The sequence below is a fragment of the Antechinus flavipes genome, chromosome 2, assembly GCF_016432865.1.
Source record: "Antechinus flavipes isolate AdamAnt ecotype Samford, QLD, Australia chromosome 2, AdamAnt_v2, whole genome shotgun sequence".
Classification (NCBI taxonomy): domain Eukaryota; kingdom Metazoa; phylum Chordata; class Mammalia; order Dasyuromorphia; family Dasyuridae; genus Antechinus; species Antechinus flavipes.
Genome location: NC_067399.1, coordinates 546,938,756 through 547,082,934, shown reverse-complemented (window position 1 = coordinate 547,082,934; position 144,179 = coordinate 546,938,756). Strand labels below are relative to the sequence as shown.

At 34.1% G+C, this 144,179-nt stretch overlaps 3 protein-coding genes across 3 annotated transcripts in view; all 3 read right to left on the bottom strand.

Moving 5' to 3' along the window:
- Positions 1-48,404, bottom strand: part of ANXA2 (annexin A2) — a 56,777-nt gene extending 8,373 nt beyond the window's left edge. The window contains exons 1-6 of the mRNA XM_051980936.1: positions 48,312-48,404; positions 34,500-34,558; positions 26,646-26,745; positions 8,564-8,658; positions 4,999-5,112; positions 948-1,038 (exon numbers count right to left, since the gene is read on the bottom strand). Coding sequence (XP_051836896.1) covers positions 948-1,038; positions 4,999-5,112; positions 8,564-8,658; positions 26,646-26,745; positions 34,500-34,547 — 448 coding nt within the window. The 5' untranslated portion in view covers positions 34,548-34,558; positions 48,312-48,404. The remainder of the gene's footprint in view (positions 1-947; positions 1,039-4,998; positions 5,113-8,563; positions 8,659-26,645; positions 26,746-34,499; positions 34,559-48,311) is intronic.
- Positions 48,405-74,916: 26,512 nt separating this feature from the next.
- LOC127551303 (little elongation complex subunit 2-like) lies at positions 74,917-123,416 on the bottom strand. Its single transcript, XM_051980935.1, has 12 exons — positions 123,297-123,416; positions 116,564-116,701; positions 112,077-112,199; positions 111,698-111,857; positions 109,095-109,276; positions 107,839-108,820; positions 106,567-106,745; positions 101,763-101,892; positions 96,309-96,393; positions 94,579-94,629; positions 90,342-90,600; positions 74,917-76,403 (listed from the first exon to the last, which is right to left on the bottom strand). The coding sequence occupies exons 1-12, from the start codon at positions 123,411-123,413 to the stop codon at positions 76,257-76,259; spliced, it is 2,553 nt and encodes an 850-aa protein (XP_051836895.1). The 5' UTR covers positions 123,414-123,416; the 3' UTR covers positions 74,917-76,256.
- Positions 123,417-123,503: 87 nt separating this feature from the next.
- On the bottom strand, positions 123,504-132,367 carry LOC127546890 (little elongation complex subunit 2-like). The gene is made up of 4 exons (XM_051973797.1): positions 132,216-132,367; positions 130,486-130,590; positions 125,821-126,082; positions 123,504-123,554 (listed from the first exon to the last, which is right to left on the bottom strand). The coding sequence occupies exons 1-4, from the start codon at positions 132,269-132,271 to the stop codon at positions 123,504-123,506; spliced, it is 474 nt and encodes a 157-aa protein (XP_051829757.1). The 5' UTR covers positions 132,272-132,367.
- Between the last annotated feature and the right edge of the window lie 11,812 nt (positions 132,368-144,179).

Genomic DNA, 144,179 nt, shown 5'->3' with positions numbered 1-144,179 from the left:
AGTCAGAACTGGTTTGTCACTTTTAGTAATAAAGGACTGAAAGGGTTGGATCAAATCTGAAATCAACAGCAAATAGAAGTTCCATATACCACAAAAACATTATTTCATTCAAATTAAAAGTTCCTCCCCATCAAATTATTTTGGGGGGGACAATCAGAGTTAAGTGACTTGTCCAGGGTCAAACAGTGGTGTCTGAGGCCAGATTTGAACTCAGGTCCTCTTACTTCAGGGCCAGTGTCATCCAGTTGACCCCACCAAATCTTTAATACTAACAGGGAAAGGGATAGGAACTATGATTTTTTCAGTATTGTGAACTCTTAGATGAGAGTTCTCTCTACCCACACAGGCTGGCCCTTTCTCCAAAACTTTTGTTGTTATTGTTGTTCAGTCATTTCAGCTATGTCCAATTCTCCATGACACTGATGTTGTTTGAGGGCAAATTTTAACTCAGATCCTCCTGACTGCAGATTCAGCATGTTATCCTCTGGACCACCTTGATGACTCACATAACTTAGAATTTTGCTCAGAGCACTGCTGAAAAGTTCAGTAACTTGTTCATGGAACCAATGCATGTCAAAGGCAGATCTTGAATCCAGATCTTCCTAGTTGTGAAGCTAATATCCATTATGCCCTGCTGGCTCTGATACAGCTACTAATAAGAATGTAAAATTGATTAATTTTTGCTTTATCTAATTTCCCTTCTGCCTACCCTTTGGATATGCAGAGAAAAGTCCAAAAGTCAGGAAGTGAGGAAGAAGCAAAGTGCTTAGATAATTTTAAAAACAAAATTAATATATTTTGAAAAAATTCTCCCTGGCATAATCAAAGGCACAGGCCATTCAGCAAGAGTTTATTCTGGCCATCTCACTGTCCCACTTTTCCATTATATATTCAGGAAGATTGAGCTGAAGGGGCTTAACTTAATTACAGAAAAAGAGCTCACTTACTTTCTCTGTAGACTTTGTTAATTTCATAGAGTTCCTGGTTTGTTCGTGAACAGATGATCTCAATGAGGGAATCTTCATCAGTACCCAAGCCCTATAATGGCAAGATCAGAATTAGGTATTGGGAAACCATCAAGATCTAAGCATTAAGAGTCAGGCAGTTACTTCTATCTCCTTTGGCGGACATACTTGTGAATCACATGGCTATAGTAAAAGACACCTGCATAGACTCCAGTATCTCACCTCCCCAATATTTTTTTCTGTCTTTCTGAGAGAGAATCTGGACAGTTTTCTTCAGATAGTCATGTTTATCCCCCATCTCTTAAAAAATATTTTTCAGGCATTTTATGCAAAAGAAACATAGGTGATGTTATGATATCAACCTCTTAGATTCAAATAAACTTTTATACCAGAAAAAGGGGTATAATAAAACAAGCTTTAAATGAAAAATTGGATTAATGTTAAAAATGTTATACTTGCATTGCCTCTTCCCCTTAATTATTATGCACTCTTCAGGCACTTTAGAGGAGCAAAAGGAAATAATGAAGTGTCAAATAAAGCCAGACACCAACATTTTATTAAGGAGTAAGAATTGGAAAGATGATGTATTCAAATTTAATACATACACTTTTGATTTAGCCAGACTGGTTGAAAGGACATGATGAAACATGTATTTCAAAGCCTGCTTTGTGATCAAAGTCAAGATTTAATAATCAGGTCCTTGAATACTTGCCATTCTATGAAGCTAAAGTAAAACTGAATATAGAAATATTGCTTTGAACTACACAGAATGAATACTGTTGAAAATGTAAATCAATTATAAGGTGTTAATACAATAAGAAAATTACTTATCCACATGAAAAGAGTGTCAGCTATTAATTAAACTCTATTAGAGTTCAGCTGCCCCCCAGATATGCTCAAGTACCATATGCTAAGCCTTGGGCAACTGGTCAATGGCTAATTTTAAATTTTGAACTTATCCCGTTTCACCAGCTAACACCTCTACCTTCAGGATTTCAAGACATCTTATTAAGACTGTGACATCTGATAAAGCAAAAACTTCCTCCCTAAAATTCTATGGCAACTGCAAGAGTAATATGTAAACAACCATTTATCTTTCACAAAACATCCCTATCTCTACACAAATGAGTGATGAAAAATGAGGATCAAGTAACTCAGGACACACAATCGGATAGCATCTTTTCATTTTCAAGGTTGACAGAAATGTGGACTGAAACAATGAAGCCCTTTACCATTGTAAATATGCTCTGTCTTAAGGTTGAGAAAAAAGCAAGGACCTTAGAAGGTACTCGTTTGTCTCTATTATTTGGACTTAATCTGTGCAGTCTCTGAACTCTCTAGGTTGAAATGTTTCTGGAACATCAACAGAGTTTATGTGTCTTGGGTTAACTTGGAATACTTCAAAAATTAAATAACAGCTTGGCTTTTTCATAAGGCTGCCCACGATTCCTACTGTGGGGGCAATGTTGATAGTGACACACTAGGGATATTGTTACTTCAAGAAGGCAAAGTAGACTGTCCTCAAAGGTGATACAGCCAACACTGTCATTTCAAATTTCATACTTTTCAATGTAGGGCTCAGCCACAATCACCAAAGAAAGAACTGGAAAAGGGTCAAAGATTTTCACCCAGTGTTACTTTTCATTAGCCTTTAATTTTTGAGAAATTACAAAAATGGTAGTGTCTAGTTTCCAACACAACAAAGTATAAGTATCAGCAAATGAATTCATGATGAAAAGATTTAGTATAAACCAGCCAAATGTGCTGATGGTAAGAAAAACCCTCCATATGGCTGGCTACATCTTCCGTTCCTCTGTGTTTTTCCTGGCTCAAATTTCAGATATGATATTTATCAAGAAGAATCAATTAAATCTTGTTGAAATTTCATTCCTTTAAGACATTCTGATGGATTGTAGACTAATTAGAAAATGTAGATGATATTAGAGAGAAGAAGGGAAAGGAGAATGAGAAGAGGAAGGAAATGAGTGAAAGATAAAGGTAAAAAGAGAGAAACAGACGAGAGAGAAAGCAAAAGGAGAGAAAATGAGAGGAGGGAAGGGAAGGGAAAGAATGAAAGGGAGAAAAATAGGAAAAGATGGAGGGAAAGCAAGAGGGAGATGCCTGAGATGAGTTTCAACATTGTAAGGAAAGATGAATTTAACAATCAGATATTTATAATAGAACTGATTTTTTTTTTTAGGCTCTAGTTCTCAAGAAATACATCTTCACTAGGCAGGCTAACTCATATTCCAGTTTACTCTCTTGAGAAAAGAACTGAACTATGACACTGGTCACTGCTCTGGTGACAGGCCTGCAGATTGTCCTCTTGGCAATTCAGGAATATTAAAAGCCCACAAAAGCAGTAAAGCACAGAATAAAATGAGAAATAGATTTTTTCTTGAATTGTACAAGTTATATCTACTTATAGCAGCAGAGGGCAGCATTTGATTACCCAACTACCTTGTGGTTGGCCAGACTATATGTCATATACCCACTAAATACACACACAACACACACACACACACACACACTATCTATCTATCTATCTATCTATATATATATATATGTATATGTATATAATATACATATAGTAATCATAATATTTTTATTAAGTAAGCTATAATGACTTTTGGTAAAATTCCTGGTCAAGCTTCTTATAATTATTTACTAATAGACAACAGAAAGTAGTTGGCTATGAATTACACCCAACTGGAGGAGAGGAAGTGAATGATAATGATAATCATAACAACAATATAATAAACAAGTAACATTTATATAGTGCTACCTATGTTCCAGGCAACTTAGAATTTTATAATTATTATCTCATTTGATAGGATACATATAATAAATTTAATTTGAAAATTATGCTAGAAATTTACAAAGATTTTCTTTGCTCAAGAAAAAATAAAAATAAAAAGATAATTCAAGCCATTGTGCATCCATGACCTGAAAACTCCATCCACAGAAGTACCAGTGGCTCCCTACAGCCCCTATTTTAAAGTAAAAACTCTTCTTTGGCATTTAGAACTCTTCTCCTCCAGCCTTACTGTATGTTTGCACATACTCCAAGTTTAAGCCAAACTGGCCTATTTTCTTCATACAGAATATTTCATGTCCAGTCTCCATGACTTTCCAGGCTGTTTCCCATGCCTTGTTTTACTCCTTCCTGACCTTTATTTCTTAGAAACCATAATTTTCTTCAAAATTCTGTTCAAGTGTCACCACTTACATGCAATGCTTCCTGAATCTCATCATGTCATGCCCTCTCCCCAGTAAATATTCTATGCTTATTCTGCTTTCATTTGTATTTTGTTATCTATGCTGTTTCCCCCTAGCAGAATATAATATGAATATAATAGAATATAAATTTCTCCTGCTTGCCACTTTAAAAAATTTCACAGAATGAACAAATAAATGAAGGAATGAACAAATTTAGGAGAATCCTTATTCCCATTCTATTCCTAACTTCTTCTGTTAAATAAAATATAATCCAGCTCAAGTTATTTGTCCTCACTAAGGTCTCAGTTTGAAAATGAGGGATTCCATATAGACTAACTCTAAAATACCTTCTAATTTTAAAATTCTCCATTTTTATTTTTTTTTTCACTAGCAGGGAAGTAGATATAGTGAATCTATGAAATAGTAAGGCAGAATTTTTTTTTAGCCTCAGTGAGGACCTCCTATGTGTTTAACTTTTACTTTAAAAGCACAAAACATTTCTTAAAGGAGGAAGTGTAATCAAGGAAGTAGTTTTCCAAATGGTACAGCAATTGCCCAGGTGCCAAGCAGTAGCAGCTGGTAACTGACTTCTCAGCATCATGAAATTTCTTTAGAGTTTAAAAAAAGGAATTGAAATATTTTTGGTACAAATCCCAGGCCCTATATCTTCAGTTCATTCAAGAAAAAAAGGTTCCAAATGGGAGAATTCAACAAAACTGAAAAATCACCTAATTATACTAAGGAAGGGGGAGAAAAAAAAGCAATTCCCAATATTAATGGTAGACTTTGATTTAGATTAAATCTGCTTGTTTACCTTCATGGAAGCTTTCAGCTCCGAAGCATCATATTGAGCAGGTGTCTTCAAAAGGCCCAAAATCACTGTTTCCAGGTGGCCAGATAAGGCAGATTTCAGTGCTGATGCAAGTTCCTTTTTTGGGTAGAAAAGGGGAGGAAATCATGGTGAACTTCAAGTTAACAGCAAGCATTGCTTTTCAAACATATGATTAAAAGAATGGTAAGATAAATCCATTTTAAGGCAGTTTATACCTCTAGATGAAACACACAAACATATTTTATAATATCACGACTATTCTGAGGGGTCATAGCTGAGAATATTTATTTTCCACTTCTTTCGTTTTCCCTTCAAGATAGGTAGATGCTAGAAATCCAAAGACCAGCAGACTGTTCTTCTGCAAAAGTTCCTCAAAATCCAATGGGAAAAGTGTAAAGAGAATTAGGGTAGATAATGCATTGTTTTCCTTCTTGTCAGTAAAGGGATGAGAAAATTGTATTTCATTCCTGAAAGCTATAAAGACATCACTATATTCTCACGTTTCCTAAGATTCAAGCATCTTTGCTAAGCAGGAGGCTACTTAGATTAGAAAGTCCCTACATAATATAGGTTCTACTCCAGGTCTATGGTCCTATGATACTTTTTTGACCAGGAGACCATAAAAATTTGTCAATGGATCTTTTCTCTGAGACCTGTTCATCCTAAAGACAAAAGGAGATAGAGTGAAGTCCATTTCACATTCTTTTACGCCTTACGTGGGGTGTCTTAGCTGTACCTACAAAGAGATGCCAGGTACCTAACACCCACCACTCATTCACTTGAAGCAGCCCAGAACCACAGCTATGCTAGAGAGCATCAGATGTTACGCTTGGCTCTTTGCTCCCTATGCCCCAAAGTCAGCAAAAGCAGTTTTTCCTTGAAACCATGTTAGATGGTAGGTGCCCACTGAAACAACTGCCTAATAAAAAAAGAATCAAAATCAAGAAGGCTCTTGCTTCTGAATGAACTGGAGAGTTACAAAGCAGAGTTCTCGGCAATGAAGAGCAATCCCTCTGCTCTTCTATAAGGATGCAAAGGCTATGGCTAAAAGATGTCCCTTTATTTTAGACTGGGTCTCATGGAGGAGCTTAATTGCAGAGGAAAGCTATTTCTGGTATATAGCTTAGATCAATAAAGGAAGACAAAGATATTGGCACTATCTGACTAAAAACTTCAAAGAAGTGAGCTTCTTTCAATGAGTCTCTCCCTTCCTCTTCCTTCCTTTCTTCTCTCCTACCTATGCCTTAGTCCTATCAACAGCATTCAACAGAATGCTTAGAAATTACTTTGTCCCACTTCTGGCCAAAGCCTTTCATTTTACAGAGGCTTGTGGGAGTGTGGAAATGTGTATAAAGAGAACTCCAGGGCCAGATTTCCAATCAGATAATTTGAAAAATTCAGAGAAAAGCTTTCCTGAGATATCTGATCAACCTCTCACCAATAGTAAGAAATAGAAACTAGGATTTCAACCTAGGTTCTCTGACTCCGAATTGAGTGTTCTTTCAAATGTACTATATGCAAATCAGTGCATAAGAAGCAAATTATGACTATTTGAAAGATTATTGTTTGCTTTCTAACACCAAAGTCTTTTCATTGGGATGGTCTCCTCTGGGGAATGATAAAACTGAGATTTAGACAATATTTTCTCTCTATTCTCTTCCCATACTATCCTCCCTTATTTTTGTCTGCTTCTGGTACTATATTTCTGGTATTAGAGATATATTTATTAATTCTGTCACCTTTACAAGAAAAGGACAGAGACGCATTCTCACAGAATTCTCTCCACATTGTAGGAGCCTTTGTTTTTTTCTCTTGATTTGATACCAATTTGATACAGTATAGTTTTGTTCCCAGTACCTACTCCCTCCAGAAATTGTTTCAAAGTGTTTGTTATCCTTTTCATCAGAGATGAAAAGTTTCCTCAGCAAAGAGAAAGAGATTTGGGAGGGGGAAGGAGACAGACAAAGCTATCTTTGTAGAGGAAGCAAATACAACTCACAGGTCTCTAAAAGCCTGGTAAATAATCCTACCATGATTAAGTAGGTCTGCCAAGCCTAGTACTAAGAGAAACTAAGAATCAATGTAACTGTGTGTGTTGCTATTAGTAAGCTCTCCCTATACATAGTGACATCTCTGAGGTCAATGAGCATATTCAATTATCTACAACGGTAAGGAGATTCCTTTTGAGGGTCTCGCAGCTGTAAATTTTTGGCCTCATGACACTTTCCTCCAAGCTAAGTTAAAGCTGCTCCCCATTCAGCAGCTGAGTAATTGGAAATTTGGACCTACAGTTGACATGTATGCACCCCAAGAAAGGGACACAATAAGATGGCATGTTTCAGAGAGCATGACAAGGACGTTTTCTGAAGAGAGAGATTCTCTCTGCTCACAGATTCCTTCAGGGAACAAGAGAAAGAAAACATGCACCTAGACTCTACCAAGACAGATTAATAAAAGCTTAGCTCCAGAGGAATTGTAATGCATAGAAGACAAAGGAAGCCAGTTCCCCTGTTTATGCTACTTTCAACTACTCCAGAAAGAGGGAATGTTATCAAGAGTTGGCTACTTCCCAAAGATGTCTTATAGTCACATCAGTCCCACATCAGACCCTATGGAGTCCCAGACACTTTATTTCCCTTGCATCCAAGCAAAGGTTGCTTTGTTTCATTTAGACCACTGTTAGGAATGAAAACCTGCCTGGGAGAAGTCAAGGGTGAGCTGCAGGAAGCTGCATTTACTACCCTGCCCAAGAATAAATCAGGTTCTCTAAATAACAAGTTAAAAATAAAACATTAAAAATAAAAACTGCCAAACTACAACAAAGTAAAAGGTGAATAAGCACTTGGTTATTTCAAAACCACAGACAAAAATATACAAAACACCTTAACTAGAGGTTGTGTGTGTATGTCCTTGTGGATCTCTTTAAAAGCTCCCTGGGTGAGCTAATGGTTAGTTCTAGGTAGGTTAATGGAAAAAAAAGTAACCTAGTAGCTCTTTTGGGGGAACAAAAATGCCATTTTGAAGCTCAATAAGATGGCATGGTATGCTGGGAAGAACACTGCCTTTAGAATCTGAGGTGCTGGTTCAAATTTTAATTCCATCATTTATTACCCATGTGGTCCTTTAATATATCATTTAACTTCTTTTTATCTCAGTTTCCTCATTTGTAAAATGATTCTAAGGTCCCTTTCAGCTCTAAGAGCTACCATATAATTCTACTCAACAAAGAAATGCTAAATCCTAGTTCCCCAAGCAAAAATGTATAAATCCTTTCTCCCCAAGCATTAGAAATTCTGTTTTTCATTTAGGAGAGAAATAGAATTTCTACTAATGGATCCTAAAGTCCTTTAGGATTTGCTTAGAAGTTTCTAATAACATAAAAAAAGGAATAAAACATTGTCTCCAAGTTCTATTGCCTTGGACAAACTGTAATCCAACAACAATCTTATGTGATTGTTTGAAACTGAGGGAAATCCAAAATTATTCTCAAGAAAAGTAATCCCGTGTCATTCAAACTCCTACAATAAAGACACAAAATCTTTAATACCTTTTTGGTCCTTCTCTGATAAGCGAAGGCAATGTCCTGCCTCTGTTCATTGCTGCGATTTGTCAGAATGTTGACAATGGTAACTTCATCGACCCCTGTAGAAAAACACAAGTTGGTCAGCGCATTCTGTATCTATGTCTCATCTAGAGAATTTCAAATTGAACTTTTCTAATGAAAATGCCATTACTATTTGGTTGTCCAAGTTTTTTACCTTTCATCTATTTCCTTATCCAATCCATCTCCTTTACGGTCTCATCTTTTCTGATAGCCTCAAACTTCAGATCTAACGACACAGTTTAATTACTCATGGGGAGAAACATTTTACTCGTAAATTGCTTTCTGGAATCATCAGTAGGAGGTGTATTTGTGAGGCTCTAGCAATCAGACTGAACAAGAAAGATGCAATGGCATTTTAAATGAAGATCGCCAAATTACCACTTAACAGTGAGATTAATAGAATAGTAGCTGCAAGTTGTATTAATGGAGACAATTATTTATATTTATTACAGGTTTATAGCTATATAAGCAGCTAGGTATAATTTCTATAATTATAACAACTGTTATGACAAATGAGCCTTAGATTCGATATGGCAGTTGTATTTTAATAGCATAATTGATTATTAAAATCACACTTAGTAAAGACTAAATTGTTTTGTGAGAGAAATAAATGTTCTACTGCTTTTAATCTTCAATAGGCAATTTTAATAACCAATTTTATAACTTTATTAAAAAGAATAAGTGCTTTAATCTAAATTAAATCTAAATTGGGAGTTCTGAAGTGCTACCAAAATATTTTAGTACCTATTTTAATTGGAACATGTGTATTTACAAAGATAAGCAATGCCTCCTAGCATCTGAAAGCTTTCAATTTTATATAATGAGAAATGCCACCAAGATGCCATTAACTTTAAGAACACAGGAACTCAAGAATTCAAAAAGCAAAAGACCTTTCTTGACTAAATATGGACTTGCTTCATATAAAAAGGAAGGGACAGATGGGCAATCTTTGCCATGACTTGCCCTGTCTGCCATATAGTTGTGCAAACCACAGGTGAGTTGAAATGATGATGTCAAATGGAACATAATTACATACAACAAGATCTAACTCAAAACGGTTTTCTCTAAAGTAGGTAATACTTCAACAACAATACTAAATGATGATCAATTCTGATGGATCTGGCCATCTTCAGCAATGAGATGAATCAAATCAGTTCTAATGGAACAGTAATGAACTGAACCAGCTACGCCCAGCGAAAGAACTCTAGGAGATGACTAAGAACCATTACATCGAATTCCCAATCCCTATATTTTTGCCCGCCTACATTTTTTATTTCCTTCACAGGCTAATTGTACAATATTTCAGAGGCCAATTCATTTTCTACAGCAAAATAATGGTTTGGACATGTATATTTATTTTGTATTTAATTTATACTCTAATATATTTAACATGTACTGGTCATCCTGCCATCTAGGGGAGGGGGTTGGAGGAAGGGGGAAAAATTGGAACAAAAGGTTTGGCAATTGTCAATGCTATAAAATTACCCATGCATATAACTTGTAACTAAAAAGCTATTAAGATTTAAAAAAATAATAATAAAGTAGGTAATAAAACAAATCCATTGGTCAGAATTTTATTGGTTTTGGCCAAAGGCCATTTATTTCAAGAGTCACGGAGCAAAGAGAAGGTACAATGTGATCTTTAAAATAAATTATAAAGTTCAGAAAGAACAAAAATAGAATAAGCTAGGGAGTGTAAAAATGGCACAGTAACATTTCAGAGTAAGTTTCATAAAAAGATTCATCAGAACAATATATCACTATATTATTTTTATTGTAGTGTCTCAAATTAGCTCTTATTTTTCAAGTAGCCAGACTTTTAAAACTGCATCTCTATCACTTCTCTATTCTTGGAGGAGTAGGGGACTCTGGATAGGAAATGTGCTATGTATTGTTGCACACAGTCCCTGTGTTGATTTTGCTTAGCTCTTTTTGCTTTGGTCAAAGGTAGATTTCAAGAAGGAAGGCTGGGACTATAAAGTGAAATGCTTATGAGAGTAAAACCAAAAAACATTAATAAAAGTTATTGAAGATTTTTTAAAAATCCTATCATCTGCAAGGATGCTATTACAAACTACTTCCTGGTGAGTATAAATTTGACAATTAAGCGTACCTAAATTATTCAAGGAAAAAATTTCACTGGACTGAAAAATCCAGGCAGCAATCACAATTACTCATGTTTTTAAAAAAAAAGGGGGGGGGGGAGGGGAAGGGAAAGGTCACTGAACCCAATTGTTTCAGCCCAATCAGAGGATTCCATACATGTCACAAAAACATTCAGTTATAGAGACAGTTCCTCCCCATTCCCTTTACCCCCTTCCCAGAAATTAGGATCAGGTAGTTCATATACATGGTCACCCAGAGATAGGTAACTGAAAATTCTTTGGAAGTTGGAACATGAGAAAGTCACCAAGAGTTATTTACTCAAGGCTGTTTATGTAGACTGCACTTTCTACAGTAGTCTGTCAAGGGAAGAGGGGCAGCCTTTGCCTGAATCTCTCCAGCTGAGCAATGAGGCCTGAAAGGAAGGATTCACAGCTGAACTAATTCTCCCAATTGCAGTCCCTAGTAAGCAACCTGCACTTCCCATTTTCAGAAATGGGGACTGGTCCAGATCTTGTTTTTTCCTCATTAGCTTCTCATTATTGATCAATGGTCAGAATTCGATATCTCAGTGGGTCAACCTACTAAAATACCACCCAAGGTTCATCAGCAACAACTATAGTCTGAAACAATCTAAATACATTTCCCTTAAATTATTTACCAAGCAAAAGGCCTGCTGAGATGCAGCATCTGACACACTGGGACAGTTTACAAGGGAACAATATGATCCATTACCTAAATGCTAATGTCATTGACTACAAAGACAATTAAATAGATTCTATTTCTGCAAGTAGAAGCTCCCAGGGCACTTGGCCTTGCATCAGCTTTTTCTCAAGCATGTTCATTGTCTGCATGTTTTAAACTGAACTGGAATGGGGGATAAAATGGAGGTAGCAGACTGCTAAGTTTGATTCATTTAGAGTAGAGACTCATTCTTTCATAGAAGAGCCAAATATGCACATGGCTGCCTGTGCAACATAACCATCTTATCTTCAGTGACCTGCTGCTTCCTTTCCACTTGCCATACATAATTTGTGAGGCAGCTTATTCCTGTGGAAAATTATTTGGAACAGGTTGAAGTTGCAAGGGTCTTCTGATGGCTCATCATTTCAGCCCAGGATGTACGTGAAGAATGCAAGACAGAACATACTTTTTTTTTTTTTTTTTCCTGCAGATCATCATGTTCATTTTCAACAGTGCTAAGTGAGGGCCAAGTTAATGGCAGACACTGGGAAGAGCTTCTATCTTGATATGGTCTCCACCCATCTAATTCCAAATGTGCATGGAAAATGTGGGCATAGAATCACCAAACAGAATAAGGTTTTATAGAAGGATATAGGTTTAGAACTGTAAGAGAAAGGCCAACTGATCCAACACTCTCATTTTACAGTGGAGAATGTTAAGGTCCAAACAGAATAAGGGATATGACCAAGATCACATAAGTTATGTAGTACAATGGGAAAACAACAACAGAGGACCTAGATTTAAATCCTCCCCCTCCATTTCATCATCAACAAATGATCAGGATGGACTAGCTCAAATAAGATAATATTTGTAAAATAGTTAGCATAGCGCCTTGTACACAGAAGGCACTTAATAAATGCTCATTTTCTTCCTTCTCCCTCTTCCCTCTTTCCTTCTCTTACTTAATAGCCTTGGTATATAGATCTATATAACAGAGCTTAGATTTCAACTTAGGGTCTCTAACTTCAAACCTAGTCAGAGTTCTTTCTATTGTCATGTGCCAAATCTAGGGCAGGAATAGCTTGTCAGAGTGAACAAAGTGCTGGATTAGAGAGCATAAAGACCTAGGTTCAAGTCCAATCTCTGATACTTCTTAGCCTAGCTAGGCTAAGCTAGTGATCTAAACACTACATATCTCAAGCAATTACCTGGAACTTATATAACTAGGTCATGCATCTATCAGTGTTGGAGAATGTTACTACACTGACAAAATCATGAATTGATATGACACTTTAATTTTCCCAACAATTATGTAATGACAGGTAATGGATGTGTTACTGTCCCCATTTAAAAGGAAAGGAAACGAAACCAAGGCTCAGAAAAGAGAAGGGAGTTGACCTTATGAAATTTGGTTTTCGTTCCCTAATAATTCAACTTCCAAGGAAACCTCTTCAGTTCTCAATCAGATTTCAGAATAGTTTCCTGCTGTGTACCATGTGTCATGGCCATATCTGGAGCTTATTAGAATGGAGGGAAGAGAGAGTCTTGGAGGAAAGACCCCATGCTGAATTAATATACATCATTTGGAAATTCAGAGCAATGCTTTTTTTGTAGTAGCAAAGAACTGAAAACAAGGCTGATACAAGGAAATGGCTGAAAAAAAATTATAGTATATGATGAATGAAATAAAATTATTAAACAATAAGAAAAAATAAATTTGGAGAGCATAGAAAAACATATGAATTAATATACAGTGAATTAAACAGTAGCAAAAAACCAATATATACCATGATTACAATAATTTAAATGGAAAACAAGCTAGCAAATAAAAACCCCTGAATGTTTTATAACTGCAAAGATTGAGCTTATCCCTTTAGAAGAGATGAAAAACCAGGACTCTCCCTTATTCCTCCCTTCTTTGTAGAGGTAAGAAGTATAAGGTGCAGAACACTACATTTGCTGTCAGACTTCATTGAAATGTTGGGTTAGTTTTACCAAACTGTTTTGGGTTTGTTTGTTTTTTGCCTTTTTTTTTATTTATTAGAGCAAGGGATAATCACTTAGGAAGAGGGGGAGAAGAATATATTTGGAAATTAAGGTGATATAAAAACAAGAGATATTGATAAAATTAATTTAATACATATATACAAACATATATTCATTAACAATCCATTTTTCATTTGCTTCTCATGAACATAAATCCCTAGTACAGACAGATTTCAGACAAATGTTGAATTTTCTCATCTTCCTATAAAGAGACTTAATTAATAAAGGCACATTCAAAAACACATGGTGTTAAGATTGATGTAAATTTTTATAAGCCAATTTTTGAAATCTCTTTTTGCAAAGTTTGTATTCTTTTTGTTTTTAATTTGGTGTGTTTTGTTTTAGAATACTTAAAACGATAACAGGCCATCTTAAATCAGAATATGACATGGAGTTCCTAAAGTTTTTCTCTTTGAACTGAAATATTCATGTGCCAACCAAGACAAAATTTTTAACTCAACATTGTCTTTCAGGATTCCAAAAGCTAGGACCATATTCCCTTATTGCAAAGCTTCTTAAACTGTGGGTCATAAGACTATATGGGGTCATATAATTGAATGTAGAAGTCAGGAAATGATGATTTGTGATTAGTAAATTTTTGATTTGTATACCTACTTTACATATTTTATATTTACATATATGGGGTTGGACAAAAATGTCTTGGGTTAAAAGGGGTCATGAGTGGAAAAAGTTGAAGAAGCCCTGCCTTATACAATATTCTATCTCTCACTTTTGCCAAGCCTAAATGCTCCCCTTCACCTCCATCTTCCTTCAAGGCTCAGTTCAAGGATCACCTCCTATGTAAACCCTTGCTTTATCCTGTGAGCTGTTAAGGCTCTTCCCACCTACCCAATCACCCTAAAAAATTCCTTTGTGTTTACTTATCTGTGTATATTTTATTCTCACCTCCCTACCCCAACAGTATTTGGCTACCTTGGGAGAGGTTGGGGAGATCCTATTTCATATTTGTCTTTGTAGCTTCATTAGACGATATATTCTTTTTTTCTGGCCAGGAACTGAGACTGCATCATCATAGTAATTTCATCAGTCTACCATAGTAAGTGTTTAGCAAATGCTTGTTTGATTCAATTGAGCCAATACCAAGGCATCTGGTACATTCTGAGTTAAAAGCCCAAGCCAGGCCATAGGCTTTTCAACCCTGAAGATAAATGAGTCATCATGCTTCTCCAGCCCCACCCTACCCTTAACCAGCTTCAGAATTTTTCAACAGTAAAGGAGATCTTGAGCTTAGTTCCCCCCAAATCCCCACAACATATCAATCCCACAAAATTAGCCTGCTAAGTGTTTTCTGCTCAATTTTGTGGATGGAAATCCCAAACTAATTCCTAGTCTGGAATTTTATGGAAAATGTGTGTTTTTAGTGGCAAAGAACCAGCAGACTATACTGAACAGGATGCTGACTCACATCTCCTGGGAGATACTGATGATACAAAGAAAATGGATCTCATTTCTGTTCACTATAGAGTCCAGGAAACACTTGGGAGTTAGGGGAGCAGCACTTGCTGTGGGGCAAAGGCCTGGCCAATGTCCTGCATTTGGAATCTTTCCTTATCTAAATTATGAGACAATTATGGTTTCTGGTCAGATCTTATCAGGAATTTGGTAAATGTAATCTTTACTCCAAGATAAGTAAGGAGTGGTCAAAAAATACTTGGGAATGTATATGTATTTTTTTTTTTTTTTTGAGGGAATGGAAGATGTTCCCTGATTCTCTACCTGAACATCTTTTACAATTAAAAATGTGTTAGTTCAATAAGTGGGTAAACCAATTATCAATCAATCAGCAAGCATTTATTAAACATGCACTATGCACCAGGCATTAAGCTAAGATTTTGGCCTACAAAGAATATACTAAGGTAGCCCTTTCCCTCAAGGTGCTTATGTTCTAAAGGGAAAGACAACATATACAAAAAAATGGCATCTACGAGACACATAAGGCGTATATAGAAGGTAACTCTGGAAGGGAAGGTTTTAGGGGGATATTTAAATTAAGCCCCTGGGATTCAGAGGCCAAAATGATAATAGAGTTTCTAAATATAGAGAGAAACCAGTACAAAGCACTGTATGGGGAAATGAAGGTACATCTGAGGAATAGTAAATCATCATGTTTGAATTATGAAATAGAGTGATATGTAAATAGACTGAACAGAAAGGAGGGCCAGATTATATAGAGCTTTAACTGACCAGCAGAGGACTTTGTAGTTGATCTGTCCCTTAATGTTTGTGTTCTAAAGACTATAATCTTTCAAAATGGTACTGACCAACATTAGTAGAGGGAGTTTTTCTCATCCAAGAGTTTCCTATATCAGTTAAATCACAGATTTAGTTAAGGGTTAGGATTACCTATGCCTTGCAGTAATGGGGAGCATATTAAGTAGAGGAATGGGATAATCAGATTCTATACCTTAGAAAACTTTTTTGGCATCAGGGAAGGGATTTGAGGCAGTGAAGCCAATTATGCTTTCCCTCTTGGAAAACTATTGAAAGAATGTCTAATGGAAATGAAGCTACATAATGACAATCACCAAAGAATTCATAGGTCAGAGTTCAATGGCAGAGATGATAGTGATTCATAATTTTATTTATAACTTAGGGTGGGGTGAGAAAGATTTCTTCTTCCCCAAAGAATACTGCTATGACCAGGATAAGTTGTATTCATCTGAAAATTAGGCAGCTTCTTTATTATCTATGTCATGTGAATTTAGGGAGGTCCTCCCTCACCCTCAATATTGTCCTTATTAGTCTACTATGGCATCAACCTCTCAAGTCACGTGGCTTAAAATTCCCATTCAGAATTACTTCAGCAGTTTGGACAAAGGTAAGTGTCTCCTGCAGTCAACTGTTAAAACAGTGGACTGTTATCTGGTAGAGGAAGAAAAAAGGGATCTAGCCTTTTGCCAGAAGAATACACTATACTTATCAAATTAGTAAGACCAAAAAGACAATTTGGAAAATATACATCAAACAAGTAAGAAAACAGGGAAGTTCCCAAAGAGCAGGTCGAGAAGGCAAATTCTAGGAGGTGAGTAGAAGCCCTCAAGATGTGGTTTGGACTGAAAGGCTTCTGCTTTATCTGTGTTACCTAATTTGACTCCCTCTAGAGATAGGGGCTATAGATATCTTTATTTCTCTCTTGTAGATAAGGAAGCTAGGGCTGTATGACCTGCCCACCCATGATCCTGAAGCTTTGAAATGTCTTAGGCAAGATTTGACCAGTTTTTCCTGATATCGAAGGCTTTATCTAACAATGACATGCTACTTCTAAACATACTATTAAAACAGAGATCCTAGGAGATCATAAAGTACCAAATAAATAAAATAACAAAGATGTTATTGGCCAGAAATAAAGTGCATGCACCATGCAGAAATAAAGTAACCTGACAAATCTAAGACCCAAATTTAAGAGGAAATCAAAATTGTAAATGGTAAAAAGGGAATCAACATGCACCTTCCCAAATGAAATTTTTTTCTTAATTGGCAGTGGGAAGGCTGTTTCTTGTAATCCAATTAGAACAACAAATAATGGCCACCTTATCCGGGAAGTGTTACCACTGGAATTTCAGATGTGAAAAAAAAAGATAAAAGTTTACAAAGCAGTCTAGGAAGGAATGAGGAGGGAAAGAAGGATGTTAGAACTGAAATCTACAACTAAAAAAGCACTCTGAATTCCATTATCTATTCATGTTAGCATATTTGGCCCAGTGTTTTGGCATTCAAGATTGTCACACAGACAGCAAACACAATCATCCATGAAACTGGTACTCCTAGTGCAAAGGTGGCTATGATTCATGGCTCCTTTCTATTGCTCCTGGCATTGAAGTAAGATGAGAACTCTGAAGTACCATAATACAATGGGATATGTTCTTAGCAACTGGGCTCTGACCCACTCCTTTCTATTAGCAGTGTCATCTGAGAGGGCAACTATCCTTGCAAAGACTCTAGGCTTCAAGCCAACGGGCAGAAAGAGACTTTTCTTATCGACATTCTCACAAAAGCTTGGTTAGTTTTTTCAAAAAGATTGGTTCCTGATCTTCCCAGTGTATACCATTAATGAGAAATAATACTGCATTGAGTTATGCCTTTCTTCTGGCTTAATTATTATTATAATTATTCACTTTTTAAAAAAGGTATTCCATAGCAACAAGATTATGTGATGATCAATTTTGATGGACATAGCTCTTTTCAACAATGAGATGAGTCAATTCCAATAGGCTTGTGAAGGAAAGAGCCATCTGCATCTAGGAGGAAGACTAATGGGGACTGAATGTGGATCACAACTTAGTATTTTCATCTCTTTTGTTGTTTGCTTGCTTTTAGTTTTCTTTCTCCTTTTTCTTCTTTTTGATCTCATTGCAGCATGATAATTGTGGAAATATGTATACAAGAACTATACTTTTAACATATATTGAATTATTTGCTTCTAGGGAAGAAAGAGATAAAAATTTTGCAAGACAAAGTTTTGCAAGGATGAAATGGTGAAATATAATGATCAATTCTGATGGATGTGGCTTTCTTCAACAATGAGATGAACCATGTAAGTTCCAATTGTTCAGTAATGAAGAGAACCAGCTACACCCAGTGAAAGAACTCTAAGAAATGAGAGTGGACCACAATATAGCATTTCCACACCTTCTGTTATTGTCCTCTTAGATTTTTGTTTTTCTTCTTAGATTATTTTCACCTTATTTCTAAATCCAATTTTTCTTGTTCAGCAAGATAACTATGTGAATAGGCATACATATATTGTATTTAACATATACCTTAACATATTTAACATGTATTGGACTACCTGCCATCTAGGAGAGGGAGTGGAGGGGAAGGAGGGGAAAAGTTGCAACAAAAGGTTTTGCAAGGATCAATGCTGAAAAATTACTCATGAATATGTCTTGTAAATAAAAAGCTAAAATATAAATTAATTAAAAATAATAATTTTAAAAAGTAGTTAAATGTTGAAAACTATCTTTGTATATATTTTGAAATTTAAAAAAAAAGGTAGTCCAATGCTCATTGTGAAATACCCCCAGGTCCAGATACTATGCCAACAAAATCTATGATAACTTCCTTTAAGTTAAGATTGAGGTTTGGTTGTTTAGGGTATGCTTTGATTGGTTCCATTTTTAAAGTACTCACAAAAAGAAAAATTAAAAAAAAAACACAAGATAAGCACAGAAACTCACTGCAGTTATTCTATACTCATGCTCATAAAGAACATCGGCTGATTTTTGCATCCTTTCCGGAGAGCACAAATCCTGCTAAAATCAAAAGTGGCAATAATAGGACCACTCATTATCCTAGCATTCCAGAAAGAAACTAAAGCTGTACTCATTTATTGGCACTTAAAGTAACTCCGGGGTTGTGTTGCTGCTAATTACAATCTATTTTGTGTAGTCTAGATTCATCCTTTACTCATTTAGCTGACTTTCCTTTCTAGTTTTTTTCGACCCATATGGTAAACCATTCACAGCTGTGTTGTATCCTGCATAGTATATATTTAACCCTAGGCCAATTTAGACCGTGAAACTCCTACAGCTTTAAGCCTAAGGAGCCTCTTGTTAATTAGACAATAATAATACTTTTGCAAGGCTTTACTCTATTTCTAAGTAGATAAATTAAGGCTGGGAACAGTAGTTTATCTAAAGGAAAGAACATATGTGTTACTATCTAGCTTTTCCAATAAAGCTGTTTTAAGTACCATAAACATAAAAAAAAAGACAAGGTCCCCCAAATTGGAAACCAAATAGCAAAAATTAAAATCCTTTCTATAAAAAAAAGTTTCACGTCTCTAAGGAGGCCACTGAGATTAAGTTTTGCCTTAGATGGATGGATGCCCAACCAAACACCAAACAGGTACATTCACTTACCCAGTCTCACCAACAAGCTCCAAACCATTCATTGTCCAGGTTTGGTTTGCCTCTAGGCAATCCACAATTAAAGAGGTAAAAGGATCAACCACAATCATTTCCTAATTAACTGGCAATTATTAAAATCTCAAAATCTTCTACGGAGGTGAAAGAGTCCAGGATGAGTAGTATGCAAAAAGTAGGAGAAATAGGTAGCACAGTATTTTGTGGCTGCCCTTCAATTCAAAGTACAATTATCTGATATTGCAGCTTGCTTTCTGAGGATGAAGAAAAATCACCCAATCCTAGAATTTAGAATAGGAGCTTTTCATTTAAAAGGGAAAGGACATCCTCTAAGTTATTAAAGAATTCATAAGATACCAGTTGGGTCCCTAGTGTTCCTATGAGATAATTGGAAGTTCTCAACCTTGCATCCTTGAGGCCTAGAACATGCTCTTTATTCACTGGTCCCTCAAGAACTTTTATATTCCTTCAAGATTCAATTCCAGGACTGCCACTTTCATGAAGCCTTCCCTTATCCCCTCCCTATTCGTGTTTCTGTTTCTGTCTCTGCCTCTCTCTCTCTCTCTTTCTCTTTCTCATCTTGTATTTATCTTTGTACACACTGTATATATTTCTTCAGAAAAGGCTTTCTTCCTTCATTTCTTTATTCTACTGCTTAGTTTGATATAGTGCTGAGAACTTTGGCCTTAAACAAGACAGAAATGGGTTCAAATTCTGCCCCCACCACTAAAAGTGATTTTTAAGTAAATCAGTCTTTTGGTCCATAAAATGGAGAGGTCTGTAATACTACAGTGGCTCATTTTGAGGATCAAATAAAATAATGACTGAAAGGCACTTTGCTTGATTTAAATCACAATATAACCATCAATTATAATTACCAACTGGTCTATATTATGGGCTATTCTCTTGTTTATTCTTTAAACTACCATCTTCTCAGGGTCACAGACTAAGAACTGGAAGCATAGAGGCCATCTAACCCAACTGCCTCATTTTACAGATAAGGAACCTAATGGCCAGAGAAGATCAATGACAGAAGTACTCAGGGGTAGAACTGGGATCGCCTTTACCCCATTATACACCAGAGATGTAAAACCATAGGCATTCCAGTCTCCATCTGCAACATTCTCAAATGGGGCCTGAACCAAGTCAAAATATAACTGGGAAATATTTAATAAAATAAATAAAAATACAATAGAATGTAGGTAGTCAGTATCAGTTTAGTAAGTCAAAGTGGGCCCCACAGGGTTCCTTCCATACGGCTGTTTCTATTTGAGATTTACACCACTGCTGTACCCCACTCTTTTTGAATCCCTATTTGTCCATGCTGGCTACGTACCACCCCACACACATCCCAAATTTGGTTGGCTTACTTCATTCTTTCCTGGTTCTAAAAAACGAGGTTTTTTTTGGTTACAGTTCTGGAGGACCAGTCCCCAACAGCTGGATTTCTGTGATGACAGCTTAATGAGCACTAGCATTATAAAGCAGAGCAACAACCTCATCTTGAAGGAAATGATGTCAGGAAGGGATGAAATCCTATTTATCCTTCTTACGTCCTTTCTGCCTTATTAACATTTCTAAAGGTGACATGAGAGTCAAGAGTGCCTTCCTTTCAGATGAAGTCCTAACTTTGACAAACCATTACTAGCTATATGACCAGTCATGCATTTCCTTCTTATGACCATCCTTTCTCCCTCTTCTTCCAGAAATCATGAGGTGGCTAGGTGCACAGTGACCAGTTCTGGGTGTGGAATTAGGAAGACCTGAATTCAAATTCACCTCCACACACTAGCTGTGACACCTCGGGCAAGTTCACTTAATCTGACTAAACCTCAGTCTACTCATCTATACTATGGAAATAATAGGGGCATTTACCTGCATTGTTGTATAAATAAAATGAGATTATACTTTTAAATAACTTTGCAAACCCTATAATTATTATTGTAGTGAATGTCAGCTGAAGACTAAAGAGTAAGCCACATCCCCATGCTAAAGTAACTAGTTTTCTAGAATTTGAAGGAGGAAAGTGTTGGGGGGAACAAACAAGTAATGCTATGGAATCTGTTCCCAAATATATCTATAGGAAAAAGTTTCCTGGAGAAGGTGAGCTTTGGATCTAATCGTTTTTCAAGGGGGATATATACAAGTTAAAGGAATAGAGACACATGTTGGAAAGATAAACTAAAAAAGCTTTTTAATCAATGAGCTAATGACTTTAAAGAGAAAAAAGAAATCTTACAGTTAATACTTAGGACAACTGGGGTTTACATTTGGAAATATTACTTGACAAACATCACAAGACATTTATGGGTTGTTCAAGATCATATTGCATTGTGTGTTATGAGTTTGGGTCTTTACTTTCAAAAGTATGATTTCATCAATGTAGGGAAATTCCAGGGTACATAGGTCAGCAGCTGTTCTATTACTTATAGTCTTAAAGAATTTCTTGGGGCATTAAGAGGGCTAGTTCTTTACCAGTCATACTGCCAATATGTGTCAGAGGTAGGACTGGCCCCCATAGCCGCCTCTACTTAAACTGTTTTTACATATGATTGGGGAAAAGAAAAAATATTATTTTAAAAAAGTATTATGACTAATATGGAAATATTTTACATGATTGCACGTTACCTATTTTAAGAAGAGAGGAGAGGAAGAAGGGAGAAAAATTTCATAAAAATAAATGCTTAATGCTAATTATCTTTATATATAATTGAAAAATATTTAAAAGTAAAAATATGCAAATATATTTTTTTAAAAGTGGCTCTCTGGGAAAGATATAAGGGTAAAATGTAGGCAATGTAAAAGTAAAAATAAAAGATCAATTTAAAAAACTATTTTAAAAGAGTATTGCATAGAATTGCTAAATAAAATTTTCTATCATGCAAAATCTGAAATTTTGCAAAAAGTGTTTATTCTCGTTTTTGACTCTGGCTACATTTTCCATAGGGGGGAAAAAACTATATAAACAAGTTGTGAGACTACAAATAGGCTTCACTAACTTTATAAACATATTATACACTTAACAAAAGTCTCTTCCAGGCTTCCAGGTTTGTTTCTCTAGCACCTGTGACTTTCCATGAGGGAGTTTTCATAAGAGTGTTACTGACGTCATTTCAGGTTTCTGTATGAAGTAAAATCAAACAAGAAAGAAGTGTTCTGCTCCCTTTATGCTTTTCTTAGCCATTTAATCCATTTGATTTGAAGGGTGTTCTCTCTGTGCTTAGGCACTCTTCCCTCTACCAATTAAAAATATTCTTTAGGGCAGGTACTGTGTCTTATGTATCTTCCTCACTCTTGAACAATAGAGTAGTATATATTTTTTTTCTTTCTGGACCAGACTTGTGATTTCATCTATGTAGGGAGTGCCCACTTGGTAAGCATGTTATAATAGAGATTACTTTCATGTATAAATTGGGATAGATGGCCACCGAAGTCTCTTCTAATTCTCAAAGTTTTGATTCTGTGAACTCTCTCCATCAACGTCGATTAGCAAGTGCTCTGAAACTAACAGTTTTACAAGTTGCCTAGGACACAGAAACGATATGAGTCACTCACCCACAAGGGCCTCAGAGGCCAATTTTATCCACTATATCACCCTGTCTCTCAGACTGCCTAACGTGGATATTTGATATTCTTGAATGGACAGGACATTTTTTAGGAAAGTGCCGGCTAGAACCCTCTGAAAGCCCTGATGGCTGAATCTTCAAGAGAAGGCAGTGTCTGCAACTGAATTTGAGAATTTCAGCTGTCCATACAATCATCTCCGAAAGACTGCTTGGGCTTCTCATTGCTGAAAGTTCTTCCCAATTATAAAAAGCAGGTAGGAAATGGCAGCTGCTGTGGAATAAATCTGGACTTCTTAGTCCGGAGTCTGGCTAACCAGACTCTGGAGGAGGAAGAACCTTTGATTATTTCCTGTTAATACAGAGTGGGAAAGAAAAGGTGCCATGAGAATTTCTGTGCTGATGAGGGTGGTTTTATGGACCCTTCACATTTCAATGCACTGAAAGGTTTCTCATGCAGGGATAAAAGAGGGCTTTGTTCCAGGCTCACTGAAAGCTGTGTGTCTTTTGGATGAGTTAACTGTTAGACGCTGAGCGTGTTTCTGCAATGGCATGTTGGCAAACCACAGGGCTCCAGGCACACCCAGGGCCTACAGTGGGGTGGGGAGGGGGCTGGGTGTACGGTTTCAGGAAAGCAGGCCACACCCTTTCTTTGTTTCTCACAGAATGAGAACTAGCCGTTAGAGAGTGATGAGACAAGCCTTCTGGAATCCAGTTCAATTTCCTCATGGTGTCTAAGGGCACATGCCCTGCCCAAACTCACATGAGAATATTGGGAGAGGGGAGGGGAGGGGGCTTAAAGCACCAAAAATTAGAAGCTTAAATCACCATTAAATAACTTTTCACAGTTCATTCAGATGACTTAGGGAATGGAGTCAAAATCCTGCCTCAAAAACTTACTAAACAACTATGATCTTGAATAATTCACTTCCCCTCTTTCATTCTCAGGTTGTGAAATGTTTCCTCATCTATAACTTGATTTGTGACCCTACGCATTTATTATTTTTTAAGCAGACAGCCCCAACGCCCATCCCAAATCAGCAGAGTAACAGACCATCATTTTCAGGAGAGGGTCAGTACCTAGAGGGATAATACAAAGAGTAAGAGGTAGAAATCTCTTTAAGGCTTTCTCAGGAGCCACAGTACTCTCAAAGCTGGAAGAAGCGCCCCTGAAGGAGGGGGCAAGGCCAGACATCTCTTCATTTCTTACCACTAGAATTCTATGGATTTCTTATCCCCGCCTTGTTCTTTGGTTCCCAGCCTTCTCCCCCATTTTTTCAGCTTCTCTTTATGTGATGTTTTTCCCCATTTGACTAAATTTCTTGAGGGCAGTCCTGTCTTTCCTATTTGTATTTACAGTATTTGGCACAATGCCTAGAACAAAGGAGGTAATAAATGTTTATCAATTTTAGAGTAGGAGAGGGGGGTGACTTGCTAGAAGTTTAAGACTCCACTCAATTGAAGTTAAGAACATTTATGGTGACCATCATCACTCCTGCTAAACATTTTGAGAAGGAAAACCTTACCGTTTGTGAAGTTGGATAACTGTACTTTCTCATGATTCACAGGGCCTAACAGGAAGACATACTTCTTGATTAATGTATGTGTAAACTATAGCTCAAATAGGAAATGAAATCATCCTTGACTTTTCCATAAATGGGAAAATTGAGACTCCTGATCAAGTCAAAAAGAGAGCTTCCTCCCTTATGAATGTGTGCTCAGATGGGCACTGACCTAGGAAACCAATTATCAAAGTCTCTGAAACCAACTAAAAATGCCCTGAATTGGGAAGCTGCTAGGAAAGTTAGCAAGATTCTCTCCCTTTAGGATATAAGCTCCTTCAGGTTAGGATCTATTTCATTTTGGCCTTTATATCCCCAGTGGCCAGCCCAGAGCTTGGCCCATAGTACTGCTTAATATCACTTATGAACAGGGACTAGATATAAGGGACTCACTCCCAGATGATGCAAGCTGGAACCTTTTCTGCAAGTCTTAAAGGGTTGCCTAGCACTAAGAGATTACTTAAGTGACTTGCCCAGGGTCACATCCCCAGGATGTGTCAGAGATGGGCCTGGAACTAGCTCTTCCTGACTCCAGCTTTCTGAGCACCACAACAAGGAGGCTCTTCAACAAAGACTTATCGAATGGAAATGCATGGAAGGAGACGATGAAGCTTATGGTTATACAAAATCTTTGGAGGAATTTAAGCTTTGTGAAAATATAATACCTGGAGGTTTTGGCTCTTGATAATATCTATGTGAACTCTATAAGAACACATGCTATTCCTAAAATCCTAATTAGAAAATTAGAATTCTTCTCTATGCAATGGTCTTGAAGAATGACTACTTTCCTTGTCGTGGCGATGTCCAAAGAACATTGAAACCTCAAAAGGGGTAGTAGCAAGAAGAGTTATTAATAACAAATCATGTTTCACAACAGGGGGAAGATTTTTTAGGAATCAAAAACTTGGGGGAATGGCAAATATCCATCCTTCATTTTGTCACAAAAATTTCACATGCTGTTGAAATATCCCCTTTCCTATTACCAAATATTGTGGCAGGCACCAGTAGAAACACTTGTAAATCATGTGTTTTATTTCAAAAAGAAGGTTTACAGGCCTCATGATTTTTTATTAAAAATCCTGGAGTTCTAAGAAATCTCCTGACAGCTCTTCCTGGTTAAGGTCCAAAAGCAAATGAGTGACATTCCTGGTTTCTTTCATTCAAGTTTAAATCTGCCTGGATTTTTCCATCATTAAATCACCAAGAGCATACACAAAAGAAAAGATTTTCCATGCATTCCTTACTTAATTTTGATACAAATTTTTACATACAATCTTTTTTTTTTTTTTTTTTTACTAATTATAACTTTTTATTGATAGAATTCATGCCAGGGTAATTTTTTATAACATTATCCCTTGCATTCACTTCTGTTGCAATTTTTCCCCTCCCTCCCTCCACCCCTCTCCCCCAGATGGCAAGCAGTCTTATACATGTTAAATATTACATGCAATCTTAAATGGTTTATAAATCAAGAATTTAAAAATAAATGTTCATTCAAAAGAGATTTGTGATTTAGAGCCAGAAGAAACCTTAGAAATCATTGAATCCAATTCCTCCATAAAACTAAGGCACAGACTTAGTCACAAAACTAGCAAATGGGTCGAATCTGAACCAAGGTCCACCTGATTCAAGTGTTTCTTATCCATTATATTTTGATCCCTTTCCCAGAAATTAAAATAAATTCACAATTTCAAGGCTTTCATCCTTCCAGGATCTATGATTTTCTCTGTACAAATAATTTCTCCTCTGATGTAGATAACTCCTCCTCCTCTTCTCTTACCCTCCTTCAAATGTTTTTATACACTGCTGAACAAATTGATATGATTTTTTAAAAAATCCTCATTTATGTTATAGGCAAAGTTCTGGTGATAACTCTCTTCCAATTATCTTCACTGGTGTCCCAGTCCATAAGGAAGGAAGGAAGGAAGAAGGAAGGGAGGAATCAGAGAGGGAGGGAGGAAGAGAGAGAGGAAAGAAGAGAGGGAGGGAGAAGGAAGAAGGGAGGAAGAAGAGAGGAAAAGGGGAAGAAAAGAAGGGAGGAAGAAGGGAGGAAAGGAAATGATCTGTTTCTATTAAATGTAAACCCAATAAATAGCAAACCCAAAAGTCAGGAAGTGACTGAAATTCAAAAGCAGTTATGATTAAATACAGGATCTGACAAGGGAATGGAAATATATCTTACCTTTGGTCTTGATGGCTGCCTCAATGTTGATAGCATCCCTCTCAGCATCAAAGTTATTATAAGCCTTGACAGAGCCATATGCACTTGCAGGTGTGGAATGCTGGGATTTTGAAAAGTTAACAATTAGAAATCTGTCATCTTGAAGAATTAAAAAGTCTCTTAATCCAGACTTGTGATTTCAACCTAGGTGAAGAATTCCTGGAATGGAAATTTGCTCCCTTGAATAGATCAGATGTTCTTCTATAACTCAAAACCTGATAATGCCTGTAGCATGAAAGACTTTATATGACTTGTCCAAGATCACAAAGGCAGTATGTATCAGAGGTAGTCCTTGATCTTTGGTTCCCCTGATTCCCAGATTAATCCTCTAATATACCACACTCTTTCTCAAAATAGTCAAATATGTTAAAAGTTAACTGCCAAATAAAACAAAAATGATAATTAGGTTTTGCCTATTATTTAATAAAGCAACCCCAGAACTTTATTATTCAAAAGATTTATTACTCTACAGTATGAGATAAATATCTATGAAATTTCTTTTTTTTTTATTGTTCTAGGGAAACCATAAGTAGAACAGATAGAAATGAGGACCCAAACAACCTGTAAATATGTACACACTGTGAAAAATAGTAAAGGAAGATAATCTGAACTTCCCTGAACAGATCCAACAAATCTATGACAGGCACAGGGAATTGTAATGGGTCTATATCACTGAGATTACAATTGTAAAAAAAAATGCAACAATCCTAAATGATTTATTTCTGGTCATCTAGACTACTGTATAAGGGTATATTTCTTCAACAACCAAGACATTAGCTTGGGCTCACAATGTAGCACCAAGGAGTGTTGCAATATCATTCATATCTCCTTTATGCTTTACCACTGTCCTTGCCAAACTTTTTCTCCTCTTCCTTCTTACGCAAGATTCCTCTATACCTTCTCTGGACAGCAATCAGTTTTTTCTATTGCTTTTTTCTTTTATACTTTTCCTATCTCACTTTTTAAAAATGACTAATAGTCTTTTTTTTCCCCTGAAATGAATTCATATCCTCTTTCTCTATGAACCCCATCACCCACCCTAGTTTGAGATTGAAGGAAAAGGATGGGGGCCCACTCATTTGTACTTCTTTGAGAGCCTGCATTAATTTTTACCATCATCCTGTTTTTGGACAAATGAAAAACCATTCTTGTTTTCTTGACTCAGGACAAATCACTTAATCCTTGCCTTTGTATCCTCATCTGTAAAATGGGGATAATAAAGCACCTACCTCATAGAGCTGCTGTGAAGCTCAAGTAAGTTACCATCAGTAAAGCACTTTGCAAAACTTAAAGCACTATAAAAACATTTACTTATTATTGTTGTCCTTTAACTCTCCTCAGGATTTCTCCCATGTGACATCAAAGGCAGAAAGGGGGGGGAGACACAAGGGTAAAAAGACAGTGGAAATGCAGTTTATTTGGGGGAGATAGGGAAGGTCAATTCTTTTGTACTTTGAACTATCCCCACCCTTGGTTCCTCCACTGAGCAAATCCCACACTGCTTACTCAATAATGTGGTAATGTTGTCTTTGCTCAGTATGTGTATAAAATCAGGAGATCTGAGTGCTGTGACTTAACTCTCCATCTACATAGTTGATATTACCAACCCACTCACAGCATTAGGTTATCATCAGCGAATTATCCACATAGGATATTGAGATGACATTCCATTTTTCACGCCTACCAAAATGGACAGGGAGAATGACTAGGCTTAGGGCTTCATAGAAATAAAGAAACTCAGAAGAGGAACTTTCTCTACCATTCATCATCCTGGAGAATTGCCTGGAGCACTGAGAAGATAAGTGACTTATTCTGAGTCACACAGTCCTATGTGTCGGAAGCAGATCTCCTTGAAGTCAGAACTTCCTAGCTTCAAAGCCTTTATCTATCCCACTTGCTGCTTTTCAATGCCCAGAAAGAAAAGCATATTTTGATCTCATCAAGAAATTGAGTGCATCAAAAACAATATTAAAATTGTTTTACATGTAATGAGGAAAATAAAATATTAAATAAAGATTTTTTTAATGTAATAAAAATAAGGGTAGAAATTATTCACTATGTACTTTTGGCTTCTAAAATATATTTGAAGAAAAAAGAATATGTATAGCTATACATATGTACACACATATACACACAGATATACATATATATGTGTGTGTATGTGTATGTGTGTGTACATATGTACACACATATACACACAGATATACATATATATGTGTGTGTGTGTATATATATACACACACACACACACATACACACACATGTATGTATTATGTATTATAAGATTTGGGGCCAGATGATAATTATTAAGAAATAATTATAACTCTTGAAAATGAATTGTCATGGTACTAACCACTAGATCTTTACAGCTCTGACTTTCCAGTAAGGGCCATGTGATATATTCCTCATTTGGTAGAAACTAAAGAATTTATCCCACATTAAAGGCTAAGTGCTATTTTGAAGCCTGTATTTCCTTAGGACCTCTCTAAAATCCTACTACTATCCCTCATTATGGTGTAGATCTTGAAAGTAATGCCAGCTTAGTACAAGTTGTAGTGGGACCTACCAAACTGGAAAGCCTTTTTAAGCACAGACCTAGTGATACACTATGTCTGTTCATTTAGCTGGGTTAAGTTCAGAGAGACTTATTACTAGAATGGCAAATTTTTCAGCCTCATTAACTTGATAAAAATGCCTAGTAAGTCATGGAAGTGTTGTAATCCATGTCAGGGAAAGGAGTATTGACTCCCACAAAATCCTGGATCTCTGATATATTAAAGTCTTTCCTTAACTATCTTTGCTTCACAGAACAGGACAAGAATACTAATGGAAAATTTTCTTCCTCAGTGTTACCAAAACCATCATTTATTTCTATTTGGTTATATCTCACAGGGCTTATTTTTCCAGATTCTGCATGTTCCTTTCCAAAAATAACAGTTGGTGGAAAAGGTTTTCTCAACACTTAGTTACTATCCTCATACTCAAACAAAAGGAAAGAAAAGTGTCCATAAAACCTCAGAGGCAAGGGGAGGAAGAGACTTACATTTGCCTAAATTAGCTTTTTCAGGGTGGAAAAAAAAAGCATCTTTGTTTTTGCTTAAAGCATCCAATTAAACTGCTTGATTTTACATTTTGTCTGCCATATACAAGAGGTATATGCCTATCAGGAGGAAGCATGGGACAATAGTAAGTGTTCCACGTTTGGAGGTAAGGACTGAAAACTATATTCATATTTTTAACAATCCTGACACAAAAGAGTTCACATTTACTTAGCATTTTAAAATGTGCAAAGCAATTTCCTCATAACAACCTTAAGAGGTCAGAAGAATGCAAGTTTCATTCCTATTTTAAAGAAGAGAAAACTGAAACTTTAAAGATGAAATGACTTGGGTCACTTGACTACTGACTGCTTAGCAACAGGATTCAAACTGAGGTCTCCTAAATGCAAGTCCAGAGTTCTGTCACACACTATGTTGTAGTTACATCAATTCTCTATTAAACAGTTAGGCAGAAATGCACATTATTTAACATCTGCATACATATCTGGAGTTTATGGTTTGTGTTGTCAATAGGAAGAATGACTTCTTGTAAAATAGTCTGTGAGTGAAATAAGGAGACAAGATTCCTGTTCCTTAGATATTCCAAGTTGTATAGGGTAACTGTGGAGTGGAAGCAATACTGACTTTGGAGTCAGAGGACCTGAATTAAAATCTCTTCCATTTGCTTTCTTGTGTAACTTTAATCAAGCTGCCTAATATTTCCGGGCCTCAGTTGCTTCATCTGCAAAAAGGAGGGAACTAGATTAAATGACTTCTAACTAAGGTCTTTTCCATGTTTAAGTCTGTGATTCTAATTTGAGGGATGAATCCATAAATGGGAATGAGACATTTGGAGAAGGAATAAGGTATAAAATAAAAAGTGTATACTTTTATGTATACATGGGTAGGATATATATGTGTCTATATATACATACATGTATACAGATATATATAGAGACATAAGTTTGTGGGTATGAATTACTAGCTTTTGGAATTGGGACACCACAGGTGCCAATTCTTATCTAGTTGGGCAAGATAAGGGCCAAATGATTATATCAGTAAAAGAAGATTCATGTGGGTGGGATGAGCAGGGCAGGGTGAAACAGGTCCTTATAAATTACAAAAGAGAATGAGAAATGTTTCTTCAAAACAAAACAAATATCTAACTCCTCTGGGAAAAAAATTTGAAATCACACAAGAAAATGTGTTCAAGTATTTATGTTCTTTGACTCACAGATTTCCCTGTTAGGTTTGTATACCAAGAAGATTAATAATAATAAAAAAAAAAACACATACAAAAACATTCCTGAATGCATGATTTGTGACAGCAAACAGCTAAAAAGAAGTTACATAAGCAATGACTGGGGAATAGCTGAACAAACTGTGGCATATTAAAGCGACAGCGACAAATGGGAACAAGTTAGTAAAACCTAGCAAAGATTGTTTTCCTTTTCTTTTATCAGGAACCTAATCAACAGACTCAAACATTTTAATCTACAATATAAACAAGAGGCTTGCAGACATTATCATGAATATTGGTCATTTACAATTTTGCAGGTTTTGTGGTTTTTTTAAAGAAAAAAAATCTAATGTTAAATTTAGTAAGATAGTCACAAAACTGCTCCATTTTTCTACAGTCCCTTATAAAACCTGTTCATTTTCATCTGTACATTTTTTGTTAAAGTTTCATTGATGCTCTGTTTTCTTATACCATCCTATCCCAAGAAATATCCCATCCTTTTAATAGCCCATTCTTTAACAACCTTTAAACTTTTTTTCACTTAAATATAATCCAGAAAATCAAATCTGCACACTAACCACATCTGAAAATACATATATCATTCTGTATCCGGAGTCCATTACTTCAAAATCTGTTTTAAGTGATGGGAAGGAAGGAAGCAGAATCAAAAAAACAATATAAGAGCAGCAATGTAAATGAAGGCAAGCTAAAAGTCAGCATAGGAAAGGTCAAATGCAACACCTTCTACTACATGGTGGAAAACTGAGTAAAATAGAAAATGCATATTTAAAAAAAATATGGTTTTGCTTAACTGTTTTTTAGAAGATATGTGTTAGGGGAGGAAGTGTATCCACTTGGTCAAAACAAACAAATAAATAAAAGTCTGAATACACCAGACAATCTGTTACAAACATTAATCCTACTATGATAAATAACATTTTTAAAGTAACCGTAGAAAGTATAAAGTGCTCTGCCTGATTTTTAAAAAATATGCTTTATTTCTATTTGTCTTTATATCACAATCACATCTGGACTCCTCCTCACTGAAGGTTCTTACAATTAAAAATACAGTTAAGGAAAAACTTCAAAAAACAAGGACCAATTTCTTGTAATATTAGACAGTATGTCCAGTAGCTTTCCACTTCTCTACAATTAGAAAGAATTTTTCATTGTCTATCCTGATACCATAATTGGCTTTTCAATTACAAAGAATTCAGTATACTTTTAGAGGTCCTTTAATTAACAATGTTGTGGTCACTGTGTGTATAACTTAACTGCCTTTCTAACAATTATCAATTCATACAAATTTTTCCATAATCCTTTGAATTCTTTATTTATTATGCACAACAAAATTTTCTTCTATTCACAGATTCTGAGTTGTTCGGCCATTCCCCAATCAGTAGGCATTCATTTTGTTTCTAGTTCTTCACATTTACAAAAAAAAAAAAAAAAAAATTCAACTGACTATTTGATATGGGACTTTTTTGTTGGTTATCTCAATCTATGTAACTACTAGTAAGATTGCTGGATCAAAGGGTATAAACAGTTTAGTCCCTTTTCTGTTTCAGTTTTTGGTCATTTTTTCCATTCTTTTAATTTTCATTTATTATTAATGATTTGGAGTATATTTTCACATGTTAATTGATAGTACATAATTCTTCTTTTGAAAACTGTTTATTTACTATCATCCCTTATTTAAGAATAGCTCTGGTCATATATAGTGATATTGATCAGACTTTTATTAGCAATATTTGAGGCAAAAAACTTTTTTTGCCACTTAACATTTCTCTTCTTATCCTGTCTATATTGATTTTTGTTTGTGCAAAAGCTTTTTTAGTTTTTTGTTATTTTTAGTTACTTATGTTCACCTCTGTTATTTATGAGCACCTCTAGTTTTGTTAAAATTTCTCCTTCTAAGCATAGTTGTGAAATGTACCTACTTCTGCTCTCATTTTTTTATTCTGTAACTTTTAATATTCATTATGTATCCACTGACTGTGCAATATTTATCAAAATTACAGTCAACTGTATCTGTATGGGATTTTTTTGTCTATTATCATTTCAGTGAAAGTATATTTTTAAGTGCAATATAGGATGTGTTATAAATCACAGTACTATTAGTAGTACTGAATTGTTATCGAAGTTCTAGTTAAACAATCTGGGCACATCTTATTAGACCCTAATGTTCAGGTCCAATATGAACCTTCCTTTTAGAGCAAAGGCCAATATCTAGCTCTCTTTCTATACATGTGAATGAGAATCAGTACTATTTTTTAAAAAATATATCACTATTAAGGACAAATAGGTGACGCAAGTAGATAGTGAGCTGAACCTAGAGTCAGGAAGAGTCATCTTCCCGAGTTCAAATCCAACCCCACACACTTAGTAGCAGGGTGATCCTAAGCAAGACACTTTATGCTGTTTGCCTCACTTACATCACCCTCCACTATCTGTAAATTGAACTAGAAAAGGAAACAGCAAATTACTCAAATATTTTTGCAAAGAAAATCCTAAATGGGATCACAAAAAGTTGGACATGACTGAAATAACTCAAAAAAACAAAATCACATGATGATTGTGATTATACATATGTTACATAGTAAATTACTATAATAGTACTTGCTTTAAGGATATATTTTGAGAATCTGAAAATTTGTCAGAATGATCATTCCCTCCACTGATATATATTACAACTCCTCTATGACCTGACAGTTAGTCTTTTAAGAATCAGTACAGCTAGCAAATTCTTCATCCTGCAGTGATAGGCTACTTTGATCGTAATTAGATTGGTTCTTGGCCAAAAGACATACAGTTCTTTAAGAAGGGTCACAAGGGTGTCATTTGTTAGTCTTTCCAATTTTGACGCAAGGCCTGGAAAAAGTTCATTACTTAAATTGTCTTTGGCTTTGCACCACTGACAATGGTAAAAAATTAATGGTGGGAAAGGAAAGCCAAAGAATCTATCTGAATTTTAATACTTAATGTCCTCTAGAAAAGAAGTTTTTAATCTTTTTCATATTATGGACCTTTCAGACAGACCAATGATGCCTATGATCCCTTTTCAGAATAATGTGTTTAAATGCATAAAATACAATGCGTAGGCTTACAAAGGAAGATGAAGTTATCAAAATATTTTTAAGAAAACCAATTCACTCATCAAATTAAGAACATTTAATATAGAATCATGAAGTGGGGGAGGGAGGTTATAAAGCAAGGAAGGAAAAAAGCACTTATTAAGAGGGACTATACTAAGTCTTCTCCAAATATCACTGATTCACTCAACAAACCTATAAGGTAGCCAGTATTATTATCCTCAATTTTTACGTGAGGAATTAAGGTAAACAGAGATTAAGAGATTGGCTCAGGGTTCCACAATTACAAAATGTCTAAGACGACATTTTAACTCAAGTCTTCCTGACATTAATTCCAGCACTCTATCCACTGTACCATGTGGATGATTAAACTGAAAAAAAAATCAAAAAGTACAAGAATTCCAAAAAACCCTTTCAAAATACAAGACTGCAGTGAGATACTTACATCACCCTCCAAATTGAGCTTGCACAAAATTTCGTGAACTGTAGACATCTTGGAAGAAGCTGGGGGAACAAAAAAAAAAAGGACACAATGACTTTATGAAGATGCTCTTTTTAATGCACAAGTACATCAGGATATTTTTGCTTGAAGAAGTTGTCATTTTTGCAACTATGTATTTTCATTTTCAGCTGCCTTTGGTCTAAGAAGGCACCTAAGCTCACTCACTATCTCTTTTGCCCTTCTTCTCACTCAGTGCCCATCCCTCTCCTTGGCCAAAGTCCAACTCATTTATAAAAGTGCTTTAAGGGTTTACAAAGTGCTTTTGTATGCATTATCTCACTGAATCCTTTAGATACAAACCCCACCACATACCATTAGTGAACACAGAAGCAAAAAAAAAAATCTTCTAAATCTAATCTTAGCCCAATAAAATCAACCACAAGGCTGACAAGAATTATGAATCTTAAAAAAAAAAAAGCTTCAACATTCTTCATTTCAAAAATCCGAATTCCAACTTTTATTTTGAAGAAAGGACTAACCTATTGTCATTTGCCGTTTTTCCAATTTAGACAATGAGAATCAAATAATTATTTATTAGAAATTTAATTTTGAATTTCACTACTAAAAATATTATCATACCTGACATTTATAAAGACCTTCAAAATTACAAAATGCTTCACATACATATTCCACTTTAAAACTCACAATAACCCTGTGGGGTCATGTTCTATTATCCCTCTTACTTACAGGAAGAAATTGAGGCCCAGAAAGATTAAAACTCATAACTCATAGCAGTTCAGTGCCATTTGAATTTCTAGCTCCACATCATAAACTCTACTCATACTACTATATTACCCCCTCACTGATAAAGTTCTTTCTTTTTTAAAAAAGTTAGGATCTAAGAAGTCACTTACTTTTCTGCATTCATTATTTATTATAAGCATAGTTTTTTTTTTAAATGCAAACTTCAAAAATCCATCTGCAAGAAATCTGCAAATGTAAGCCAACGGTTATTTGCTAAAACTAAGAATCTGGTTCCTCATAAAAAGTAATGATGAAGTTTTCCAATAAATGATTTGTTCTATGCTTCCAAATGTAATAAACATGGATATGACTCCAAATCAAGAACACTTAACTCATAGTGATTTTCCTTCGAAACAATTACTGTCCTCAAAGAAGTGAACAAACTATTCATGAACACAATAGTCCATAGCTTTTCCTAGTATTTAAAAAATTCCTTTGTGGTTGCTAGAAATCCAAAACTCAATCAGCCCCCATGAAACACTGAAAGCTGGTGCCATTAATAACCAAATTCCTTATGTTGAGACATAAAATGGCTGGAATTCAAGCCAGCTGCTCATAATTAGTTAATGCTCTTACTTGGGCTGCATGCAACATTAAAGACTGAAGTTTGGCTAACCCAGTCTTATAATCATAGTGTTCTAGGGAACAACATATGCTACAAGCCCCTACCACTAAGGGACATACAATTAGCAGTAAATTTTATCTGATCCCTAGCAATAAGAGTTCATTCAGTCCATACTCCCAACAAAGGCCAAATGGAACAGAATCATGCTCTCTGATGGAGAGCTGAAATGTGGCATGGCATTTTTGTTGCTACAGAGCCCATCTGCAGTCCCACAGAGGCCTCCTTGGGTTCTCTAAACCCCCTTTGTTCAGCAAAATCCCGTCCCCACAAATGAAATACTCTGTTCTACTCAGTAGTGTGCTTTAGTCTACTAGTAAAATGGTGCCATGAATTACAAAATTGGAGGAGTATTTGGGAAAGTCACCCCTGTTATGTTCTAACAAAATACTGAGCAAATTCCAGGTACAATATAGGGAGGAGGGAGAGAGAAAGGGAGATAAGATAAAGGATGACTCATTTCTCACAAATAATGTTTCTCTGGAAAAGCTTAATCCTGGGCTTTTTTTTTCTGGCTTACATCTGTCATTCAACTAAAGCTCATGGAATTGTTGCAAACACAGATGAGTTTCAAAGAACCCAAAGCAATTCTCTCCCAAGCCTTTCAACTCTAGACCCAGTTTGAACCTTGAGTCAGTTCTATTGCACAGAAATCTGGGCTAAAGCTAAGATATAGAAAAGTGATGATATCAAACCATAAGTCTGGGAATCTAAATAAGATGTCAAAGGACTAGTCTAGAATATCTAAGAACAATGATATTATCCTACAACTGATTCAGTCTCTTCTGAAATTTTCAGAGTTAAGTATAACTAAGCTATTGGATGGATTTCCCAGGACATTTAGATCCTAAGAACTTCCCCATCTCTCTATGAGCCTGATCCATCTTTGCAAACAAATTTAGATTATTTTCCACAATTGGAGGATAACAATGGGACAAATCTACGCTCTTACTTTCCAGTCCATGATATACTTACAAAGGGAGAACAAGTACTAAGACGTAGAGAGCTAAACTGCAAGATGAGATCTCGCCTTACAAATATGTATGTATTGAGTGAAGTTTACTTGTTTGTGAAATCATATACTACAGAATCAATTCTGATGCATCTGATGTAACTGCTCAAAAGGAGAGTTTTTCTTTCAAGCTAAAAAAGGACAGATGGAGAGATTTTCAAGTCCTGACACAGGTATTGTAGACAAATGTCTCAACATGTAACACATTTTAATACCAAAGAAGTGATTAAATGCTTTGAGTGCACTCTCCCATAACATTTTTTCCCCTCCAAAGTTACATCTTATGAAAAGGGGGTAGACTACACAGAGAAGGAAAATTAAATTCTTTGGGCTTTTCTCAAGGAATCTAGAGTTAAATCAGACCTCAGAGTTCACCTTTATCCAAACCCCCATTTCACAGAAATGAAACAGATCTTCTCCAAAGTCACATGCAATTGGAACAAAGTCAAAATGTTCTTGGAATTCTGACCCTAAATTTAATATTTTTTTCACTACATCATATTGTTTTCTTGCATTCTGAGCCTTAATATAGGCTATTGTGCCTTCTTTCTTCTATTTATCCACTCTACCAACCTACACCAGATTAATCTTGCTAAAGCACTCCACTAAACTTTTCAATCCTCTATGCAAAATCACTTGACCAGTTCACCATTGTGTTTAAAAAAAAAAAAAAAAAAAACCACAAACTCTTTATCACCCTTGCCTTAAAACAAAAAGCAACCTCTTTTACTTTGCATTCAAACTCCCTACAAACTATCTCAAAATTATCTTTCCAGTCATATCTTCCATTATTTCCTTATGTTTCCATCAAGCTGGTCTACCAGCTACTCCTCAAGCACACCTTGAGCCACCACGCAGGACATTCCTGCTCCCAAGGACGCCCTTCTCGGCTCATCTCCCTCTCCTCCACACCTCAGCCCCCATCTGTCAGATTTTCATCTGCTTTCAAAGGTTCCCTGATATTACTATCTTCCAGAAAGACTTCTCTGGACACCCTGAGCTTCTGAATGATCTCTCAAACAACTTCTACAACACTTCATTCATACTATTCAAAGACAAATTAGCTTGTGATACCTTGGTCAGCAGTCATTCTTGTATGTGTCTTATCTCTCCTACTCAATTGCAAGTTCTTGAGAATAAGGAAAATTGTCTCATTGATTTTTGTATGTCCTGTAATTGGCTACTACATACAACACATTAGACACATTCATATTCCTGAATAAACTATTAATACATTTGTAATTTCATTAACAAATGCTTCTAAAGATTTAAAAAAAATTCTTGCCATTTAGTGAAGGAGTGGGGGGAGGGGATTAAAAAAAACTTTTTTTTAAATAAAGATTTAAAAAAACATGCTTCTCATCTTCACCTTGGTATGCTGACAGCACTACACTTTGAGTCAGACCTCACACCAAGTCTGGCTATTAATTAATACAATTAATACCTGTGTGATCCTGGGCAAGTCACTTAAACATTATCTGTCTTATATTTCTCATCTGTAAAATGGGGGCAGTTTTGGGCATATACTTCCCAGGGTTGTGATGATCATAAATTGATATAATATTTGTAAAGCATTTTGCAATTCTTATATAAATGTTTTGACCATGAAATATTAAATATTGATTGAATTATATGCAAAATAGTAAAAAAACACACACATTCTATGCCTATCAATGGGGGAACAGGTGAACAAATTGTGGTGTATTAATATAATGGAATATTATTGTATTATAAAAAATGATGAGCAGAATGATTTCAGAAAAACCTGGAAAGATTAAAATGAACTAATGCAGAGTGAAGTAAGCAGAACCAGGATACTGTACACAATAACAGCAATATTATATGATGAACAACTGTGAATAACTTAGCTATTCTCAGCAATACAATGATCTAAGACAATCCCAAAGGGCTCATGACAAAAAAAAAAAATGCTATCTGTTCCCAGAGAAAGAACACCTAACTACACACCAAAAGCATATTATTTTCCACTTTCTTTTTATGTTGCTGTTTTGAGTTCTGTTCCACAAAATGACTTATATAGAAATAGATTTTGCATGATTACACATGTATAACCTATATCAGATTGCTTGCCCTCTCAGGTAGAGGGAGAGGGAAAGGTATAGAATTTGGAATTCAAAACTTAAAAAGAAAAAAAAATGTTAAAATAGTTTTTACATGCAGGTTGAGGAAAATAAAAAGTTATTTTAAAAGAACACATATTGGAGATAGAGTAGGAGGACATTATTTCTATCACTCTGGAAGTCCGGGGAAGTCATTTCATTTCCCTGGGCCTCAGTTTCCTAATCTTATGTAAAAGAGAGGTTTGGTGTAGATAGTCCCTCAAGTCTCATTCAGATCTAAATATATGATCCTAGAAAACAAAAGACAGTCTTTAAGATGCTTAAAATTAGAGAAGAAATTCAGGGTGAATATCATATTTAAATGTGGGAAAGGGGGAAATCTCCAAAAATAGTGTTTTCTGTGCATACACATGACCCATTCAGAGTAAGGGTTAACTCATTTTCATCTTAGAAATAAAACAGGATCTTCCCCTCTGCATCCCATCAAATCTATTAGTGTTACAAAGCCATTGTATGTATGACTAATTAGTTGCCAGAGGAAAGAGTCAGCTTTCCTGCTTATGCTACTTGTAAAAACATTAGTTTAATGTTGTACATTTGATTGATGTGAATATGTCCATATGCCAGCATCCTTCCAACAAAAGAGAAAAACAAACTGAATCAGCCTGCAAGTAGAGAGAAAGTTAAGAACACAGTCTATCAACCAGTTAACAAGGATTAAATGAAACTTTCCTATGTGCTCATGACACTGTTAGGGTCTATGAAAAAGAGCAAGTCACTATATATATAAAAATATTTATAGCAGTTCTCTTATCTGGACAAAAAAATTGGAAAATGAAGAATGCCCGTCAATTGGAGAATAGCTGAATAAATTGTGGTATGTGATTATCATGGAAAATTATTGTTCCATGGGAAATGATGACCATCACACTCTGAGGGAAAAAACCTGGAAAGTCCTCTATGAACTCAAGCAAAGTGAAATGTTTTGTATACAAAATAATAGCCATGTTCTGGGATAACCAGCTGTAAATAACTTTGCTATTCTCAGCCGTACAATGATCCACTACTACTCTGAAGGAAATGTGATGAAAAATCTTATCTATAGCCACAGAAGAAACTGTGTCTGATTACAGAATGTAACATATTCATATTTTCTCTCTTTTTTTTTATTAGGGTGGGAGATATATGTTCTTTCGCAACATGATTTATGGAAATGTTTTACATAACTTCACATGTGGTTTCTTAATGGGGGCTGGGTATGGGGATAAGAATAAGAGGGAGAAATCTGGAACTCAAAAATTTTTTAAATATGTAAAAAAAAAAGTTTTAAATGTAACTGAGGAACATATTAAATAAATACATTTAAAGTGGAGAGGGAGGAAGAGCAGATCCCTCACATCAAGGTAACTGAACTCAATTTGATAGGCAAAACTAACACTCAAAACAATTTGAAAACAATTAAAGGCTAACTACAAATGAGAAACAGGACTAAGCTCAACCAGAATCCAGTAATTAGAGAAGGCTTCATGGAGGAAAGGAGAAATGGGTGGGAGAGAAGGCATAATCTTGAAGAATAAGTAGGACTGAAATTAATGAAAGGGAAGAAGATAATGAAGCGTGGAAAGGACTAAGTCTGTGGAATGAGAAGACTGAATATACAAGAGATAGGAAAGTTGAAGAGAAAAGCAGAGTGGGACCTAATTACTTTTTTATTTATTTTATTTTACAAATTTAATATGGAGGAAAGCAACAGAGTATAATAGAAGTGTGGATTTTGAGTCACAAGACTTGCATGTGGACCTCAGCCAAAATCACTTCAATCTGAGTCTCAGTTTCCTCGATCTATAAAATAGTGATAAAACTTGTACAATCCACTTTCTAAGTTTGTTATGAGGCCTAAATGAGATCATCCATGTTAAGTGGTTGGTAAATCGTAAAAGGTTATCTACATGCTATACTATTATTGCCTTGAGAAATGTAAACTAACTCAGAAGATTAGACAGGATGAATGAGTCTCCAGTATATATTACTCACATTCACAAAATTATACAACCATACCTCTAGGGCTAGAAGGGCCTTCTGGTCTACCTGCCTCATTTCACAGATAAGGAAATTTTCTTGCAGAAAGAATGAGTGACTTGCCCCCAGACCACAGTTATCATTAATTTTAAGAGCAGAAATGAACTTCCACCCTCCCTTCTAATATCTAAAAACTAATTGCCTAGAAACTGGAAAGAAACTTTTCTTTCAGTATTTCCAAAGCGTCAACCTCACCTAGATTCCTGACTTGCCCCAACTTGCTTAGAAAAGCCATTTCAGCAAATTCATCCTGCTGATAAGCACGCTAACACATTCCAAACTTTAATTCTCAGAAACAGGTTGGGTGGGTTGAGAGAACATAGATTTCACTGTCTAAAATAAAAAAAAAAAAAAAAAACTCACTTTGGTTTAGTATAGTCTCTAAGCAACCACACCTACTACAGAAATCAGGCTTTAACTAAATTCATCATTGAGGTAGGGAAATAGACTGGAGGCCAACATTAATGCAAGCAAAGTAACTGAAGAGTATTTTCTCTGAACTTCAGATATCACTAAGAAACTGTTGTATAGACTCCTAAAATGTAATCATTGAAGGAACCTCGCAGATCATCTAGTCATTTTTAATTCCCTCATACCTCATGCAGTACTACTTTATACAGAATGCATAGTAAAAGGTTTATCAAATTAAATCTAGTCCAATTTAAAGAGAAAACTGAAATTTAGAAATGTTTGGGGCCATGCTCAAAGTCACATCACTATTAAGTTGCAGAGATGCAGAGGTATACCAAGGGTGAGGTTACCAGAACTTTCTTATATGGTGCTAATATTTAACAGGCACAGATAACACATATATATTCAGCAAGTGGAAACAGCTTAGCTCCAAAATAATTAGAAAAATGGGAAACTGCGAGATGGTATACTTCTCCCCAATTCAAATTGGCTACTTCTAGATGGGATATTCCTGCTCCCTCTCCTAGCACTAATGTCTCCAACAAAATTTTGTACTGAGATTTAAGGTCATTCTCCCAATCTTGCCTTGCCCCTTCCAAATGAATTTCTCTTAAAAAGTAAAAAGTTGTTTTGAGGGTTATCTTTGTGCTACTTGACCAGGCAGAAAAATGGCTAGCTTCAGCTTAACCAGCTAAGACTTATATCCAGATCTTCTATAAAATAGAGGGTAGGAGAGCTTAAACTAAACTAAATAATCAGTGCTTTTTTCCACAGAGCTTCAGTTTTCTAGTAATGAATTAACAAGCATTTATTAAGCACTTCTTGTTTACATTATATGCTAGGGAAATGAAAATTAATCATTAAACTGTTCACAGAGTAAAGACTTCATGAATCTGTTTACTTTTTGTTTGTGTTTGTTTTTTGCTGAGTTACTTGGGGTTAAATGACTTGCCCAGAGTCACAAAGCCAGGAAGTGTTATATATCTGAGACCAAATTTGAACTCGGGTCCTCCTTACTTCAGGGCTGGTGCTCTATCCATTACCTAGCTTCCCCATCTGTTTTGTTCTTAGAGGAATTAAAACTATCTAAAGAGACTATAAACATTATCTCAAAGATAATTTAATGATTTTGAGGTTGCTGACTTTTTTCTGATGAGGAATTTGTTTTGTCCCACAATAAAAAGTAATAATAAACAAATCAAAAGTTTTCTGGAATGATAGTTATAACTGATTATTCAAGAAAGAAGAAAAGCCACTATAATAATCAGGTGGGCAAAAGTTGCTGTTTTGTTTTGTTTTAAACTCAAAGGTTAATATTCTGGGAAACAAAAAGCAACACCAGCAATCTATGGATAATGCTGTTTTAGTTAGACAGTCTTAGTAGGCACCAAGTACTAACAGAAAGGCTTATTTCTAGAGCAAATGAAAAACATATTGAAAGAGGCCAGTCCAAAGAACAAAACTTGGATTCCTGCCAGCAGTTTCACCCACACCCCCACATTGCACAGTTACACGTGGAATGTTGATGGGGTAACCACAAAACAACGCCATAGCAACCACCATGCCAATCAGCCAGAACAGGATGATGAATTCTATGAGTTTTAACCAATAAAGCTTGGGAGGGGGAAATTTCAGCCTTACTCAGAGCTTTTTGTAAAGTACAGCCTTTTCTACTTAGTTTTACAGTTTTTTGATTAAAGTCCAAGTTAAAGAACTCCAGATGATTCACCAGATGAATATCATATGCATGTATATGAATCTATGTGTACATCCTTCCCAGCCCTGATCACGTAGAACTAGGCAGACATTTAAAAATAAAATGTCTAATTAACTTGTTCTTTTAAAAGTATAGACAAGTTGGAGTCCTTCTTGTTCACTTTCTCAGCAGTTCTCCAGAAAATATGCTAGGTTAGAGAGGGCGTCCAGGAGAAACCCAACAGGAAAGATCTACTTCACTAATTTGGAGGAGTAACCAGCGTTTTCATTTCTGGAGAAATCATACTCACTCATGAAAGATACACAGAGAAACTAAATTTTATTAATTTATGGCCATTCACCATATTTTCATGATCATATCACATTTAAAGACTGCTCTACACTAAACTTTCTTTACATAACAATTTGCTGAATGCATTTCTCCAAAAACAGAGAATATAATGTATTTTCCTTATCAGTATAAACTAAGTTAAGAAGGTAGCATAATCTTTCAGATTAGGTAGCTTTTGTTGGTTGGCTTTGCTTATTGGTTTTTCTTTTGTTAAAAGTGAAAGTTTAATGTGAGGGAATATATCAGAAAATGACATTTTTTAATTAAGGAAAAATATTGATTCAAGAAACTAGCTAGAACAGCTAGTTGGTGTAGTGGATAGAGCACCAGCCCTGAAGTCAGGAGGACTCCATGGTAAAAACTCTAGACAGTTCTTCCCCCCCAAAACCTCAATAAACAGATCCTCTATGGAGAATTGGGGGGAAAGGGGGAGTTGTAGTTACAAATCCTACAAATTGAAAGCGCAAATGGGATTAAATACATACCTCTATACTGAACTATAGTTCAGTACCAACATAGGCTACCTTTTTCACCTCAAGCAAAAGTTTACAAAGACAAGATCTTCTGTATTCCCTGATACTAAGACTTCCCAAGACACTATTTGAATGGTTTCCAAGGTATTCACAAGGAAGCTTTGTCCTACATATTCTTTAATGACACCTTCTGCAGTAAATAATTGCCCTTATGTTACAAATATATTTTTCATCGGTAACAACAAACATATGTATGTTTGAAGCCTTTTATTTGTTATCTCTGAAAGGAATTTGAGGAATAAAAATGTTGGGAACTATTGCACCACTCCTTTGATCATATAGCCTCAAACATTGCAGAGATTCCATAGCAGTGGTCTAGCTGGTTCTTGAAACACTAGAGGCGATAACCTAACAGCAAATGATTTAAAGTGGCCTTGGGACTTCCTCTGATCAATGATGAAGAGAGTTCTGCTAGGGAGTGGCAAAGGAGGGGAAAAGGATTTGGATTCCAAGAGCCAAAGTACCAGCCACTCCCTTCTTAGCAGCAAAGCCAGGCCACAAATTAGCCAGTGTTAGTACTCTGAGTCAGAGCAGTCTTTTGGAGGCAAAGACTAGGGATTATATTTTTAAGGCTTCAAGGAACTTTAGAGACAATCGAGTCTAATTCTGTTAGTTTATGGATAGGGAAAAAGAGGCTCAAAGAGATTAAATTTGCCCAATTTGAGGGCAAGTGGTGGCCTAAAGTGCTCTCCAGAAGAGAACACAGCTCCCAAGTCCTACTACTATTCACTTCCTGATTTCTCAGCTGTCTCTCTCTGTCTCTATTTGTCTCTTCCCCTTTCCCCCCACAGGATGCAGGATTTCTACTTCAGAAAAAAAGAGATAAATTTCGTTGACAATAGGGCAATTTTTAGCGAGCTTGAGTCCTTCTGATGCAGCAGATCACTGGTACAGGGTGTGGCAGCATTCAAGTACCAGGAGAAATGGGGATTCTCATACTTAAAAAGGAGGAACCACAATTGAAGATTGAATAAATTCAAACAACTACATCTGAAGATAGGTCAAAGTTCTGATAACTTTAAAAACAAAAAAACAGGCTACCTGAGCTATTTATGTCAAGACTGACCAATTTAAAATGGAAAAACCGTAACCATCAGCTCCAACAGTTCAAGTATTGTTGTTTTAATGAGCCATTTATCCCATTTTTGATTGCCACATTAACTATAACAGTAATAGAAATTTAATTTACAGATATGTCAGAGCACTAGATGTGAGTCTGAAACCTTTTTAGATTCCATATGGAATAAGATGGCCTCCAGACTTCCTTCCCAGCACAAAAGCTATGATTCTTATTTCCAACAATCTTTGTAATCATCTAACGCAGGTCTTTAGGATTTATGAGGATTTGTGCTTGCTGAATGAAAACCTAGTACTCAATGGATTGGTGCCATTACATCCAGCAATGAAGGAAAATCACATAGCTCCTTGAATCAATAGCAATTAGGGAAGAAATGTCTCTTTCTCCTCAGACCTGTTTCCAAGGACTATTTAGTAAAAATATCAGTCAGGAAGCAGGGGTCATAACTACAGAAATAAAATCAATTGTGGCTCTAGTATCACAAAGACAGTGCATTAACTTTGCATTTCCAATCTATATTTATATTCCTGACCAGTGAGCAATTTTTATTGAGCCTTTATCACGGGTAGGTCTCTGAGGAGAAAGTGATGGATATTACATACAGGCGGGCCTAAGCTTGAAAGAACCTATACTGCCACACCCACTAGTGGAGTGGTAAGTGAGTCATCATGGTGCCTTGGAAAAACCGTTCATCCTGTAGCTGAAGGACTCCTGGTTTGAATTCTGGCTTTTCCAATGAACTTTCTAAGGCTCTTTCCAGTCTAACAATCCATGATTCCAATACTACCATGAGGAAGAAATGGCAAAGTGGAGTCAGTCTCAGAGCTCCTAAAGTCGTAAGTGGAGAAAAGAGCAAAAACTGTGAAAAGTAGGAATGTTCACTTAAAAAACAAACAAATAAAAAAAAAACAATTTTTAAGGGACTCACAGAATAGATCAGTCTTTGTGATAGTTCCCCATTAAAAAAAATATCACCCACACTGCCTAATATTTTTACTTCATTTTGTTAACAATGTCTGAAAGTCTACCACTTTTTATTAGGTAACTATCTGAGATAGTTAAAAGTTATCATTCACACTTTAGTGTGAATTTATACACACGGACCATTTTCTTGCTACTATTTCACTTATATAGCTACACAGATTTTTTAAAAAGAAATTTTTAAAAGGCAGGAAAAGGGGAAGAGAGAAAATTTGATATTTTTGAGCTCAGAGTACTTTGGAGTACAAACATAGTGGGGGAAGATAAAGAGAAAGGTACAGGGGTAAAGAGAAATGAGAATGGGTAGGATTCAAAGCTCCTTATGAGAGCAGGGACTACTAAATTTTTGTCTCTGAATACATAGACTTGTATGTACATGTGTATGTATATAAATTATATGTAATCAGCACCTAATATGTTGCAGATACTTAAATATTAGTTCAACTGAAATTAATTTCAAGAAGGTAAAGAGAAGATATCAGTTATAAATTTCACTTATTTCAAAATTAGGCTTAGGGCAAGGGAAACTGTTCCTTCTTTACTTCATTTGTTGCTGTTCTAAGCCATCAAGTCACACTAGAACTCTCAAAACTACATGTACTTTGGCACACTGTGACTTCAATGAGTTTTGGGGGACTAGCCTGGGAGCCAAACCACAATTCTTAACAATATATCTTACTATAAATTTATTCCTATTTCTAAGATAATTTACAAATAAACTTTTTGGCCCTAACCTGTATAAAAACTATGAACTTTTTTATAAATAGAAATTCCAGTTCTGGCCCTCTAAGATATCACAATTTATTAGAGAATAAATGAACACATCCCAGGATGCTCTTTCATAAAGAAAATGGGTAATTTATATGTTAAGGTCTCAGGATATAGGGATGAGGCCCCTTAGAAATGATCTAATACTACAGTCTCACAGATATGGTAACCAGAGGCCAGAAAGTGAAAAACTTGTTCTCTTATCCAAGTAAAAGTCTGAGATAGAATTTAACCTGAGGTTTTTCTGACTCCAAATGTAGCACTCATGCCATTGTACCATGCTGTTGCTGCAGAAAGGTAAGGAGAACAATTATCATCCCCATTTTACAGATGAGGAAACTAATGTTTTGAGGTTTTGTGGTTACTATTGGAATTTAAGTTTATTGCTCTTTCCATTCCATGCAGTCAGCACAGGTACGTTATAAATTCACTTGGGCCTAAATTACTTGGAAGGCCCTGTCTCTGTACGCTCTGAATTCATACACGCACTAAACTGTAGCTAAGAACACCTCCTACCCGCATTACCCCCATCTGAAACATCCTGTTAGGCCTCAGACAAAATTGGCCCGGGTCCACTGAAAAGTGGCCGCAGCCCTGCCTACTGCACCAAAGCTGGGGATGGAGGGGGAGCTCCCGGGGATACTGGGATCCATTGGTAAAAGGTGTTCCCGCCTCTCAGACACCGGCGGGGGAAAAAAGTGAGAAGAAAAAAAAAGAGTTAAAGGGAGTATAGGAAGAAAGAAGAAGAGAAAATATAGTTAAAGGACCACTCCCAAGAACAGAAGGCTTTAAACTACTATAGCAATCGATGCCAGCTGTTGGATTTCCCTCATTATGCAGCAATGCAACCAGACTGGCTCTCCCCTGTTACTTCCAGTCTTTTTTTTTTTTTTTTTTTAAAGAGGGTTGTACAAAGAGAGTTAATAGAACCCTTATTTCAAACCACTTACTTGACTTAGGAAACGTCTGGGCACTTTTTAAATCAATAAATTCGGAAAACCCCACTCGCTTAAACTTCTTGAGGCGGCTTTGGCCATCTCCCCCTGCCACGCCCTTACCTCCCCTGAATGATTCCTTCCCCCAGGAATGCAGGGACCCTTCCCTCCCTCCGTGCAGCAGCCTGAAGGTGGGGGTCCGGGACCCCCTCCCACGTGAGCTGCGCGCAGTTGAAGGGCTCAGATGGGGAGACAGCCCCACTCCTGTCCTCCCCAGAAACCCTGTGTCCCAGGAGTCGCTAGTGCAGGATCAGCCCCTCTTCTGTGGCTCTTTTTCCCTCGTCAGCCCCCTCCTCCCCAAAGCAACTCAGAGCCTCTTTGCATGGGCCTTTTTTTTCCTTTCAAGAACTTGTCCCTTCCCGCTATAGCGGAGGAACGGGAATAGCGGGAGGTGCCCTCCTTACCTGCGCCAAGCACTGAGAGAGCGGGAGCTAGTCGGGCTTCAGGCACAGCCGGGACCTCTTGGGTGGGGTTTTTATGCTCTGCCACATCCTCAGTAGGAGTAGAGTCCCGCCCCACCCTCCCCGCCCCGCCTCCTTTCCCCTCGCCTCTGCTCCCGCTCCCCAGGACCTCCCCTGATTCATAGTGACTCACACCCGCACACACACACCGTGGCAGGAAACATTGTGCAAAACTTAGCTGAAGGGCGGGGTTCCCCGGGGGTTCGCCGTCGCCCCGGCGTTAAAGTGGCGCTCCGACCCCTCCAGCAAATCCTTTCTAGCTATTATTAGACCTCTGGGCCAAACCGTCTTGCTCCTGCTTCTGCTTTTCGAAGATCCACCCTCTGGATTTCTCACCACCTATTGTTCTCTGCTTCTTTAGCTTCGCGTTCAACCTTACTTCAAGTTTAGGGACTTGAGAAAGGAGGCGGGGGGACTTGGGGGGCGGCGGGGCTGAAAGAATAAGGTGGGGGCTCGGGGCTCGGGGCTCGGACGGCGTGCTGCTCGTGATGAATTAGCTGTTCCCAGCTTGGTAAAATAGTTTCACGTTTGATGCTGTCGATGTTAAAAACAGAAAATGGGGTTGGTTGTTCCAGGAAACATAAATCCTAATTCCCCTGAGCTAAGGCTCCTGGCACCCTTCTTCTATTACTGTCTGCGAATCTATTAGCTTAACCTTAGACAAGGCAGTTCCCAGAAGAAAGCCACAATGCATTAGCAAAATGATCCCGAGAGCAGTACCTGGTCCTGGGCATATCTGCCAGCCCTTTAATATAAAGGAGTGCATGGAAAGGAGTCACTGCAGGCTTGGAGACGGCAGAATTTCACCTTTGGGCAAGCCCTGGCAATATATTGCTGAAGCTCTCAGTCACAGTTTGAATAGGGTGGGTAATAGAACTGTTCCTGGCTCATAGGCAATAGGAACCTCAAAGCCAAGTTTCCAAACTAGACGAAACTCCTTTGCTCCAGAGTCACAATTTCCACTTCTCCGTGAGTTTCTGAGCTCTGTACATGTGCAGTGGAATCTGCGAGCAGTTTTTATTCATATACATGTAATATATTCTGGAAGTTTACGGTGTCCGGAAGGATCTCTTGATTCTACAAAATTGTGCACAAATTTTGGCCGCTGGTTTAGTCCAGTCCCAATACTGGATTTCTTGTTTTAGCACAGTTTTTTATTTCCTGGTCATTAATCTCTACTCTCTTGACTTTGTCCCCATTTCCTTAATTTTCATCTCTCACCAATAGGACTTTGTTTGGACACTGTTCTTACTTGGCAACCAATGAGTAAACAACATTTCTGTTTGGTTTAGCAACCAGCCATTTTTTCAATTTATCTAAAAAGCTTCTGGTAAAATTATTAAAGGTCTTGCCACTATCTTCCCTATTTGAATGCTTCCCTTTTTCCTTCAGATTTTTCATATTCAAGTCATTCTTCCTTTTCTTCAAGGTGTAGTCTTATATTTTGCCTAGATCTATCCTTCCTTCTTTACATATGAGTTGGAAGCACATTTTAGAATCACAGAATGTCAGTTGAAAAAGACATTAAAGAAGATCTGATTCAAATCTCATTTTACAAATACAGACTTTAAGTAACCTGAATAGGCCAATGCAGCTAGTTAATATAAGATGGATTTAGAATTCAGCTCTCCCATCTCTTATCTTTATTTACCATTCTTACTTCTTAGGTCTCTTCCCACATGCCTTTTAATGCCTCAAATATTCTTCCCTACCCAGATTTCAAAGGTTCCCACTTCTTAAAAAATTTCATATCCTTCCAGAATAACCCATGAGGTTATTGTCTGTCAAAGACTTTAACAGAAAGATATATATATATATATATATATATATATATATATATATATATATATATATATATGAAAACATAAAGGTCACATCTCTGATACTTGAATAGCTTTAATATATATATATATATATATATATAATATATATATATATATATATATATATATGAAAACATAAAGGTCACATCTCTGATACTTGAATAGCTTTAATATAATTCCTGGACTATATTTTTTACTCTTAAATTTAGACTGAAAGGCCTTAGGACAGAATCTGTGTTTATGCACCTATTCAAAAAGTAGTGTTGAGATAAGGATTGTCAGTTCTCTGCCAGTGACACTTCCATAAAATAGCACACATGTGATGTTTAGTCTCCTTTCTCTGACACAAGGCTTTTTCTAGTCCCTTGGACTGGTAAAGAATTTTACTTCCAGTTGCTCTGGTGATAGGTATTATCAAGAAAGTATTTCATTCAAAAGACATAAGTATTGAAATTTCAAAGATTAAAACTTTGCTGTATCTTTTTTATTAAAGCTTTTTATTTTCAAAACATATGCATGGATAATTTTTACTATTAATCCTTGCAAAATTGTGTTCCAATTTCCCCTCCCTTTCTCTCACTCCCTCCCCTAGATGGCAAGTAATCCAATATATGTTAAACATGGTAAAAATGTATGTTAAATTCAATATATGCATACATAGTTATACAGTTATCTTGATGCACAAGAAAAATCAAATCAAAAAAGAAAAAAATGAGAAAGAAAATAAAAAGCAATCAAATAACAACAAAAAGAATGAAAATGCTATATTGTGATATATATTCATGGTTTCCACAGTCCTCTCTCTGGGTACAGATGGCTCTCTTCATCACAAGATCGTTGTAACTGGCCTGAATCATATCATTGTTGAAAAGAGCCAGTCCATCAGAATTGATCATCATATAACCTTGTTATTGCAGTATATAAGGATCCTCTGGTTCTGCTCACCTCACTCATCATCAGTTCATGTAAATCTCTCCAGGTCTCTCTGAAATCATCCTGCTGATCAAAACTCTGATGTATCAATAAGGATCCGAACAAGAAGGGATGGGATTATATGGCTTGGCTTTACTGATTGGGAAGTTCCTATTAATATAAGTTAATGCTTGAATTTTCTTTTAATATAGAATCATGGATTTTTGTAAAGGGAAGAGAACTTATCAGTCTTCTCATCTAGTGGTTACCATTTAGTGATTTATGATTATCCAAGGAATTCATGCTAAAAATTCTTTAATGGTGCCTTACCTTAAACAGTAGATTATTGCCGTTACGTCATCAAAAATATTTTTTCTCTGTGAAAATAAGAATATACATGTTTGAAGCATTATAGATTTATTTCAGCAGCTGTTTAAAACTGTCATGATCATGCATACATGATTTGGTGTTTATGCAGTGATTATATCAAATCTGGCCTGCTTCTAAGTGCTATGTGTTTTTGCAGTTTCTCAACCTGTCATCAAATTGTTTCCAAATCATTATATGGGTTCAACATTCAAACACAAACCAATTCCCAAAACATGATCAGACTTTGTGTATATATTCCCATGTGTCTTCTATATAATTCGCCAGAGTAACTCCCTTCTCTTTCCCCCTTGATACCCTATAATCATATGCTTTAAATGGTATCATCATGTGATCTAGTTATTATGAATGTTTGTGTTCTTACAACTAAATATCAAAATGTTTGAAAACCAAAGTGTGCACTAGGAATGCCCATTGCAGGTCATCTTAAGACCATCATGGCTATCACAAATGTTCTGTAGAAATAACTCCATATTGCCTCTCATTGGAGTATTAAGGCTATTTTCCAGTTTAAATTTATATTCCATTTATGTTACTATTCTTCTCTCTGGTGTATTTTCATATTATTTGGTTGGCAACATTAGTCAGTCATTCAGTAGAATTTTTAAAGGGATACAGCTGGCATGCCAGTAATAGAAGAGAACAAACTCATGTGTAAAGAGATTCTTTCCTTTCAAAGGTTAGCTTATGGTATTTATAATTAAATATGTTATTTATTTTATGAAAAAGTGAAGCAACATATACAATTGAATTTTAAGTACATTTATCATTTCATATATCACTTGCTATTAGCCAGTAGAAAAGTAAATATTTTATATCATAACTAGCCATTTGTTTTCATCATTTGGTTAGATGGCTAAAATTTTTAAAAATAATTTCCCATCTTTCAGCAAGAAAGCTTGTAAAATTCTCCTACAAATATCTAACATGTTTGCATGGTCAAGTATTTTTACTTTATTCTTGTTTTAAAAACAAAATACAAAAATAAACCATGTAGAACCAGATATGATTGTTTATCTGCTGTTGAGTCAAACATTGCAATTATTTCTTTAAGTAAAAAACTTCAGTTTTGAAATTAAATTGATTTTTATAAATACCTTTTGAATTCTTACTTCAGTAATAATGTAACTTATAGCCAACAAAATCTGTAAAATAAAGAAATTTAATATGAAGTCTTATTTTTATAGTAAATATATGAAGTTTTGCTATATTGCCTTTTTAAATTCTTACAGAATATATGCCACAGAAAATATTCATAATTTTTATAATTAATTTTGAAATTTTGTATCCAGTTTTTATAAAGGTAGAATGAAATTTCATATTTTATAATTAGATAGTATAAATTTTAATTTGGAGCTGTGAGGACAAAAGTTATCCTTGTTATTATAAGCACTCAAGAAATAAGTCTAAAATAATGGGAAATATATTAATTACCCTATGGGATCACAACACTTTTTTTTTGTTTTTGAAAGGAGTTCAAGAACTCCAACCTACCTACACCTTGTATTATATACCTAACAAGTGGTCATCCAGTCTCTACATGAAAACCTCTAAAGAGGAGGTCCTCACTGCGAAACAACCCGTTGTATTGTTAATTGTTAAATATAGCAAAGGGGAGGAAAGCTAGGTGGCACAGTAGATAGAGCCCCAGCCCTGAAGTCAGGAGGACCTGAGTTCAAATTTAGCCTCAGACACGGAACAACTTCCTAACTGTGTGACCCTGAACAAGTCACTTAATCCCAATTGCCTCAGCAAATAAATAAATAAAGTCCTGAGCAAATCACTTTACTTACTCTCAGTGTTCTACATAAGTAAGGCTTTAAATGGCATAAAAAGTAGCAACCTGTAAAGAGAGAGAGTTCAGATGAAATCATAGGTCTAAATCCCTAGCAAAAGATGGAAAAGAAGGATACTAGATATAGTGGTCCTATACCAATAGGACAGTACAACCCTGTAAGATAATATGATGATAATTATATTTGAGAAGCAACATGGGACAATGCCTTAGAATCAGGTGGGTTTAAATATCTTCTCAAGTGTTATGTGACTTCTTTATTGTGTTAATTGTACCTTGGTTTTCTCCCTTCCAGTCCTAACTCTATGATCCTTTCATCTCTACTATCTTCAATATCTCTACCTTCCTTGTTGTAGCTACCTACCTCCCCAAACACTGGATCCTTCTTATGTTATTTCAAACATATCCAGATCTCTCCTATATTTAAAAAAAATGCCATTGCTGGACTCTGTTGAGCACTTCAGTTATTGTCATGAGACATTCCTTTCTTTCACTGTGAATTATTTTATACAAGAGATCTATTTCAGCTGCCTCCATTTTATCACTCTTCAATCCCTCTTAAATACCATGAAACATGATCCCTTTCACAACCCACTCATTGAAGCTGCATTCCAATGGTTTCTGCTTTTTATTCTCCTTAACTTAACTGAAGCCTAAGTCCACTTCTTCCTTGAACATTTCTCTTCTCTTACTTTGTGAAATTATGTTCTTCTGGTTCATTATCTTTTATACTGTTTTTCTGTCTCTGCTACTGATTTTTCTTTCTCCTCTTTAATTTTAGTTCTCTCACAATATTCAGGCTCTAGTTTTCTGCTCTTCTCTCTATGTAATGTCTCCTCCAGGGAGTTTATCCTTTTTTGGTAGTTTTAACTAATACAGTAATTTGGCATAAACAATTTCTGAATATATCAACAGTATTAATCTCTTGTTGGAGCTTCATTCCTACATATTTAGCTGTCATCAGAACTAACCTACTTTGATTCTTACCATCAAAAATTCAAACTGGCCTTTTCTCTTCTCTATCAATCAAACAATAAGGCTTAATTATACACTATGTGTTATACATTGATTGGGCTAAGCTATTACATCAACTTATCTTTTCAATTTTTTCATGGCACCTCCATTCTTCCATTCATTCAGACTCAAAATCCAGAAGCCACTTTAAAGTTCATTCTTTCCTTTACCTTTTATATCTACCCAATCACCAAGTCTTGTTTATTCTACCTTTGTAATATCTCTGAATCTTTTGTTCATTCTCCAGTCTGTTATCTTTTAATGTCAACTTGAAATGTCCTGTTTTCCATTCTTCCCATTTCTCCCCACTGAATACATCCTGTAACATTGCTTTTTATTGTGTCTCTTAAAGATATAGCCTCTCTCTTTTACCTAGAAGCTCAAGACAAATTCTTCCATCTGGCATTTAATATCCTCCATGTTTTTGGCCCTAGTTTATCTATCTACTGTTAGCTCTTCTTACTTACTTACACTACAGTGTAGATGGCTCTACACTGGCATCTCAGTTTTCTTTCCTCATTTTCTCTTACACAGGCGAGGGTTATTATGCTATTTTTCCTTTTGCCCATGCTGCTTCCCTTAATCTAGGACCTGCTCCTTTTCCAAATCTAGGACCTGCTACATGGTATTGTTGTGTTTAATTTCTTTTTATTATTCAAAATTCAGGGCCATTCTAGGAATTTTGGTTAGTTATTAAAGTCTGTCTTCTATTAACTCTACCTGACCAAAACCTGGCTCATGAAATAATGTTAAAGGAATGTCAGCTTCTGTCCTAGTTAAGAACTTGTTGAACTGACTAAAACCTGTCTCATGGGGTGTGAAATTTCACTTAGAACCATAAACATTCCTTAAATAAGGCAGAGAAAAAAATTGCAGCTGTTCTTGACTCGTTGGCAACCTGTAAATCTTCCTTCTCAATTAAGCTATTTGTGAACCTTCTAAATATAGTTTAATCTGAATACTGACTTAGTTTCCCTAAAAAGTTTATTTGATAAGATTTGTTTCCTTAGGGAATGTATGAAATGATGACTTGTTTAAATAAATTTATTCAACTTTCATGCCACTGAAGAAAGCATGTTATTATGGATCTATCTTTTCTTTTAAGTTTTATAGCCCAAGAGGAAAGAATATACAAGGTTGCAATTTGTAAAAGAATTATTTCTCTGCCACTCTAATATAATATTGCCTATAAGAAGCCTAGTTAGAATCTTAATGGGGGTTCAGATTTTGTCCAAAGATTGAATCTATGTTTGAACATAATAAAACAGGTTTTTTCTTCATCAGTGTGTGTATTTGTTCCACTGATATAGTTGGAAATTCATTCATTCTTTCACATTCTATCTAACTTCTGTTAATGTTCTCTCATAAGACAATCGTTCATATACTAGATAATCATCCTGCGTATTTTGTGAAATTATGTGAGGACTGCTGGAGCATTTATTCATTTATATTTTAGATGGAACATTTTATGTTGATTATTTTTTTAAATTTTTGGTTAAACGTGCATTCATTTTTTACATATTTCCATATGTTATGTTGGGAGAGAAAAATCATAACAAAAGGGAAGACTATAAAAGAGGAGGACAAAAAGTTGAAAATAATATGTTTCAATCCACATTCAGTCTCCATAGTTCTCTCTCTGTATATGGATGGCAATTTCGATCCAAAGTTTATTGGAATTGCTTATGATCATTGATTTGCTGAAAAAAAGCTAACTATATCATAGTTGGTCATCATACAGTCTTGCTGTTTCTATATACAATATTTTCCTGGTTCTACTTGCTTCACTCAGCATCATTTCATGTAAGTCTTTCCAGGCTTTTCTTACAGAATAATAATATTTCATTATTTTCATATATCACATATGTTGATTTTTATTTACAATTTCTTGTTGGCAAAATGCTCTAAACTATTTATGCCCACCTTACACATCTACATTACCTACTGAATGTCCTATAATTATGGAGACCTGAAGGATTCCATGATTTCTGCCTTCACCAGAAGAATATTGATATTTAAAATATGGGCTTATCTATCAGGGAGAAAAATAATTGAAAGCATTGTACAATTTTCTAAAAGCAATCTAGCCTGCTTTCATTCTGTCATTCAATTCTGGGCCCCGCTTCCATCTCTGTCTAACGGTGAATCAACTCCATGAATTGTCCATCCAACTGCTTCTAAAAGAATTCTTTATATACTTGGTTTATCTTTGCAAATACATAGCCCAGGTTCTTTTGGATTGGACATAGAGTAACACTAAACATTCTATTAATTGAATTGCTTTAAATTTAGAATCAAACCTTTCTTAATATTCCAGAGGATCTATAGTGTGATCAGAGAAGACTACCATCTCAGCTAGGAGAGCCTGCTGATCCCTTTTCAGGGGTGTTCATCCATTTTGGGTATCTACCTGTCAGCCAACTCTCACCTGTGGCTCCAAGAAGCATGTGCAGTGGTCATACCCCAACAAAACTATCTCAGCAGATGGGTTAAACTAGACTGAGAATAGTCAATAGGTCTCAAACCCATGCGTAAAACAGAGAGATGTCTACTCCAAAATGAAGACATTCCCTTGTCTGGGTCAACTAGGTAGCGCAGTGGATAGAGTACCATCCCTTAAGTAAAGAGAACCTGAGTTCAAATCTGGTTTCACATACCTCAAACTTCCTGGCTGTGTGATCCTGGGCAAGTCACTTAACTCCAATTGCTTCAGCAAAGCAAAAAAAAAAAAAAAAAAGTTAGGCCCATCCTGTGGAATGAGAGGGTGAGAACATTTTTTTTCCAAGGGACATAAAGGCAGTTGAATCACACATTTAGGAGCATTTAGAGTTTGGACAGACAGTCCATCCTTGGCAATCAAAGATTGTCTTGATTTTTGTCTTGCCATTGGATTTGGAAGAATCTGGAACTAGGCTTGTTACTTTTTGCAATTCTGCCTCCCTTAAAACCACACTGAGCGGAGAGTTCAGACAGCGTTCTTTACTACAGTAGAGTCCAATGACTCTTTTCTGAGTTGTGACTAGCAATTTTGAATTTCAATTCAACAAAGAGTTATTAGGTAATACTAAATATAAGGTTGGACAAAGGTATCAGACTCTTGAGTAGTCTGGGGTATATTTAAATATGATTGATAAATGTTTTAACAAAATAAAAACACAATAAAAACCTGGATAATGTTAATTTATGATTTTCTAGTCAAAATGTAGGTCTGCAGGGATTCATTTTTAGTTAAGTTTGATACCAGTGGTATATATTCAGAGAAATCAGAGCACAGAGTTAGGAAAATCTGGGTTCGATTACCATCTTTGACAAATACTGGGTATATGATCCTGAATATAACTTTTACCCTAATAATTAACTTCTCAGAGTCTCAAGCAACTAGGACTAAACATAACAGAACAATACTGATCTGCTTGGTGAAGGACATTTCATTATGGGAATACTTCCATACTTAGGAAATCACAGGTATCAAAGGAATTATACCTACTTTAGGTAGTTCTAAATTTAAGGGAAATTAATTTCCCTTTAAGGAGTTGAGTGAATAGTTACAGGGATCATTAATGGTTTAACTTCCTTAATTTCTGAAGCATAAAAGGTCCAACCCATGAAGAACTGGTGTTAGAAGTTTAGGGGATTTCTACTACCTAGAAAAAAAAATGCCTTTCTGACCTAATATGTCAGAAAATTGAAGGATAGGAGCCATTGTATCTAAATATTCATTTTAGTTTTAAGAACTATATCTTTTTGTCATTTATTATCAGTAAAATTGCTTTTATAATATTTTAGGGTCAACTAGTATCTCACTGCATTTTAACCCCTAGCCTAGAATGACTGGTCCAGATTAGGGGGACAAAGAATAGATTTTATACTAAGTCCAGACAAAAATTAAATAGACCTTGTCCTGTAGGAGTTTACATTTAGATAAGGGTGTACAACAAGTGCATAGATAAATAGATGCAAAATCATTTAAAGTAGGAGAGTGTAATACTAATCAGGAAGGTTCAGGAAAGGCCAGTGATTTAAGGAAGCTCAGAGGTATAGATGAGGAAGGAGTACATTCTGGATACAGGAAAATATTTGTGTAAAGAACAAAGATGTTCGATTGAATATCATGTTTGGGAAATAGCCAGCAGTGGCATTTGGCAGGAACAGAGAGTACAGGAAGAGGAGTAATCTGAAATAAGACTAGAAAATAGGTGATAGCCATATTGTGGAAGATTTTAAAATGCACTTTTAAGAATTTTGGATTTTATCCTAGAGGCAATAGAGAATCAGTTAAGATTTTTGATTGGTAAGTAACATGATTAGATTTGTGCGTTGGCAATATCAAAGTGATAGCTCTATAGATACTGGATTAGAAAGGAAAATGTCTAGGAGACCAATTAGAGAGTATTGCAATTATTTAGGTAAAGAGTGGTAAAGAGACTGAATCAAGACAGAATTTCTAAAAGTGGAAAGAAAGGGAGGATGCAAGAGATATGCCCAGGTAAAATGGACAAGATAACAAAGGATTGGATATGGGAAGGGAGGAAGAGTCAAGGAATCTCTAAAATTGCAAACCCATTATAAGTATAAATTAGAATGTTTTTTCCCTTACAAATACAATATTTTACATTGTTCTTCCTGCAATTTAACATTATAGAGCTAAAATATGCAACAAATGAAAATAACAATTACTTCCCTATTTATCATTTGTTGTTTGTGAAAGTCTGCTCCTTGCCTGTAAAGATTTTGCGCTCAACTCAATGTACTCTCACAGGTCTTCAGACAAATGCAATAGCATGAGAGGAAGGAAATTCCTTTTTAAAATAGTGCCTACTTTGTGCCAGATGTTTTACAAATATAATCTCATTTGATCCTCATCTCCCTTCAAGGTATGTGCTATCATTATCCCCTTTTGTACAGGTGAGGAAACTGAGGCAAATAGGATCAAGTGACTCGTATAGGATCACACAATTTGTGTCTGAAACTGAATTTGAATTCAGTTCTTCCGACTCTAGATCCAGCCCTCTATTTAATGAGTCTCTGACCATAAGTTCTGGAGTTAAGGATAAAAGTCAGAAAAGAAGTACATTGGAGATAGGAAACTTTTTGAGAGCCTCTGTAGCAAAGTGGATACTCATTGGATTTGGAGTTAAAAGTCCCACTTGCTTTGTACCAAATGATTTCAGACACATCATTTGAACATTTTGGAGTCTGAGTCTCTTTAAATATAGAATGCAGATAATAATACTTGCACTATTATTTCACTGGGGTTTTGTGAGGAAGGAACTTTGTAAATTGCAAAGCTCTATAGAAATAGGCTCTAATAGTATATGAAAGTAATGGAATATTATTGTTCTATAAAAATGACGATCAGGCTGATTTTAGAAAGATTTACATGAACTGATCCTGAGTGAAACAAGCAGAACTAGGAAAATATCATGTACAGCAACAGCAAGATTGTGCAATGATCAACTATGATAGACTTGGTTCTTCTCAGCAGTTCAGTAATTCAAGGCAATTCCAATAAACTTTGGATGAAAATGCCATCTGCCTCTAGAGAGAGAACTACAGAAACTGAATGTAAATCAACACGTTATGTTCACTTTTTTGTTTTTTTTTTCCCCTTGTGCCTTTTTCCCTTTGTTCTGATTTTTCCTCTCCTAACATGATTCATATGGAAATATCTTAAAAATGAATGTATATGTATAACCAAAATATATTGTTTAACATATAGCTGGAAAAAATAAAAATAGAAAATAAAATAAATTTATAAAGAAGAAATAAAAAGAAAGCTAACAAAAACTTATTTACATTCTTTGCTTTTATACCACAGTCATATCCTGATATATTCTCCTTCTTTAAAGTTTATCTTATAACACAGAAAAAAAGTTAAGCTAAACCAATTTAATTACAGAGGTCATGTCTGCAAGCATGGCATATTCTGTACCTGTAGTCAATTTCCACCTCTCTTCTGAGAAGTGATCAGTATATTTTATCCTCCATTATCTGGTATTGAGATTGGTCACTACAAACAATGTTATTTTTGAATATTGTTTTCATTGACCATTGTAGTTATTGCTTACTTTTTTGTCCTAGTTCAGTTTATTTTACTCTATATCAGTTCTTACTAACAGTTACTATCATATTAAATTGTTAATCTCATTAAATTGAGATTCCTCTAACTGGAATAGTAACAGTTAAATCTAGCATTACTTCAACCTAGGTTTAATCAAAGCACATTTGTATGATCTATCAAGGAAAGAACAATATACAGCTAATTAATAATGTAAAGAAAATGCCCATTTCAACTCTGTGATCAATGATCTAAGATTTCATAGGACTTCTAGAAAAAGTAATGTAATAGAAAGAATATTATCTTAAAAGCCAGAAGAGACCTAGCTTTTCATTCTAATTCTGCCATGAAATAATTATGTATGGGAAATTTATTTAAGCTCTCTGATTTCCCTTCTCCCATCACAATGAAAAAACTGAACTAAATAATCTCTAAGGTCCCTCTAAGCACTAGCTTTCTAGGATTCTATGTTATGAGCTAAACATTTAAAATAATTAGTAGAAGATTCATATATCCAACATTGTTATTATATCAACAGAATTTCAGTTCAACTCCCTGACACCTAAACATCTGGATTTCCTAACCCAGTCTTAACATTCCAATACTTGATGTATTTTTAATTGGGTGGGTCTTGGGATTATGTTATAAGCAAAAGGCAAACCAGATGCTTATTACTCTAATCATCTCTGCCCAAATTTTTTCTCCCTTTACTTCTTTCTTTCTTTCTTTAGAAAATGAAGTTGGGACCAGATAATCTTCACTCAGTCCCCATGCTGCCCTCACTTCTTAATTTGGGGATGTACCAGATGATTTCATAGATCTTTTCCTTCTCCAGTTTCTATGAATCATCAACTGTAGCAACTAGGGTGGGGCAACAAACTTCTCCACTACAAATATATTGTAGCTCAAATGGAATGAAAATATATGGACTACTGAAATTGTAAGGCAACAGAAGAGACCCAAGAGTTCTTTGGGGAATCTTACAAATGCAGTTATTGTCTTAGAAATTTCTATTTCTCTACCCTGTAATTTCCCATATTGTTTAACCATTACATACGATTTTTCTGTTCATAAAGTGCTTTATAATCATTTTCTATGGGAGGGGTAAAAAGCTTATTCCAGTTACAGATGGAAATCTCTGTGGGCTCAGATCACCAATTTCCCTCCAAGAAATGTCAGCACCTATCAGTTCCTATAAATCAGGCAAAGCTCAAAACAAATACCTATGTACTCTCCGAGAAAGGCATTTAGACCTTCAATCTAGCTTGCCACTTTCATATTTATTTCATGTTAATGCTTAACCATGAGAAAGAAACTCTGTATATTATTGATCTGTACATACATAGGTATAATACTTTTTTTCTAAAAAAAAAAAACAAAAAAACTTCTTGATAATATGCTAATAAAAATAGAAAAAAGTAGTAATATTTTAAAAATAATTTATTATCAATTATTCTTGCTTTATTGTCTTGTGATTAAGGATAAATCATTCAATTTTTCTGGACCTTAGTGTTTAATCTATAAAATAAAGGGGGTCTTCTACAATCTTTTCTGGCTCTGAGTCTATAATCCTATGAATCTATGAGTGTAAAAGCTGAAGATGACAACAATGTCGTGTTTTACAGCTCATTGTGCCATATTGGCTAAAATATGAAAGTAAACTAAACTTTAAAGATATACATGTCACTTCACTCAATTTGAACTCTTTTTTAAAGCATGAACATTTATTTTTCCCCAGAGAAATTTATTTAAATTTTTTTAACATTTATATAGAGTTAAAATGTTTACAAAGTGCTTTATATATATTCTCTCATTTGATCTTTGCAACAGCCCAGTGAGGTAAGTGTTCTTATTTGTTTGTTTTTTTTAGTTTTCAACATTTACTTTTATGATTTTGATTTCCAGTGTTTTCCCCTCCCTCCTGTTTTCTCCTCCCCCTCCCCAAAACAACAAACAATATGATATAGTTTTATACATGTGTAATCATAGCATATATATTTCCACATTAGACACATACTCGATTTGAACTACTGAATGACATCTATCAAGTACTAAGAGGTATTACTTATGCAGAAGGCAAAACTAGGGGAGGAGAAAATGACAACTAGAGAAAAACATTCAGAAGAATCAATAAGGGGTATTTTTAAAGATTACTTTTTTATAAATGCACATACAACAGGACTTAAGCCTTTGTTCTCCAGCAAGGTTGTCTATAGCAGCCTCCAAGTCTTGCCTCTTCTCTAGATATCTTAAACCCATCATGCCCCAAAGTGAACTCATTATCTTTCCTCCTCTCTTCTTACATTTCCTATTACTGTCAAAGGCACCATCATCTTCCCAAAAAACCAAGCTTAAAACCAAGTTATTATCCCCGGACTCCTTACTCTCTTACCTGATAGTGTGTTGCCAACTACTGCTAATTCTACCTTCATATCTCTTTTATATATGTGTGTGTGTGTGTGTGTGTGTGTGTGTGTGTGTCCATGTCTGTCTGTCTGTCTCTGTCTCTCTGTCTCTCTCCATTTATATCTATCTCCTTCTTTCTTCTGACACAACTACCCTGGTATGGGCTCTCATTATTGTTCTCCCTGCTTTCCCATTTTGGCTTATCCTCCGCTCATTGTCAAGCTGTATTTCCTAAAGTGCAAGTCTAACCATGTTACCACTCCCACCTCTCATTCAGTAAACTCTAGGAGCTCCTTACCATCTCTAAGATTAAATATAAAACCCTCTGTTTAGCCCTTCATTCAAAGCCCTTCATAATCTCTCCCCACCCTAACCTTTCTAGCCTTCTTACATCTACTCACCTCCACATACATTATGATCCAGTGATTCTGCCCTCTCTGCTATTTCTCACACAAAGCAGTCTGTCCTCTGACTCGAGACTTTTTCACTGGCTCACTCATAAGTCTGGAATTCTCCTTTTCTTTCCTGCTTCCCGGCCTCTAGTTTCCTTCAAGCAACAGCTAAAATTCTACCCTCTACAAGAAGTGTTTCTTAGCAACCTCTTTCTTTTTCCACTTTACCCAGAATTTATCCTGTTTGTACATGGTTATTTGCATGTTGTCTCCCTCAGTAGACCGAGTTCCTTGAGGGTAAGAGCTATTTATTTTGTTTGTTTTTTCTTTCTTTATATCCTTGGAGCTTGCACAATGCCTGGCACACAGTGCACAGGTGATTATTACTTCTTGACAGACTGAAATGCTATCTTGAAGTCCTCTGAGCCTGAGGGTAATCTGAATGGCCTTTAAAAGAAAGAGAAGATTAGATAATGAAGAAAAGCAGCAAGAAAACACTTTGAAAGGAGATGTGTCACCCTCACCCCAAAACCCCAGAAAGTTATGTCAATGGGATATGCCCACTATCTGAGAGCTGGAGAAGGGAAGGGGTAAAGAACATTTAATCACCCTAATGCCTCTAAATGGAAGTTTAGGCAACTTCAATTCAGAAGAATCAGATAAGAGGGTTTGATAGCTGCCCAGGTATCTCTTTTGTGTGTCTTCTGGCCTGAACAGGCAATAAGCCCAAGAGGAATGGAATAATGAGCAATGATGCAGTGCTCATTGTGTGCCAGGCACTGAGCTAAGCACTTTTTACAAATATTACTTAATTTGATAATCACAACACAGCTTGATGAATAAAATAACAAATTTTTGTCCATGATTCAGGATTTATTACAATCTTGGTTCAACTGGCCTGGCCTTTATTCATACCATTCTCCTTCACACACTATGTTCTGGTAACTACTTATTCCTCGTCTTTCCTTCTCAGGCAATACGGTATGGTGGGAAAATACGCGAATTTGAATCTTGGTTCTATTACTTATGACTTGTAAGACCTCAGGCAAACCACTCTCTCTGGGCCTTAGTCTTTTCCTTTGCAAAATAGAAATTGTTAATGAAGGTCCTTTCCAAAACTAAATCTTTGGTTCCCATATCTGAAAATTTTCTCCCCATATATTTTCTTGTTGAAATATTTTGCTTCCATTTAGCGCCAGCTCAGGTTTCATAGGATGAATTCTCTCTCCCCATAAGTGCTCTCTGTCTTCTCAACTTCCCTTTTCTACTCATTAGGACCTTTCTTCTGCAATTTGTGGTAACTTGCATTCCAATTATTTCTCTATTTGTCTCATTGATTTAACCAGACTGCAACTTTCTTTAAAGCAGAAATTCTTTTTTTTTCTTTTTCTTTGCTTCCTCCAATAGCTTGCATGTAATAAATTATTTAATAAATATTTGTTGAACTGAATTAAATTATGTTATAAATGAACAAGATCTATTCCAGGAAGCATACATGAAGATTAGTTTCATTATTTCATATGCATAAACATATGATATGAAGCTGTAGATATAAATTGTTTCTCTTGACCTTTCTTCAGCTTTTAATACAGTTGATCATCCACTACTCTTTGATTCTTCTCTAAGTTTTCATCTCGCTCCTGGTTCTTCTGTCTATCTCATTCTTCTTTATTAGATCTTTCTCTATCCAGGTCATTTCAGGGAAAAGTGGGTATCTCACAGGATTCTGGTCTGGGCCCCTTTCTTTTCTCTATACAATTTCATTTGATCATCTCATTAGCTCCCAAGAATTTAATAACCATCTCTATGCTATTGGCTCTGTCCCCAAATCTCTGCTGATCTCCAATCTTGCATTTCCAACTGTCTTTCAGACAGCTTGAACTGTATATCTAGAAGACATCTTAAATTTAACATGTCCAAAACTGAACTTTCCACCCCAAACCCTTCTCTTTTCCAAGTTTCCCTATACCTATTAAAGATAACATTATGTACTCATTCCCCCTCAGGCTCACAACCTAGGAGCCATCCATCACTTCTTACTGTCACTTACTCTTCAGATCCAATATGTTGCCAAGACCTATCAATTTTACCCTTGGAACATCTCTTTCCTTGGGTGTTTACCACCCTGGTTTAGGGCCTCATCAGTTCACACGTGGACTATTGCAATAGCCAGTTGGTTGGTTTCCCAGCCCTAAATTTCTCCCTGCTCTAGGCTATCCTCATTCAGCTGCCAAAGTAATTTTTCTTTCCTTTTTTCCCTCAAAAATATTTTATTTTTCTAAATATATGTATAGTTTTCTTTTTTTAAAATAGTTTTTTATTTACAAGTTATATGCATGGGTAATTTTACAGCATTGACAATTGCCAAACCTTTTGTTCCAATTTTTCCCCTCCTTCCTCCACCGCCTCCCCTAGATGGCAGGATGACCAGTAGATATTAAATATATTAAAGTATAAATTAAATACAAAATAAATATACATGACCAAACCATTATTTTGCTGTACAAGAAGAATCGGACTCTGAAATATTATACAATTAGCCTGTGAAGGGAATCCAAAATGCAGGCAGGCAAAAATATAGGGATTGGGAATTCAATGTAATGGTTCTTAGTCATCTCCCAGAGTTCTTTCACTGGGTGTAGCAGGTTCAGTTCATTAATGCTCCTGATTTGATTCATCTCATTGCTGAGAATGGCCAGGTCCATCAGAATTGATCATCATATAGTATTGTTGTTGAAGTATATAATGATCTCCTAGCCCTGCTTGTTTCATTTGGCATCAGTTCGTGTCTCTCCAGGTCTTTTTGAAATCATCCTGTTGGTCATTTCTTACCGAACATATATGTATAGTTTTCAACATTTATTTTTGTAAGACTTTATGTTCCAAATTTTTTCTTTCTCCCTCCCTTACCTTCCCCCTTCCCAAAACAGCAAGTAATCTGATATAGGTTAAATAAGTACAATCTCATTAAACATATTTTCATATTTGTCATGTTGTGCAAGAAAAATCACACCCAAAGAGGAAAAAAAATCATAAGAAAAAAAAAGTTGAGAATCAAAATAATTTTTTAAAAGTACAGATCCAAACACACACACACACACACACACACACACACACACACACACACACACACACGAAACTTTAGTGACTCCCTATCAAATACAAAATCCTCTGTTTGGCATTCAAAGCCCTTCATAACCTATGTTTCAACTCCCCTCTTTTCCTCCCCCCCAGTCTTCTTACACATTATATTGCCCCTCCTCTTCCCACCTCTATCCCTCAAGCCAGTGACATTGGCCTCTTTATTGTTCCTTGAACAAAATATTCCATTTCCTAAATCCAAACATTTTCACAGGCTGTACCTCATATTTGGATGCTTTCTTTACTCATATCCATCTTTAGGATTGCCAGAAGTCTAAGCTAAAAAAACCCACCATCAGGAACCTTTTCCAATCTTTTTTAATTCTAGTAATTGTTTTAGTTGTTAACTTTTTTGGTTATTTCCTATTTGTCCTGTATATAGTTTTTAAAACAATGTAATTGTTTGTATGTCTACATACAAACTTAGTATACATACAAACATAGTAGAAGACTATTCCATTAGACTGTGAGCTCTTCAAGAGCAGAGGCTGTATTTTACTTTTCTTTGTATATCTAGTACATAGCATAGAGCTTAGAACATAATAAGTATTTATTAAATATTGACTATATATAACATATTTATGTTATACTATCTATAATGTGTATGTTTAAGCTTAGTTTGTCGGGCTTGAAATGATCTTTTTCCCCTATGGCAAATATTTATGATTATTTTGTATTTCTTTTCAAGTTATGCTCTAACCTAGTTACTAAGATTTAAAGATCTGTATAAAAACATGTTTAAAATGACTCACAAGGAACAGGAGGATCACATCCCAAAGGTACATACTTGTCATCTTGCCAGATATACCCTAATAACTGAACAAAATGATAAATTAATCTACATGTAGAATAATCAGGAACTCTTTGGTTAATGGAGCAGGTGCAGGTATGGAAAGGTACATTGTAAATGAAAATCCAGGTAAAATCTTCAGATTTCAGAGTGCCAAAGCTGGCCTTGCTAAGATCATTTCCAAGCTCCTTGACTTTTGGATCTAGATTGTTCTGTAATTCAGAAATTCTCCTAACTGTAGTACTGATGGGAAAGGCACTTTGAAGTGCCTCATGTTAAAGGTGTGTGACTTGCTCAACATCAGCATTATCTCTAAGGAAGTACTGGGGCAATAAACCAAGTCCTTGTGAAGACTTCTGTTGAGAACCAGATGTCTAGAGATGAAGGGAAATAATGTTGTGGGTGTATGTGTGTACACAAGTGTATAAAAGGTTAATATAGAAGTGATGTTTTAATCATGGCAATGATATGATGATAGGGATGGGATACAGCTGGAAGGGAACCAGGATCATCTAGTCTACTGGTCTTCAAAGTGTGGTCTAGGAACTATGGACCCCAAGAACTTTTTAGGGGATCCTTGAGGTCAAAATTATTTTCATAGTAATGCTGATGTTTTAATTTCTAATATGGTATATGTTATAACTAATGTGGTAGAGATAACTCATAAACAAAAGCTCTTTGATAAGGCTAAGGAGGAGTCCTCAATAGCTTTTAAGAGTGTAAACAAATTTTGTATAAACAATCCTGAGACCATAAATATTTGAGGACAATTGAATTTTAGCCTAATCCCCTAAATGAAAAGCCCTCATTCTATTTCATCTTAGAGAATTATCTCTCATGCTGAACTTACTATGTTTTACCATTCCTTTGTCATTACCTTCTCCTTTAAGGTTATCTGTTTATTTTAACCAGATTTAAATGTTATGATAATGATATCCAGTGCCCTTTTGCCTCCTTTTCCTCTACTCTCATTTCATCCAAGAATGTTTTTTTGGTGATTCTTACTTCTCTTTGTATTAAAGGGATCTTGAAGATAAGAGACATTTTAAATGATATTTTCTGCACTTAAAATAAGCAAATTAGACAAAAAACCCAAAGGACTTTCTCCCAAGGGGCATCTCATTCTTAGGAAGAAATAATTTTTAACCTTTTAATTGGTTTTGTAGGTATAAATTTTTATAATTCCCAAGAACAGCTCCAACCTGCTCCATAACAAGTAACATCTCCCCTTCTGCAACTAAAAACTGCTTTTTGTCAAATACATACTCTCTCTCTGGCTATATTATTGTAAGCCAGTTTGATCTGGCAGAGGTGTCAGACACATGGCCTGTGGGCATGAGGTCCACAACACTCCCAAGTGTGGCCCAATCCAGAATAAAATGTAATTGGGAAATATTTAACAAAATAAAATAATATATAAACATGTAATTTTCTAAGTCAATATGTAGCCCTAAGTGATCTTTAGGTACAGTTTAATGGCCCCTTTTTTTATTTGAGTTTGATATTACTGAACTGGTACTAAGCCTCCTGCTCAGTCTCCGGTGTTTAGTTAGACTAAACTAATAATGAGGCTTCATATCATTGTTAGAGCATAGCTTAATAACTGAAAACAGCAGCCTCTAAAATTGGGAGACCACACAGAGAATTCTGATGGCAAAATCTTTAGCCATCCTGACAGATCCTTCATCCTCACTGATCCCATCATGGACCTTCTTATTTCCCATGCTCCTCTCCCCACATTGGGGCTGTCAGCCCAAAATTCTGAAGGCACGTATTTCCTTAGTTCTGGATTTGAATTATGACTAGTGCTAGTCCCCTCTAGGGACACAGGAAGCCTCCTGACAGCAGACTCAGCACTCTACTGTATGTGGAATGACATTTTAGCCTTAGGCAGTTACTAAGTTACTGCTTAAGAGTGAAAGTTTTCTGTGGCAAGACTGCTGCACAAAAGAAGCCAAAATGAATTAGAGACAGACTGACTTTACCGCTTTATTAGCTTCACAACATACACAAAGAAACTCAAGTCCTGCAATTTCTTTCTTTTTTTCTTTTTAAAATCACAAGATCCTCATTGCACAATTCTATGAGACTACAGATTGGAATTGAGCAGAAAGTATTTCTGGCAGCAGAGAATGACTTTTGGCCCTTGACAAACTGCAATTTTCGTCACTTGTGGTGGGGCAGAGGGCAGACATTATACTTGCAAAATGTGTTCAATTATTTATTTTTTATATTATCAAAACTGCTGTTTGCTCATCCTTGGGACCTGCATAGTTAAAACATATAAAATACAAAATAGGAGTTCCTATAGTGAATCTTTTTGCATTTTTAATATTAATCTTCCAGTTCAATTAAAATGACCATTTCTCCAAGTCATCTGCTTATTTTATAGTGTCTATTCCCACTCTCTTCTCTCAGTCAAATTTAGAGGATTTTTATACACTAGTATGGAGAATTATATGCTTTGGGGGAGTAGGGGAGGCTTTCATTACACACTTTGCCCTCATTCATTGCCTCCCAAATTCTAGCTGACAATTAAAAAAACCCACATGGCATCTAAGTGAATTAGGACTTTTCTAAGAGCCTATATTATTCAGAAGTTGATTGAAGTACTAGTTTGAAAACCAAGTTACTTCTTGGTTATTTATTTCTTATTTATTTTTGTATTTAACTATAAGGGGAAAAAAAATGACTGAAATATAGTTGCCACCAGAGAAGATAAATGCTTTCCAAAATACTAATGCTAGGATGCAATCTTACTCATATGCCCTTTTCTTAGGTAGAAGATAAGAATATTTCAATTAACTAATCAAGAATGATGGGCTATATATTTGTACCCACATAGGGTATATTGTACTTAAGAAATACTAAAATATTTCTGAACTATTAAATTTAATGCACAATCGTGTTTCTAAAATCAGGTGAAATTCCATAAAAATGAATTGGTCATTGTTGTAAAAATACTAGAACCTCAGCCAATTCTTAGAAGAGGAAAGTGAATTTATAAAAATGGAAAGGTTGGGGAGGTGCAGAAAGCATGTTCATTACATGTTCTATAGTATAACTTCTACGTCCAATCATTAAATATGTACAATTTGTCCAACATTTACTATAGAACTTAACAAATACTTATTGATTGTTCTAAATATTAGGTGGAAAAGGATACTTTTAGTCTATAAAAATTTTTAATGTGCTTACTACAATCTCACTAGGGGGACTAGATACATGACATGCTAAACAAAAAGGTGTGAAATTACTTAAGTATCAAATGATACTATCTGTGTTGACTTAAGAGGAAGCAAAAAGAATGGTTTCTGAGAAAGATTCATATGATGAATTTTGAGGGACAAAGTTGGATTGGGGTAGAGAGTATTACAATTCAATTCAGTATATATTAAGAGTAATCACTAGGATAAGAATGTCTCAGGTGAGGGAACTTTTTCTGCAAATGCAGGTATGCACTTTTTCTGCAGCTTAGGAGTCAGAGTTGCCTAGAACAGAGACACACATAGGTGGTATGTGTCAGATTTGGGACTTGAAATGTGGTCTTTCTTGTTTTTAAGATTGGCACTTTGCTCTATGTCACATTATTCACATTTAAGTACCTAATAAATTTTAGACTTTGGAAAGATGGAGAGATAAAAGAGAGATCCTGCTCACAACTTAGTAGTAAATGACAGAGAATTAGACATACAGGAATCATAAAAGACAGAAAATGATCAGTGAATAGGTCAGAGAAGACAGATCACTTCTAGGTAAGGAAGTAAGAATATGATTCATAAAGGAAATGGCACTTGAACTAATTCACAGAGGTTAGGATGTCAACAGGTAAAGATAAAAGAACCAGGCCTGAACATGATATGCAAAAAAGCAGGACAAAATTTGGGAGCAGTCAGTGAGTAGTCACGTTTGGCAGGATTGTAGGATGTATCAATCAGCAAGCATTTTAAAGCAGCTTCTCTATGCCAGATCTTGGGCTGGCTATAAGGGATAGACCGGACCTGATTTCACTTGTTTAAAAGTTCTCAAGTAAGGATACCACTAAAGATACTCTGCATTTGCAGAGGCACAACTGTAAGCCTTAGATTGCCTCAGAGGGCCCTGAGAAATAACTTGCCCATAATCTTGGCACTGTGGACTCACAGGAGGCCAGTAGTTGAGGGGAATTGGAAAAGCCTTCATGAGCTGACCATTAAAGGAAGCTAGAGTACCCAAGGGGCAGAGAAGAGCATTGCAGGAATAGGGGACAGCCTGTGCCAAGGTATAAACATGGGTATTGAACATGCCATCTTCAAGGGGCAGATATGAAGAGAAGTCCTCCAAAAGCAAACAGGAAAAGTAGGTTGGGGCCAGATCGTGTAGTGCTTTGAATACCACATTAAAAAACTTTTTTTATTTTGTAGGTAAATAAGCAGTTCAAATAAAAAAAGATTTTTAGATTTTAGTTAAGTATATAATAAAAGAAGAAAGCTTTCCATGAATATATCACAATCTCCAATACCTTCATCACAGTTTGTTGTATTTTTATTTGTAATATAGTACATGATTACAATTTTAATCTCATTTTTGCTTTTTTTCAGTGAGATTAAAATAGAAATGGTCCCGAGACAACTCACTATCCTATTATTTTATATTCAATGCTCTATGAATTTTTTCTTTCCCTTAAAATATGAGTGTTTTCCAAGGTTCTTTCAAGTTCTTGGCTTTCCCCTTCATGGCTGCAGTGATCACTTTAATACAATCCTTCCCTAATTCCTAAATCCTAAATATTTTCCTAAAGCTCATTTTCTACTTCCAATCATTCACTGGATGTTTTCTACCTTTATGACCCACTGATACCAATTCAGCTTGTTTAAAATTGAAATCAGCTTCCTCCCACAAAATCACTCCTTACCTAATTTCTGTAGTTTTCAATGCTAATAACTTTAGCATCAAAGTAAGGCAGTATGACAGAGGACTGGCCTTAAGATAGACCTCGATACTGTGTGACCTTATACAAATAAATCACTAACTTTCAGTTGCTTGGGCAACTCTAAGTCATAGAGAAGTTAATCTACAGTGATGAAGTTTTCCAACCTAGGAGTTCCCTACAAATTAAATTTCAGGTCTGAATCCTACCTACCACCATCAAAACAACAACTTTGGAATTATCTTCCTCCCCACCCCCTTTTTTTGTTCTATACATCTAATTAGGTGCTAAATTCTGCTATTTCCACCTTTTCTCACATCTGACCATCATTTCCAGTGTCACTGCAAACCCTAGTTTAAATGCTCTCCTCATTATTTTAACTGATTCCTGATAAATCTATTTTACCTCTAGTTTTTCTACCCCCTTTTCAAACCATACTCCAGTTACTCAATGCAATGCCAGCATTGAAGAGAGGAGGGATCCTCCTTATTACTATCAGCAATTAGCTTCTACTGACCACTTCCCATAAATAGAAATATTGGTCAATAGCTCCTGTCCCTTAGATTCCGGGTCCATTTTTCAGCTCAGCCTCCATAGCCATCATATATAGGAAAGCCAGGCAAGTCAAACCACTATTATTATTTTGAAAGTCATCTATGCTCAGATTCCAACGAAGATAGCCTAGAATCCTAAATGCAAGAATCTTGGGAATAGCAAAGCTTCCAGCCTACTGCCCACAGCCATCATCCCAGACAGCAAACTCTTTGGAAATGCAGCTTTTCAATTCTGTCTGTATGTGCTTATAGCCCCATCTATTAAAGATACAGAAATAAAAGTTTTTACCACCAAAGTCCTTGGCACTGCTGAATGATCCAACATTAAAAACTGATTTTATCAGCATAAAGGACATTAAAAATGAATTACCACTTGCCATGTTGCTGTATTCTAACGACCATGAGAGCTTTCCATCTAAATTTTAGCTAAAAGCTTCAGTTTTTCTCCCACTACAATGTAAGCTCCCTGAAGGTGTATCTTTTCTATTTGTACACTTGGTGCTTGGCACATAATAAATATTCAATGTGTTCTTCCTTTCTTCCTTGTCATCATGTCTCGCTTCCACTCAAAAACCCAATGTTTTCCCCAAAGTCTACCAAAATAAAGTCTCAGGGCAATTGAAAATCTGATGTCAACTTAGTCTTAATCCCCTTATCACTTCCCTTTATGTATTATACATTTCAGCCAAATTCACTATTATTTTTCATGCCATTTTTTATTCTAAGCATTCCAGATGTCTAGTCCTTCAAGGCCTAATTCAAACGTCCTACTCTATCATGTTCTTAACTGTGCTTTGTCTGGCTCTCTCAGCCTAAAGATCTATCCTGTGATAGATCTAACAGATGACAGAAATGGGCCCAGAAAGTTACCTGCTTGAGGATGCATTGGTACTCCAAAGCAGAGGCAGGATTTGAACATGATTTCTAATTCTAAATCTAGTGCTCCTTCTACTACTTTGTATGACACAAGGTGTCCTAAAAGTCTTAAGAGCAGTTTTAAAGTTTAATGGATTAAAAGTACATTAAGACTTTTGGGTCATTCTATAAATATTTGTATATGTGTTGCAACTTCCTGTTAGACTGCCAGTTCTTGAAAGTAAGCACTGTCATCTTCATCTCTGAATCCTCATGCCTTGCACATAGGTGCCTAACTACATTCACTGATCTAAATTGAAGTAATAAAATGTTTTCTGTTATGTGGATTGCACAAAAATAAGTAATCTTACAGCACAAATATTCAATACTGTGCAGATAATAGTCTCTACTTCTAAAAAGAGAATCCATAGATCTGTAATTTTCAAATTATCAGATTAAAAATCTTTAGCTGTACTATTAAATGTTGACTTTGTCAGGACGATCCGAGTTCAAATTTAGCCTCAAACACTTAACACTTCCTAACTGTGTGACCCTGGGCAAGTCACTGAGGCAGTTGCCTCAGCAAAAAATAAAATAAAATAAAATGTTAACTTTGAGAACACTGCTCATACCAAAAGCAACTTATGAAAAAAATAAAATTAGTTTTGCAAATATATCTGAAGGTACAACATTTTGAAATGCTATTTCTATAATCTGCCTAAAAAATTACAGGAAAAAATTTCCCATTTATTATATTCAATTTTCCATTCAACATGTTAAGCTGCTATGTACAGGATTCAGTTAATAAAGATACACAAATTTAAAACAAAAATAAAGACCTCAAAAATTGATTAGTCCCTGATGCCAAGGGGTTTATAATCTAGTAGAAGCTGCATATGTAAGCACTTGACTATCAAAAGACAAATAAAAAACCTAATATAGGATCAACCAGGTCTCAATGGAAAAAAAAAAAAAGACAGCACATAAAACAGGACCAAAAAGATATACTAATGCTCAAGAAGAGACAGAACACTAAAATTTTTTATGTATATTTATTAGATGGTTACTCAGGACTCTATTTAGTTTTATAGAAATATAGTTTAATTTTTAAATATTTATTTTCAGAATATACATGCCTCCTAAGAATTTTATTAAAGATAATTGGGTTATGGTGTTAGAAAGCAGTCATATAAATAAATCCTTTAAAAAGCTGAAAAGCTCAATCTTTTGGATATTCAGATAACTAAGAAAACACTGTATAGTTAGATTCAAAGGGCAAATTCCATGGGATTCCCTGGCCCATCCTTAATTAACTGATATGTGACTCACAAATGAACTATTTCTAGAGTATGACCACAAAATGACTTTAAAAGGCTTGAAAAAAATTTCAACAATAGCTTCATTGTTAATAGGATGAGGAAATGATACATCAAACAAACAAATGTATCAATGATTGTTTAAGGTTAGTTAGAAAGGCTTTGTAAATTGAAACAAACCAATTTATATGACAGCTAAGATTACTGAATTTTTTTAATGTGTTGTAAAATATACAATATGAACATATTATAATACAAAACTTTTTATCTTACAAATGACACAAAAGTGCTCTGGAAGATGACTTTAATATACATTAGATAACAGAAATAAAAAAAATGTGAAGGTGTTTTATATGGAGTGTAATTTGGTCTTATTTGTTGAACTGTTTTAAATTCACACCTTAAAAAAGTGACAACTAATAATCAATAATCAATATCACAACAAATGATTGCAATCAACAACAAACCCCTCAACAGTTTTGAACTTTACAAGTAACACATGAACAAAACATGTCTTTGAAATCACTAACATATATCATTTCTCAGAGGGGATTAAGACCAAAACATAACTGAATTTTTAAAGCCATCCAAACTGTCAAACCCAAAAATGTCTCATTCCTTTTTCAAACTTAAGGTTACATTGCCAGAAAATGTGTACAGAAGAAGGGTGTACTATATTGACTTTAGCACTGAAACTTTACCAAGTGTTTACACTACTGGTGATCAAATACTGATATATATGGGAAAAAAAAAGATTTATCTGAAATAACTACTCTGCAAAAAAAAAAAATGCCCAATAACAACAAAAATGATCTAACAAAATTGTACATCAAGTTCCACATGCCAGTCTGACACAAGTTGTGGTAAAAGACATTTTTCAGAAAGGCAAGATTATCCTACCAAGGATAGGTAAAATTTAGAGATGTTCAACAAAATACTTCATAACAATCCTAAATTTATTGGTTTTAGAACTTTAAAGGATCTTGAGAGAAAAATACAATTCTACCATTTTATAAAAGAGAACAGCAAAGTGATTTGCTAGCAGTCAGAAAAGTAATAGGGAAGACAGCTGGAATTCACACTCAGATCTGACTGGAAATCCAGGTCGTCTTCTGCTTTATGTGACTATTGCAAGTGATGTTAAATATTGAGGAAAGCCAATGTTTTCCTTTGACTACAAATTCTTTAGCAAGATCCCCTGCTAAAACCTGATTATTTTCTCTGATTTAACTTTATTATCTTAAGATGGTAAAGATGAAAAACATTCCCAGCTGCAAAGGTGATGAGAACAAAATTCCATCTTATTTTATTTATTTATTGACACGATCAAGATTATTTTTGTCAAAGCACTTTGAATAATATCTATAGAACGAAAAGGTCCTCTTAGGTTTATAAATTTAGTGACTTAAAAAAAAAATCAGATGCCTTTTGGCATGAATTCCTGCTGAATCTGCCAGAATAAATATCTCTTGGATATCTTTCCCCCTGAAATATTTTATTTTGCTATGACTGTCCTTTCTAAATTGCCATTTTCTATTATATTGATTTTTTATGGCTATTTTGCTTCCTTTTCTTTGGAACCACACCTTCGTTTTCAGCTTGCTGAGCAGGCAGGCTACTATTCTTTGTTTCTGCAGTTATTGGATTCCTGTGCCCAGGAACAGACACTCGTGCTCCACCAACCTGAAAAAGATGAACAAATATAACAAACATGCTGCAGTTCAAAACATTCAAAATCAATCCATATTCTGCAACATAATAATTTCTTTTTTCTTTTCTGTAAAATGTTGGAGTTTTTAATGTTTCAATCAAATACAATTAAGTTGAAAATCAGATGTAGAAATATAATTCCATCTTACTGTGCTGTTGATTTGGAATAAACAAAGTAGCAACCCCTCTCCTATGTTTTTTTTTGCAAATGCAGTGTTTGTTGAACATTACTTTTTACAGACAACTTGTAATTTCTAAGAGGGTTATCCATTCCATAGGCTATATCTGTGAAAATCTGACTCTGCTTTTCCACTACCACTCCAATCTGATTCTGGCAATCTCCTTTTACTGTAAATTGGCAAGAGAATACAATGTTTTATTTCAACACAGCTCAACATTCCTTGAATTTTTTTTTGAGAGGGATAAGAAAAGGAGGTTGGAAGAACTCTTGTCTCTTATCTCCAAATAAATATGTGAGGATCTGAAAAACAGGAGGATTTAAAAATAACGTTTACTTCATTACAAAAATGAAGCTGGAGAGAAGGGGAACAAGACTGGGAGAAAAATAATCAATTTAGGACTAGAAAGGACCTAAGAAATAATTAGGCCCAATCTCCTCATTTAACAAATAAAGAAATAAATTAAAAAAAGCACAAAATAAATGCTTTCTGATTGACAGAATCAATCGGACCGGACCAGGACCTAAACTCAGGACTTCTTGGTTCCAAATCATGTACTGTTTATTACTTCAAAGTCAGAATGAGGAGAACGAGAAGAGGAGGAAATTAATAGATCAATATCTGAGAAAATGAAATAAGAAAACAGGAATGGAAAGAAAATATAGAAGAAAGAGAAATAAAGGAGTAAAGGGAAAACAACAGAGAAAAGATAAGAGTTAGAAAAAAAAAAAGGGGGGGGGGAAGAAATCACTTCAAAGAGAAAATTTTAAATTATCTACTATTTCCATCTCTGCAACTTCTATTCAATGTCAAAATTTGCCCATTCTACTTTAAGAAAGAAATTTAATCAGATTAATGACAGCTTTTGAGGAATATATCATTTTTAAAAAGTACTACTAGATGCTTACTAGAATGAATTCAAGAAAAAAGAGAAAGATTTCAGAAACCCTGAAACTTAGTTAACAAGCATATAACTTTTCTAATTATAATCTTATTAGTCTCAAAAAATAGCCCCAAATCCAGTGGCTGGCTGAAGATCAGAGGCTGAACCAGGAGAACTATAGGTGGAATCATAGGAATCACTAAAAACTCACATATGTAGGCTACTTTAAGCCTTGTGAAGTGCTTTTTTCTCACTTAAATTTATGCTGTCATTCCCATTTTACTGATGTGAAAATGGAGGATCTGAGAAGTTAAAGGATTTGCCAGGATTCACTAAAATGGTCAGCTTCTAAAGCAGAAATCTAATCCAAATTAGATTCACAGCTCTACCCATTATATCTCACTGACCAGGTTACTGTTAGGAAAACAGTCCTAACAAGTTATTAGAAAATAGAAGTGGAAGAAGTCAAGGGAAGAAATGAAAATGAGAAAGCCAAGACAAAAAGGAGATTTGGCAAGAGCTCATACGAAAGTACCTTTTAGAGTCATGGATTAGGCAGCATTCAAAACTGTGAATTGAGTTGAAGGAGACTGTAGCCCTTATAAGAGATCACACTATAGCTGAAGCACTCAAACATTTAATGTACTATTTTGTCATTCATTCATCATCTATTCATCTTATGTTACAGTAATACTATATACAGAACACTGTGTAAAAATCCTTAGAAAGATAAAAAATATAGCTCAGAAGTTGTCCTTGTCCTCATATAATTTACAGTTACAGAGAAGATTAAGGCACAAACACACAGGTTTAATACGTAATAATGTATAATAAACTTATTAAAGAGTTATAAAACAAAGTGTTATCTGAGGCCTTTGGGGATTTATGGAAGATTTCATGGAAGATGTAGCATTTCACCTATTGTGTAGAAATACTCTGTTTTAGACACTAGAGTTATAAAGATAAAAAATGGCATAGCTCTTTTCTTTCTTAGAACTTGCAATCTACTAAGGGGATAGGACACAAAATTCCATTTAATAAATTATTAATCTCTTACTGTATGCAAAGTACTACCCAAAAGAATATAAAATCCAGCAGATGGATACAAAATATATAAGCTAATTATAATAAACTGTATAATATGTATATTTATTTGATTAAACAAAAAAGGTAAAAAAATGATTGTTATATTTGGTAAGAATTAGATAAGACATACAAAAATAACTAATTCAAGTTGGAGAGTAGTCAAATGGTACAAGATATAAAATTAAGGAAGAAGGATCACTTTTACACTTAGGGAAATCAGAGGTTTCTTGAAAAATGTGGGAAAGACCTTAGCTAAAACTTGAAGGGAGAAAAAAATTTCACTAGATCTATGGAAAAAATTTGTTTCGGCCAGACTGTTAGAACATATAAATGCACAAAGGTAAGAGGGAACAGGATAAAAATCAGAAAACGAATGGTGTAATTGGAAAGGAGCATACTGTGTGAAACAAGATTAAAAAAGATACTTTAGAAAACAAAAGACAAAATGATGCACACGTTGCCAGATGTGGCCTTTGCCTCATTTGCTTTAGAATAAATGTTTTTGGTTTTTACAGCAAAAGGTTCTGATAAAGGCCTCATCTCCCAAATATATAGAGAATTGACTTTAATTTATAAGAAATCAAGCCATTCTCCAATTGATAAATGATTTTCAGATAAAGAAATTGAAACTATTTGTAGTCACATGAAAAGGTGCTCCAAATCACTAGTGATCAAAGAAATGCAAATTAAGACAACTCTAAGATACCACTACATACTTATCAGATTGTCTAAGATGACAGGAAAAGATAATGATGAATGTGGGAGGGGATGCAGGAAAACTGGGACACTGATATATTGTTGGTGGAGTTGTGAACGAATCCAACCATTCTGGAGAGCAATTTGGAATTATGCTCAAAAAGTTATCAAACTGTACATACCCTTTCATCCAATAGTGTTACTACTGGGCTTATATCCCAAAGAGATCATAAAGGAGGGAAAGGGACCTGTATGTGCAAAAATGTTTGTGGCAGCCTTTTTCGTAGTGGCTAGAAACTGGAAATTGAATGGATGCCCATCAATTGGAGAATGGTTGAGTAAATTATGGTATATCAATGTTATAGAATATTATTGTTCTATAAGAAATGACCAGCAGGATGACTACAGAGAGGCTTAGAGAGACTTACATGAACTGATACTAAGTGAAATGAGCAGAACCAGGAGATCATGATACACTTCAACAACAATACTATATGATGATCAATTCTGATGGAAGTGACTCTCTTCAACAATGAGAGGATCCAAATCAGTTCCAACTGATCTGTAATGAACAGAACCAGCTTCACCCAGAGAAAGAAAACTGGGAAATGAGTATGGACCACAACATAACATTTCCACTCTTTCTGTTACTGTTTGCTTGCATTTTTTTTCAGGTTATTTTTACCTTCTTTCTAAATCTGATCTTTCCTGTGCAACAAGATAACTGTATAAATATGTATACATATATTGTATTTAACATATATTTTAACATAATTAATATGTATGGGATTTCCTGCCATCTAAAGGAGGGAACGGGGGGAAGAAGGGAAAAAGTTGGAACAGAAGTTTTTGTGAGGGTCAATGTTGAAAAATTACCCATGAATATGTTTTGTATATAAAAAGATATAGTAAAAATAAAAAAAAAGAATAAATGTTTTTGTTTTAAGGAAGATTCAGTTCAGATATGGGAGAAGGGCTATTTCTAGAAACGGTGGCATAGTAGAGAATGTACAGGAAGATTAGAATTTGAATCTTGCCTTAGATACTTGCTAGCTTTGGGATCCTAAGCAGATAACTCAACCCTTTCAACTTTGGGTCATCTGAAAATGTCAAATTTATCACCTATACATTCTTTAAAAGCAATGATAAAAGTTATAAATAGCCTAAGTCCAAATACAGATTGTTAGTGATCTTTTACAACTTGAAGCTCCTTTCAAATTGACACTAAACCATTAAATACTCTGATCTAGTCATTTAGTCAATTCTAAATATAACTAACTGGACTTTATTCTAGAAGTTATTCCTTCCTTTCTTGTCCATAATGTGAAAGAGACTTTGTCAAGAATTTGCTAAAACATGGACAAGCTATTTCTACAATTTTCCCTTAATCTAACATGCCAGTAATTCATTTCAAAACTATACTTGGTCAACTCAAAGTTCTCATGAGTTCACAAATACTCTTAAAATTTAACAGTCCATTTATACACAAATTACTGAACAGCTCCAAAATTTAACAGATGAGCCCATTTATATGCAAATCAATGAATACTACTGTTATTGAGTATTATTATTATTGTTAAGCTACTTTGGTATACTTTTAGTTTTGGAAAAAGAATAAAGGGAAAGCAAACATTCATTATGAAGTAAACTGAAATACTGACTTCTACTTTATACTGTGAGATGGTAAACCTAGTGCTTAGATGCCATTAGATGATCGTTTTCTTCTCTCTCTCTTTTTAATAGTTCTTGTATTTAAACAACTATCATGGCAATTACACATAAATTTTTAGAGCCTCACAAATAAAAGACAAAAACAAAGTAAAAGCTAAATGAAAGAATGGCTCACAAGTTCTCTTTGGAAGCACAAGTAAAGAAGTCAGTAGACACAAATCTGCCTATTTGAGCAAACAGCAACCTGAGTACTTTTTAAAAAATACCTACCACCATTCCTTTTCCCAATAAACACAGTGTTTCATATTTTGTTACAGGAAGGTTTAAATACTCCCAGAAGAGTGGTCTAGAAAAGAAACTATTCCTAATATGACCTCCAATCCCACCACCTACACTTCAAATAAAAATAGTATAGTATAGATGTAGAGCTAGAATGAGTGTTGTGACTATTTGAGACAGCCCCCTCATCTTTAAAAAGAAACTGAAGCTTAGAGACTTGCCGATACTCACGCTACTAATAAAGTAAGCCCAGATATAACATGCTATTTTGCATTTAAAGTCACTCACTTTTTTTTTCAGCCTTCTTAACATTATTTTACAATAACATATAAACTTTACAATCCAACATCTATCATCCCTCCCAGTTTCATGCCTTTTATACGGCTACTTCCCTGCTTGAGATGCTTTTTACTGGCTTCCCTGGCTTTCTTCAAAGATTTAATTCAAATTATATGGTCAACTTTATCATTCATTGCCTCAATTACTGATAGGACCTTTCTTTTGAAATTATCTTCCATTCATTCTACATAGAAAATGTGCATACAAGTGGTTTATATTTAGTTTCCATGAACCTCTTGAGGGCAAACACAACGTTTTTTGCCTTTCTTTTTATCCCTGGCTCTCAGCACAATATCTGGCACAAACTGCCTAATAAATGCTTAATGACTGACAGGTCTTCTTTAATCTAGGTCCAGTGTTGTAAGCACCATGTTGTATCCTAGCCTGTTACCTATTTGAGCCACTCCTGTCTGACACAAAGCTGCTGCTTTCCACCCAGGTCGGCACCCTCTGTAGAGCATCTTGAGAACACATGTCTCAGTCCCAAGCAGACTGGTCCTTCCTAAACACTCCTCTCCTACCACCTTCACTTCTGACTTTGGGCATAGTAGCCAAATCAATAGTACCATTGATTCCAGATAGTGTACCAACTGTCTGCACAAAGGGTCACTTCACTCTATTTCCTATAAGAGTGTCCTGAAGCAAACTGATCACCCAGCACCACTTCTCTATATGTGCTGTCTTCCCTGTTAGAATATAACTTGCTCTTTAAAGGCAGGAATCTCAATTTTAAAATATGTGTCCTCAACATTTAGCATAGAACCAAGTACACAGCAAGCATTTGATGTGTTTTCTCTTATTTCATGCTATTCCTCACCCCTCTTTTCTCAAACTATACAAATCCTATATACTTAAACAATATACTCCTTCATTCCACCTCAAATGCATATAGAGATGGTCAATCCTGAATTGCTCATCAACTCCAAGAACTGTTCTACTTTGATAAAGAACTCTGAAATCCCTTTATCTGATCATAGCTACTTTTTTATTTTCTTTCCCCATGTCTTATTCCTCTTAAACTATTCCTAACTATGACCTCCAACCTATGCTTCAAAGCTTTCTATTCCTTACCACTGCCTGTGGATGCATTGTTCTTTCCTTCTCAATTTCATTTCTCTTAGTAAACCTGCTAAATGCAACCCAATCTCACCCTAATGGATTGGAAAGGATTACAAACTCTCATCCTGAATTACATCTGCTCTACTACTTTTCCTCGTGAGCTGCTGAACAAACCTACAGAAAGTCACAGAATTATCCTAACTGGATCCATTCTAAATTTACTCCACCTAGTCGCATCAAGGACCTTATAGCATCAAGGCAATCCTTTAGCTTCTTCCACAGTGAATCTCTATTCCAATCACTACAGCAGCTGTTCAAACCTCTTTGATCCTGAAGTTCTTCATATCTCCTCTTGTAACCTTTAAACAGAGGTTCTTTTTTTTTTTTTTTTAAAAGCTGAGGCAATTGTGTGACTTGCCCAGGGTCACACAGCTAGGAAGTGGTAAGTGTCTGAGACCAGATTTGAACTCAGGTCCTCCTGATTTCAGGGCTGATGCTCTATTCACTGCACCATCTAGCTGCCCCTAAACAGAGGTTATTGCCTCATCCTTTACTGAGATAATGAAGATCTTTTCCCAAGATCATCCTCTTCTTCCTTATAACACAACTCCTTAATATAACTTTTCATTATCTTTCCTTTATTTCAGCCTCAGATGATGAAATGGCTTTTTTCCTTAGCAAGGCTAATATCACATACATTCTCTATTCAAATACATTCCATCTTTTTCTCCAGATAACAATAACAATAATAATGTGTACTTATATAGTATTTTAAGTCTTCTTTCTTAGTTTTCTTCCCGTCTATATGAGCACTCCCTTCTTAGTCACCTTTGTTTGATAATCATTTCTGTCATGCTATCTAACTGGATATATCCAAAGGCTCTGTTCTGTATCTTCATCCTTTTTCTTTCCATATTTTCTCTCTAGTGACTTCATCATTATTTTGGGTTTGAGTAACACCTTTATAGAGATAACTTCCAGATCAATAATTCCAGTTCTAGTACTTTGCTTGTGCCACATATCGCTAACTCATTATTTTTCAAATTGGATATCTTTCAGTCATAACAAATTCAGGATGTCCAAGGAAGAATTCATTCTCTTTCCCTCAAAACCTCCTTATCTTCTTAAAAATTTTAATATTTTATTTCTCCTCAATTACAGGATAAAAACAATTTTAATATTCATTTTTTGAAATATGAATTCTAAATTCTCTTCTTTCTCCTCCTTCACTGAGAAAGCAACAATTTAATATAGGTTATACACATGCAGTCATGCAAAACATATTTCCATGTTAGCCATGCTTGGAGGAAAATAGTCCTCCTGCCCCCCAAAATAAAGAAAGAGTACTACTCAATCTGCATTCAGACTCCATTGGTGTGTTCTTTGGGGATGGATAGCATTTTTTATCATATGTCCTTCAAAATTGTCTTGGTTCACTATACTGCTTTCTTTCCTGAAAATCTACCCTTCTGAACTTCTTTATTTTTATTTAGGAAAATAACATCCTTCTAGTCATCCAAGTTAACAGATCTGATATTACATCATTGGTTAAAAAAAAAAAATATACATTTCACTCAACAGGGAAAATAGGAGGAAAGGGGGAGGAAGGAAAAAAGGGAATTAAGAGTAAGGGGAAGTTGCCAGAGATTATTAATGTTAAACAAAAAACACCCAAAAGATGTACGAAAATATTTATTGCTCTTCTTAAGTAAAAAAGTATGGGTAACTGAGAGAGTGCTCATAAATTAGGCAATGGCTAAAAGAAATATGATATATAAATATAATGCATTGCTACTATGCTCTAATTAATGATGAATGGGATGATTTCAGAGAAACCTATAGATGATTGATATGAACAGAATCAGAACAATCAGTACCAAGACAACAATATGACAACTCTGAGAAAATTATTATATTTAGTAAGTTATTCAAGTTTTTATTGCAGTAATGATAATAGTTTCTACCATTTCCTTTCATAATGTGTATTGAACAGTAAGTCAAGGCCATTTAAAAATGCCTTTTCTAATTTCTAGTGGCAATGACTAGAAACTGAATTGATATCATAACCCTTCCATTTCCATAAATAAATCTGTATGACTCAGTCATCTCTTAGATGCTTCTCTGTCAATATATTGGTTTGTTTTTTTGTTTTTTTAATAACTTTTTATTGACAGAACCCATGCCAAGGTAATTTTTTATATTATCCCTTGCACTCACTTCTGTTCCAATTTTCCCCCCTCCCTTCTTCCACCCCCTCCCCCAGATGGCAGGCAGTCCTATACATGTTAAATAGGTTACAGTATATCCTAGATACAATATATGTGTGAAGAACCGAACATTTCTCTTGTTGCACAGGGAGAATTGGATTCTGAAGGTATAAATAACCCCAGAAGAAAAACAAAAATGCAAAGCAGTTTACATTCATTTCCCAGTGTTCTTTCTTTGGGTGTAGCTGCTTTTGTCTATCCTTGATAAATTGAAACTGAGTTAGATCTCTTTGTCGAAGAAATCCACTTCCATCAGAATACATCCTCATTGAGTATCATTGTTGAAGTATATAATGATCTCCTGGTTCTGCTCATTTCATTTAGCATCAGTTCATATAAGTCTCGCCAGTCCTCTCTGTATTCAGCCTGCTGGTCATTTCTTATAGAACAATAATATTCCATAACGTTCATATACCACAATTTACTCAACCATTCTCCAATTGATGGGCATCCATTCAATTTCCAGTTTCTAGCCACTACAAACAGGGCTGCCACAAACATTTTGGCACATACAAGTCCTTTTCCCTTCTTTACTATCTCTTTGGGGGATAAGCCCAGTAGAAACACTGCTGGGTCAAAGGGTATGCACTTTTTGAGCATAGTTCCAAATTGCTCTCCAGAATGGCTGGATGTGTTCACAATTCCACCAACAATGTATCAGTGTCTCTGTTTTCCCACATCCCCTCCAACATTCCGCATTATCTTTCCTTGTCATTCTAGCCAATCTGACAGGTGTGTAGTGGTATCTCAGTGTTGTCTTAATTTGCATTTTTCTGATTAATAATGATTTGGAGCATATTTTCATATGGCTAGAAATAGTTTCGATTTGTTCGTCTGAGAATTGTCTGTTCATATCCTTTGACCATTTATCAACTGGAGAATGGCTTGATTTCTTATAAATTAGAGTTGATATTTTGGAAATGAGGCCTTTATCAGAACTTTTGTCTATCAACATATTGTTGATGACAACAACAATGAATGGCAAATAACAAATAAAAATGAATGGCATAGAGGGCCTTTTAATTCCATTTTTTGATTTTAGCCTATTTTTACTGGCTATAAGATAAAGTTGTGATATTAGATAGATCCAAAAATGTATACTTGTTAACAACCCTTATTATTGGAAGTGCTTGTTCTTCAAGCATTTCTGTACACTTTTGACATACCCTTTGCTCTTACAATTTTTATCTATCTTTCTCCTTTTTGATAAGCAATGTACTGATATCTACCTTCTTTAAAGGGATGAGATCTTGTGTTTTGTTAATATTATATGAGTTTTGGGGAGCATATTGTATGAAGTTGTTAATGAAAAGTTCTTAACTTTTTTCTTAGTCCATTTTACAGATCTAAAAGCATATGTTAAATCTGGCTCTGCAAAGATGTTAACTATTAAATGTTTTAACACATTTATATGATAAATTAATATTATATTAATATAATAATGATATATTACACACAATATATAATCATATATAAACAATACAATAATTAATATGATTATGATTTTATATATTAATTATAAATAAATATAATAATATATATTTAACATGGTTTTGCATTTGTTTTTTATTTTAAATTGCCATTCAGTTTCTTGACGTACACACTATTCTCTTAGAAATATATTTGATGTAGGCCTGGAGAAGACCAACTTATTTTTAAGTATTTCAATCATTCACTGGTTCAATCTGAATTCTGGATTCAAACTTGAAACCTAATTTTCTATTTTTCCTTGACAAACATTAAGAATTTTATACTATTGAGTACAAATGACATTTAAATATCACTAAAAAAAGAATTTCACAAGAGGAAGAGGCTATTTAATGTTCTACACAACTCGATACTATTCATGAATATCAAGTAATGACTGATGAGATGTTTTAATATGATTACCTTATCAACCACATAGCCATAAGCAGTTCTATTTAGGAGAGAGCCTATGCAGAAGCATAATAAGCTTAAAATATTTACTTGAAAGATGGCAAATTTTATTTTTTAAAATAGTATTTTATTTTTATCCAAAAACACAGACACACACACACACATATATAGTTTTCAACATCCACCTTCACAAAATCTTGCATTCCAAAATTTTTTTCCCTCTCCTCTATCTGTCCCCCTCACCAAGACAGTAAGCAATCAGATATAGGTTAGATAAACACAATTCTTCTAAACATATTTTCATATTCGTTATGCTGTGCAAAAAAAATCATATCAAAAAGGAAAAAAACACAAACAAACGAACAACAACAAAGGTGAAAATATGCTTTGATCCATTCAGTGCACTTTCCATCACAGATCTATGGGAATTACCTTTAATCATCTCATTGTTGAAAAGAGCCAAGTCCAAGATGCCACATTTTATAACCATTACTCTTGGCATTTGATAGCATTCTATAAATGGAGAAAGCTTTCCATGTGGGAATCAAACTCTCTAATGTTCTTACTATATCTGATTCCATTTTTATACATACATTATTACTTTTATTATTATAATCTAATTGCCCTCTTTAATGGAGTTGAGATAGAAGTGGTTTTAAGACAAGTTACTATTTGTTGCTATTCTTTTGTATTTAATTTCTACAATTACTGATAGGTTGACAAAATAACTGCTTCTCTATAATTAATTTTTAAAAAAGCATTAGGATATAAACTCAACTCTATAGGAAAACTAAGCTTTTTTGGTAAAACTCCCATAAGTATACAGGACAACAGGAACGGTATATACATTTCCATCCTGTTCCTCCATGGTTTTGATTTCTTCTTTTCTGAAAGCTTTTCATTCCATACAGCTTGAAGATTATTAATTCTTTTTATGATGACTTATATTAAAAACATTCTTAAGGTTTTTATGTCTGAGCAATTGTGGCCAACAGTTTTGTCAAAATGGTCTGGTTTTACTACAGATTACTAATGGAGTTCTCCAAGATACTTAACCATATTTCCTTCAGTTTTCTCATCTGTCAAATGAACTGAAGAAGTAAATAGCAAAATACTACAGTATCTTTGCTAAGAAATCAAAATAGAGTCATGAATAATCAGATATGACTGAAAAACAATGGAACAACAACTAATAAAAGGGCAAGTGAGATTAAGAACAAAGGGCAGACACTGCAGAGAAGCTGATATCAGCTGGATAAAATGAAAAATTTTCTAACAATTATAAATACACAAATGAGGAAATGGACTACTTTTGGGACAAGAATGCTTCTGTGAACAACATGCAGTTACTTAAAAGCTGGGGAACCGCTTATAAGAGAGGAGATCATTTTTCAATTACAGCTTGAATTAAATGGGTCTGAATTTTTACTCTACTCTAGAGACTTTTCAGGGAGATTTTAGTTAAGAGTAAACAACAGAAATGTGAAGGGCATCCTGCAACATGATTTCTTTCCTTTTTTTTTAAAACCAGTACCTAGCAACGTGGGCGCAATTACAGAGAAGAAGGATGGTGGGAATAATTTAGGGTCAGGGACTGGAAGGGGATGAGAAATGAAAGCCAAAGAATTCAATTCAAGGATGGAGAAGAGTGCTTTTGACATGGTAAAATTTTAGGGTCAAGATTGTTAAAGAAAGGAAGAGAATTCAGAAAAGAAGTTACTAGGGAAACAGAGAAGGATTGATGGTCAAAATGAGGAAGAAGAACAGAAATATGAGGCAACAATAAAGAAGACCAGAAGAATGATCAGAGGGTAATTTCAGGGTTCAAGAGGAAAAACTCTTAATGATCCAAAGTGAGTAACTCTAAATATTGTAAAAATGAGTTATTTCATGTTATCATTATAAGGCAATCTTTTTTTCTCCCCAGAAAGACTAGTTTCATTTTAAGAAAACATTTGGAGCCAAATACAATGCTTTTCCCTTTCAGTTGATGAAGTAGCTGGGAATCCTAGTATTAAATTGTTCATTTTTCTCTAAAAAGAAATAAACCACCCCTCTACACACAATTATATGTTTGTCTGACAGACTATAATCATAGTTTCTAAATTAAAAGGAAATCACATCCACCTACAAAGACCATAAATCTTTCAAAAATAGCTCTTCAATCATTATTATTGTTAAGAAAAACTTTGTCGCAGAATGGCACAGGAATAAGCATTTATTTGAGGCAGAAAGGAGAATTTTAAAAGAACTAGAACTACAAATAGAGCGGCATTAAGTTAAGTGTAAGGTACTACAAGTTCCATTTTTTCCCTACTAGTTTTCACCTAATTAATAATAAATGAGTTATTTCTTGGTCAAGTAACCTAACAAGAACATAAAAGAGGTTCTTCATAACTCAAAACAGAACTCTCAACTTAAGAAAATGTTTAGAGGATGCTAAAAATTTTACTAATCATTGTGAACTAAGTATATTTTAAATACAGACATTCATATGCATACACACACGCACACAAATATGTATGTATATATGTATTCTTTTAATTTTTTGTATATATGTATTCTCAAAGTTTATATATCATCTTTTGAATAAATTCATGGTAATTTACTGATTAAAACAAGGTAAAAACATTATATATTTAACAATTTTTTAAAAAAGGAACAAAGCCTATTTAAAAAAAAATATTGCAAAGACGCTGGCAAAGTCTGTAAACATACATCTTTACACACCCAAAATGTGCAGATTACAAAACCCAGACAATAAATCTGCTTCTGATTTTTTGCAATTAAGGAAAAATAAGAACTCACAGTATGTTACATAATTTTACCTTTCTGATAATGGAAGCTATATAGCACTTATCAGCATATAGATACAGAGCTAGAAGGAACTACAAAGATCATTTAGTCTATTTGCTGGGAAAACATTCTTTTCCTTTAACTAAATCTCATTAGAAATTTATCAAGTTGATCCTTATACAAAGGATTATCAAGCAATACTGGATCCATGTTTTGGAGTTAGAAGGAAAGATCATCTAGTCTAATCACTTGATTTTTACAAATGAGGAAAATGACTACTAGAAGAAACTCTCTTAAGCTAGCAACAAAACTGAAATTCAAAACCAAATTATGCATTTTTCAACATGCAATGATGTCTCTTCTTTTAAGTACTTAACTATTATAATTAAGTGAAAAATGTGACATGAATTTAAAAAACAAAACTTTTTTTGTATATTTTTAACTCTATTTTCAACGTGATAGTAGTCCCAATAACTAATCTTGTTCCATTAATTCAAGTGAATTAACACTGTTCACACTGTTTTCAATATTATTCAATAGGACTCTCTATCAAGAGAATTTTCACAAGCTGATTTTAAAATTCTATAGAAAAAGAACGATGGCTAATTTGCATGCCTATATACAGATATCACTAATTACAACACATGGTATTCCATAATCTTGTCATGGGCCTGTATTTTCAAAATCCTTACAGGATTAATAGTTCAAATATGAATCTCAGGGGACCTAATGTAAAATAGCAAATGAAGCATTTGATTCCAAAACCCATCTTACTTACCTTTTGCAGCTTTGTAGAGCCTTGAGATTTAGGTGGAAAAGTACAAGGTATTCTTCCATGATGAATATGATAAGGTAACAAGACCGTGGGATCTAATGGGACCCAAGGAACAGAAAGACTAGATGGTATAGTGGGTAAAGTGCAATGAGCTTTATGCAAATTATAGGCTGTTCTGGAAAATTTTTCATCAGAGTTTTTGTAGATCAAAAGTGAAGAATCTTCTGCTGCATGACTCAGCAAGTAGGAGCCCTCCTGCAAACTAAATTAACACATAAATATTTGTTACAACTCAACACGTATGATAATTATATCAAAGCCAACACATTTTAAAAATTGATTCATTTAATAATCAAATTTAAAATAACCATTTATCTTCATTTAAATAATCTTAATAAAATGTTGCTTCCAAATCTAACACTATTTTAATAAGAAAGTTATCTATTCTTATTTTTTTCTTTGAAATAATAATCTCCTATTAATCCTGTATATTGCCTATTTGTACATATTTGTCTCTCCCTTTCTATTGTGAGCTTCTGAAGGGACTATGTTTCTGTATACCAAGAGCTTAACACATATAGGGTGGACTGAATGGAAACCAGGTTTTTTTCTTTGGATGGCTTTCAGGAGTCTCATGATCTTTAAAATTCTGTCTCCTTGATCCATTTTTAGATCAATTATTTTTGATAGTAAATGGCTTATATTTTCTTCTAATTCTTCAGCATTTTGATTTTATGACAAAATTTCTCGAAGTTGCACTATTCTATTTCTTAAGGAGTGCATTTTGGTAAGGTTTTCTAACTCCTGTTTTATTCTCCTTTCCATTTTTTTCCTTCATGAACTCAATTTCATTTTTAGCTCATTTTAAAAATTAATTTCACAATTATTAACACAAACATATCTATATAAAAAGAACAGAAAAGAGGAGTCAGATATGAAACAATCTCTATTACACATCACTTTTAAAGAATAGAATTCAGAACATTAGTTTCAAAAATCTCTATCTCTCTCTATCTTAGAACTCCATTCTATTCTCTTTTAAACATTTTATAAATATTTCACTTATGCTCTTTTCTTTATTTTCTTCTTTTCATTTATCACCAAACTGCTATCTTTCCTTGACTGATCTCCTGCCCCCCCCCGCCTCCACCCCCCTAATAAAAAATTCTTAAGACTTATTTATTTACTAATTGTTTGCTTTTCTGACTTTGGATTTTGTCAATTTCTTCTTTGTTTTTTCATAATTTCTATTTTTTGCTGCATACTCAAGTCATTTATTTGTTCTTTCTTTTGTTGATTTAAGCATTCTTATAAATAATGCATTTGGCTTAATGATAATTTAAAAATGTTATCTCATTGCAATTTTGTTAATGAAATTGTTATTCCTACAATTTATTCTTTGACTCACAAAGTCTTAAAAATTATTTAGTCTTCATTTAAATACGAATTCTTTCTTCAATGCTCATTATTGATCAAGAATTTTACTAGACTGTCACTAAAGGATTTACTTTTTCTGTGTTTATCATTTTGTATTCTAGAACATAGCTAAGAAATATGCATATGTTTCCACTAAAAATCACCAGGAATCTAGAATATCTTACATTATTAAAATTATATTCATGTCCTTAGCTTCTTTCTCATTTATCTATTTACTGCTTTTGTCTAGATATAAAAAAGCAACACTGAGGTCCCCAAACGATTGTTATTTTGCTATTTCTCTCTAAAATTCAATTAAGTTTTAAAATACTTAGATATAAAGGCAATTATATTATTTATATATGTACACATATATTTATAATCACATATTTGTCATATATATTATATATATACACAGTACTGGTGTTATTTCATTATCTATAGTACTTTTTAGGATAATTTTCTCTTTTATAAACAACATGCTGCTGGATTGTGTTTTCTAATTGATTCTATTGCCTCCTTCCATTTAATGGGTAAATTCATTCCATTTAATTTATACTGCTATGCATTAGATCCTCTAATATATTTATCTGACTTAATCATTTTTGTCTCCCAATTCTTTAACAAATCAGAGGGAATGTGATCACCACTAGTAATCTATAATTGACATGATTTGTTTCCATTTCACTTTTCCTCCTCTCTCTTCATTTTTCCCAGATCCTATTACTGTTTCTTATACTTTTTTATTTTTCCTTTTATTTTCTCACTTATCATTTCACTCTCCAAAGTTGAAGGGTTTTTTTTTTTTTTTTTTTGGTCTACGCCCTTAAAATCTGCCCTTTCTTTTAAATTTCTTATCTCTCCCTGTTTCCACCTATTTCCCAATTGAGCTTAAAATATTTCTCCATCAAATTCTTATGTCTATATCTGGTTTTAAGAATGAAGTTTGTGAGATTTCTCTTCTCTCCATGCCACACTCCTAGGCTGCATAAGATTCTCACATAGCAAAATGATGAAAAATATTGATGTTTTTCTCTAGTATATTACAAGTATATCTTTTTTCCCCTTCCCTTTCCTGATTAATCTTAAAATGATCAAAACAGGGGGAAAAAATCCCAGGTCTCCTTGTGATTGTCTTTCTGAATGCCCAATGGAGTTCTGAAGGGATGTTTACCTCTTTTCTTTAACATTCATTAGCATTTGGTCCTTTAAATTGCTCCAATCTCACCTTTCTACATTTTTCTTTGCTCTCATGTTTGTGTATCAGTATAGCTCTAACCATTTCATTAGGAATATTTCAAAGCCTTAACTTCATCTTTTATTTCCAATGAGGGACTATGTTCAACTTTGCAGAGTAAATTATTATTGTTTGTAAATTTTTGTCTTTTACTGTAAAGGACCTCAGATATTGGGGAACTCTAAGAAAAGTATAATTGAAGCAAAGATACTTACAGCAGGGTGTTAACTTAATGTGATTAATGAAATGACTGTTCTCTAGTTCGCATATATTTAGTAAATTAGCATACTGATGTAATGGTTCTCTAGTTCACACATACTTAGTGTGCTGTAATGATGTACTCATACTGAGGTATTTAAGGGCTGAGAGGACTGGAAATAGAGACATTCCATCTTTGATCATCCTCCTGGTGGCTCTCCTGCCTCTTGTACTCCTCCACTAAGATCAGAAAGTTAGTCTGGACACTATATTTTACCTTTTGGAATATCATATTATAAGAATTTCCTCTACTTTTGCAGTAGTAGCAACAAATTCTTATAATCATGACTAAAATTGCTTGGGGCTTGAACTTTCTAATCCTTGTAATGTTTTTTTCTTTGACCCAGAAGTTCTGAATTTTGGCTATGACATTTCTAAATGCTTTCAATCTGGAGTTTCTTTCAATCTGGAATTTTTGTTATTTTTCATTTAACTCTATGATTAAACAGATGTAAAGGGATCTAAGAAGATTTCATTTATGATTAAAAAAAACCCCACAGTATCCAGTATTTTTGATTGGACATGATTTAAAAGCAGTCTAATTGCTCTTAAGTAATTTCTCTTCAATTTGTTTTGTAGATCACTTTGTGTTTTATAAGCACCTTACATACATTCCCTTGGAATTCGTGAGTTGTTTGCTTCACTCTATTTTTCAGCAGGGAGTTTGATACCTAGGCACATTTTTAATGTTTTGCTCTTAGCTATTATTCCAATTTTTGCCTCCAGAGTTCTTCTTTTGTTTTTTGGTTCATTTTTTTTTTCTTTCTTTCTTTCTTTTTTTTTTTTTAAATTAATAACTTTTTATTGACAGAATCCGTGCCAGGGTAATTTTTTACAGCATTATCCCTTGCACTCACTTCTGTTCCGATTTTTCCTCTCCCTCCCTCCACCCCCTCCCCCAGATTTTAAAAAACTGTATTTTGCAAGAAAAGCAGAGATCCTATCTGAGTGGCCTTACTTCTATGTATACTGTACAAAGAATTCTTTGAATTTGATTGTTCTTCATTTGTTGCTTTTATCCTAAAAAGATATCCAGGAATATCTATAGAAGATAAAGGTAGATACAGATATATAGATAGGACTGCTTTAATTCCCTGCTCTATCCCTTCCAAAACTAGGACTAGCCACTCAAAACTCAAGTTATGCTAATTAATGAATAGTAATTACAATTTACATACAAAAAACTCCCTGAAATTTTGACAAAATAATTAAATTAACTGAAAGATACCTAGAGATGATATTTTCTATGTCATATTTCTAATAGTTATTATTTGTTTTGGTTATATAAGACATTCACAGAAAATAACGTAACATTCAGAAACTGCTTACCTACTTATTTTCTTCAGAATATGCTGGAGAACATTAAATGCATTTGGAGTACTATGAGGAATAAATACATACAAAATAAAATTCACAATGCTAATCCTTACAAATGCAAAGCAAATCAATTATTTGCATTAATAAAAAAGGATAATACTGTTGACAATCCAAAATAATAAATTATCTCTAATTTGAATTAGGAATAAACAATAACTCAGATTATAAACTCCTTACGAATAGGAATTATGTCTGATTTATCTTTGTATTTTATACAGCACCTATCGTAGGTTAACTGAATTCTTAACAAACATTTGCCAGATGAACAATTTTACTTTTGTAGATTTATATATGTTTGGTTCAGTATGAACTCAGGATAAATGCAGAAAAAATCATTTTGTCAAGTTTTCTAAAAACCACTCTCCTATTCAAATTGTATTTTAAAATGTTGAAAAAGAACAGTGATCCATTTAAGAAGCACTATTGGTCTAAGAACTTTAATTTGGGAGAGAATTACTAAAAAAACCAAAACCAAAACCAAAACCAAACCACTATCCCTTATAAATTAAACTTTGAAAATGAGTGAAAAAAGAATTAGAATTGGGAATAAATTAGTTCTCCGTGGGAAGGACAAGGAATAAACAAGAAAACAGACAAGGAAAAAACAAATTTAATATGTGATGTTGTATTATCTGAAGAAAGTGGGAAGGTTTTTATATTTGAAAAGAAAAGAAAATTGACGCAAGTTTTATCAAAAGGGGTGAAGAAACAAAATAAAGTTTTTAGTAGGAAGACTACAACAAATCCAGAAGCTGAAGCTTTGAGGCTTATTACATTCAGAAAATGCTGTCAAGACAAGGCCTGAGAAACACAAGATTAAGTTAAATAGTATCTAGTAACAATTTAAACTTAGGAGGTAAGGTATTCAGCTTTGCACTTTTCTAAATCTTCATCTATACTGGTTCTCTTTGTTGTATATTTCTCACAGCACTATATGAATGGTACACTTATTGCTATTTCAATAGTATATTTTTTATTGAAAAAGCAGTTAACTGGATTTTATTCTTTTTCCCTTTTTTGTGTTAATCATGCCTGTATTCATCCTAACAATACTATCTACTCTTTAACAAGTATCATTTGTTTACTTGTTGATAGTGAAGAACTTCTGGTTTCCAAGAGAAAATAATCAGTCTTTTCATATGGCTTGCTGTACAAATTTAAACCCAACAAGAGATGTAAAATTACACTGTAACATATAGATCAATTTAAATCTCAGCTAAGGCAAAACATAGTTACAAATGAATTAAAATAAATTTATGAGCTCATACCAATTAACAGTAAAAGTTCAAAAACAAATTGGGTAATTCATATTCAAATAAATTGGAATTTAATAAATGAGGTCCCAAAGAATTGGACCCAACTAAAACTATTGAACAACAACAAAAAAAACCTCTCGAAGAAAGGTTATACAGTTCCTAATCTGCATGACAGTTCTATAGGTGGTGATAACCTTATTCTCTTTCCTGTGGCCATCTGGCTTTACTTCCCCTGCATCATTCTCCTAATGGTATGGGTCATACCAGACCCTTCTGTGTGATCTCAAACATATATTTACAAAGTCTTCCTCCTGGAATAGCAGAGCTAGCTGCTCTAGACATTTTATTCTTGTTTTGGAACTAGTACAAAGGAGTCATTGTCGTATCAATTTATTTTTTCCCTACCACAATAAATTGTTATCTTACTTGAGTGTTGCAAACTTCTCTTTGAGTACATCCATGGGAATTTCTTCAAGCATAAAAAGTTTTGATGTAAATGCATCAATATGTCCTGAAAATACAGGTCAAACCTATTTTTTTAAGCTGTCATAAATGAAAAAAAAAAAAAAAGAACCTAAATAAGCCCCCCCAAACTATTTAGTTTTTTAAAAACTTTAAAATGGTTAAATCTTAATAAATATTATTTCAGTTCTCCTTAAAACATTCTATGTACTGTAACTCCAAATTAATTTAAAAGTCATTTTAAAAATGACTTAATCAACCTATGTCTTTGCAGACTGAAAATGTTTCCACTATTGAAGCAAATTGACATCAAACTTATAATTTGTACACATCTTTATTTTAAAGCTGAATCTCTAATTTCTTCAATCTTTAATTCAAAGTTCTATGATTTTAGTGATATACATGGTATCTCACTGATACCCACTATAATAGTGTCAAACTTAAATAGAAACGGATGCCAGTAGGCCACTTATTGATAGAAAAATTATCTGTTGTGCTATATTTTCATTTATTTTGTCAGATATTTCTCAATTACATTTTAATCTGGTTCTAACTGCTCTCTGGTGTTTGGCACGTGCAGTGAGTCTGACACCTGTGCTCTACAATATGACCACACCTTAGGTAATTTCTTGAATTATTATGGACAAAAATAGTTATCATTAATTATCTTGGTAGCTAATTGTTGGGTGACTGTCTAAATTCAGCTAGGCTTCTTCTTTGATAACAATCTGTTGGAAGGCCTATACTTAAAGCCTTTTCAGCTTAAAAAGATCTCCTAAAACTTGTTCTACATTGGCCTGGTCTGCAAAAGACCATCTTCACTTCTATTTCACAATGAGAAACTAGACTAAGACTTAGTGAAAATGTCCAGGGTAATGTCAAATTAAGGCAAACTTTACTGTGTTTGTCTCCAAAAATGGATATTTTTGTGATTTAATTTTGGTTGTTAAAATATGTTTAAGATAATCCAACTACACTGAAAAACCATAGTCTTGGAACAGTATATATATCAAAGAACAAAAGAACTAGAGTTGTTGCCAAAAATGTTGTACCCAGGAAAGTTAAGCATATCCTAAATTTTAAAAAGAAAAAGGCCATTCAATGAATTGCCAGACTTGCAGGGATCTTGTTGCAAAAAGACCTTAACTTAATAAAAAAAAAATTTGACATTTAATATTTAAGAGAAATGTGAGGTAAACATCAAAGATTAATTTCAATAAAAACAAATTATTTATGTTTTAGACATGGAAATATAAATCATATGTCTAAGACTATAATTAGCAAGTAGGTAATTAAAAAGAAAGATTGGGATACAAATGAATATGATAACATTCTAAAAGGCAAAACATAGGAAAAGAGCAATTAAGTTATACAAGTGAGGTGTGAAATAAAGAAGTGACAAAAGAATTAGAGAGGGCTGGTAGTTTTGTAATGCTACTCACATCAGGAATGGAACAATACATATATAACTAAAAAGGTATAAAAATCTTCTAAAATTATTAATAAGGGGAGGGAATAGAATAAGGGGGTACAGAAGTGTGTGTAGATTAATGGGAATGAAATAATGTGTGTAGATTTTCAGGAATGGATAAAGAGGGAGGGAAAGGGTAGGAGGAAAAGATAACAGAAAGATTGTGGAGGGTTAGGAGATAAGCTAAGTAATAAGAGGGCAAGGTAGTGGGTACAAGTAAAGCTGAGGAGTCAATAAAGAATTGAGAGATTAAAGAGGAATAAAGAGATATATACAAACATAATAACAATGATCAGGAGTAGAATTTTTTAGGGAAAAAAAAAAAACAGGGCCAATAATCATTAATCTCAGAAAAAGTTAAAAGTAAAATAGATTTAATCAAAAGAGAAAAACTGGAAAACCACACTATAAGTCAGCCATATTAATCAATATTGTGATAGACTAAAATAACTAGATACTATAAAGTTGGAATATTGCTGTGGTGTAACAAATAATGAGTTGGTGGATTTAGAAAAACATGGAAAGATGGAATTATAAAGGATATTATTTGCCTTCAGAGAAACAGAGAACAGAGAACCTGTATAGTATGGTCTTTAATAGATATATATGTGTACTTATGTGTGTAATATTTATTTACACATGTACATTTGGTGGATATGTATGTGTGTATGTATGTATAAACATACCTGTACTTAATAGTAGCCTTCTTGGGAGAAGAAAGGGGAAAAAAAGAATAAAGCATAAAGTGCAGAGAACAAAAGAAAACCTACAAAGAAGCAAAGAAAAGATGAACAGCTCTGAGCAAAATGTATTGTATTTATTATATAGGCCTTCTTGAATATTGTTTCATATTTTAAATATTCTTATGTTCTGTGTGTACATGGCAATTTTTTTTCCTTTTTTACTATTCAGATTTTTTTTTAATTTCCCTATTTGGTATTTAAGTTTAATATATATGTGTATGTATATATATATATATATACACATATATATATATATATATGTATGTGTATATATTCCTCCCCCGCCCAAAAAAAAAAAAAAGGAATGTTTTGAAGTAACAAGAGCTTGGTAGTATTGATGTGAAAAAGTTTCCTGAAGATGGTATACTTTGCTGTTTCACTTTTTTTTAATCAGTGACTTAAAGGCATGGTAGATATGTTGATCAAATTTTAAGTTAACCCTAAGTTGAGATGAATAGCTAATACCTTGAAAGATAAGAATAAGGATCCAAAGGATCTTGAGAACCTATAATACTGAAGATAACCTAATAAAATGAAAATGAACAGAGATAATGAAAAGCCTTACACTTGGTACCAAAAAAAAAAAAATCAACTTCACAAGTAAGAGATGAGAGAGAGACATAGTTTGAATGCTATCACTTAAAAAAAACACAGGGGATTTTGGTGGATTTACAAAATCAATAAGTCATTAATGTCATATAGCAACCCCCTCCAAAAAATTAATGCAATCTTAAGGCTACATTGAGAGAGGCAAAGTTTACAGTAATAGGGAAGCGACAGTCTCACTCTACTCTACCCTGGTAAAATTTTACCTAGAGAACTGTGTTCAATTGTGGACATAGTTCAAAAAGGATACTGTTAAGACATAGGATATCCAGTGGAGGATGTTTGTAAAAGGCCTTGAGATCATGTCATAGTAGGATAAGTTGTAGGAATGGGATGCTTAGTCATGCATAGTCAAGTTTAGGCAAGAGAAGAGAATAGCAAGATAGCTCTCTTCAAGTTCCTGAAGGACTGTTTCATAATTTATTTGCATCCCCATTCTACAGAAAATCAGGGCTGAGACCCACGGTGGCTAATGGACTGATATTTTGGGATTAGAGATAAATTGAGTCCCTGGGAGTCCAAGAGGGTAAATGATTTTTTTTCATATCAGTTCTTATGGACTTCCTCAGAAGACAAGGAGCAAAGAAGCAATAGAACCAACTAAGTCTATAATTAAATAAAAAATAACATTTTGACAATGCTTTAATGTTTGAAAAGTACTTTACTTATCTCTCACTTGATCCTCACAATAATTTCATGAAATAGGTGCTATTAATATCCTCATTTCCTAGATGATGAAAATGTTTAGGCAATTTATGCAGTATCACATTAACTACTATATGTTTGAGAATCATTAATTTAAACTCAAGTCTTTCTGACTCCAAATTCGAACCTTTTCCCCTGCTATTTCTCACAATTGGTCTATTTCCCATCTTCAAATATTTTCACTGACTGTTCTCCATGTCTGGAATGCTCTCTTCTTTCCTCATCTCCATCTTCTGGCTTTCTCTAGGTCCCAGCTAAAATTCTACCTTCTACAAGAGCCCTTTCCCAGTTCCCCATAATGCTAATGCCTTTCCTTTAAGACTATCACCAATGTAACCTCTATATGCATTTTGCTTGTATGCAGTTATTTGCAAAAATAAGCTGACAGGACTGATTTTGACTTTTTCTGTATCTCCAGAGTTGAGTATAATACCTGGCATTAATTGGGTGGTGCTTAATAAATGTTTGATTGATAAAACTAGTGGAAAAGGTTTGAATTTGTCTCAAAACATTCTAAGCTACATTTCTGGTTCCATATTCCAAGATGAAATAACAAAGTATTCTGGATCCTATCTACCTTTCCAAATTAATACATTAATCCCCTTCCCCCTTCCATATATTTCACAATCTAGCTTTCCTGTTCTACTTGATGCTCTCAGCACAAAATAGTCTATCTTCTATTTCCACGAATGGTTTTCTGTTATGCCTTAAATACTATTCAGCCCCACTGCCACTTCTTGCTTTCGCTGGCTTCCTTCAAGACTTATCTTATATCCCACCTTCAAAAGGAGGCCTTTCCTACTCCCAATTCCATTCCGTCCCCTGCTAAAAGTGCCTTCTCTTCTAAGATTATTTACTTTCTAGGTATCTATAATCATTTATTTATTTACTATTAGAATGTAAGCTCTTTAAATGCAGGAATGTTTTTTTTTTTCCCCCCGAATCTCCTGACCTTATTATAGACCTTGGCATATAATAAACATTTACTAAAATTTAGTCTTTCCACGCAAGATAAATCTCCAAGTGGAATGAATTATAGCTAGCAAAATGGATGCTAATAGAAATGCTTCAAAAGTTGCATAAGTAAACTTTTTTTTTTAAAGTATTCTATTTTTCCCCCAAGTACATGTCAAGACAATTTTAAAAATTTATTTTAATATAATTTTGAGGGTTTTTTTACTTTTTTTTTTTTTTGCTAAGGCATTTGGGTTAAACGACTTGCCCAGGTTTACACAGCTAGGAAATGTTAAGTGTTAGTATCTGAGGCTTTGAACTCGAGTCCTCCTGACTTCAGGGCTAGTGCCACCTATGAGCCTCAAAAATTTTGAGTTTCAAATTTTCTCTGCACTTTCCCCCTCCCCAAGAAATTAAGCATGGATAGAGATTATATATGTGCAATCATGTAAAACATATTTCCATATTGGTTATGTTGTGGGAAAAAAAAGTTTGCACATATTAAATTTCTAGCAGCAATAAAAAAGTAGCAAAAACAAACACATTTATATTCTACTTTACAAAGCACTAAGCAAAGAGGAAATGCAATTAAATGCAGGTGGATTTCTAACCACTTTCTGAGAAGGAAGAAAGCAATTAAACCTAATAATTATATGAATCAATAAAATCTTGATAAACTAAATAGCTATTTCAATTATATTTTCTAAATAGAAATCTTGTTTTACTCATTTCCTCATTCAATATTCCACACAATTTTATTGAAAACCTTTATAAAATGTCACTTTGCCTGCCTAACAATAATGCAGTGACAGCAAGCAAATCTTTCACTAACTAGAGCAAGAGAATTAATTTTAAAAATCTTAAGAGCAAGAAATAGGTAATACAAGTCACTGTATGCTAATGAGGCAATGATCCAAAAGGAATATGAATCACACTTACCAATATAAAACAAGCAGTTAGAATGTAACAAACTTTCAGTCCATAAGCGACAAAGTTCACTTTCAGTAAGAGCTTCAACACCATAACAGGCTTGATACTCCAATTTTGGCAATATGTAAACTGGAGATTGCTAGAAATACAAAAATAAACAACTGAAATTTGCTTTGATTTATTAACTACAACAAATACCTTAAATATGTCATAATTTTTAAAGCACTTACACATAAATACGTTTTATTCTCACAACCCTATAAGATATGTTGGATATTAATAGGGAAATTGGTTCTATATAGCTCTATGAGATGGGGACTTGGTGAGGATGAAGTCCAGAGGGAGAAGTCAGAAGTATACTATTTTACTTGGTGGTTTCATGAGCTGCCATGGAATCAAGTATCATCTTTAGGCAGATTATTCTCAGATATCTTTATCTAGCCCTAACCTTTCTACTGACTGCTAGTCTCATAAACTATCTACTGGACATTTCAAAGTGAATGTTCCATAGACTCCTAAACTCAATATGTCCAAAACTACTCTTTGCCAGTCCTCCCTCTACCCTCATCTCGCCTCTCTTTCAAATTTCACTATTATGAACAAGGTTATAATCATTATCTCCCAGTAACCCAGTTTTACAACCTATGTATCATTACTGTCTCTTCCTTTTCACCATCAATATTCAAATTGTTGCCAACTCCTCTCCATTCTACCTTTGTAACATCTTTGGTATAGGTCAACTTTTTTTTCTCTTGTCCTGCACCATCTTGGTACAGGTTCTCAGCCCCTCACTCCTATAATACCAGAACTTATTGAATATTTCCTGCCATAAGTCTTTTCTACCCCCAATCTATCCTCCACTCAACTGTCAAAGTGATTTTCCTTAAGCACAGGTCCTTCTGCCTCTCACACTTCCTACCTCAATACATCCCTTTTTACTTAAAAGATAAAATGTAAAATTTCATGTTTGGTTTCTAATGTCCTTTACACCAGACCCATTCCTTCTTCTTATCACTTACCTTTACCCCTAATTCCAAATGTGACCTTGGCCGCCTGGCTGTTCCTGAACACTTAACTCTTCATCTCCCATCTTTAAACATTTTTGCTGGCTGCTCCTAAGCTAGGGTGATCTCCATCATTTTCAATTCCTGGCTGCCAATTAAAATCACGCCTTCCACAAGAAGCCTTTCCTGCTCTCTCTCTCAATGCTAATGGCTTCTCTCTAAGATTATCTCCAATTTATCCTTCATACTTATCTTATTCCTACAGAACTGTTGGCCTGTTGTGGCCCCTAGGAAATTGTAACCTCTTTGAGGGCAGGGGCTGCTTTTGCATTTCTTTGTATCCACAGCCCATAGTAAAATGCAGACATACAGTGGATACATAATAAATACTTAATGGCTTGACTCTGAAATGGAAGGAAAGATTCCATTTATTCTGGTTGGCCCAGGAGGACAGAACTAGGGATCCTAGGTAGCAGATGCAGAAGCAGATAACAGCATAATATGAACAAAAGCTTCTAAAACTTAGAACTGTCTAAAAATGGAATGGATTGTTTCAGGAGGTAAAGTGTTCTACATAAGGAGAAGTCTTCAAGCAGAGTGGGGACACAGACTACTTGTCAAATTGTCACAGATATTCCTACAAGTCTAAGTTGGTCAAGATGACATCTGAGATACTTTGGTCACAAGACTCCAAGAGGTAAGGTGACCTGCCCAAAGTCATACAATGGTAGAGTCAGGATAGAAGCAAAATAAAAAATTCTATTGATCAGAGTTCTGAATTCCTTGATAATTTCAATTAAAAGAAAATTAAAAGGAAAATTAAAAAAATAATAAAAACAAATATAATAACTTTACAAAGGCACTATTTTTATGGGTTTGGCATTTGGGAGGAAAAGGGCTCACTAAGAATATTTGTACAGAAAACTATATCTATTTCTATGACCTCTACTGCCATCTCCAGGTAGGAGAAAAGAAAAATCACACTAAAAATATTTAGAATTATTTTATGACATGTTAAAATTTTAAATATTTAAAATATTTAGAATTACTTTATGACAACATGTTAAAATTTTAAATAATGTTTTGAATATAGCTACAGCTGTCATGTTAACATTTGTGTTTTTTCTTAGATATAATTTCTGGCTCTTATTTTTCTAATGGATAACTTTATTTGGATTTCTTTCCCTCTACTTCCTCTAATCTGAGACAAAATTCTCATTATAGGTTTTATACTCTGTGCCCTCCCAAATGAGATCCTAACACATACTTTTTTCTTTCAAAATTACCCAGTACTTGGCCTTTTCTGTTCTGTTCCTGAAAATCCATATATACATTTGAAATAATCAGTCTTATGAATTTCACATTTTAGAATAAAGCCTTTATGAAACTAGACTCATTTAGACAAACACTGCATTCAAGATCACTTCATCTGAATTTCACAAAAAGAAATTATACTAAGCTATATTCAGAAATGTGAACATGAAACAAATAAGTATGCTCCATACTTCATCACATGGGCCAAATTAAGCCTCTGTAGTTCATTCCAACATTTGCGGTGGTTACTCTCTTAATTTCACTTCCGAATGATTACAGAACACAAATCAGATTATTTAAGTGATTACATTAGGTAGGTAATAGAGGAAAATGAAGTTGCACCGAGGTCTAAATACTAGCTGTAAGTGGAAAAATACGGAAAAAATAACATGATAAAAACCAGAGAGGCAACTTAGATAGACTTCAGCTTCTTGTATGCCAGGAGCCAAGAATTTTCATAATCTAAAGTCTTGCCTAAACAAGTTTACTTTTAGGGAATAAATGTTGGTTGTTTAAAGGACATTATTAGAATGTAAACAAGTACTGGTTTTTAAGTTGTCTAGACTAGTAAAGTTTCTAATTTATAAATATACTAAGAATGATCTTCCTGTTAAATTTTGATAAGCTGGTTCTTACTTGCTTTGCTAATATCATGCCATTTTTTTAATTGGAAAAAGATGTGTTCAAATTCTTTAGTCAATGTATAGCAACTTCCTTACCAATTTTTTCTTTCTAGATTGAAGTCATTATTCCAATGACAATTGGAAAATTCTTACTTAAAGGGATGCTGGCCATCAACCATTTCTATGTGCCAGTAATATAGCACACAATACAAATGGATAGGGACTCACAGGCCAGGAAATGAAAGAAATGAGGTTGACCCTAAAAGAAATCACATGTGACAAGAAAAATTTAAACCCAAACAAAAAGATCAAATGCTAAAACTTAATTTAATGGCATGAGTATTATCAAAAATTACTTTTGCTATGCTATAAAACTATCACTTTAGCGTGTAGAAATACTTTTTGACTTTCTATTGCAAAAATCCATAGGTGAAATCTAAATTCAGTTCAAAACCTTTCCGAAAAACAATGTTTTCTAAAAATTTGGAAACAGTACCAATGATAAGAAAAAACTATCAGAACTGAATATTTTCTAATATATTCACATTTTCTCTCCTTCAAAATAAAGAAAGGAGGAGGCAGTGAGATGGCATAGTGGATAGAGCACCAGCCTGGAGTCAGGAGGCCTGAGTTTAAATTTGGTCTCAGATACTTAACACTTCTAGCTGTGTGACCTTTAAGTCACTTACCCCCAAATGTCTCCAAAAAAAAAAAAAAATCAAAATCAAAAATCAAAAACAAACAAAAGAAAGGAAGAAATTAAGAGATGTGAAAAACACCTAAACTCCATTGTTAACATCAAGAAAGCATATTACATAACCTAAATTAGAGTAAGCATATCTAGTAATTTTGTGAGATAAAGTCTAGTCATTAAATTGCTGTCACCAATAAGTGATACAGCTTGGTCTTATTCCCAGGATGTGAAAAGAATAATTACTAAAAGATTATATCTTATAATATAATGACACAGCAAATATTAAAGGACCCTGTGTGACTATTTGCTAAACAAGATAAGTTAGTGGCATAGATGGAATCAGAATCCCTGTGTCAAATAGTTGACCAAAACATCTGCTTACTCAGCATACTTTATTCTTTTATTATGACAGAAAACAACTTTATTTTATTTAAGAAAAAGAAATAACAACTATTTCAACATAACTGTAATAATTCCAGAGTAATGGTATTTTCAGAGATTTTGAGAAGTTATATATGTGTACAAGCAATCCCTAAATTTAACAGAAAGAATATTAAGGACTTTATATACAACAATATGAACTTTAAATTCACCGAAGTAATTTTCTGCCCATTTTAATTAAACTTACAATTATGATGTCTTATCCAAAAAATTCATGCTTTAGAAATCTCAGTCTAATTAAGTAAAGTTACTTAAGTTAAATTGTTCATCAAAAAGTATCTCACCCTTAAAAAAAAGTTATTGTAGATATGCCCCTATTTTGTCTAGACTTGTGATTTTCTCAGTGCAATAGGCAACTTTTAGTAAGGAAATTCTATATGAATGCAGTTTGCCACCTGCTCTACAACCAAAGGGTCTTAGAGAAAGTTCTAAAATAATTTAAACTTAAAAAAAAAAAAAACCAAAAGCATCATATGTATTTGCTGGTTAGTTTATATACTAAATTGTAGCTTTAGAGCTGAAAAAGACTTTAAAAGTCCATACATTTCAAATCCATATTTTACAGATGAGAAAACTGAGGACAACCCAGGAAAGTTAAGTAATTTTCTCAAAATCACAAATATGAGCAAGAGACAGAGGTAACTTTTGAATCTAAGACCTTGGATTGTAAATTGGGTGCACTTAATACTATACTATTCGATCACTCAAGTCTTCCTTTTTTTCCAATAATTACTTACCCTTCTAACGTTTTTCCGTTTTTTGGAACGTGGCCTTGTCTCTACTTTCTGGATACCACAACGTACAAGTAATAGGAGATCTTGAAAGTTGAATAACTTATAAACAAGATTTCCTTCTTGAGGTGTTAAGTATTCTGATTTGTTTTCAACAAACATCTGAAGGCTGTGTGGTAGCAATCCTTAAAAGTAACAGATTTGATCATTAGGCTGTGTATATACTCATTAAGAATTATCAAGTTTTTGTATTATAACAATATGTTTTCATCGATACAAATCACAAGATGATATAATGGATTCAATTATCTATAGGATTACCTATAAAATTCTTTTCCATTTTATGTGACCATTTTCTGTTACAAATTCTACCACTATTTCTGCTTCTTTTTTGGGAACAATCTTTGAGAAAGAGTAGAATAGGAGGCTTTAAAGCTTATAGGAAAAAAGCACATTGGCTCTGGATTTAGAGGATCTCAGTTAAATTGCTACCCTCACAATTACTACCCATGACTAAAGGCAACTCACTTAACCATATTGGGCCTCAGTTTCCTCAGTCTCTTAGGTTCCTTCCTAACTCTAGATCTACAGTCATTTCAAAATACTATTCTTATTTTCATATAAAATATGAGAAAGACAATCTGGCTTCATATATTTTCTTTCTTTTAAGAGAAATGATTTTTCTGGAATATTAGTTATACCTACATGCACATCTAATTTTATGTAGGAGGGAGTATTGATAGAAAAACTCAGTAATTAAAAATGAAAATTAATTATTTTAATGGCACTACACCAAGACTGATGACAATCAAAACAAATGATTAATGTTATTGGGTGCATTCAAATTCTGATTCTAGATCAATATAAAGCCAACTTTTCTCTTGTATTATTATTTTAACCACCTTGTGATACTTTTACCCATGAAGTGAAAGTACATATTGAACATGATCAGCAAAAACAACAAAATAGATACTATATTTGTCTGCCATTACGACCTTTTTTTTTTTTTTTTGTGGAACCCCTTAGATAACTCATATTTTATCTAAATAATATACAATCTAAAATTTTCTGGTTTAAATTAGCCCACTTATTTTATTCAAAGAAAACTAAGGCTCAGTAGAAGTATTACAAAAAGTAATGCAATAAGAGTAACAAGAAATGTCACATTTTACATGAAGTTTGTAGAACAAAGTAAAGAAAGTATGTGAGGAAAAAGGGCAAGGAAAACTATTTGCTACAAATGTCATATGGAAAAAAAAATTCTAAATGCCTACTCACGTCCTTTTGGTTTCTGAAATAAAGAACATTTAGACTTAAGTGTATCAGTAGAAGTGCCTGGTTGTTCAGGAGCAAGGACTATTGGTTGGGGTTTAGAATTTTCCAAATTCAGAAAGGCTTGCTCAGGGACTTTCTTTGAAGTTGGTTTTAAGAGTTCATTTTGCATTTTTAAAATCTGTCCAACTGGATCGAATTTCTTATATAATCTTTTACCAGACTTTTTTGTAGCACATTTTTTCTGTTCGTGACTACAAGGAGCATCAGCTATGTTTTCAGAAGAAATCTGAATGGGCACAGGAGATCTTAGAGTATCTAGCACAGGACTTGAATTAAGGACAGGAATCTCTTGCTTGGTATTATCATGATTTTTACATTCTATGTCAATAATTAAACGTTCTTCATCTGTATCACTATTACAAGAAGCACTTTGAATGTTACTTGCTTCTGATAAATCAATTTTTTCTTTAAAAGTATTTGTTTTCTCTAGCACCTTTAGTTTATTAGCACCACATTCTTCATCTGAAGTTGTATCATTTTCTTCACTTAATTCACTTTTTTCTTTTTCAAAGTCTTTGGATGAGGAAGAATCACATTCAGATTGCTTTGATTCATTACCAGACAAACACAACTGTGCTTTTTTAGCATCTAGAACACTGTCACATAATGAAAGTTCCTGATTATCTTTAATTTTCTGCTCTTCTGGCCCACTGTTTACACTGGTCACCAATTCTTTCTCTTTTTTCAATTGTTCCATCAGAATCTTTGATAAACTTATAGGATTAGAGGGAACGGTTGCTGTGCTTGATGTTGTGCTAAGGTTGGTTACAGTAGATGACGTGGAAAGGCTTGATGTGTTCAAAGTTTTTAATGGTGTGTTAGCTGTTACTCCAAAAGTTTCTAATTCTGTAACATCTTCATCAAAACTCAGATCTAAATCATCAAAAGTCTCAATTCTTCGGCACTGCTTAATATCAGAAGGCACCTTAATAAAATAAAACCATTATCACACTATTAGTAAAAAGTCTGTGAACCTATAAATTAGGTTTTGTGGGACTGTCTTAAGATTCACTGAAAATGATTAAGTTTCTAAAAGCAAAGACTATTTCGTTTTTGTTTCTGGATCTAAGCACCTAACACAGTAGCACCTGACATATTACTTAATAAAATACAGGCATCTTTTACATTTGTCTAAAACTTTCAAAAGTGAAGGAAGTCAAATGTTTATAAATTTATTTTCTCATCCAGGCAACACTTACATCCCACTGAAATATATTCTCCTCTGGTTTGTCCATAAATACAGCAGAGACAGGAATAGCTGAAGTTTTGGTTGTCAAAAGGTCCAAAGGTACTTCATGAAAAATTTGATTTCTCTCTCTTACTGTCATTTCTTTCTTGGGAAGAGGTGAGTCAATATAAATTATTTTCATTGGCTTGGAACCTTTTGATGATTAAAATAAAGACAGTTTATTTGATCAAGTAAGATGGGTGGCAACACAGTTTATACAATAAAAAGAATAATGAAATAAGAGTAAGAAAATCTGGGTTCTATTCCCAAGTTATGTGTGTGTATATATGTATATGTGTGTGTGTGTGTGTGTGTGTGTGTGTGTGTGTGTGTGTGTGTGTGTGAGATCTTGGGCAAGTCACTAAACTTCTTCATTTGTAAAAGGAAAAGGTTAGAGTAGATGTTCAAGATTTCCTCCCTTCTCTACAATTCTATTGCCAAGAGAAATATGTTACCTTTTTCACATACAAGGAATTGGAACAAAAGGCATTTTGGGTTTTCTAATATGATCTGAATTAAAAATGGTTCTCTCAAATGTAATCCAATTTTTAAAATGTTAAATGAAACATACTTCTGGGGGAAAATTTCAGGTTCTAAACTTATTACAATTTTATTTTTCAATCAAATTTTTCCTTGCTAGATTGTGAATGTCATTATCCATCAAGAACATTTTGCTTACTGTATAGTGTAAAAAATGTTTTACCCAGGAAGGAGGGCATTTCATTTCACAATTTAACATAGATAGGTTCCCTATCCCAACTCAATGTTAATTGCATTCTCTCTAGAGGTTGTTTCTATTCTCAGTAATGAGGTGCAACAAGGTCTAGAAAACTATAAGATGACTTTGCCATCAGTTTTTCTCCTTGAAAATAGAGGACAACTTATTTTTGACTGAGGAAAGTCTGTTATGATTTTAAGATAGAATAAATCAATTCAGTTTTAAATAAGCATAGTACCTTATATTTTCAGATAACCACTAGAAAAATTAGTGCAGATAAAACCATCCACAAATCTAAATTCATAAAACAAATTAAACATCCATTATATTCAAAGCCCTAGGTTAAAACAGTATACAGAGGTAAACAAAATTCAGTATAAGATCATAACATTCTTCAGAACCACATTTATTTGCACAATCTGTGAGTCCACTGAGAGCAGACAAGAGAATGGGCTCTCCTGACATTACCCTTATCTTTGACTCCCCCAGACCCTTTCTAGTTCTAGCTATTTCACTCTTCTCTTTCATTCATCTTTAGTCTCTTACATTCTATGGTTCTTTTTAGTCAGTCTCTAAATAGATTGTATTCCTGACTGACTCATCTCTCTCCTCATCTCCAATCTCATATCCCCCACTGGATATCCCACATGCCTCTCAAACTGAAACCTAAAATGCAGGTCTAGTTGTGCATATTGCTTAAAACAAAAAAAAATTTTCACTTGTTCCCTATCACCACGAATATAAAATCATCTGTTTCACATTAAAGGATCACAATATGCATTTCAGAAATCATCAATGTGTTGATTTGTTTTATTCAAAAGGAAGAGTTCATCTTAGAGGGAGTATTAAGGTAGATTAGTAGGTAATCAAAGTCATAAAAAGCATCAATATTTAAATACAAAGAAAGGAAATAAAGAACTGCAAAACAGAACAATTCTGTAACTATCCTGTTAAACAATATATTTCTATATATTTGTGTCTTTAAAGAAAACTGATGTTCAATTTCTTCTAAAAAATTCTTCCTTGTTTTTTGTTTTGAAATGTTTATGCTTATTGGCAATTGTTTAGTTAAAACAAAAATAAGAAATAAACAAAAAATGAAATAAAAACAAAATATATTAAATATCTGGGAGTCAATCTACCATGATGGATCAAGACTTATACGAATACAAGTAAAAAATACTGTTTATAGAAGTTAAAGAAGACAAATTAAAAATAATGTTCATTGTTCATGGTTGGATCCTATCAAAAAATAATGATGACACTCCCCAAAAAACTGATTTATTGCCATATCAAATTATTACTTTTAGAGCCAGATAAAATCATAAAATTAATTTGGAAACACAACTCTTAAGGGAGATAATGAAAAATGATGGTAATTAAGGGGAAACTGACTCTAGGTAGTAAAACATACCAAACTAAGATCAAAATTACTTGATACTAATTTTAAAAGTATTTTGCACTCTAAGAAAAAAAGGAAAATGAGGAATTTATAGAAACATGGAAGACACTAAATAAACTAAGAAGAATCTTTAAAAATACATATGCATACATACATAAAATTATATCAACAAATTATAGATGAACAAATTATATAACATTATATATCAACAAAAAAGGAAAGATAAAACAAAACTAAACAGATTCAAATGGATACATTTTGTAGATATACACATTATATATTAATATTCTTATATAAGCATATATATATATATTCACTGATGCCTTCAACAAGACTTAAAACCAATTTTTTTATCTTGCTTACAGCATTTGAAAAGAGCCATGGAAGTTTATATAATTATAAAGTATTTTCTTTCCTTTCCTCTAGCAAAATTAGTGTGAGGGAAATCACAAACCTGTAATTGGAATGATCTTCACACACACTGGAATTTCCCATTGTTCCTTATAATTAGGTGCATGATTATTCAACAAGGTAAATAAGGATCGACTGGTGAGAGCTATCTGAGGATGATATCTCAACACAAGTTTTTCAGCATTTGGATCTGTACTAATATCCTGAAAAATAAATTTCAGTTATTTCTTTGAATAACACATTTCTTTATTAATTAAATATAAAAAAAATGCAGAGCAAAATTAGGAGAAAGGAGTTCAAGTGCAATTAACTTAAAAATCTCTGAAACCTTTCTAATGGATGCACAAAAGACAAATAATTATTTGCATATATTTAATTTACTTATAAAACATTCTAGGACAGTCATGTTAAGGGTTACTCACATAATGTATTGCAGCAGCTTTTTGCTCTGGTGTATCAATAGTTGATGTAGATTTATAATCTATGGAGAGCTGCAACTCAGCAGGCATCAAAGGAAATGATAATTTTGCAAACTTTACATTACCCTAAATAACATAAGGGAAAATTAATGTTTTACTAGAAAGATAGTGATATAAGTTTTTTCTTAATAAACCCTCATTTTTCTCATCACAGAAAAATAAAACTGAACTCTTAACTTCTTCAACACAGCCAGAGTGTGTTAGTAAAACTCTTTAAGCAAAGGATCTCTATGAAAAGAAAGGCAAATGCAAATTAGGAATACAGATAGACTCCATCTTTCCACTATATTGACCCTGGATCAGTACTTGGATCAGGGCAGCAGGGTTTCCTTCAAAGGAAAAAAGTTACCATAAGAATCAATGCAGTACTTACTACCATATTATCTATATTATAACCCCAATGATGCTAACATCAAAAACTAAATGTCTCAGTGAAAACAAGGAAAATAATATTTCTAGAATAGAAAATTGGAGGGGGTAGGGAAGATGGAGAGGCCTCAGAAATATGGCTTAAGCTTCCAGGTTTCACAACAAAAATTCCCTTTATTTGAAAGACTGTGGGGACTACCATGGTAAGGCAAGTCCCTGTCTACCTAATAAATGCCACTAGGTTCCTTATTGGAGGATGTTTTAGAATAGCTCTCTCTTTGGGAGTAGACAAAAAAAGGATGTACAAAACAATATCAAGCCAAACTTCTTTCCTTTTTCTACATTCTATCTAGCTTCCTCCTCTACCATAAGCAAGTTACATTAGATTGTGCTGGAACACAGGTTATAATGGATTCTCAATGTATATTAGTTGTGCCAAACATTTATCCATTTTAATCAAATCTATACAACCAAATGCAAAGATACAGAAAAGCTATAAATACCTGTACATGAAGAAGTGTTGTGAAAAATATCAACAAGGACATCAATCAATAATCATTTATTAAGTACTTACTATGTGCCAGGCATTGTGCTATTCACTGGGGATACAACCCCCCCCCCAAAAAAAAAAAAAAAAAAAAGCCCAGTCTCTCTTCTTAAAGGAGTTCACAGGGTAATTTACAACATGTAAATAATTTTGTACAAATAAGATTTATATATGTTTATGTCTATGTGTATATATGTGAATGTGTGTATAAATATAAAATGAAGTTAACAGAGGGAAGGCACTAGCATTAAAGGGAAATTGGGAAAGGCTTTTTTGGAAAAAAGTAGTATTTTAGCTGGGGTTTAAAAGAAGCCAGAAAATGAGATAAGGGAAAGAATCGTAAGCATGGGGAACAGATGATGAAAAGGTCCAGTTGTTGGGAAATGGAATCTTTTTTGTGAAAAAGACATTTTAATATTTGAAGGGGGTAAGAGGGAGAAAAGTGAAGGACAATATTTACATAGCAGCCACTATTTGCAAGGCATTGTACTAACCACTATACAAATATTTTTTTCCAATGGTGCATATTGCTATAGACCCATGATTTCTCATCCTGTTTTGCTCTTGTTCAGCTATTTTATAAATTCTCCATAGGTGCCCAATTTATTAGGTATCTGTGCAACATGCAGCCCTATGTATGTTATCCCTCACAGGATTCCCTACAAGGATAGTCTTACTTCTTTTTGAATCACAGCAATCAGACATCTAGTTATTTTTACACTGTTTCTTACATATTTATGTTATAGTTTCTTCAGGCTTACCATTTCTCTTTGTGTCATATGTTATTCTTCAGAGATTGTGATGTTACAAGATGTGCTAACATATAACACAATCAGAAGAATACTGGTGGATTTTTGTTTCATCAAACAGTTTGGGATGGGTAAAAATATATTCTTCCAGCTGTATTCCAATCTATTCTTTTCCTCTTATTCAACTCTGGGCTCTGTTTACTATCTATTTGAAGTATTGAACCAAGTACTCTGAACTAACTCTCTAGATTATCTAATAAATCGTATATTATAATACAGGAAATAGGATTTCTTCATTCATTTTGCTTTTTCCATTGTGAACTTTTAGGCCAGTCATTTTTCTAAAATGACTATAGCTCTCATTTACAGTAAGAAACTTGGGAGGAACTTTACAATCTCCAAGGAAATCCCTGCTGAATTTGGACTCTTAAGTGAACTTCTTCTAAATGGTGGCAAACACCTCAGGTGAACATATATTGTGATTTTATGATTCCCTGGATATTAAGAATCAAAAAACAATGAAACATTTATAGCCGCACTTTTTGTGATAGCAAAGAACTGGAAACAATATAAACCATCAAATGAGGAATGACTAAATAAATTATGTTATCTTAATATAATGGAATAATATTACAATGATATAAAAAAAACAAACATGATGAATATAAAGAAATATGTAAAGTTTTATATAAACTAATACAAAGTTAGGTAAACAGAGCCAAGAAAATAACATATACAATGACCACAACAATGCAAACAGAAAGAACAATCACCACAAAAAAAACTGAAACTGAATACTGTCAAATTATGAAGAACAAGTTTGACCTCAAAGAAAAGATGTAAGAAAACACAACCTCTCCCATCCTTTAGAAGTAGTAGAGGTCCATGGCAGTGGAATATTAACTTATTTTTTTCAATGTATTAGTTGGTTTTTAATGAACTTTTTTCCCCTTTTGAAATAATTATTTGTTATGAGAGGTGCTCTGAGAGGAGGAATGTGGACACAGGAAGAAACATCAGTGATACAAAAACAAGAAATTTCAATAAAAATCTATCATTTTAGAAAACCAAAGAATTGTTAAATTTTCCTATAGTTTTTAACTAACACATTTTGGATGACCTCAATGTACATAAGAAGAAAACTTCTGGATTCCTTTAAAGTAAAATTTTATTCAATTAACAAATTTACAGAAGTGAAGAAAAGGTAGAAAGAATCACACATAAGCAAAATAGTTCTGAAATTTGTATTTTTTATATATTTTGAAAGAAATTTAAGTAGCGTATATTATATATCTAGTTACATGTACAATCCTTTTCAGATCTATTGTGCATATAGAACACTCATTTTATTTGGCAATGAAATAAAACAAACAAAAAAGAACCAAATTTGTTTCAAAAGAATTTGGATTTTTATCTTCTACATCTTTCTGTCAATTATTCAATTTATGAAGATGTAGCCTGCTATAGAATTTCATTTGTGAAAGACTAGTTGTTTTCTTCTCATGTTTTAATGAAGTATATCTTTGATATATCATGTATATCATTCTCATAAAAATTTTACAAAATGAGAAAAAAGGCTCTTGTTAACAGTTTTTGATTTACAATCAATCACTTTCTTGGAGTGGTAATGGTGATTTTAACCAATCAATTGGATTACTGACCAATGCACTTGGAATCTCAAATCCAATGTCTTCTGGCACCGATTTTTCCTGTTTATACTTGGTCAGATCCACCTACTATTCTTAGTTTTGTCTTACCATTTCTTAATGTAACATACTGAATCTAGATGCTATATTCCTAATGTGATTTTCCACTGTCATTGATGAAGAAAAGAATTTGTTACAAAAATGCCAACAGATTTGTTCAGTTTTTCACTAATTGATTTTTTTTTTTTCTAATTTTCATTTTCAAATGCCCTTGAGATCATCTGGCTTTCTACTACCTTTTTTCTCTATATTACTTCCTTTTTTTGGAGCCAATACTACTCAAAGTCTTTCACCCTCATTCTCTGAGCTCTTAGAAATTATTTTAAACCAGAACAAATTCCAGGTAATTCTCTATTCTCCATCACCAACTCTGCTTGTTTAGACTCCTTGGTTCAGCATGTCCCCACACTGGAGAGTCCCTGAGGGTCCCTCTTTTTTCCTTTTCAATTTCTTTCCCCATCAGATTGTAAGCTCCTTGCCAGTAGAAACTGTCTTTCTTTTTCTTAACCGCACTTAATACAGGTCTGACACAAAGTAGGCACTTAATAAATGTGTACTAAATTTAGCTGAATCCTAGAAAATATGTTTCTCCACTTGGCAAGGAGATAAGATTTTCTGTTTGATGTGGTTTCTGCTCTTTAGATTCCTTATTGTTGTGACTACTTTATAACTAGAACATGAATAACTGGAAAGAAGGAGATGGATTAACCACATAGTGAGAATGAAAATTAGATATGTATCTGCTCCTAAGAAACTGAAGAATTAAAAAGACTTTTAGCATATTGGTTAGATTCTTTATAAACGTTTATAAGACAGAGACAAAAAATATACAGAATAAAGTGAAAGATAGTCTACTGAAGGGAGGAGATATGCTGATCCATTTAAATGTTGAAAAAAAAATAGATCCTATTATCATATCAAAACCCTTTCAAAATATAAGATCATGTCTATATTCAATGCACAGAAATAATTTGAAAAAACAAATTATAAAAAAATTAAAAATAAATTAAAAATAAAAAACAACAAAATATTAATACTCAAAGTACAAATATACTTTACCAATGCAAGGACAGTTTTCTCTAATTTTAATCCCATCTCTGTTCTAGTTGGGAGGAATCCCATTAAGCTAGTGATTTCATGGAGTGAGTAGATTTCAGGATACTTTTTTACTTGTTCAATTGAAGCACTTAAAAATTGCTATAAGAAAACAAGATCAAGTATGCATATAGTTATTTTTCTAAAAATGTCACACAAAAAAATCAATTTGCATAATTATTTCAGGTCTAAAAATAAAGATAAAATATCAGTATAACTAAACATAATTCCAAATAAAACTTAATGAATATAAAAAGTCATGTTAACATCCATTAACCACATTCTGATTATTCTTATCTTAATTTGTTCAAGTCTAATTTCCCATTATAAAGATAAATTTTTAAAAATCTAAAACAAATAGAAAACTGCTGTTCAGCCTGCTGATGCAGTCAAACACAAAATGATTAGGAGCTTCTTTTTACTGGCTACTGAGACAATTAGAGAAATTAATGAAATTTAAAAATATTGCTTAAAAAGATAAAACACCATGAGGTGACTTTAAAATCATGTTACCCAAAGTATCAAAAACAGGAGATGAATTTTTTTAGCTTTTAAAATATTGTTTTTTTTAATTACATGTAAAAAAAATTTTTAATATTGATCTTTTAGAATTTTGAGTTCCAAATTCTCTTCTTTACTCCCTTTTCTTTCCCTTCATTTAGAAGATAAGAAATATGGAAATATAGGTTGTAAATGTATAATCATGCAAAACATATTTCCATATTAGTCATACTGTGAAAGAAAACACAGACCAAAAAGAAATCCCAAGAAAAATAAAGTAAAAAAAAGGATCCTTAGCCCTGCATTCAGACTCCATCAATTCTTTCTCAGGAGAGAGATAGCATTTTTCCTCATCAGCCCTTTGAAATTGTTTTAGATCATTGTATTGCCAAGAGTTAAGTCATTCACAGCTGATCACCGCACAATATTGTTACTGTATACAATGTTCTCCTGGTTCTGCTCTTCACTTTGTATTATTTCACATTCGGTTTTTCTGAAGTCATTCTGCTCACCATTTCTTATAGTACAATAGTATTATATCATAATCATAAACAACTTGTTTAGCCACTTCTCAACTGATGGGTATCCCCTCCATTTCGAATTCTTTGGTGAAGTGAGTTATATTTGATTTTAACTGCAAGAATTATCCCCCTTCTAAACTGCTTGCAAAATATTAATGAAACATGAAAATTTAATTGTAAAGAAAGTTGAAATACATAATTTTACTCTTAAAGGCCATGTTGATTATGCTAACAGACAAGTGATTGAGGAAAAAAGAATTTCTTTTCTTTGGTATTGAAATACTTTTAATTTCATGACTCTGAATCACAAATACTTGTTCCATTGCTAAATATAATTTGAGGATCTTTTTGAATTTATTTTTTTATCAAAAAAGTAGTCTGGAAAAATTTTTTTGAAATGTTCTTTGTAATAAGCAGCCTTCTGTTTATTTTTCTACTTGTATGAACAATTCTAAAAAACCAATCAACCAAACAAACAAAAAAAAAAACAAATAAAACTGGAACTGTCCTACTCATACAATTTCCTATCTGCCCTAATCTCACATTATTCTCAATCCCAGTTTATGCTAACCTTCTTAACTCCTGTATAATTTCTTATCAAGGTAGGTAGGTTAAAGGCTAATTGATATAAATGAGGTTTGGGCTTTATTTGTTTAGGTTTTTGTTCCTGATTTTTATTGATATCTTTTGTTTTCACTTCATCTTTTATTCCTAAATATATCATTCATATTTCACCTCTCTAGAGAGCCATTCTTTGTAACAATGAATAAAAGGGGGGGTGGGGGGGAGTTTAGTACATCTGAGCAACACTATGCCTCACAGTATTGGTCCCAATCCACCCTGACTGCAAAGAAAAAGTACATTTCCTCATTCCTTCTTCCTGCCCCAACTTCTTCATTATAATACAGATCACTCAGTTATTTTTTTTTTTTTAACTTTTTTTAATATGTTGAAGCCATACTGTATATTATTTTCCTGGTAATTTTCACTTCATTTTGATTCAAGTTATGTCTTCTCATGCTTCTTTATGGTCTTCATATAGTTATCATTTCTAAGGGCACAGTAATATATTACATGAATTTACCATAATTTGTTTCACCCTTCCCCAACTAATAGCCATTTCTATCTTTGATGTCCTTGGGACACATGCCTAACAAAGGAATCTATGGGACAAAGGTTTTCAGCATTTTAATCTTTTTCTGAGCATTAACTCCTAACTTCTTTCTAGAATATTTAGATATTTTTCCTAAACAATAACCCACATATGTGAGAAAGTTGATTTCATCACTTAGTCTTGATAATTTTATTTGTTGACATTTTAAATACTCCTTTGAAGTATTTGGATATTGAATAATCTGCTTATTGGTTTTAAGTTAATTTTTTTTTCTCAAAAATGTCAAATATCTTTTGGTGGAACAAATATTTATTGACAATTAGGCACAGGTATGAAGGATATATTGCATAGGACTGAAGTTTGATCTCTGTTTTTTTTCATCAATACAGAATAGCAATGTTATTCAAATTATTTTCTTCACATGTCTTTCTCTTGGCCACTTGAAAAGTTTATTGTTCATTACTGAAATTATGAAATATAATCACTTCATATCTTGGAATTTGAAGTTCAGAGTATTTTTCTAGCAGAAACCTGTAGATTCTCTCAATTTATGTTTTGTTACTATTCATAAGTTCTAATCTAGAGAGTCTTCTTAATATTATTTCTTGCACTGTGGAACAGAGGTTAACTTACTTGTCATGTTTTTTGAGAAACCCTGTAATTCTAAAGTTATTTCTACGTATCTTATCTTCAAGGTCACCTGTAGGTTTGCCTTAGAGCTTCTTTTAAAAATTTTTCCATCATGTGTTCATTTTTTATTTTGAGTTTTTGAATTCTATGTTGAAAGCTCTGATTTCCAAGCTAAATTCATTCCAAATTTCTTCTTTTAAGAGTTTTGTTTTTCTTTTCAACCATTCTGGAATTCTTGCTATTGTTTCATGAGCTCTGAGTTCACATGATTCTCTTTTTCATCAGTTAATATTAATTCATTTTCCTTTAAATTCTGCTTGATCAGTGTGTTTTGGCATCACTGTACAGATCACCTTTGTATTATTTTCCTTTCTTTCAAGGTAGGTTTTTATTCAGGCTTTCTTTTCTTATCTTTCTTTTAGTTTTTTAGCTTTGCTTTTCCTTTCACCTCCTTTTTCTAATTCCTCCTCACTCTCTGGGTCCTGCCCCTTCTACTTTGCATGGTTAAATGACACTGGACATTATGAAGGCTTCTCAGGTCTGGACACAAGCTCCATCGTCCCCAAATCAATACCCTAAGTAACTTCATTGGGAGAGGACCGGCCCTAGTCAGGATTCCAGTGTTCTTTCCCTCAAGACCTATACAAATTCAAGTCCCCTAATTTTTAAGGGTTTTTTGTTTTTGTATTATGGACCCTGTTTTGGCAGACTGGTAAAGTTTATGGACCCTTTCTCAGAATGGTATTTTTAAATACACGAAGATTACAAAAGAAACCAATTGCATTTGTCAAATATTGTATATTGTAACAATATATTTATATCAAATATTCTACTTAAATTAAAAAAAAAGTTCAAGGATCAAGTTAAAACCCTCTGCCCCAGTAAATACTGTAATGTAACAGTAAAGCACCACTCCACCATCTGTCGATGTCCCCTTCTGATACACAGGACAAAATCAGAATCTGCTATCTTCTACACACTTGTGGAGATATGCTCCAGACAGTTACTGCTAGGAAGGAGCCCTACAGTTGAAGCCCAAGTCATAAAAAAATCAGGCTTGCTTGTGCTCTCTACGCTGAACATAGAGAGTTAAACACAGAAGTAGGGATGATGAATGGGAACTCTAATAAAATCCTTCAGTATTAATTCATGAAGCTTTTTCATCTTCCTTTTCAAAAGTAACATGGCACAATAGACAGAAAGCCACACTTGAGTTTTAATCTTACCTCCAACATATCCTGACTGATAACCCTGGGCAAGTTATTTACTCTGCATTAATTCAAGATTTTGTGTATAATTCCTTTCTTTTGAAGTTTTAGAATAGAGAAATTTGTAGACTGTAACTACTTCACTATTTTGCCAGTTATGCAATCCTGACAGATAGTACTTTTTCAAAGCTTCACTAAAAGTATGCTTTCTGGTCATCAAATTGGGACTGAACCTTCCAAGAAAACTGAGGATACAGCTACTGCAACATATATTCTATATATGTATTATTCTATAGAGAGGAATGATTATTAATAACCAATGATATGGGCAGATCCAAAGTTCCATCGTCTTTTAAAAGTTTTTTTTTTTTTAAACTTTTTAAAAAAGTTTAGTCTCTGAGAGAACATTGCTGATGATGAGATTTTTCTTTCTTGTTCAGACATTATCCTGATAGAGTAGTTATTGTGTTCTGCTCAACTTGGGGAGAGGGAGTGAGTAGTGAGGAGAAGTTATAAATTCTTTGAATACACTGCCTAAGGCTGGAGGTGATCTGAGTATAGATACAATCTCTTTGTCCAAGGGAGACATGATGTCACTCTCAGTGCAATTGTAACACTATTCTCATTATTAACCAATCACTTTGGGGAACACATATTCTTTGGTATACATAAACTGTGAGTCCCATTCCAATGATTGTCTTTTGGTCTAAGAAAGATGACCAAATGACCATTCTTTTATTAAAAAATGTGCTGACCTTCTTAATAAAATTATTAAATTACCCAGAAACTATATCTCTTGAACATTTTTAATTAAAATTAAATTAAAATCCTTCCATATTAGGAAGATCTTGATAATGAAAAATAAAGACTTTTAGGGAATCTAAAATTAAAAACATGTTTTGTTTAAAAAAAAAAAAGGTTTTAAAAAAAGATCAATATAAGTCTCTAAAAATCATACTTTGGTAACAATTTCATTAAAAATATTTTATTGCTACTTTATTCTAACATGAGAAAATAAATTAGACATTGTACCTTGAGATCTATGTTTAGACCCCATAAAATAATTATCACACAACTTCCTTTGAGTTCATATGCATAAAATTCTCATAATTCTTTTTTGTTTTCTTTTTTTTTTACTTTAAAAAGTTTCTCCTATCTTGTTTTTACATCAGTTATAACTCCAAATATATCCTCCTATCTCTAGAAATTCATTTCCTTATAACTAAAATTAACAAGGGAAGAAAAAAGTAGTTGAGAAAAATCAAATGAACATATTATCAATCAAGTCAGCTAGGATATATCATGTTCTAAACCTGTTGTTCCTTGACTCTGCAAAGGAGAGAGGAAGATATATTTTCTTAGCTTTTTTTTTTGTATAAAACACACAGGATTACAAAGAAACTAAGCTTGGTTGTTTTAACTTTTTTTTATTTCTTTGTTTCTGCTTTTCCCATTTATTTTACAAGAGACAGGTATATTGTTTTCCCAGTTCTGCTTATTTCATTTTATGTCAGTTTATCTAAGTCTGTCCATGTTTCTCTGAACTCTTCATAGGCTTCAATTCTTATGCAATTATAAGACTCCAATACACTATAATACTCTATTTGTTTAACCATTCTCCTAAGAGTATGTATTTTGTTTCTAGTGCTCTGTTACAAAAAAGTGCTGCTCTCAATATTCTAGTGTACATAGGCCCTCTTCTTTCATCTTTTAACTTCTCTGATGATAAGGCTTCATCGTGAAGCATTTAGTTACTTAATTTTTTAAAGATAATTCAAAACTGCTTCAGGTGACTAATTGTAAATAATAAAAACTATTTCAGATTCACAGATATATCTGGGAACAAAACTATAAAAATCCATAAAACACTTACCTTTAGTAGCACTTATCTTTGCTGACTGACCTAGTAATACTTAATATGTTAGAGTAATAATATCCATAGATAGCTGGGTAATTTGATTGAGCAATCAAAAATCACTTGATATGTTAAGGTTTATATATGTTGTCTGAGGTGGTAATATTAAAGTTAATATACTGTCCTGTCAGCATCCTACCTAACCTTACAAAAGGGCAGGGCAAATTTAGCCTTGATGTGAAGAGAAATTCTTAACAAATCAATGCTATCTCAAAAATAGAATAAGCTGTCTCTAGAAATGGTGGAATCTCCCTCACTGAAATTCTTCTATCATAGAGGAGAACTTATAGAAAAAATTCTTTTCAGAACATTTGTTGGGCTAATTCGTCACTGAGATCCCTTCCAACTCTGAAATTGTGTGATTCTATGATTGGCACTTTTTATAATATTTTTACTTTTACACTACATGAAAGAATAAAAGAAATGAGATGTTAATACCAAATGAATATTGGAATTGAAAAAATATTTGCAATTCAACTAAAGCAGGCCAATTATGAATCACTAAAACCGGAAGGGACGTTATTTCAAAGATTATTTAATCCAACTCCCACATTTTACCTGAGAAAACCTTTAAATCCCAGGGAAGTTATCTGTTCAAGTTCACACAAGTAGCAAGAATCAAAGAGGCAATCTGAACCCAAGTCTTTTGATTCTAGTGAGTTCTTGTTCTACTTTAGCATTCTGCTTCCTACATGCAAATACATTTTAGAATTTTATTACATACTAAGGGCAAATACATTTTGAAATATCGTTTTATGCTGCTGTTGATTTTCCAAAAATGATATCTACAAACATTACTATTCTTTACCTTTGTGAATAGAAGTGCTTCATCTGAGAGTATATCATAATCCTGACTGCAACTTTTTGCAGCATTCTGAAGAAACTTTAGAAATTCAGCAACTTCATCATTTACACATTTTTTCATGTCCTAAAGGGAAAAGAAAAAAAAAGCAGACTAAGGTATAATAATCATTTGAGTGAGAGCTCTGATAAAAATTATTCAGGCTGAAGGGTTCTAGCAATGATATCTGGGAACCCGTGGAGGATTAATGAAGTGTGTTAACACCTTTAAAAATGTCCAGTGATACATTTTAGCGCTTTTTAATTTTATTATTGCATTATGTTCATTAAATGAGTTTTCATATATGTATTTTATATATTTATAAAAATAAATGAATTCAATCTTTTAACCAAATAATTTTAAACAAACCATATTCTTTAAAGTTATTTTACTATGGCAATCTATGGGCTAGCAGGCATGGAACATAAATAGATATTCATAAATTTATTTTAAAAACAAAATATTTTGCCTGCTAGGGGTAAAAATAAGAATGACTTCTTTTAGTACATCAGCCCAAGTGCTATTGACCTTGCAATAAAATCAATGTAAATAGTTGTTTCTTTAGTATTTGAAAACAGTTGTCATAGGTAAGAATTATTAACTGAAAATTAATTAAATTATTTTTTATCAGACTTTTTAAAAGGTATTGAAGATAGTCTTTTTATTACCAAGTAACAAATTCTAAATTAGTCCAAAGGAATGAGATAATTATTATTTTTAAATTTTGAATTTTAGTCTTCTTCAAGAAGTGTTGAATGTTGAACTAGTAGGCAAAATTCAGTTAGCATATTTTCAGTTTAAGATATGAACCATGCAAATGACATGGTATATAAAAATGCCCTGTAATTCAGACTTCTCATTCAGTCAGTTTGGCTTCCTCTTCTTATAAGTACCAACTTACTTAAACTGATTTTTCAATTAGATTTCTGAAATCTTTTGTCTCTTCACCTTACTCATTTTAAATTATATATCACTAAAACACAATCTGTTGGTCAGTCATCTCTGACGCTACATGATCCCAAAGACTTTGTCCATGGCATTTTCTTGGCAAGAATACTTATGGGGCTTGCCATTTCCTTCTCCTGTTCCTATTTTGCAAATGGGAACTAAGGCAAATAGAACTTATGTGATTTTTCCCAGGATCACACAGTTAGTAAGTATCTGAAATTGGATTTGAATTCAGATCTTCATGACTCCAAGCCTGGTGCTCTATCCATTGTACCACCTAGCTGCCTTCCAAATATAAGAGACTACACCATCTCTTAAAAGGTAAAAACTGTTCTTTTATTGAGTCTCTACTATGAAGTAAATAAATAAAGATCAGGGAATTCAGCAAAAGCCTTCAAATTTTCAAATTACTTGATATGGTAGAAATGAAGATAAGTTCAGCTTTGGATTGAAATAAAGGCAAATCTTATTTAAACTACTTTAAAAATGCAGAAATGAAAAATAAAGGGAAGCTCATTATATCTTAGCCATTTCCTTAACAATTGTAATTTACTGACTGCCTGAATAAAGCAGGAATTAAAGAAAAACACAGATTCTAGCTTTCAAAGAGTTTGTAAAATATCAGACTGGAAGTTTTATAAATGCAGATACTATGCCTTGTTTTTGTATTTCTTAAATACTTTTCACACACAATATGCTTCAAAACTTCCAAAGATCCATTACTTCATCAGTATTTTTTAATAAATGAATTTATAAGCTCCAATGGCCAAGAAAACCACCTATTATTTGTAGAAGATAAGAAGCTTCTTTTTACTTCTCTTTATCTTGTTATGCTAGTTAGCAGATGAAACACATAGTCCATTATTGCAATCATATCTGAAGTCTTTTTAGCTTGTTAAAAAGGAGCAAATACATAGCCTTTAAATCCAGTCTTTAAAAATACAGGCTCGCTCCCAAGCCACAAGGAGGTATGAATCATGAAATCATAGATTTCAAGTAAAGATTTAAGACCAGCTATCATATTTTACAGATAAGGAAACTAAGGCTCAGAGAGAAGTAATTGTATTCCATCACATAGCAAAATAGTATCTGAAAAAGGACTCAAAACTAGGTCTTCCTAAGAATACCTCTAAAACTACTAGACTTAAGTCTATTATTTCTGATGAAAATACACATCATAATAATCTTCATTTAGTGCTTTACGACATCCATAGCTCTTTACATGTATTAGTTCATTTAATTTTCAAAACAACTTTGAGACATGTGCCCAATAAGCAGCTATTGTATGAATCTGTCAGTTCAAATATTTTATGTATTATTATATTCAATTAAACCTCAAAACAACTGTGAAATAGGTTAAAACAGATTATTCCCATTTATTATGAAAATGAAGCACAGGGAATGAAATATATTTTCATGTTTGAAATATTAAAGCTCTTTCCACTCTTAACTTAATACAAATGTTTTTAACTGTTTTTAAGTGGAAAGTTACAAAATAAATTTTGTCAATATTTTCTAAAAAAAAGAAGGATAAAATACATACCATATACTGGAAATATTCCTTCTTATTTAGCCCTACAGTCTTGAAATTTATAGGCTTTTTTGAATATTTATTGTGTAAATCCACATAACATTTCTGTTCTCTTTCTGAGAAACGAGAGAAATAAGGATAAGGAATTCTTGGTTCTGGGAAGGGAACAATTTCTATTGTGGTTTTAACATCCGCATTTGCTTGAGCTGCTGAATTAACTGCTGGTTCATTTTCCACAGGGTTTGCTGATGCATCCAAATTTTCTCCTATAGGTCTGAAATGAGGGGGAAAAATTAATTACAATTTAGAAGTACTTGTTTTTTTTAACCATGAAGATTGGTATTTGAAAAATAGGGCTGACAGTTGTAGAGTTTCTTGATTCTGAATCACCAGGCAGAATACATCATGATTAACAGAGTAAATTCTAGAGTACCATCAAAACTCTACCACCTGCATCTTGCAGCACTGGCATTTATTATAGATTAAATATTCTACAGGACATTGTTGCATCACAAGCTTACCTTTCAGCTTATATACAGAAAAAGAAAGACAGATACGGGTCTTACATTTTATTTATTCTTTCTTTATGAATAAGGGAGTCTTTTCACTTATCCATCCAGGTGTTATATTTATTTGCAGATTTAATTACAAAGCTTTAATATATTTTTCTTGTTATAAATTATCTGTAATTAAGCTCAAATTCCTGTGTAAGAAAAACAAATTAGTATGATTATCAGTGGCAACTAAGCATAGATTTTGCTATGGTAGAGTGATGCAATCTGAATTAACAATTACTAGAAGGTTTTCAATTTCAGAAATTCAAAATTCTGAAACACTGAAGAGAACCTCTGAACTTGGCTCTTCTTGTCCCACCTCATCCCTCAAACTCAATCGATAGTTTTATTAGAGATTTTGTACAAATATCTATAGCAGTCATGGGCATACCGAGACCCCACGTCTCACAAGCCAAGTGTTTTTTGTGCTCTCTTACTCGTAGGAAAAAAAAAATTCAGATAATTATAGTTATGTTAGTGGGGACCTGTTTGTTTTTTTACATAGTAAAAAGGCACTAAGGAAAAACAAATAAATTAATCCAAAGATTCTTAACTATATTTATTTATTTATTTATAACTAAGCTCTTATGAACAATGAAGTATGTATATGCAAGACTTTTCTTCCTGTTCATAACTTAACTCCAGTCTTACTTTACAAATGAAAATGCTTTAACAAGAAATCTTAAATTATAGGATACCAAAAAAAATATACTATATGTTCAGCACTGAGGCATAGTAACTAAAACTTCTACTGTATTATTCTAAGTGTTATTTTGTAAGCTGATACTCCCTAATAAACAACCTTTCACTGTGGCTTTAATCTTTTATCTCTTGGTCTGGACACTGAAAGATAAAACCCTCAAAATAAAGAACAGAAATGGAGTGGGAGAAGAAATATATCCAGGTCACAGGATCTGGATAGCTGACAAATGAGATCCTATATGTTTAAGAGATCATCAAACTGCTAAAAGCAACTCATGAAAAAAATTTTAATCTCTGCTGCTAAAAGTCCTTGGTACGTCAGGAAAAGAGATTATGAGGAAGAATTGTCCAGATATATGCCTGGAAAAGGAGTGAACCCCTTTTAATAATGCCTGTATTTACTAAGCACTCCAGTGTTTGGAATGAAAATAATCATGATTAAATGCCCAAACAAGTCAACATTGAAAAAAATATTTAGCCAGAAATAAAGCAAAAATTCAAGATCTGCTGGTTTTGAAAGTTCAGAACTAGTAGACAATTCCAATTGTTAATAAGTAAGTGGTGAAATAGAGAAAGGATCCTAGGAATAGACACTAAAGGTAGGCTCTAAAAATAATGCAGGTTAAAGAAGACATAGTTAAACTACTAAGCTTTCTCCAATAACTGTTTAAAAATAAGCATATTTTAGGTTAACAAAATGAACATTAACTGCTGATCTTGGGAGAAATGTATTACAGCAAATTGATTTCTCACAAGAAAAAGTCTTGAGAGCTATTCAAACCTAACAGTATCGTGTCCACAACTCTTAACAATACTGCTTCACAGCTGTCTCACTAAATATGAGAACATGTCTGTCCTTGTGGCACAAACTGGCAAATTTAATTAAGCTACTGCAGCAACAAGATGCTGACTCAGATATGCCAATGCAGGAATGTCAAGAAATTCTAGCAGCTTAAATTGGCTACATTCAGCAAAGAATGAAGTGGCAGCACATCAAGATCATTTCATTGTGGAGTGGCTGTCAAAATCTTCATCAGGATACAAACCAAAAGCATCTGACAGGGCTTCTCTAACCACATTTACAGCATTATATTTTATTTCAGTTGATGTTTTGAAGTTTTTTCCCTTCATTTTGTCAACTACCTACTCATCTGTTCCATTCAGATGTCCTATGAAAAAGAAGAATGAATGTACATGTATATGCAAAACTGCACTATTTCCAATATGTAAACTTTAAAAGTTTAAAGAATTTACTTTAAAAAAATTTATAGAATTGCTCCTTCTATTCTAGCTCTATACAGTCTAATTCTTAATTTTGATTATATTTTCCTTTGTCTTACACTATAGCTTAAAAACTTTCTAACATTAAGCTTCTACTCAGTCAATTTTTTTACTCTAACTTAAAACCAAAAGCTATCAATAAGACTGTGGCAGAATTTTTAATTCTTGAAATTCTCAAAAAATATATGTTAAAAGAAAGTTATCCAAAAAAAAAAAAAAAAAAAAAAAAAAAAAGGCTTCCCCCTTGAAATTTTTCACTAAGGTTTTAAGCTTATATTCTTGAAGGCAATATAATTACAACTAATCATTGCAATGCTAAATTTCAACAGACCAGTTTTAAAACAAACAAAACTTTTGCACCAGGAAACTAAGACTAGAAACTGAATTAAAATTTCTGGTTATGTCTTAACATGTAAACAATCACATACATAACATTTCCCACACACTGTACAATGATTCACAATCCCTGTTTGCACTCGAAAATATTCTTGTCATGTAATAGTCCTTCCTTTATTTTTCTAAGCCATGAGAAAAATCAGTTACTGGTGTTCTTCCATTTGGTTTAGCAAATTTTGATTTTAAAGAAAAGCACATTTCAGTTACAAGTTAAGAAGTTAAGTTACAAAAGCACATTTAGGTACAAAATAATGAACAAAACAATATACAAAAAGAAAATTTATCCCATGCCATTGTAAAAAAGCTGCAGGTGAAACAGAAAAAAATTATTCCAGCTATATACAGAACTACAATGCATTCATATCTAGAATGTTACTCATAATTTTGTATGGTTCAAGGAAGCAGTTACTGTACTAAAGAAGATCAATTAAAATGGTCAAGGAAGCAAATACAATATGATGGATATTCATAAGACCCTAGTCTAGAAAGATAGAACCTATTAGGAGATAGAAACCAAAGTTTATAAAATCAAAAAGGGCATAAAAAAAACATAGAAACAAAAGTGTATTCATCAAATCCTATTGTACTAGCAACACAACGATGGAATGGTATCACACAAACCCCCCAAAAGCCAGAAAAAACAGGTGATTGGCAGTGACAAGTAAGGCAGATAGGACTCTCTAGAACATTGAGGACTGAGAAAGGCCAGTGAATTTAGCAACAAAGTAATCATTAATACTTGGAGAAAGCAGTTTCTAAAAAAAGGTACAGAAAAAAAGCCAGATTACAAAAGCTTGATGAGCGGGAAGTGAGAAGGGAGATACAATGAGCATAACTTTTTTTTTGGTCTGACCTAGACTATTGAAACTGTCTAATTGGTCTTCACCTGGCTTCACTTCTCTCCAATCTATCCTCCACTAGTGGCCAAAACGATATTCTTAATATTCCTGATATTTTGCTAATGTCATTAGGATAAAGCACAAATTCTTCTGGCTCCAGTCTACCTTTAGAGGCTTATTTCATATATGAATTCACTGAAGTCAGACAGTTCCAGTTTTGAGTATTCCTAGCACCCAGTGCCCACTTAACATACCCGCTGAATGACTATACTTTGACAAGGTCTATGTTCCAAACACAGTGACCTACCTCTCATTTGCTAGACATTACATTCCTTTTTTGTCCCTCTTCCCAAAGCCTGAAATAAACATTTTTACTTCCACCTCACAGAAGTCTTGGCTTCCTTCAAAGCCCAGCTGATGTGCTTCATCCAATAGGAAATCTAACCAAAGCTTCCCAAAAGCTCACGATCTGCCTTGAAATTAGTCTGTACTTACTATCTGCATGATATGACATCTCTCCCAATAGTTCCTGGAGGGGAAGGACTATTTTGTTTTTTGTCCTTGCATAATGATTATCTGTCTACCCTTTCTTAATGAATGAATGCACTGTTTTTACTTTTTAATGAAATAAAATCAGTAGAAAATTTTAAATTAAAAAAATAATTTTCTTCTGCCAATTTAAATAGTAGACACTTTGTACTTTCATTTTTTTTGTGTGTTTTTTTAAGAAGATATATTTAAAGTGGTAATCAACATCACAACTATTTAAGGAAAAAAGAAATAATGGAGAATGGACATTTTTATCAGGATTGGGTAATCTTTTAAATTTTCAGTTAAATATGAAAACTTAATAAATTTTATGAATGAAGTATAAGAAGAAAGAAAAGAAAAATTAAAGTTTTTACCTTTTGGACAAAATAAGTAGTTCCTTTAAAGTAGGAGTCAAAGAATATTCTTCATATTTTTCTTGTGAGAAAAATACATCCAGACCATTTTTTGGTGAAACATCCCTATAAAACAAAGCAATTTACTTGCATTGGAGAATTTAGTATCTTTATCAGAATTAAAATGTCACAAGTGAAGCTTACCCACCCATGACTTAAAGTGGGCATTATTTGTATTTTCAAATCTTTATTTTGCTAAAATGCAAATTCTGTCCAACAAAATAAAAACAAAAACTACTGAAGGTTCGTTGCTTTAGAATGATTTTCTCAAGTTGTTAGTGTTTTTGTGGGGGGAAGTGGGAGATATACCATTTTGACAGGAAAAAGTTGCTAAAGGATATTTATATGCTAAAAGACGTCTATTAATTTTAGCATTTTATTTTTCCCATTTTGGCAAGTGAGAGTATTATCTTGTAGGTTCTAATAAGCTTGGGACCACCTTAGCTATGTTTAGAAAGGCTCATCATCATAAGGTTGGTTCAACAAGTGAAGACTTTTTTTTGATAATGTCAAAAGAAAAATTCATCTATTAAAATGTAAGAAGGCTACTTATACTTATGGTATAATGAACTAATGAAACTGCTCATTTTTGTGTATGATGTAATCATATTCACTAAGAAAGCATTTATTTATAACAACTGCAATGAATTCTAGCATGTATATATAAAACCCTATTACCAATGAAGCCTTTATCAAAATGTGAGATTTCATTTTTGCCTGTTCTCAAAATGAAAATCTAACTGTATAAAAATGAAAATTTGCCCATACTATATTATATATCAAGTATTACAGTATATTTGATTTTTTTCTTAAAGTTTTTCTAAAACATTCATCCAAAGAGTCAAGTGTAAAAATGGTGAAATTATGATTTCTTATTTTTAGCCCATGTCTTTAGTCAATTACAACTTCCAAAATGCTTGCATATACTATCTTATTCGAGCTTCACAATGGTCCTGGTATACACACCAGGTTAATAGATTTTTAAAATAAGCAAACTAAAGCTCAGGGAGGACAAATACTTTGCTCAAAGTTACATGAAATGCATAACTTAGGTTCAGAATGCAGAACTTCTGATTTATAATTCAGAACTATTTCCAACAAATTATATCACTAGTATTAAAAAATAAGCAAAGAGCTTCTGCTAAAATGTCAAAGAAATTTACCTTTACCTCAAAATTTTACATGGACTCTGCTCTACAAAACCAAGGTTTCTGAACTATAAGAAGTTTATACAGTTGTTAAAGCAGAATGTATTGTAACATTCTGCTTTAACAAATTAATGAAGAATACATTGTTTAAAGTAACAAGCCAAAACAAATGGCACATAAATCTGTGCTTTTTTCTTGAATCTTGTTTTTCTTTTATGAACAGCATTAGATGAAGGTTAAATAAATTAGTGCTAGGATACAAAAACTCACACACATTCCCCTCCAGGTAATCAGTAGCCAAATAAAATAGAATGAAGCCCCAGAAAAATTTCCAAATTCTGAGGTGCAGTCATTTCTTGAGAAAAGTCAACTGGGCAAGTCTAGGAGTTTAGGGTGGAGGAATTTCTAGGACACTCAGTACCTAGATGAGGTCTTGAAATGAGACTTGACTTCTCTACAAATTGCACCAATTTAATCCTAGATTGAAATGCTTCACCCCCACCTCCATGTTCTTTTGAGGACATGACAATAGATTTAACTCACCAATTGAGCACTGGATTGCCCATAGACATCTTGCATAGTCTTGTTCCACTAAACATAAACTGCTGCCCTAATGTCCACCTGGGAAAAAGTAGGGAACCAGAGTCAAATACATGGAATTTAGCATTACTGTAGCAGAAAAAGTCAATTTGACTAGACTGAACAAAAGTAATTAGCTGACCTGAAAGTTTATCTCCTTCCTATCCTCATAACACCCAACTCTTTAAAGTGAATTTGATATTGAGTTTTTCATTCTGTTGCAAAGCATCATCAGAGACAAATGAAGTTCTCTCATGGTTATCATTATTTAGGACAAGTAATATTTCTGTTCTGAACATCAATGAGAAATAAGACTGCTTTACATTTGCATACAGTATTTTACAGTTTATAAAGCACTTTCACATACATACCTATTTGATCTTCTCAACAACTCTATAAAACTACTAGACAAGAATTATTTTATTCTTTTTTCCTGATAGGGAAACTGGGAATTACAAGGATTAAGTGATTTTTCCCACTACCAATAATATGAAAGAGCTGGAGCTCACACATAAAAAATTCTTAATTCTAAGACTAATGCTTTTTCCATTACACCTTAGCATCTTGAAGAACTCACAGAGTGGATGCTTTACATCAAGCCTGAGGTTTTTCAAAGACCAGCATGGTATAGTTGAAATTGCATTAGATTTGTTATCAGAGAATTTGGGTTTGAACATGGCTCTAGTATATAATTATCTCACTGGTCTTAATTTTCTCATTATAAAATGAGGACTGGTCTAAATTATCTTCAAGGTTCTTTTCAGGTGTAAATTTATACAACACACAAAAATGTATTCCTGCTCATAAATCATCAATTATATACTGAAGCAAGTCAGTTTAAACAGTAATGAAATTCAATGAACAGAATTCCATGTCAATAAAAGATACAAAGTGACTATTCTAGGAAAGATACTCCTGAATTCAGCATTCTATCTTCTGTCTCTGATCAGGTTGTTTCTCCATTCCTAGAATGTACTTGCTCCTAAACATCACCTCTTAGAATCTTTAACCTCCTTTAAAAGATTCAGCTCAGACTCATTAAACTTATTTATTATAAGCATGGCACTCTTGTTAGCTGCTGGGGGATACATGTACAAAAATGAAACAATCCCTGCCCTCAATGAGCTTCTATTCTTATTGAGATTTGGAGCTGGAAGGAATCTTCAGAGTTATTTATTCCAACTATCTCATTTTACAGATAAGGAAAAAAGGACACAGGGAAGTTAAGTTGAAGGATTTCAACCCAAGTCTTCTAATTCCAGGTCCAGTACTCTTTCCACTGCATGTTCTACATATATAGAAAAGTAAATATAAAACATTTAAAGTAAGATGGTAGATGAAAAAGCACTAGCAATGGGAAAAGATGAGATCAGGATAGGCCTCAAACAGCAGTAGGCATCTGAGTTCACACTAGGTAAGTGATTTTAAGAGGCTGAAGTAAAAAGTGCATTCCAAGTTTAAAGGTCACAGCCTTTGCAAAAAGACAAAGAAATGAGAGATAGATTTTTTGATTTCCTAGCTATCAGTGCTCTTCCTTCAAACTACAAATTATTCATCACTCCTTTCCTCCAGTAGAATTCTCTGAGATCAGAGACTGTTTTTGTTTTGTATTTGTAGCCCCAGCACAATGGCTAGAACATGGTATTTGCCTACTAAATATTTCATGGATTAACTGAATGGAAAGTTATTACTCAAGGATTAAGCAGAAGACTTTTAGAACTGAAATGGACTTTAGAAATCATTTAATCCAATCTAATTTTACTGATGAGAAAGCTGAGGTTTTAAAAAGTTACATAGCATTATCTACAAACATCAAACTATCCATCAGTCCATCCACTAAGCTGTGGGTTGGTCTTAATTAAGGGACCATGGTCATTATGTTCTGAATCTCAGTTTTCTCACTGAAAAACCAAAACTGTAATCCCAAAATCCTTCATGACCTCTTCCCAAGTGCTAGTGTACTCCTCCCCCTCAAAATTATCTCATATCTACTTTGTATATGTTTTGTACATAAACATATGTACAAGTCTCCCCAGCAAAAAACATAAACTTCTTGAGCTTAAGGATTTGCACTTTCCTTTTTACTTCTAAGTACTTGGCACATAGCAGAGGCTTCAAAACTTGTTGATGAACAAGCTGGTCTAAAATGAGAAAATATCCTTTGAAAACAAATTGTTAGGTGTTACTTCTGGTTAAACCATTAAGTTTAAAAGAGCATTTTCATAAACCATAGAATTACAAATCTTTAACTGGAAGGAAACCTGGAAGCCATCTAATCCACCACTTTCTTTTCAATGAGGAAATTAAAGGCAAGTATAGTCATACGCCTTGCCCAAAGTATATATAACACAATTATCAAAGAGAGGGCTGGAAATGTTTCCAGTGATTTACCAGTAATTTTACACTGCATCAAGATGTCAGCTCTCATCAACAAATATCTTTCTTAATGTCAATGATCAGCTTCTACATGTAATACTACAGGAATTTGTGACCTGAAAAAAAAGGGAAGGGAGAGAGGGGGGGGGGGGGGGGGGAAGGGGAGAGAAATGATTTGGTCCAATTGGCTTACTTTACATATGAGATATACAGGACATTTATTTAACTTCCTTCAAACATTCCTAGGCATTATTATCCCTGCTTTATAAATGGAAATACTGAGGTTTGGGTCCAGGACGAGAACTACATTTTGACTTTAAGGAGCTCTTTTCTCTTCCCTCGCTGAGCCCCAACATTATGCTTTTGGATTCGGCTGGTGCTGGATATAAATTTAATCTTAAGTAGATTCAAGTGTTTCTCTCCCGTGGAAGCCAAGGGCAGTGTCGCTCATTTCAGTGGCCTGGTCAGCGCGGCTGCACACAGTAGGTGCTTAACAAAAGGGGGCGGGGAGGTGGGAAGCTGGGAGGAACATGGAAGGAGGCAATAAAGAGAAAGAGGGATGAGCAAGGGAGAAGGGGGAGCCGGCTACGGTTTGGGAGGCGAGGCTGGAAGCAGAGCCGGAGCTGGGAGCGAGCGAGAGGGGTTGTGTGGACACCCGGCCGGCTACAAGCCGGGGTCGCCATATTCCCAGTCCCATCCCCAAGAAGAGCACAGTCGCAGTCCGGGCTCGACCGCGGGAAACCTACAGCGCCCGGGCAGGCTCACGTTCCTTCCCGGGTCCTCCTCGTCCCCTCTCTCCGTCTCTTTGGCTCGCCCGCCTACCTCGGGCTCCCAGCCCCGCGGCGACGCCACGACAGCACCACGACAGAGCGACTTCCCCCCGCGCTGCCCGCCCTTCCTTAGACTGCGCCCCGCGGCGCCCGCGAAGTTTCCCCTTTAAAGGGCGCGTGCGTACACCGCGTGGCTGCGCGTGATGACGTCAATGGCTTCCGAAAGTGAGGCGGGAATCTGACCAATCGAGACGGAGAGCTCGGCGTTGAGTCGGACAGAGCTATGAGCCTCGGATGCTTAGGGATCCCCGTCATACATTCTCAGCAGTCTTTTCTCAGTTGTTAGTAGTGCACTTTAGCTCCTCACTATTTTTGGGTTGGAGATTGCAGTTGCTAAAGCAGACCGGGGTTTACAAACTCTTCCTCCTTCCCATTGATAATTTTGCACAAATATCTCACCCCTCTACGTACCCAGTGAGGAGTTTAGTTCGGGAGTCCACCTAGTGCAATTTCCCTTGTAACAAACAGTTAAGCACTGTTTCTGTACCCCTGGCCTCCTGCCCCTTACTCTCTCACCTGTAGAGACAGAGTCAGACAGAGAGCTAGCCGCTTTTCTCATCTCTTTGGGAACCAGAATGGTTGTTTAGTTAAATTGGGTTTAAATATTAGTGTTCTTTTCATTTGTATTGAGTAGTGGCTTAGTTCTCAATGTTTTATTGAGAAAATGCTGGAAAATTCAATTAATAAACATGTATTGTGCCCGCTAAATCCCAGATACTATGTTAAGTTCCAGGGATAAAGAGAGGGGTCAGAAAGCAGACCCCAGAACCAGAAAGACCTAGTTCCAAGTCCCACTTCTGACACTATTTTTTGGATCTTGAAGCAAGTTATATTTCACCTCCCAGTGAACGAGAGAATTCTGAGATTCAAGTCAAATTAACAAATATATTAATTATTAATTTCTACGGTCTCTTTCATCTCTGAATTTTTTGATTCTGAGGGCAATTTTAAAATTTCCCAAATTGAACTGAATTCAGTTATGCCATTTCTGGTCATATTCATTCCAGCTCTTCTGCTGTTTGGTCTTCTTGGCATTTTCTTCTAAAATTAATTATTTTGTATGTCACTGTATCATACTAATAGAGTCTGTATTACTAAAGATGTCATACACTCTATGGGAAATGCTTTATAACTATACTTATATCCAAGGAAGTCAAGGAGAGAAAGAAAGCTTATTTCTTGTATTAGTCCAAAACTATGAATAAAGCTGGTACTTGCTGATTGGGTAATGGGTGAATAAACCGTAGCCTATTAATATAATGGAATGTTACTGGGCAGTGGGAAATAGGCAACTGAGAGGAACTTTGAAAGACTTGTATGAAGCAATATATAAAATAATTACAAAAGTGCAAAAGATTCGTGATTTCGTTGATATTGGGAATTCTCAGATGAGGAAATTTCCTTTACTAATGAAAATCTGTACTTTGCAACATGAATTTTCTTTGGCTGTGCCCTAAATCTATAATTCTATCCCTACTCAGTCTTTATTCTCAGTTTTTACCCCCTTCAAGACTTAGGCAAAATTCCACCTTTGGCAAGAAGTCTTTCTGTCTCTCATAATGCCAGTGCCTTCCCTCTGAGATTATTTTCAATTTATTATGTTTATGTCTTGCTTGTAACTTAGTCTTCTCTCTAAGCTTATTGTTACTTTATTATAATTCCTTAAGGGCTGTGACTACTTTCGCCTTTCTTTCAGACTCTAGAACTTAGTAGTTGCTGGTACATAATAGGCTCTTTAAAAATTCTTGTTAATATTTAATGGATTGGATTGGTGGGACCTGTGATTTTTATCCATACTGATGGAAAATAGTAGTGGGAGAAAGAATTAAAAGGGAGATAATTTACTAACTTTTTATTTGGCTTTGGAATATATTCATTTTTAAAGGAGTTTATAGTTTAGGTAGGAGGAAGTTTAATTCTTAAACTAGATATACTTCCTAGTTAGACTTGGATTAGTCTTCTAATTTTCAGTGACACACATATAAAATGATAACTAAAGGAAGTGGATACTTCTCTCCCCCCCACCAGAGAATAAGCAAACCATTTGGAGATTAAAGATTTTTATGGGGATAATGCACCAAGTGGGTAGTTTACAAATAGATGGCTTAAAGCAGATTGTAGTTCACTGATGACAATACCTCCTCTCTGTAAGGAACATGAATCCAGAGCTAGATTAAATACATAACATATGGTTTTATTTCTTAATACTATCCAATAGCAGAAGTTAAATGAAGTGGAAGCAAAATAAATTTTTCTCTTTCCCAAAACTGATAGAGAACAGGAAGACCATAATATTAGTATAGTAATATTAACTGCAATTTACATTTCTTTAAAGGCTTGCAAAGCATTTAAATAGAAATATCTATTTAATGCAGAAAATTTACCACCTTGTGAGGCGAGTACTATGGGCACACAGTACTTGGGAAGTAATGAGTTCAGCAACCAGCAAAAGATATTCGGTCAACATTGAAGGCCAAAGACAGATATAGAAAAAGGTATTTAGCTACATACATAGTGGGATTTTAAGGACTCCAGAAAAGGTTTTTATTTTATCTAAATAATTCTCTTCCCTAGTCTTTCCTTGATGTCTAAAAAATTTTATTAGAATAAATTAGTATTATAAAAAATAAGTGGTAAATAATCCAGAATGTAAAATTGATTTAAAGTTATTTACCAACCATTTATTACGTACCAACTATATGCTATGGATTGTGCTATGTGATGAAGATACAGATACCAAAAAAATGAAATAGTCCCTATTTTAAACATTGCTCTAAATGACTAGGAGAAAGACACCTATTGTAAAAAGCTTATTGATGTTTTATTTCTTCCTGCTTGGACCCTGATTTTATACAAATAAGGAAGAAGAAAGAACAAGAAGAAGAAGGAGGAGAAGGAGGAGAATGAGAAGAACAAGAACGAGAAGAATGAGGAGGAGAAGGAGGACTCACTTTACTTTTCTGGGCTTCAGTTATCTGATCTATAAACTAGGGGGCTGGACTAAAAAGCTTCTGAGATCCTTCCCAGGTCTAGAACTTTAACTTCAGGATTCTACAGAAGTTATCTTCTTTTCAAATAAACCAAAGCCTTATTTTGCCTTATTCACAAAGACAATGAGAAATCATAAAACCAAGGTCTCTAACTTCTTGATCTCAGTTTATTTCCTCCTTGTCTGCAAACTCTATTTTGAGAGACTATCCCTTCAGGAAAAAAGATTTTGGTCTTTGCAAGGGACAGCAAAGAGTTTCAGCCTTGAAGAAAAATGTAACCCGAAACTCATTGTTGAAGACTGATCTGCATGAGGGGCAGAATTAGCAAGAGCTTGAAAGATAAGATGTTAAACATCTTAAACTCAATATGTCCAAAAGACAAGTCATTATCTTTCCCCCTAAATCCTCTCCAATTCCTAGCTTCTTTATTATTGTGAGGGCAATTCCATCCTCCCAAATCCCAGGCTTTAGGAAAGAAGACATGTAATTGCAGACTCTCTCTGAAAGGAGATAAAGACCCCAGGAAACAGCTGACATGTAAAAGAGCTAGTACCTTAATCAAATCGCTATCCTCAGCTTATTGCTCTAGAAACTTTGAAGAATTTCCCCTTGGGTGAGATCTGGGACTCTCAGTTGAGTTGAGATATTTTGCTCCCAATGGGAGAGCTCATTCACTACGGTCTATATATTATATATTCTCATCTGCATGCCTTCTCTGATTTCTGTTTTAAATCAGCTTGTTTAAATGAGTTTATCTGCTAAAAAAGTAAAGATAAAAAATAAAATAAAATCAGGGATACTAAAACTTATGACAGGCAGAACCTTCCATTTAAAAACAAAACTCTTGCTTATAAAAATAGCCAAACATGTTACCAAATAACACATGATTAATTTATAGTCATATTCTCAGATCAATTTATTTAAGGTCTACTTTCAGAAAATATGCTTGTTAACTCCTACTAACTAATTACTTTAAAATTGGAACTACAATACCTCATCTTTTAAAATGCTTAACAACAGTTTTTATTTTCTCCTTTATTACATGAGCCAACATTTGGAAAGGTTACATGATACTCTTTTTTTGCTTAAAAAAAATTGAGTTTTGTTTTTAAATCCTCTGTTTTTTGGAACTCTCTCTTTGTTCAAATAATCCCATTCCATCCCATCTCCTCCTTTCCTATGATTGCCTCTTTTTCCTCCTCTAAGAAGCAGTGTAGCATAAAAGTTGCAGAACTGGACTTTAAATCAAAAAGTCCTGGGTCTGAGTCCTGCCTCAGATAATTATGTGATCCTAGTCAAGTCCCTTAACTTCTCTGACCCTCAATTTCTTTAGTTATAAAATGGGGATAATATTAGTATGTACCTCAATTAACTTACTAGGTCATTGTGAGAGTCAAATGAATAGGTTTATGGAAGTGCTTTGCAAATTGTAAAATCCTCAATGAATATGAACAATTGTTATTATTCTTATTCTTCTCATAGTCAAAATAATTCAGGAAGGCAGAAACAGTTCTGGGGCTAGTTACTATTATATGATTATTCTTTGATTTTTTTTTAAACATTTGGCTATCTACGGCACAGGAAGTTAAACTGATTATTTTGGAATTGGATTATTAAATGTAAATCCATCTTTTTAAGGTTCATTGTTACTTTGGAATAACTTCAGTAGCATGGAGATGATGTGTATTTCATTTTATTCCCATGTGATTATTATTTCTTCTGCTTAATCCAATATTTTAAGACCTTTTTATTACACATAATTTGAAGGTGACTTGCATTTGGTATGGTATTTGTATAGGTCAGTGTTATGTCCAGAAAATCACGACAACATATGTCTGTGACGATGCTCCAGTTCCAGTTAAATTGATTTGTTGAATATCATTGAGAATAAATTTATTTGTTGAATTCTCAATGATATTCTGCAGCACTGACATTTGCTATTTGTTAGATTACTAAAAATGCCAAATTTCTAATGTATAATTCTAGCAATTTGATTATTTCATAAGCTCCATTGAGGCATTTTCTATGGCTGTCTTCCATTCCTGGAATACTCTCCCTCTTCTACTCCAACTACTTACCTCCCTGGCTTCCTTTAAGCTCCAATTTAAAATCTACCTTTTCCCAAGTCTTCCCCAAGTCTTCTAAATTCCAATGTTTTTCCTCTTTTACTTACTTCCAATGTATCCTATGTATAACTTGCGTTGTATATATTTGTTTGAAGGTTGTTTCCCCATTAGATTATAACTTTCTTGAGAGCTGGAACTGTCCTTTACTTCTTTTTGCATCCCCAATGCTTAGTACATAAGTTTATTGATTGGTAAATGCCTTTGTAATTTTGCCAGAACCATGGAACCAAAAAAAAATTGGTATCATAAACATATGCTGTACTTCTGGATAATTTGAAACTCAAACCAGAGGGTCACTATTCCTATTTTTCTATTTTCCCCTGTGCTTCAAGAATCAGTATGAAAAAAAATAATAAAAATTAAAATTAAATTTTAAAAGGGCAATAGGGGTAGCTAGATGGCATAGTAGATAGAGCATCAGCCCTGAAGTCAGAAGGACCTAAATTCAAATCTGGCCTCAGACACTTAATACTTCCTAGCTGTGTGACCCTGGGTAAGTCACTTAACCCCAATTGCAACAGCTAAAAATCAAACAAGCAAACAAACAAATAAATCAATTAGAATCAGTATAGCATAGGTCTTCCTGAGCTAGACTTTAAAATCAGGAAATTCCAAATTTGAGTTCTGGTAGAAATCTGAGGATTTTTACTAGTTCTTTCCTCTTTGAAAAGGAAAGTTTTATCATTCTATAGCAAATAGCAGCTATGGAAACTTTCTACAGTAACATATACATCAATCAACTCACCAAGTTGTTGTGAGGGTCAAATGAGATGGTTTATGGAAAGTCTTTGCAAACTGTAAATGTTCAATCAATGTGAATTATTATTATTCTCATTCTTTTTATTTTATATTCAAAAGAATTCAGGCAGGCAGAAACAGTCTTGAGTCTAATCAGAATTCTGATTATTCTTTGATTTTTAATGTTTGGCTAATAGTAACTAACATTTATATAGTGTTTATCATGTGCTAGGCACAATACTAACCAGTTTGAAATTATTATCTCATTTGATCCTCACAACAACCTTGGGCAATAAATACTATATTTGTCTCCATTTTGTAGATGAGGAGACTGAGGCAGACAACCGAGGTTACATTACTTATCCAGAGTCTCATAGGTAGTGTGTGTAGTCAAAACTGACTTCAGGTCTTCAGTTCTACCAACTGTGCCCACCTTAGCTGTCTTGGAATAATAGCCCTTATACTATGTTTGTTAATATCGTATAGATATTTGGATACTTTCTGAGTCACAATTATTTTATTTATAAAAATTGTGGTAAAGTTTTTTTGGCTCTTTGTTATTTCCAGATAATGGAACATGAGTAACATGGGCAACAGTTTTGTTTGTGATGATGCTCTCACTCCAGAAGTAAAATTTATTTGTTACTCTCACAGATATTTTGAAGCTTGTGTTTCCAGTGGTTCTCAAAATATGGTCTAGAGAATCTTGGGGATCTCTGAAACCCTTTTAGAGGGTCTACAAATTCAAAAATAGTTTTTATTTCCAATGTCTATAAATATAATCCAGATAAACAAAAATGCTTTGGAGAGATCCTCAATAATTTTTAATAGGATAAAGATACTGAAAACAAAAGTTTGAGAACCACTGGTTTATACCATTGGGATTTGCTGGCTCTTAGTTTATGAAAGATTGAGGGTTTTAATATAAAAATTCTAGACATCAGATAATATTTTGTTAGATGTTTGGTAGATGCTAAATTTTTGCAACATGAAATAGTGATGTGTTATCCTATCATTCCTTTCCATTTCTACCATTCTATACTGTTTCCTTGCATGATCTGTGAAATAATCAATAAACCTTGGCTGCTTTTTCTTCTTGTTGTTGTTAATATTGTCATTATCTTAATGAATTTGTGATCTCATCAAATTAACACTTCCTTCAGTTGTACAGATCATAACCCATGTCCATTCTTTCTTACTGCATGGAATTAAATCTTCCAGAGAATATCTATCCTTTTAAGTCTTTTAATATTCCCTGGGTATCATTATGACATTTGGGGCTATTTCTGTGTTATCCCTCATTGCTAACATTGCTAAATGACTGATTTCCATTAATACATTTCTTGGATGATCTCTTTATAGTACTTCTTGAGCACAGATTATTTTTGTTGAAAGGCCACACCTTATTCATACCCATGTTGCATCTTTCCCTTTGGACAACCCACACTTTTGATTCTTCTAAAAATGATTTTTTCATGATCATCAAAAACTTTTTGTGTATTTAATATCCCATGCAATCAATATATTCTCTTTCTTCCAGATAATGTTTCTTTTTACCTTTGGGAATGCAGCAAAAACAAAATCCTATCAATTTCTGAATTTTCCCTTCCAAAGACAATTTTTGAGTCATCTATCTTAGCAGTATCCAATTAGTTTTCCTTATTTATTATGCTTTTCTTTCAATACTGATATAGTTTGATTCCCCAAGAGTATGTATGTCAAATCATTGGCTATTGGTCAAGGATGTTGTATTACAAATATAAATTTAACTGTTGTAAACTTCACCAAACTCAGAAAATTTTAGCACTCTTTATTCCATATCCCTTTCCCAAGCACTACTGTTTCACCAATATTGTAGAAGTCAGAGTGGGTCACTCAGGAAGGAAGGCCATTTCATGATTTTTTGTTTCATGAGTTGCCTTGGTTAATCTACTGATGCTAAACTTTTCTGTATAGTCTAGGACTATTTTAAAATAGCAGATACATTTGTCTTCTCTGTGACCAGACCTACTAGTAAATCCATGCTGGTAAGATCCAATATAGCTTCTGCTCCACTGGCATAGTTTAGGATCACCTTCCCACCATGATGTGATTTTAGGGTAAAGCTTTTGTGGAGGTGTCACACTGTTATTATGACTCACATTTACATCGTGTATCAAGATCATTTTCGTCATAATGACCTTGTGAAAGAGATAGTTCAAATATTCTTATCTTCAATTTACAGATGAGGATCCTGTACCTCAAGGGAAGGGAAATGATTGCTTACTGGTCCAGAGCTAGTAAAACGTAGCAGTTTGCAAATGTTTTAAATATTAATACCTAAGCCTTGGTCTTTTGGCAACAAGTTAAAGGCTCTTTTCACTACCACAAATTGCCCTTCCTCACAAAGGTGGTTTGTCCATCATATTTGTTCTGTCCATTTGTCTTTTGGGGGATCAAATCAGGTAAAAAGACATTTGTTTCTTCTCAGAATTTGTTTTCTTGTCTTATCTAACTTTTTGGCTATACTCAATTACCATAAATGGGAGGTGATCTAAAGCAATTTATAATTAAAAACAAAACAAAACAAAACATTGAACTAAAATGAACACCAAATTGTTCTTTGCTATTACATGTACTTTATAAGACAAATGGAAAATCAACAATGTACCAAATACATTATTGGGCCCATTAATAAACTCATTAAATAAAAGGCTAGAAAATTGTTCAGTCATTAATCAATAAAGATTAATTAAGCACTTACCCTGTGCCAAGCACTATACAAAGCAAAAGAGGCAAAACACAGTCTGTCCTCAATGAGCCCACAATCTCTTACATATGTTTTAGGGGATTTAATTAAGATTCTGATTGCAATGAATAACTGCTGAA

What these genes read in the sequence shown, in the direction of transcription:
- LOC127551303 (XM_051980935.1), bottom strand. Translation starts at nt 123,413, where the DNA reads ATGAAAAAATGTGTAAATGATGAAGTTGCTGAATTTCTAAAGTTTCTT. An exon ending in AAGCTGCTGCAATACATTAT is followed by an intron (nt 111,858 to 112,076) that starts GTGAGTAACCCT and finishes TTTATTTTTCAG; the next exon opens with GATATTAGTACAGATCCAAA. An exon ending in GCTCTACAAAGCTGCAAAAG is followed by an intron (nt 76,404 to 90,341) that starts GTAAGTAAGATG and finishes CATCTTTTTCAG; the next exon opens with GTTGGTGGAGCACGAGTGTC.
- LOC127546890 (XM_051973797.1), bottom strand. Translation starts at nt 132,271, where the DNA reads ATGTTTAGTGGAACAAGACTATGCAAGATGTCTATGGGCAATCCAGTG. An exon ending in CTACTTATTTTGTCCAAAAG is followed by an intron (nt 126,083 to 130,485) that starts GTAAAAACTTTA and finishes CCCTCATTTCAG; the next exon opens with ACCTATAGGAGAAAATTTGG. An exon ending in AGGAATATTTCCAGTATATG is followed by an intron (nt 123,555 to 125,820) that starts GTATGTATTTTA and finishes ACATTTTTAAAG; the next exon opens with GTGTTAACACACTTCATTAA.